Source organism: Hylobates moloch, unplaced genomic scaffold (assembly GCF_009828535.3).
Source record: "Hylobates moloch isolate HMO894 unplaced genomic scaffold, HMol_V3 SCAFFOLD_11, whole genome shotgun sequence".
In the NCBI taxonomy this organism is placed as follows: domain Eukaryota; kingdom Metazoa; phylum Chordata; class Mammalia; order Primates; family Hylobatidae; genus Hylobates; species Hylobates moloch.
The window spans coordinates 28487966-28613605 of record NW_026652286.1 but is presented as its reverse complement, the minus strand read 5'-3'; the positions used below and the strand labels follow the sequence as shown (position 1 = coordinate 28613605).

The 125640-nt window shown below is 40.5% G+C and overlaps 2 protein-coding genes across 3 annotated transcripts; one reads left to right on the top strand and one right to left on the bottom strand.

The window, feature by feature from the left end:
• The first annotated feature begins 23589 nt into the window (after positions 1 to 23589).
• On the top strand, positions 23590 to 78879 carry ZDHHC13 (zinc finger DHHC-type palmitoyltransferase 13). 2 transcript variants are annotated; one of them, XM_058446850.1, is made up of 17 exons: positions 23590 to 23697; positions 43817 to 43957; positions 47019 to 47141; positions 49802 to 49879; positions 51380 to 51524; positions 52917 to 52981; positions 54330 to 54492; positions 54731 to 54856; positions 57971 to 58104; positions 61115 to 61217; positions 65486 to 65608; positions 66481 to 66543; positions 67233 to 67326; positions 68477 to 68560; positions 72599 to 72756; positions 75211 to 75308; positions 78281 to 78879. In XM_058446850.1, exons 5-17 carry the CDS (start codon positions 51396 to 51398, stop codon positions 78417 to 78419), a joined length of 1479 nt encoding a protein of 492 aa, XP_058302833.1. In that variant the 5' UTR covers positions 23590 to 23697; positions 43817 to 43957; positions 47019 to 47141; positions 49802 to 49879; positions 51380 to 51395; the 3' UTR covers positions 78420 to 78879. The 2 variants fall into 2 exon arrangements, with proteins under 2 accessions (XP_058302833.1, XP_058302832.1); XM_058446849.1 differs by having other exon boundaries at positions 43812 to 43957.
• Positions 78880 to 84481: 5602 nt separating this feature from the next.
• On the bottom strand, positions 84482 to 104297 carry CSRP3 (cysteine and glycine rich protein 3). The gene is made up of 6 exons (XM_032166426.2): positions 104228 to 104297; positions 94732 to 94871; positions 90564 to 90732; positions 88668 to 88800; positions 87402 to 87495; positions 84482 to 85201 (listed from the first exon to the last, which is right to left on the bottom strand). Exons 2-6 carry the CDS (start codon positions 94841 to 94843, stop codon positions 85125 to 85127), a joined length of 585 nt encoding a protein of 194 aa, XP_032022317.1. The 5' UTR covers positions 94844 to 94871; positions 104228 to 104297; the 3' UTR covers positions 84482 to 85124.
• Positions 104298 to 125640: the final 21343 nt, after the last annotated feature.

The window sequence follows — 125640 nt, the reverse complement described above, 5'->3', positions numbered from 1 at the left end:
ACTGTTTTTATAATTTCTTGTGAATGTAAAATTATTTTAAAATCTTTAAAAAGTAGTCTGGGATAGAGGCAGTGAAGGAAGCTCTTATATATTTAACTTGTGCTAGGTGTCTTAAGTGTGTTCATTTATTCAGTGCATTTACTGAGTGCCTTCTGTATACAGTGCTATGCCTAGGAATACAAAAGTAAAAAAAGGTTACCACCTTTTTGATATTTACAGTCTATCTCAAAAAGGTTAAGTAGCTTGTCGAAAATCACACACTGGTAAGTGATGAAGTTGAATTCAAACCTGCACAAAGCCAATGCTACCTCTAGAATTTAAGTACCATGTGGCCCTATAGCCCTCCTCCCCCTGTTCTCTTTGAGCTCCTGTTAATTCCATGTCCCCAGAATGTCCTAGAGCAATTAGTAGTCCTTTTTCTAAGGCCAAGATTTTGACCCTGTCAGAGTTTTTGTTTCAGTTTTGTTTTTTTTCTCTCAGATTGTCCCAGCCTTTTTGTCACTGAAGCAGAAGGTATCAGGGAAAGGCATTGGAACAAGAAGTGATTTTTGGCCAGGCACCGTGACATTAGCCTGTAGCCCCAGCTACTTGGGAGGCTGAAGCAGGAAGATCTCTTTTGCCTAAGAGTTTGAGTCCAGCCTGGGCAACATGGCAAGACCCCTTCTCTAAAAAACAACAACAAAAGCCTATTTTTGTTTCCATTTGTTTCTTTACATAAGACTTTGGACAGCTTTATTAAAATTTTAAAATTACTTATTATAGTTAAAAGTTGGTTTTCAACAAATATTTCTATTGTTAAGTCAAGAATGAATACTTATTTTAAAGTTTCCATGAAAAGAAAGTTATATTTGTAAAACATAAAGACATTCTTGGCATCTCACTGCAACCTCTGTGAAATGAGAGTAATTAGAGGTACTCAGAAGTGTTCCTCTTCGTTTTGTATCCTGGTTGTGGTCTGTCTGACTCATGGTCCCTATAGATTGTGCTGTCAACTGGGAGGTATCTATCTCTCCTCCCTGGAGAGTTAACCTGCTTCAGTCCCATACCCTCTTCCCGCGGTAATTAAGTGTGTTGCAATGTCTATGTGAAGACGTCACCTGACCCTCAGGATAGGGTGGAACCAGGGAGCCAAACTCATGATCACTATTAGGATGTGTAACAAAATAATCCAAACAGTGCCAGTCATCAAGGAAAGACAGACAGGGCCTCCCCACAGCACCCTTAAAACATCAGCACACCATTCCTTTAATCCTGAAGTTTCTCTTTCTGTTTTCCCTTCCCCATATGGCAATGGCTTTGTGTTTTCTGATTATAAAAGTAATAGACACACTTATTTTCTTAAAGCATATAAAGATATAGAAAAGAGTAAAAATCAACCAGAATCTCACTATATCCTTCCAGCTATATCACTATATCTTTCACTTTTCCAGACCTATGTCATATCTCTAAGTACAGAGGCCAGTATTTAGCAGGTTAAGCAAAAAGTTAGTTTAAATAAGAAATGATGATAATAATAAAATATATGTGTACTTTAAATCTTGTATTTTAACTTAAAATATGTCAGTGGTTTAATCTACTCTTTAATATAGACTGTCAGTCTGCTGAAGGGAGTTCACCTTTGTATTTCTTATAAAGATATTATAATATTTTGTTTTCAAGTTCTTGTATTGGCTTCTTTGAATAAGAAAGAGAACTTAAAAACATTTGTGAAGCACTCTGAGAGGGGAACCTTGAATTTTTATTATCTCACCTCCATCCTTTTTAGCCACCTTACCTACTACCCATAAGACAATAGCTATTGAGTTTAGTTCTTCAAAACATTCAACTTAGATTTTTTTTTTATAGCTTTTTTGGTCTTATCTCCTTTTTCACTGTACATAATATTTAACTATGTAATTACAGTAGCAAGTAAATTGGCATGAGGAGAGCTTCATAGACAACTATACAACTGACTCCTGCTAAGCATGTGAGCTCCCTGCTGGGAGCAAAAGTGGGTAGGTGTGAAAGCTCACAGCCTTCCCTCCAGAGCCTTCCATGGGCCTAAGCGTCAGCCTTTCCAGGTGGAAGGGAGAAGGCTGATCAACTGGTGAGTCAACTAAGTGGTTGGAGGTCGATTAGGAGAGTTCACACTCTATATAAATACATATACACTCAAAATTTATTTACAAAAGATGGGATTGCATGTTACGTGTAGCCCGTTTTTGTTTATTATGTTATTGACATAACCATAACTATAACTGACATAATCACTTTAAATGATTGCATATTGTGTGAATATGGCATCTTTACCTAGTCTCCAACTAAGATCTGTTAGACTTTTTGTTTTGTTTTGTGCTTGTTTGCATTTTTATATACTTGTTGGATTATTTCCTCAGGATAAATTCCTAGTAGTGGAGTTGCTGCATTAAAATTTATTCATGTTATGGCCAGGTGCAGTGGCTCATGCCTGTAATCCCAGCACTTTGGGAGGCTGAGGCGGGTAGATCACTTGAGATCAGGAGTTCGAGACCAGCCTGGCCAACACGGTGAAATCCCATCTCTACTAAACATACAAAAATTATCCAGGCATGGTGGTGTACGCCTGTAACTCCCGCTACTCAGGAGGCTGAGGCAGGAGAATCAGTTGAACCCTGGGGGTTGGAGATAGAAGTGAGCTGAGATTGTGCCACTGCATTCCAGCCTGGGTGACAGAGCAAGACCCTGTCTCAAACAACAAAAAAGAAGTTAAATATGGTATTAAGATTATTGCACATTGCTACAAATTCCCCAAGAAAATGTGTCCCAATTTGCATACCTCTAGTAATAAAACTCCCAAATTTTCTTATTGACCTCATGGCCGTTCCCCTCCTTGCCCAGCTTCCTGGTGAGTAATAAGGACTCTCCAGTGGAAAAAGTTTGCAGGGTAAGATGAGGTCCCCCACCCCACAGAGGTGCCAAATGGGCTGAACAGTGCAACTTAAATGGTAAACCCTTTAGAGACAGAAAATACTGGGAGTGGGGTAGGAGTGGAGCGAGACCACCTCTTTCTTTCCTGGAATCTCAGTGCAGCATGGTGTGGCAGAGAGGGCCAAGGATGAGATTTAAAGAGATCTGGTTGTGATGGATGGCTCTGTCATTTATATATAAATGACCTTCAGGCAAGTCATTTAACTTCTTGGAGCCTCAGCTTCTTCATCTATAAAATAAAGTTATCCTCTCTTAGATCATTTATCCCAGTTGGCCTCACATTACAGCGATACGTGTTCTAGCCTGACCCTCAGCATGGAATTGCTGTCTTAATGTGGGGAAGAAGCTGACCTTGGACTTTGTTCTTACAACCTGGGTCTTGTCTAGTTCCTAACAACAAGTCCTTGCTTGCTATTACAGTTTGGGTTTCTGCCTTGTACTTGATAATCACATTGTCCAAATTGTCCTATCAAATGGGTCTAGGAAACACAGCTGGAGACTGGGGTAGAAGGTGAGGGAAATGGAGATAATTATGCCCTAGTATGAAGGTACTATGTTGACAAGATGGTGGTTAAAACTGTGATGGAAAAGCATTGAAGCACACTGTATGAAAGCATGACTGAGACACAGAGGCATTAATCAAAGGGTAGAGCCTCTCAAAATTGCATCTTCCTCCACACATGATAACTTCTTTGATCATGCAGTCTCAATTCACACTGCATTCTCTGAATGCCGGTTGGTTCCTTGCTGCATCAGTGATGGTCCCCAGTGAGCCCACAACTTCCAATCTTATCTATCTTCTTTGGTCCCTATCCCTTAGAAACTTGTGCATCAGTGGAAGTCATCTTCCTGATCTCTCAAAAATCTGGAATTTGAGGGAGTGTTTCCTGCACACTTTCTGCCTGGCCTTCCCCAACTCCCTTCAGTATCCTTTTTCCAAATATGATAGCACTAGAGCAGGCAAGCAAGTATGAGACCTAGTGAGTGTCCAGTCAAGGGATGGGATGTCAGTCTCCCCATTTTAGTAGTCATCAAATATTTCCATTGATTCTCTTGAGGTGAGGAGGATACTGTCCATTGCCTGCACAATATCTTTCCCATCTCCCTTTCTTTAATTTCCATAGATAGTGGCTAGAGACCCCATGTCATTCACGAAGTAGTTCCTTACCCCATCTCTAGAGGATGACTCTTGATTGATCGAAGCCAATCACAGTACCCTCATGCCCTTTGGCCATTCATTGGTCAAAGTACAGGCAAATGACCCAGTTCTGACCAACGAAGCACAAGAAGTATATATAGGGAACAGGGGAAGAAGGCCAAGTCTCCAAGACTTTCCCCCTCCCATGAAAACCAACACACATGTATGGCATAACAAAAACAAAGAACCTGCGTCCCTGATGGCATAATTGAGCATGCCCAGTGTGAGCCAACACAGCAATACCAGCTCAAAACACTTCAGGCCATACTTTTTGTAACTTGCAACCAAATGCATTCTCAACAAATACATGTGGTCTCCCTCCCTTCACTGCAGAAGGATGATCCAGTCAATAGCCTTGTTCACCTCCCCATGGGGAGATGAGCAAAGAGCCTAAACTCTCTTTTCAAACATTGCACTCTCCAAAAGCCAACCCCATCCTCGATCCCAGGCTTCCTCTTATCTTGTGTGTATTTGGGGTGGTGATGGCAGGATATGAGATGATGCTGGTTCTGCTTGCCTGGTCCCTCTCAATCACTCCTGCAGGAGTGGGGAATGGTTGGCTTCTTAGAAAATGGGACACCTGAAGGTTTTCATTCTCAACAAGGTTTTACTAGCTAATTCCAGATAAACCAGAATGGCTTCATTTTATATTTCACCTCCTACTCAAAAGGTCATACTTTTAACGTGTTCACTATCACTGGGCCTATGGAACATCCACCACTCCAGGGTTCCCCCCATGAAGTTAGAATGTGGCTTTGCCCCAGCACGGTACCAGTCATAATCTTGCTCTTCCACCAGTGGCAGGGAAAGAACAAGTGATGAACACCTGTTCTGTACCCAGCATGGTCCTAGAAACATTATACATACCATTTTTACCTTGCACTTAAGAGCAAGAGCTATGACAACAGACAGACCTGAGTTCGAAGCCCTGATCTTTTTATGTGACCTGGGGAAAGTCATGTGATCTCTCTGAGCCCCTTTTCCTCATCTGTAAAAGGAGGATAATAATACCTGACCAATAGGATTGCTGAGGGGTTAAATAAGTTGTGTGTGCCTAGGACAATTCTGTTATGTATGTTGACTGTTATCATTATGATCATTCCAACACAACCTGCCTGATCTTGAACTCTAGCCTGCAAACACTCCTTCCTTCCTAGACCAACTGCTAGACTTTCACACATGCTGCTGGGCTTCCTGCCTGGTCCCTGCCCCCTCTGTCCTGCCTAGGTGTGCCTCTGGTTTGACAATACCATCTCTTTCAACAAAAGCAATTCCTTTAAAATAACAACTCTTGTTAACTTGGGCACTTACTAGATGTGAGGTATTATGCTGAACATTATACATTTATTATCCCTACTAATCATTCTAGAAAGCAGGTATTAGCATTCTCATTTTCCAGGTTAAAAAAAAATGGCTCAGTGAGATTTAGCAGCCTCCCAAGGTCACACAGCTGGCATGTGAATGAGCTGGGATTTTAACTAGTCTGTGTGCAACAAAGCCTGTGTTTTTTAGTCATTGCCTACAACCCCGAGAGGCAGAAGGGGCAAGCGTTCTACTCCCTTCTCATTTCACAGAGAAGGAAGCTGAGTCTCAGAACATGTCAAGATCACACAGCTGGTCTGTAGGACGACCACGCCTGCAACCAGATCCCAGTAAAAGCAGCCAAGCCAGAGTCATTTCAGGTACCAAAAGGTTGAGGGAGTACTTTCTGACTTCAAAGGCAGGAAGGAAAAGAGGAGACACTTTGAAATCTGGGAGGGGAATTTATAGTATTCATTCAGAGTCTTTTTGGCAAGAGTCCATAAAATATCTGTGGAGACAGGGACGGAGTTGTCCCTGTTCCTGCACACGCATTTGAAATGCATATGTAAAGTGTACTGAGGTTTAGAGTTGGGGAAATGCACTTCCTATCAGGGAAGACTTCCTAGAGGGGTGCATTTTCAATAATCCTCAAAGGATCAATACAAAATTGGACAGACGGAGTTGAGGGTGCCTGGATACCTGGCAAGTGTATAGTCCTGACATCAGGCCGACACATACTAGATGGCTATTATGAGCAACGCAAGACAGTGGTGCACCATTTACATGCTTAGTGATGTGATTTTTAAGTTGTCCTTACTGAATGTTTAGATTGTGTTTGCTTATGTTATTTTATTGGGTGAATAAAGGGAAGAATTATCATCTAGCAGGGGTGTCCAAGGGAGAGAATACAGTCATGGGTTCTTAGTTTCTGTTTCTGGTTGAGTCAGTAAAGCCCCTCACTCAGTCCTCTTTTCTGCTTATCACTAGACACAGAAAATAAAAACTATGGCTTCAGGCTGCTAAAAGCCTAAAACAAAACAAAACAGCAACAACAACAACGACAACAACTAAATAAGAAGGGGTTGGACAAGCTTGATAGAGTTCAGACCTAGGCTCACTCACCACCCTGAACCTGACCTTCATAATCTCCTTGCAATAGAAGCCCTCTAACTTTCTAAGCACAGGTCTCCCAGACAGTCTCCCCATGAATTCCTGTTGGGAACATAACTTCTTTATGTAGTCATCTGCTTCAGGATTCATAAAGTGTTTTCCATCCATTGTGTCATTTGATCCTTACACTGTCCCTAAGAGATAGATGTGCATGGACTATTCTTATTTACAAATGAGGAGACTAAGAGTTCAAGATAGGGGTGTCAAATAGGGTTAAATTCACAATTACTTCCTGAAACACTATATTAAGGATTCTGGGGTCAAGTCCAGGGGTTTAGCAAAAGCTAGTGCTGTGGCTAATTAGCAATGTCTTCCTTGGGCACAGAAAAGGAGGATAATGGCATGCACGCTGGCAAGTTAAGGGACTCAGGTTTTCTGATTCCCTGCCCAAGGTCTTTTTCTTGCTGCATGTTCCTCACAGAAGGCTTGTGGGAGGAGGTACAGGTATGTAGATCAAGGTGAGAAAATGGCACAGAGTAAATGCTCAGTGTGGTGGAGTGAAAAATGGCCCTCCAAAATACATCCATGTTCTAATCCTAGAATCTGAGCATTGCTTTATATGGCAGAAGAAAGGAGATGAGTCTTTGCGGATGTGGTTAAATTAAGATTCTTGAGGTGGGGAGATGATTCTGAATTATCCAAGTGGGCCCTAAACAGAATCATGTGTATACATAGAAGAAGGAGGCAGAGAGGGATTTCACACACAGAGAAGCTGATTTGATTTGAAGATGGAGCAGAGAGATTTGGAGATGCATCCATAAGCTAAGGAATACTGACAGCCACTAACTAAAAGTAGGAAAAGACAAGGAACAGAGTTACCCCAGAGCTTTTGGCAGGTGCAAAACCCTGCTGACACCTTGATCTTGGCCCAGTGCCACTGATATCTGACTTCTAGGTGCCAGAACTGTGAGAGAATATATTTCTGTTGTTTTAAGTCGCCAACTTTGTGGTCATTTGTTATAGCAGCCACAAGAAACTAATACACTCAGTAAATGTTAATTTTCCCTCCTTTCACAATCTTTCTGAGTTCCATAAAACACACACTCATACACAAACATGTTGTATTAAGCCGTTCTTGTATTGCTACAAATAAATACCTAAGACTGGGTAATTTACAAAGCAAAGAGATTTAATTGGCTTATAGTTCTGCAGGCTGTACAGGAAGCTGGCATCTGCTTGGCTTCTAGTGAGACCTCAGGAAGCTTACTGTCGTGACATAGGTCTAAGGGGGAGCAGACACATTGCACAGCAAAAACAGGAGCAAGCAAGAGAGTGGGGGTGGGGTGCACACACTTACAAATAACCAGATCTTGTGAAAACTCACTCAACACCGAGAAGACAGCATCAAGCCATAAAGAATCTGCCCCCATGACCCAAACACCTTCCATCAGGCCCCATATCCAGCATTGGGGATTACAATTCAACATGAGATTTGGGTGGGGACAAATATCTAAACTATATCACGCGTTATATAACAAATAATATGTGTTTCCATATATATTCCATTAACAATAAGAAAAACCTCTATGATGAATCGAAATGTTTTAAGTAGAAACAAATGCCTACTAAGAATGTGCTTAGATGCTTGCTACATGAAGATGTTTACTCTACATGGGTACTAATTAAGAATCAATCTATCTGCTCCATTTCCTACAAGTACAATTATTTGTCTGATGCTTTGTTCAGTCCATTTTCAAGCCCACAGATAGAAGAGTAGCATCATGAACAAATGTGAGCCTTCTATTCTAAGAGAAAGGCTTTGCCTCCACATCCTGGAGGACGTTTTTTGTTTGTTCATTTGCTTGTTTTCATTTTGAAGGTGTCAGGGCTGCAGTTTTCTTCCTCTAGGAAGAAGCTGGTAAATAAGCAGAAGTTTAGTGTGCCATAAAATTAGTACACAGGCAGAACAGTCCAAGGCCAACAAACTGAAAGCAATAAATCATGTAATCTCAGCTCATTGCCTATGGAGCCTGAGTTAGAAAAGAAAATCCATTATGAAAAATGACATTCTTAATAATGAAATCTTATTCATGGATGGATGGATGTTGGGGAAGCTGTGAAATGTGGCTTCGGAGAGGTTTGGAATGATAATATCTGAGGATTCAGGAGATGGCTGTTGTAGATAATCACAATGCAAATATTAGATTGTGAGTCACCGGGCCACTTGAAAAAAAAATTCTACACATATGTTACTCAGTAGAAAACACCTGTTGCAAGAAGTCACAGAAGACATGGAGCTGTCAGAAAAAAAATCATTGTCAGAAGAGCTTCAGTGAAGATTTTTACCAGTTTAGACATGCTTGATAGCTAGTAGTTCTTGGTGCTGTATTTGAACTGAAAGAGATTTTAAAATGTATTTAACCCAACTCTTCCCCACCCCCCACCCCACTTCACAGATGAAGAGCCTGAGGCTCGGAGAACCTCAGTTCAGCGGTGTGTAATGAATTAATGTGTGGTAGAAACTTTACTCTTGGGCCCATGCCTCTTCCCATTCACCATGCTGCCTCCTAGGACACCCCTCAACACACACACACACACACACACACACACCTGCTCACCTTGTCAGAGCCAGTATGAGCCTTATCTCCAGCCTTCCTTGTGTACTTGCTGAATCAAGTTAATCTATAACAGGTGTTTATTGTGTGGAATTGAGAATCTAGCCACTTGACACTTGGTTGGAGAAGAAAAAAGTGCCATTTAGAATGTGTTTATCTGGTTTATTAGACTCTACCCATTACTCTTGGGAAACAAGGTTCAAGTTGAACTGGGGCACCAGGACATCTGGAAATGAGAGGACTTCGATAGTCCTTTGGTTGAACCAAGTCCTCTCTGGTCTAACGTAACTTCAAATCACTCTTGTCTTTATATACAGAAACCCTAAAGGAACCTCACCTGAGTTGAAGCATCACACACCTTCATTACTACCTCAACCTCAACATGATCAAACTCCTCAATCCTAAGTAAATGCAATATTATATCCAACATGTGGGTAGGTATCCTGTTTTTGAGACTGGGTGACTTATTTCAGTAGCTGCAAAGTCCTGAAAACAATGATGGCTCCTTTTTCAATGTGGTTCTGGCAAGTCTTGGGGTAAGTACAGCTGATGAAGTCCCTCAGGTGGGTACAGAGCAAGTGCTTAGCAAGGATCTCATGTAATCAAATCAACAATTGCAGGGAGGGGCATTATCTCAGTAAGTGGTCACCAGTGTCCTCCCTGCACTAGATGGTGGGTCTGGTGATGATGCTTATAGTGGAGAGCCTCTACCTTGCTGCAGCTCCAGACTCCCCAATAAATGATCAAATTGTAGAGGAAGAATGAGCAGCATTAACGAATATTTATTTGTTGATTGATTCATTCAACTGATCCTCCTGGGAATTCTCCTTTCTCCTGGTTTGTGTTTTTTTGTGGAGGGAGTTTGAAGTAACACTTCTTTCCACTCCCTACTTCCCCCTCCCTGTTTTTCTCCCTCACCCCAAAAAGAGGAGAAAAGACGTATACGACAGTTTGGAAGACAAGCTTTCATACTCAAATCAGCCTGCTGTTTTTACCTCTGAGATCTGCCTACCTTTTGCTCCATTCCACGCACTCGGACACTCAGATACTTGCAGTGGTCCAAGACCGTCGGAAATTGTGATTGGGTAAGTCTCTAATTAAGGGGTGAAGTATTAAAAGCCTATTGGCTAGAAGACCTAAGCCCCTTCCCTGATATTGGTTTTCATCACTAATGAAGCTGGTGTTTTTATCCCTTTATGTCTGACTTTTGTGTGTGTGTATCCTAATGGGTTCTGAACTTGGATGGAGAAAAGAAGGTATTATTTGTTGACCCCCACAACTCTGAAAACAATGAAGCATATGCTTCATGTAAGAACTATGCAAGAACAAACATCAGATTGAGTAGGACAGGATCCCATATTTCCATCTCTCATTGAGGGACAAAGAAAAATAGGGTGACCATCTCGCTTTGGTTTTAGCATTGAAAGTCTGGTGTCACAGCCAGGTGTAGCAGCTCACGCCTATAATCCTAGCACTTTGGGAAGTTGAGACGGGTGGATTGTCTGAGCCCAGGTATTTAAGACCAGCCTGGCCAACATGGAGAAACCCTATCTCTACTAAAAATACAAAAAATTAGCTAAGCATGGTGGCGTGTAATCCCAGCTACTTGGGAGGCTGAGGCACAAGAATTGCTTGAATCCGGGAGGTAGAGATTGCGCCACTGCACTCCAGCCTGGGTGCCAGAGTGAGACTCTGTCTTGAAAAAACAAACAAACGACAACAACAACAAAAACCCAAGAAAGTTTGGTCTCCCAGGATACCCCTCAGTTTCAGGAAAACTGCGATGGTTGGCCACGTACAAGGTAAAGAGTTCATTACAGAAAAATGCAATAATGTAATAAAGGAGCATGCAGAATCCTAAAGGGGGAACAGAGAAGGAAGTCATGGCTTCTTGGAGAGATCAGGGAAGCTTCCAGAGGAAGTACTATTTACCAGGGCAGGGATGTGAGGGCGTAAGTGGGATAACTGGATTGAGTAGAACTAGTTAGTACCCTGGCTAGCTCTTTGGTATACCCAGGAGGTAAATTTCAAAGAAGGTGGGCACTTTTTTTTTAAGGTCACATGATGAGTTAGCCAACCTGGAAACTAAATCCACACTGCTAATTCCTTAAGCCAAGCCCTATAACTCTCAAGTTTTCTAATTAAAGAAATTCCTTCTAATTTGTCAGTGGATGATGAAGAAATCATACTTTATTCCTGTTATTCCTTCCAGGAGTATCTCTGACCCCCTGGAATTAAAATACCATAGCCTTGAAAAAACAGAAAAAAGAAATTCCCGATAGTCAAAGTATGTGTATAACCTGCTCCAGGGACTGACTGGTGCAGATGTATGAAGCTCACCTCCTTTGCCTCAAGAAATGGCAAACTCTGTGGTGCAGTTTACAGTCCAGAGCTTCCAATGGCATCAGGCTGAGATGATTTGGACTGAAATCACATCCTTTTTTTTTTTGGTTGTTCCCCCTTCCCTGTATTAGTCATGATTCTACAGAGAAACAGAACCAACAGGAAAGACAACAGACGTATTTTCAGAAATTGGTTCATGCAATTGTCAGGACTGGCAAGTCTGAAAGCCATAGGGCAAGTCAGTGGGCTGGAGTCTGAATATTCAGGTAAGAGTTGATGTTGCAGTCTTGTATATGAAGGCTGGAATTTCTATGGTGCCCTCTGAAGGCAGAATTCATTTTTCTCTGGGAAACCTCAGCCTTCGCTGTTAAGGCGGTCAACTGATTGGATAAGGCCCATTCACACCGTATAAAGTAACCTGCTTCACTTTAAGTCGACTGGTTTTAAACATTGACTAAGTCTCAACTAGTGTTTGACCAAGTTGCTGGGCACTGTAATCTAGCCAAAGTGACATAAAATTAACCATCACATGCCCTCACTTCCTAGCAGGTGTTCCTGAGAGCACTTCCTTAATAAGGCGTTTGCATAATAATCCTCATCTGGTGCTCAGCTTCTAGGGAGTCCACACTGAGACAAATGGTGCTTGGTATCCTTGTTTGTACCTTGCTTGCCTATAGGCTTGCTTTTGTATTATCTCTCATTCCCTCTAGAAGCAAGTCGTTGGAGAATGGATTTTTGTCTGTCTTGCTTACTACTATTCCTCCAGTCCCTAGAATGAGATCTAGCACATTGCACATGGGTTGTCTTTTGCCTGATTGCTCTCAAATTTCATTTCCACTGCTTTGTTCTGCTATGGGTCTTAAGGAGGCTTGGACACTGGAGTTACATTCCCTGGATTCTCTTGCCAACCATCTTTCAGATAGAAAGCCAGTGAGGCCTTCTATAAGCCTAATAAGGCACCGGTGGGAAATTGGAAGACAAGAGGAAGAGGGAAGAGGCTCTTGTCCTGCTTTAGACTTCTGTTAGCAACCTTCCAACAGGCACAGAGAGCAATGGGTGTTTTGGGCACTTCTAGCATCCACCAATGGAGCTACTTCCTCAGAACCTAAGCAGCTATCCAATCAACTTGCACAGTGCCCACCATGGTCTTGGCACCAGCCACCTGTGGTCCAAACATCAGCCCAGGCCTTCCCGTCTCCTGGGTTCTAGATCTGGTAACAACACCTCTACTCTTTTGTTCCCACAACCTTAGGAATGGAAGCTTTTTTCGGCAGTTACTAAGCTCTGAGTCCATTTAAAATCGCTCTTTGCTCTCTCAACCCTTCCAACGCTGTGTAAGCACTTTCTTATGTTAAATTCCCTCTGTTTAAAATATCTAGAGAGATATGTGTTCTCATGACTGGACCCTGTGAACGCTGGCTGATATTTAGATCCTCAATAAATACTTGTTGAATAGGCAAAATTTAGCCCCAAGTTTATATTCTTAGAATTCATAGTTCAAAAGAAAGAAACTTGGCTTTTACAGCATCAATAGATCAAATTATATGAAGGTACTCTTACTGGCCCTGTTTTGGGCACATGCTCCCCCTACCTCACCCCGACAATCCCCCTGGGCAAAACGATGGTGTACCTTGACTGGTCAGGCCTGGCTCAGGGATTCAGCCCTATGGCTCATAGCAGGCAGGGTACTGCAATTGACAGCCCCACCTAAACCACTTGGGGTAAGGGAGAGGCACTTCCCCAATGGAAGATAGGCAGACAAAAAAGAAATTTTCCTACCACAATGAACTTACAGTCTTGGAGGAAATGATTTAAAAATTGTCCTAATATAATGTGGTTAAGCGCCAGGTGTTCTGGGAGCAGGGGGGAGCATTTATTCTACAAAGTCCTTTCACATACATGAAACAATTTGTTCCTCATAATGCCAACCACTATGAAGCTGGCATCCTCATCCTCACTATATAGAATCTTTGGCCTCCTATGATCTGTCTCTTCTCTTTTTGACTTCAAGTCCCTCTTTGTCAAGCTCCCTTAGCCAGGCCACCCCAGCTTCAGCTTTCTTTTCACTCCCAGATATCTCAACCTCATTCCTTTTTTTTATGTAGAATTCTTCTGAAGTGATGGCAAATAAGTTGTCCTTGGTCCCATAACAATATTGGCACCTATCACTATACAAAACACCCACCCTAAGGCAAACACCATACCATATGCTTTACACACATTCTCTCATTTAGTATTCTTAACAGCCTTACAAAATAGTAGTAGAATTGCAGAAAGATTGTGTGACTTAGCCAAGGCTACTTGGCAAGAGCCGGGATATAAAGCTAGCTCTGTCTGGCTCCCACAACAGCAGCATTTTCTCCACTTGATTTCCACTCCAATTAAGGGATGGTTGAAAGAGCTGGGGATGTTTAATCAGGGGCACAACACACTTAGAGGTACCATTATCCATTCAAGTATCTAATGGGCGGTGAATTAGAAGAGAGAATTCACTGGAATTTTTGTGGCGCCATAACCAAGAAAAAAGGACCGACTATAAACATAAAAGTGAGGGATAGTTGGCCGGGTGCGGTGGCTCACGCCTGTAATCCCAGCACTTTGGGAGGCCGAGGTGGGCAGATCACGAGATCAGGAGATCGAGACCATCCTGGCTAACACAGTGAAACTCCATCTGTACTAAAAATACAAAAAAAATTAGCCGGGCGTGGTGGCGGGCGCCTGTAGTCCCAGCTACTTGGGAGACTGAGGCAGGAGAATGGCGTGAACCCGCGAGGTGGAGCTTGCAGTGAGCCAAGGTCGCACCACTGCACTCCAGCCTGGGATACAGCGAGACTCTGTCTCAAAAAAAAAAAAAAAAAAGTGAGGGATACTTCTGTTCAATATAATCAGTATGATAGAAGGTAGTGAGTATCCCACCACTGTGGGTATTCAAGGAGATAGTGACAACAGCTTTTAACGGGTGTGGGAGAGTGAGAGAACTCTGACTCAGGGAGCATATTGGGTAGAGGATTTCTAAAGATCCTACAACTATGAAATTACTCCTTGCTTTCTGCCAACCCCATTTCCTCAAGTTAGAATCCTTGCAAGTCTGACTCAAGATTCTGGATCAATTCCAGAGGGTAAACTTACTTTTTTTAAGTTAAGCCCTGTCACCGTGGCTCACACCTGTAATCCCAGCACTTTGGGAGGCTGATGTGGGAGGATTGCTTGAGCCCAGGAGTTTGAGACCAGCCTGGGCAACATAGTGAGATCCTGTCTCTACCAAAAGTTGAAAAATTAGCCAGACATGGTGCCTGTGATCCCAGTTACTCAGGAGGCTGAGGCTGGAGGATCACTTGAGCCCAGGAGGTCAGGCTGCAGTGAGCTGAGACCACGCCACTGTACTCCAGCCTGGGCAACAGAGTGAGACCCTGTCTCAAAGAAAAAAAAAGTTAAGCCAAAAGACACGTTGGTTGGAAACAAAACAAAATATGTTGATAATATGAACATACAATAGGACATGTTGTACATTTTTATGCATCTTTAAGCATTTTAATCTGTCTCAGGCTTTTCCAGAGTTTTTAGTTTCATGTTTATCATTTTAAAAATACTCCATTTTTATCCAATTAAGATGACTCCACTTGTTTGAAAATATTTTCATTGATTTTAATATTCTGCCTCAGACTCTAAGTGAATTACAACAGGAGCCGAGCTTGCGTTTGGCACGTGGGATCAAGCCCTAACAGCACCACCTCGTTTGCCGTATGTGGCCTTGCCCTGCGGCAGCTCTGAGGCTGGGCTCTTACATGAAATGGGAGATAGAGCTCTTCCTCCTTCCTCTGAGGTTGTCCTGGGAGAGCTTGGTTGGTGGGAGTGCTGCATGAAAGAAAGGACCCGGCTGGGGCATGAGGTGAAGGGCTGACAAGAGGGCGGAGTGCCCATGCTCTGAGAGGCATCTTGGAGGCATTTCCTTCTGTCTCCCTCTACCCCGCCCATGGGTCTATCACCCCAGGCTTTGTGCTAAGGGGAAGATGTGGGACTGTTTCTCTCTTACTGAGGCAGCAGTCCAACTGTCCAATAGGACAATCTGCTATAAGTGTCCACAGATGTTTGGAATTGGGATCAAACTAACTTGGCCTTCGAGCTAAGGACTAGTTTCTTTCTCATCTGTGGCATATGAGGAGCTACTGTGTCCCAAGTTCCATTTTGCAGGTGAGGAAACAAAGACCCAGAGAGGTTCCCTGTCTTGCCGGAGGTCAGGCAGCTGGTCATGCTGTGTAAAGACTTGAAAGCTGGGCCTCCCGATGCCCAGCCCGGTGCTTCTTTCACTGTTTGCACGTTCTTTCTCCATGTGCGACTTCCCATCAGGCTGGTAGAGGACGAAGCTGAGCCAAGAAAAGGTGGGTTCTTGCCACAGGCCTTCTGTGGGTCTGTAATGTGGCCCAGCTCTGATCACAGCTGTAGGACTGGTCGCTGATGCCCTGCATCCAGGTCCCTAGTGACACTGTGTCTTGAACCTCCTTTCTAATCTGCCCCATCCTGGGGACACGCCAGCCTGAAAGCTCTTCCTGTTGGGGTCAAGTGTGGCCCCCACAGCCTCAGGACCCTTGAGTTTCTGATAGCGCCTGTGCCATGAGCACCACCCTTGCTCCCCCAGCTTCCCACAGAGAGGGTGACTGGTGGGCCACCCTGCTCCTGAACCAACTCGGAGTGGGGGCAGGATGTGTGAAATTTGAAAATGAGTCATATGACTAACTGAAATTAGGAGCCACTATGCCCCGATTAACCTCAAATTTAGTGCTTCCTTCTCCGTTCCTACCCAACTGTGTCGTAAGAATGAGTTTCCTGACAATTTTTATCCCTCACCCAACAAGTATTCGTAAAATACCTACCAGTGTATGTTCTATACTAGGCTCTGGGGATGCAGTGATGAACAGAAAGAAACCTTAATTCACAGACAAGCTGGAGGCAGAGGCAGAGGAGTAAACAGGCAGTTACAATACAGCAAGACAAGCACCATGCCAGAATGCTGTGGGGGATGTAGAGGATATCAGTCACCACAGCCCCAGGGATAACGGGACGTTTTGTACAAGGGATAACATCCGATTCTTCTCCTCCTCCTCTTCCTGCAGAATTCCAATCTATCATTTTATTCAGTGTTCTGCCTCTCCTGCCATCTTGCCTATTGCCCTTGCTTACAACAATCCACATGTCCAGAAATCAGATACATCAGCAACTCAGTAGCCTTGGGAATGATCCCAGTGCCTTCAGCTTGGGAAATCCTGATTTTGCCATGTTTCACCATCTGTGCAAAGCACAATGCAGAATTATTTTATGTAGAAACTGAGATGAAAGGTAACCATTTGGCTTCAGATGGTGCCACCTTCTGTATCTTGAACAACTTGCAACACGGCCGGCCAGCTTGGCCCATTACCAGGGATACCACTCTATCACTATAATTAGAGCAGCAGCCAACAAGAGATTAAACCAGTGCTTGTTCTCTCATGAAAGCAGAGCTGAGGGGAATGCAGCTTTTCTCATGAGCACAAATAATTTAGTGTGTAGGGCAGGCTGGGGATGGAAAGAGAACAATTACTCATTTAATGTCACCTGTTGAAACTAGAAATAAATTTTGGCGAGTGGATCGTGGGTCATTGTATTTCCTGTAAAGTCATGAATATTCCAGAGCCAGGCTCTGGATTAAATTGGTCATAAGGATTAATGTTAAGGCCAAGTCTTCCCTAAGATTTCAGTTTTTCTCAGCTGCCTTTATAACAGCCAACATTTGTAGAGCACTTACTGTACTGCACATCATATACATTTTTTTTTGTTTAACCCTTTTATTGAATCCTCTATGAAGTGGGTACTATTACTATTCCCATTTTATAGATAAGAACATGGAAGCTCAAAGTGGTACAGTCTCTTCCTGGGAAGATGCAGAAAGTGAGCCTCTAAAACCCATGACCCACCTTGATTCCCCCAAGTGGGCTTATTTGAAAATGTCTTTGAAAAAGTAGCCATATGAAGTTTTGAAATGCCCTGAACCTGTGGCTAGTTCCTGGGCTCTGAACTTAATTTTTGTCAGTGGCGATATTTACAAGGAAACATCACTGTCCTTATCATTGAATTTTTGGCCTCAGCTATTCAATATTCTCTAGCCTGATATTCTCAGCCAATTGCTTAAACTTCCTGAGCCATGTCTACAAAGTGGGATGCTAATCCCTGTTCTGACTACTTCACAAGGCTGTTACAAATCTCAATCTCAGTGGAAGCAAAAGTGTTTTGCAAACTGTATAGAGATAGAAATGAGATTCTTTAACACAAGTCAACATTTTTGAGCACTTAGCTTGTGTTAGGAACTGTGCTAGGTGCTAGAAATGCAACTAAAAATGAATGACATATGGTTCTTTACTCATTCAACAACTGAATATTGAGCAGCTCCCATGGGCCACGTACCGTGCTATGCACTGGCAATGCATCTGTGTCTGAGACATGCCCAGGTTCTGTGTTCACTGCTTATGGTATGCAGAGAAGATAAATGTTCTCAACCTGAATGCAGCAAAGTAATAATGTTCCACAGGTGCTGTGATAGCAGCATTTCAAAGCGCTATGGGGCACCTAACGGGGCATCCTAACCTGGTCTAGGAGTGCAGGAAGACCTTCCTTGGGAAGTGATACTTAAATGTCTGCTATGAGCACGGAGACTATGGGGAGATGGGCATATAAACCAATAAATACACAACTATGATAGCAGGATATAGAAGGTGGAGAAGGGAGTCTTGCCACATCTGTATCAGAGTAAAGGTAGATTTATTACCCAATTCTGAGTGTTGCTGTCACAATTTGGACATAGCCATAAAAAATTTCCATAGATATTTAAATGTATCACTGCAAGGAGATGACTAAGACTCAAAATAGTAACTACTGAAAGTAGTAGGAATACTTCCTGCTTCACCTTCTCCCTCTCTACACCTCCCTTGCATACATACACATGCACACACAGACACAGGCACACACACACAGGCACACACACACACACCACCATATAAATCTGGTTAATCTGGCAAGTAAAATATAAAATGCACACCATGGGCTCCTAACACAGATAGTAACTGTGGTTCTTAAAATATCTCATGACTAGATCTTGGTGATCTGTATATAAAATGAGTTTTTAACTTTCATTGTTGAAGCTTTTTCATGAGTAGAAGACAAGAGATTGAGCAAGACTCCTAAGTAATCCCTGTCCATCTCCCAATCCCCAGCCTGGAGCATCTGTGAATTGGGTTACAGTTAGAAAGCTGAGGCTGCCCAAGGGCTGGCGAGAGAGCCATACAGGGTCAGAAGAGTTGTCCTAGCCCTATATTCACTGCTACTTTGGAAAGTGCATTGTTCAAGTCATTTTCCCTCCCTGAGCCTCAGTTTCTCCATGGGCAAATGAAGTTGGGAAAGTCCTTTTGAGCTGGTTTTATGACTTTCTGAAGAGGACTCTCTACCCCAACTATCTCCCCAGGCTAAAGTGGGTTCCTGTATTATATTCTTGGCACTTCTGTTTAGCACTTGCCATTGTCTTTATTTCTTTTTATCTATTTATTTATCTCTATCAGTATTTGCCTCCCTCGGACTGAATTCCAGAAGAGCAGAGGCTGTGGTGTCCACCACTTTACTCATATGTTTAGCCTGGACCTGGTGTACATTCAGAGCTCAACAAACACTCACTACCTAAAAGACAGCAAGCACTCACCCCCCCAGCCCCTCTGGCTTGATACCACAGAGCATCAGGATTTCCTACCTGGTGTTTGTGAGAAGCCCTCTGCTGACAGATGTGTGGGGTTTTTGGACATTCCAAAGGGTCATTTTGTTGCCGCCATCAAAATGATTACAACCGCAAGTCCCTGGTTCAAAAACCATCCCTGTCCTTTCCACAGGTATGGAAGAAGCAAGGCCAGAATCAAAAGTTTAGTCATAACAAAGTCAGCTGATGCTCATATTGTGACAAGGAGGATTAGCAAACCTTAATATGGAATTTTTTAAATCCAATAGGTTAAACTTTGTGAAATCAGCACATCTTAGGGTGATTTATGGAGCTGAGCTGCCTTTAATGTCATCTTATAAACTATTTTTTTCAACTGGATTCATTTGTTTCTTCATTTATTTCGAAAATGCGTCTTTTTAGACTTTACCATGTGCCAGACCTTGTGCAAAACATAATGGGGACAAATGGAAGTGAACCGGCAGCCAAGTGGAGGCTGAGTGGAGGAAAGAGGTGGTCAAGTGGAGGAAGGAGGATCTACTTAAGAACTACAAGGCTGACTATAAAAAGTAAATATTTGTGACCCCATTTGATTAAAGTCTGTCTCTTACTGTTAGTAGGGTAAGCCCCAGGAAGCCACGAAACAGTTTTCTCTGTCTTGCTCAATAACGAATCCCCAATGCTGAACAGTGCCTGGTCCATAGAAGGAACTCAATATATGTTTGTAGATTGAGGGAAATAGCGTCACCTAAAAGAGACTTAAAAGTGCTGGGGGGACTGGAGAGGTAAAGCTTAGTCTCAGCTGGGAAATGACATGATCAGAGCTGAGAGGAACTGTGGAATTAGTGCTTCCAGCCTCTGTTCTCATCCCTATTTACAAACAAACTGTCATTAGAGAGGGAAAGTGATTTGTCCAGGGTCGCACAGTGTAATGAGCTGAATTTTGTCCCCCTTAAATTCATATGTTGAAGTCCTAACCCCCAGTACCTCAGAATGTAACTTTATTTGGAAATAGAGACTTTAAAGAGGTAATAGTGTTAAAATGGGTCATCAGGGTGGGCTCTTATCCAATATAACTGGTATCCTTATAAAAAGAGGAAGTTAAGATATGGCTACACACAAAGAAGGAGCCCACGTGAAGATACAAGGAGAAGATGGCCATCTACAAGCCAAGGAGAGAGGCCTCAAACAAAACCAACCTTGTCAACACCTTCATCTCAGGCTTTTAGTCTCCAGAACTGTGGAACAAATTTCTTTTGTTTAAGCCACTCAGTCTGTGGTACTTTCTTATGGCAGTGCTAGGAAACTAATACACACAGAAAGTGATGGCAAATCTTGAATTAGAAGTCAGGCCTGCTGAATCTCTATCCTTGGCCCTTGGCATGACAGCACCCATCTGGTATAGTCAGTGCCCTCCCCAACATCCACTCACAAGGATGACGATGGCAATGCTGAGAATAGCTAACATATACATCATGCCTAGTATGTACCAGACCCTCCTCTAAGTACTTTACATACATTAGCTCATTTAATTCTCTTGACAGCACCGTGAAGTAAGTACTGTACTGTTATTATCTCATTTTTACAGATGAGGAAACCGAAGCACAAGTGACTTCACAACTTGCCCAAGGGCATGCAGATACTAAGTGCTGGAGCTGGGATTCCAGCTCAGGCAGTCAGCTCCAGGAGCCTGCTTCTTCTACCATCATACTATTCTAGCAGGCTATGTCTACCAGCAAAGGTATTTTCTTCTTCTTCTTTTTTTTTTATTATACTTTAAGTTCTAGGGTACATGTGCACAATGTGCAGGTTTGTGACATATGTATACATGTGCCATGTTGGTGTGCTGCACCCATTAACTCGTCATTTACATTAGGTATATCTCCTAATGCTATCCCTCCTGCAGCCCCCCACCCCACAACAGGCCCCGGTGTATGATGTCCCCCTTCCTGTGTCCAAGTATTCTCATTGTTCAGTTCCCACCTATGAGTGAGAACATGTGATGTTTGGTTTTTTGTCCTTGTGATAGTTTGCTGAGAATGATGGTTTCCAGCTTCATCCATGTCCCTACAAAGGACATGAACTCATCATTTTTTATGGCTGCATAGTATTCCATGGTGTATATGTGCCACATTTTCTTAATTCAGTCTATCCCAGCAAAGGTATTTTCAAAGTTGAGAGGTATTGGTGGCAGGTAGAGGCTATCACTGCGTTTGGTTTCATATAGCCATTAGACATGGATATGCTTAATCTGAAATAGCTCACTGGAAGCATAGAACATGAGCAGAGGGAAACCAGGAGCCTGGCTAAGGAGTGGGGTGTTCGGATTTAGTTGCTCCAAAATCTTCCAATGTGTTAGGATATCAGTGCAGAGGCATTGAAACAGATTTTAAGCCTCCCTCAACTTCAACAACATCTTCTAAATCAGACTTTGAAAATGAAAGAAACAAACTACTTCAGCCAAAATGCTTGCAGTAAGAAACCTGGATTTGAATACTCTCTTTACTACTTACTTGCTGAGTGACTTGGGGTTTATGGAATCAGCCTGAACCTCAGTTTCTCCCTCCCAGGAGATGGGGAAAATAACATCCATCTCGTGGATGAGACATAATGTATGAAAACACGAGCACAGTGCCAACACATAGTAAGTGATGAATAAATAAAGCTTTTTTTTTTTTTTTTTTTTTTTTTGACGGAATCTCCCTCTGTCACCCAGGCTGGAGTGTAGCGGCGCGATCTCGGCTCACTGCAAGCTCTTCTCCTGCCTCAGCCTCCTAGTAGTGGGATCAGTCCACCCCAGGCCGGTTAATTTTTAGTAGAAACGGGGTTTCACCGTGTTAGCCAGGATGGTCTCGATCTCCTGACCTCGTGATCCACCCGCCTCGGCCTCCCAAAGTGCTGGGATTACAGGTGTGAGCCACCGCGCCCAGCAAGAAAGCTCTTATTAGTTAAGCAAAATGACCAACCCAAACATTCCTTCCTCTGTGAATCCTCACCCAGTGCCTCATCCTAACCTGTCGGAATTAATTGCTTTTTCCTCTGGCTTTCGGTGGAAGTTGCTTGCACTTCTACTTGTCACTCCATTTGTCCGTGTATTGATGACATGCCTGTACATCCATCTATCATTCATTAAAATTGTGCTGAGCATTTTCCATGTCCCAGTGCCGTGTTAGACACGGGAGTTCAGAGATGGATCTGACATGGGTCCTGTCCTTAAAGGGCTTGGGCTTTTGGGGGCAAGCCAGGGCTGATGTGCCCAAAGAACACAGACGCTAAAGCAATAGTAATACATCTACGATTTTATTGTATCATAGCGATATTTTTCATGGAAAACCCAGCACTTTGTTGGATTTCTAGATATTTATTTTATGATTTAGTATTATTTTTGTAAAATAAGGAAGTCATAATGTTTTCAGATCGTTTTCAAATTAGCTTCTAAAGGTCTTAATCTGGTTCCACCTGGCAACAGACACATCTAAGGAACGATTACAAAGAACTGTGTTAAGTGTTGGGCTAGAAAAACCCCAGTGTTTACTCGGGGCTGAGGTAGGAGAGCCCCACTGCCCCATTGGAATGCCCCAAGGGAAGGAGCCATCCCTAATGCTTGCTTCATAGACCTTCAAGCTGGACAGGGCTTAAATGCCAGCTCCTCCAGTGCCCTCCACAAAGGGTTGTGGAGGTCAGGGGAGAGGTGCACTTCAAGTGGGAGGCTCTCGCCCACTCCCCATCTAGCCTGCGCCGTAGAACTCATTTTTTGTTTCATTTGAGGAAACAGAACCTCAGCCGGTAGAGGTGACTTGCCCAAGATCACACAAATGAAGTGGAAAACATTTAAACAGCCAACATCTATTGATTCCTTTTTATATGTAACGCGTAACGCACTGGCTCAGGGGCTTTACATGCGTTTTCTCATTTAATCCTCCTGATAATTCCATGAAGTAGGTACCCTTATTTTCCTCATTTCACAGATGAGAAAATTGAGGTAAAATAAGAGACTTTCACAAGGTCATCTAGCAATTAAGCAGCCAAGTCCAGATTTGCTCTCAATAGATGGTGGTTGACGTTGGAATAACAGTCTGATCCTGACCCTGGACGCACATCTGGGGCCCGTGGCACCTGGGGCAGGGGCGCTCGGTCCTGGGCTGGGGCTGGGGGAGCGACCGGCACGGGCGGGCCGGGGGTGGAGCCTCTGGCGAGCTCTTCACAGTGGGCTTCCCTGGAGGCGAGAAAGTCCCGCCCCTAGCCGATGGAGGGCTGGGATTGGTTCTCCGGGACCGATTGACGGCTCAGGGCACAAGCGGGGACCGCAGCGGCGGAGGTGAGGGCGCCAGCAGGAAGTGGGAGAAGAGGCGGCCCAAGGCGGGCTGGCCGGCTGGCGGCAGTCGCTACTTGCCTAGTAGCCTCAGCCGCTGTGGGCTCCTGGGGAGATGGAGGGGCCGGGGCTGGGCTCGCAGGTGAGTGCGGCCGGGCGGTGGCTGTCCCGGGGGCCGAGAGAGCGGCTGCAGCTGTGGAGGAAAGGATGGTGTGGGTGAGAGGCAGCTCGATGAGGGGGTTTCGCGAGCGGCGGGGCCTGGTTCTGGGAAGCGGGAGCCTGGAAACACCAAGAACGATGCTGAAAATTCTCTCTGAGGTGACTGGGAAGAAAAGGCGAGGACTGACGGGTGAGGGCCCGAGCCGGCGCCTCCAGCCTCCATCCCTGGCCAGGGCGCCCCCTGGGGCCGGTACCCGGAGCCCGGCGGGGACCTCTGTGGGCCTGGGGAGGGGAGGATGGCCCTTCCCGGGAGAAGTGTCAGGTGACACACCTGATTCAGACCCGCGCGTCTTGACGTTGGCCCGGAGTCGGAGCGGTTCTGTTGATTTCTTTTTCAGCCCTGGCGCCTTGGCACCCGCCTTCACCCCACCCAGTCCAGTTTTCGCTCCTGTTTCCGCATCCTTGCTTACTCCTTGAAATAATTAAGGCTGCTTGTTTAGGATGGAGGAAAGGGGCGTGGAGAGGGCAGGTACACCATAGCCATCTGCAAAATCTCAAAGGACAATATTCCGTGGAGGAGGTGTTATATAAAAGCCAGACGGAGTTTCAAAGAAGCGAGGCGGGCCAGTCGGGGAAGTTACAGGAGGTAGATGTTGTTTCCAAGAGAACAAGATTATTGTGCTTTTTGCTTATGGCCCTTTCCTAGTGCCTAGAGTACTGACTAGTATATTGTAGACGTTCACTTAATATTTATTGAATAAATGCAGAATTTCCAGATTCAGCCAGTTTTAGCGAGTGCATAACCCATGCCAGAGGCTTTCCTCTGCATTATTTTATTCCAGAATTGAAGCATCCTTAAGAAGATATTATCCCAATATACAGATGAGAACACTAAAGCTGTCTTCAGTTGGAACGAGTTAGGCGGTAGATTCTCAGTTTGGGATGATTGGATTAGTTGATCTCTAAAAACGTTTTTCCAGTCCCGAGAGTATTCCTCATGCTCTCCCTTTCCCTTCTTTCAGCAAGGTCTTGTGTAGGTTTAAGTGAGGGACAAGATGTCTGGGGAAATGTCAAGGTGTTCTTATTGGTTATTCTTGCATTTTGACAGAAAAAAAATAGTTCTCAGGCAGACTGGATTTTACCAAAGGGTGTTGAATCTTCACATGGAAACAGCGCCTCATTCTTTTTCTCAGAGAGGCTCAAAGTTGGTAGGAGTAACTATTATGTCTTAATTACTGCCATTCATTTACAGAAGCCTTCAAGTGCTTAAAGTTCACTCTCTCATGCTGAAGGGAAGATTAGCCTTGTCCCAGTTCCATGGCCTATAGAGAGGGAGAGAATGATTTGGTGGTTCAATTTAGTAGGGAAAGGTAGAGAGATCATTGTCGTTGTTAATAATAATTGCTCTTGTTCACTTTTTCAATAATGTGAAGACCTTACCTACATATACTGCTTTGCGGTTTGCAAAATACTTCCCCATTTTTGATCCTCACTATAATCCTATGAGGTGGGGAGAAATGATTATTCTGATTTTAGATGAAATCTAATCTGATTTTAGATGAAAAGATGAGAACAGAGGCTCAGAAAACTGGAATCACTTGCTACAAGTCAAATAGCTGCTAAGTGATAGAGCCAAGACTTCAGTCGTTCATTCAGCAAATGTGTTTTGAATGTCTGCCAGGCACCGTTTTAGGTGCTGTGATAAATTAGTGAACAAAACAGAGAAAAACATTACTGCTCTCATTGAATTTGGTTCTTTTGATTCCAAGATCCGTGCTGTTGGATTTTTGCCAGGATTTGCCTATACAATCAGGTCTGCAGTTTCCTTTCTGACCTCATCTTTTTTTTCAGACGGAGTCTTGCTCTGTCGCTAGGCTGGAGTGCAGTGGCGCGATCTTGGCTCACTGCAGTCTCTGCCTCCCGGGTTCAAGCGATTCCCCTGCCTCAGCCTCCCGAGTAGCTGGGACTATAGGCGCGGACCACCACGCCCTGCTAATTTTTTGTATAGTAAGATGGGGTTTCACCATGTTGGCCAGGATGGTCTCGATCTCCTGACCTTGTGATCCACCTGCCTCGGCCTCCCAAAGTGGTGGCATTACAGGTGTGAGCCACCGCTCCCAGCCTGACCTCATCTTTTGCTGTCTTGCTTGCCCGGTCATCCCCAGCCACACCAGCCTCAGAGTCTTTCGTACTTACTCCTGGAATGCTCTTTCCTTGTGTGCCCACTTGGCTTATTCCACCACCTTTTTAAAGTCTTGACACAAATGTCACCTCTGTGTGGCATTCTGTGACCCCCGTATTTAAAATTGCAAGCCTTTTCCATCATCAGCACTACCAGCAACACTCCCTGGCCTCCTTCCTTGCTTTAGATTTCTCCTCAGCATTTAACACCATTTAACATACTTACTGGTCTCGTTTATTGTTTCTTTCTCCTCCACTGAATGTTAGTGCTCTAAGGACAGTGATTTTTGTCTGTTATGTTCACTGATGTGTGCCTGGCATCTGGAAAAATGCCTAGCACTGATGAGTACTCTGTAAATACTTGTCAATGAATGAACTTGGAAACTAAACTCTGGTACATCTGTTAATGAGAACTTTAATGACATGAGAACTTTTAATGAGTGTCACATATTTCTCTCTCACTGACTCGCTCCTTCTCTCTCACTCTCTTTTTATTCGATAATCTGGCAGGATAATGCCTGTCATTGGAGTTTGAGTGTGGTTTTCTAAATCTTGATTTTGGCCTAAATTAATGCCCACTGTAACTTTAACAATTCTTATATACAATTTGGAAAAATAATCTCATTCATGAAATCTCTGTGTGAGAAGTATTACACAATCCCTCAGAGCTTAAAGATGCCCTAGTTATTTACTGTGTAAGAAACCACCCCAAAACATAGTGGTATAAAACAGCCTTTGTCATGCTCATGGACTCTGTGTGTCAGGGACTTGGAGAGACTGCAGCAGGATTGGTTTGTTTCTGTTCCACCACGTCTAGAGCCTCAGCTGCAAAGACTCATAAGCTGGAGATGACTTGAGAGCTGGGGCCAGTATCTACAAGTGTCTTCATTTACATCTGGCAGTTAACTTTCAGTAGAGACATGTACACGTGGCCTGGGCATCTGCACAGTATAGTGGCTGAGTTCCATTAGTGACCACCTAATGAAAGAGCCAGGAAGAAGAAGCTGCCAGTTTCTAAGGCCTGAGCCTGCAAACTGGCACAGCATCACTTCTGAAATATATTGTTAATGAGGTAGTCACAAAGCTCAGAGTCAAGAGGAAGGGACATAGACCTTTACCTCTTGATGGAGAAGTAGCAAATAATTTTGAGGCTATGTTGTAAAAATTACCACACATGTATTCATATGTCTGTTAGATAATTTTCATAATATCTTGTTCTGCTTTTCACTCTTCTGTGGAGGACAGTGAGCTAGCTACATATCTCTTTCTTGGTATCCCTCTTTTTTCCCTCTTTAAATTTTTTTCCCCTGTGTATCTTAATTAAAACAAAAACAACAAAAACATTTTATTCTAGTATCTTGAGGCAATTGTAGACTGGAATCCTAGGAAGACTAGAGGAAGTCAAATGGAATGGAATCATAGAATACTTGGAGCTGGAAGGCTTTTCAGTGAATTACCTAGTTGAGAGATTCTTAAACTGGCATATAGGATAAGCTTCAGGGCGTTAGTGAACATCTTGAAATTAGTGAACATCTTGAAGTTAGTTTACATGTGCAGTTGTGCATTTCTCTTAAGTAGAGAGGCCTTAATTTTGGTAACATTTTCAAAAAGGTCCATGACATTTGGAAGGTTTGAGAACCATTTATCTAGTCTAGCCCTTTAACTTTTCCCATGAATTCAAGACTCAAAAATAATAACTTACTTTCCAAAGGTTCATAGCAAGTTAGCAGAGCCCAGGTGTCAGGGCTCCTGATGCAGTGCATTTTCATTGCTACTTAGGTGGTCCAGTCATGATATGATCTTGTTTGATTGTTTGCTGCCACTTGGAATCCACCCATTCTTTAGTTCAAGGTCTGAGGAGCAGTCTGTATTTTACTCTGCTCTGAAAATGGGGAAGGGAGTATATCCCTAACTAGAATATAAGTTCCTTGAAAACCAAGGACCTTGTCTGTTGTTCATTGCCATATTGCTGTGTCTACAATAGTGCCCAGCACATAGTAGGTATTCAGTAAATGTCTAGAATGAGTGAATTATGGAAGGAATTTTGTCTTATTCATTTTTTATCCCTGATTACCTACTTCTGTGATTTGTATAGGTGTTCTTTATATTTCCCTGAATGAATAATTAATGAAAACTCTTGGGAGTTGGCTGGCATCATGAGAATTTGCTTAGTCTGTTCTGTTACCTTAACATTGTAGGCAGCCATGTAGCAGTTAAGCTTATTTATCCATGTAGTGTGTTTGTTCATGCAGTAAAGTCTTGACCAATTCACAAGTCAACAGTGACTATTGTAACAGCTCTGCTTAGGACCATGCAACATGAGACTTAGAAGGAGCTTTATGGGTGTATTGATATATCCCTTTCATTTTACAAATGTAGAAATGAGCCAAAAATAGAGTAGATGATTCGCCACAATCATACAGCCAATGTGGCAGTACGAGGAATCTGGCTATTTGGCCCGTGTCATCAGTGCAATCAGGAGAGATTAGGCTGAGAGAATACTGTGGAAGCAGGGACTCAATGTGTCTTCTTCGCTATCTTTTGAGACTGAAGGTTACCTGTCTTCTTCTCTGTCATGTCCTTGTCCTCCTTTTCCTGACCTTGCTTCACAGAAAACTTCACAGAAAATAAAAATTTCAGCTCTCTTCTGTTTGAACATGGGGATAGGAGCTGGCGGCCAATTTCATATTGTCATGGGTCATGTTATTGTAAGATTTGACATATATTTCTAAATTATATTCATTAACTAATAGCTCAGTGTATGTTCATGGCAAGATTTGAATTAAAGATGGTGGTTATAAATCTGCCTCAATTTAGCCTCTTGAGAATTTTGAATTTTTTCCAAGGGGGTACTGACTTGTCAGATTGGATTAGATCATCTTTGTTTATACTTCATGTGTCTGATGAAGAGTTCCTGATCTGCTATTTTCTTATTTGCTTGTGCTTATTATTATTATTACCTCAATTCATGGCTTCTTTGTAGAAATCAGCTTAAGCTACTTGCTCATTCTGGGAGAGGTCATTTAGTTAAAATTTAACAATATAATTTGAAAATAATCTAATATATATTGTAAAATGCTGAAGATCCTACTGTCAACTCTCTGTTTGTGGAAGCTTTCTCTGCCCCCAGGTTACCTTGTAAACAGAGTATAAGGAGTGACCTGCTTGGCATACCAATAAATGAGACTGCCGTTGTTAAAAATTAGTAAAGCTTTCCTGCCAGCAGAGGTGTGCTAAAAAGAAAAAATAAATTTGGTAAAGCTTTAAAAACTCAAATTTGTAAATTTTATTTTTCGTTTTTAAGTAAAAAGATAAAAAGTTATTATAATAGAAGCTTTAACATTTTCTCACATCACCTAGTGGGTTACTGCATATATGGCCTTGAGTGTACTTTCCTCACTTTGTAGATGATTGACTTCAAACACAAGCTTTGAATATAGTCATTTTTAGGTTTTACTTTGATCTGGATTTGGGTAAACAATGATGACATGAACAGAAGATATCTCCTGTTTTCTACTCTGTCTCTGACATATCTCCCTTATTAGACTTAAATTCCTGGAGGATAGACACCCATGTCTTCTATGCCCTTAGCATAATTGTACATCGTAAATACACAGTAATTAATTGCCGACTAAACAAATGCTCTTAATTATGGATATTCTTCACATTAAAACAGGTAAACCTCCTCAACTTTGTACATGAAAAATAAAGCTGTTGTCCTTAATGCCTTAACATAGTATGAGAAGCAACAAATTTGTATCTAGAATGAGTCAATTTTCCATGATGAAAAATCTGTGTATAAACAAAGGGTCAGGGTCAGGTGTGGTGGCTCATACCTGTAACCCTAGTGCTTTGGGAGGCCAAGACGGAAGGATAACTTGAGGTCAGGAGTTTAAGACCAGTCTGGGCAACATAACGAGACCTGTCTACAGAAGAATAAAAAAATCAGCAAGATGTGGTAGTGCTTGCCTATAGTCCTACCTACAGGGTGGGTCAGGTGGTAGGATCACTTGAGCCCAGCAGATAGGGCTGTAGTGAGCTTTGATGGTGCCACTGCACTCCAGCCTGGGTGACAGAGTAATACCCCATCTCAAAAACAAAACAAAAAAGGATTACTCTTTCTAACCTACAAAGAGAAACAGATATGTACAATTCATTAGAAAAACAAGTAGACTATAAAAAGGCAATCGACAAAAGAGAAATATGGAGAGCCAGTATACCTGACAACAACGACAACAACAACCACAAACAAAACACTGAGACTCATTAGCAACTAGGGGAGTACAAATGAAAAATAGGATGCCATTTTTAGCCATCAAATTGTCAAGGTTGTAAAAAGATTGATAACATTCAGTTCTGGGAAGGTTTGTAGGCAGAAAGAATACGTATATACTTTGCTATTGGGACTGTGAATTGGGGAGAGTATTTGGTCAGAATCTACTTATGTTTAAAATGCACGTTTTTTGACTCAACAGTCCTATTTTGGGGAATCAATCCTATAGAATTAGAATGCCCAGGGCGTTGATTGGATTGTGTATAGATGTGAAAGGCTGAAATCAACCTGTGTCTCTAACCAAAGGGGAATGGTTGAATGAATTATGCTAGATCTATATACAATGGAACAATAGTAAAATATTACTGAACTGCAGGACTGTACATGATATATTGTTACATGAGAAAAGCAAGTTGAAGAATAATGTGTATAATGTGATCCTATTCTTTGTTCAATAAGTATAAGAAGAAAATGATTAAAAATATGTATGTATGTATGTATATAGCACAATATTATATATGTTAAAATATATATACATAATGAGGGAAGATGCACCCAGTTTTTATAGTGGTTATCTCTGGTGGTACAGTATTGAAGAAGAAAGAGTCCAGATTGTTAACCCTATATTCACTTCTGTATTGCTAGATCTTTAAAATTAACATGTATCATTCTATAGTTTTAAAATTCTAGTAAAATCTTTTTATATAAAAATACACTGATTTTTTTTGTCAATCTTAGCTGTACTTTTTGTTATACCTGTTACTTATTAAGATTCTAGAAATTTTGAGTATAGTTCTTTTCCTCAACCCTTTGCCTTCTTCCAATTGAATATAATTACTGTGATATCAGGAAAAGCATCCTAAAGTAATGTTGTTATTTACATTTTAATCTAACTACCTACATGTTTACTTTTAGCTGTGTGTGATTCTGTGTGTGTGGGAGGGTATTGGGTTATTTACCAGATAAATCAGAATTTACCTATTCAGAAAAGCAGGTGGACTGAAGTAGAAAAAGACCGGAATTCAAAAACCACCAAATCAGTAGCTGATTTACCTTTTTTCTCTCTGATTTGCCCCCAGCCTTGACTTGAGCCCTGGAAATAAGTATCAGTGCAGACAACAAGTGCTCTATGAGAAGCTATCTAGTTAAAGCTCAAGGAGCTGCAAAGGGATTTCCTGGCAGCAGAGGCACCAGAAACACTGAGAGAGAACTCTCTGAACAGAGGAATTGTGACCCCAAGATATTAGTTTTTAGACGTGACACCAAAAGTACAATCCATAAAAGAACAAATTGATAAACTGGACTTTTTTAAAATTTAAAACTTCTGCTCTATGAAACAGACTTTTAAGAGATGGGAAGGTAAGGTACAGACCAGGAGAAAATATCTGCAAATCACATATCTGACAACAGACGTGTATCTAGAATATATAATATAAAGAACTCTCAAAACAGTAAGAAAACAGCTCAATTAAAAAATGGACAAAAGACTTGAACATACACTTCACCAGAGAAGATATACAGATGGCAAATAAGCACGTGAAAAGATGCTCAACTTCATTAGCCGTTAAGGATGCAAATTAAGACCATGATGAGATGCCCCTATACATCTATTAGACTGACAATCCCAAGTGCTGGTGAGAATGCAGAACAATTGTAACTCTCATAGTTGTTAGTGGCAATGCAAGGTGATGTAGCCAGTCTGGAAAATAGTTTAGCAGTTTGTCATAAATTTAAATATACCTAACATATGGCCAAGCAGTCTTACTCTTAGAGAAATGAAAGCATGTTTACACAATAGTTTGTCCGTGAATATTTTTAGCAGCTCTATTTATAATTGCCAAAAGCTGGGAAACAACCCACGCAGATTGTTTGGATAGATTATCTGTGATGCACCCATATAGTGGGATACTACACAGCAATAAAAAAGAAGGAATTATTGATAACATACAACAACTTGGATAAATCTCAGCATCACTGTGCTGAGTGGAGGAAGCCCCTCCTAAAAGGTTGTGTACTGTATGATTCCATTATATGACATTCTGGGAAAGACAGAATTAATGACAACAGATCAGTGGTTGCCAAGAGTTGGTTGGGAGGGTATGACTACAAAGGATGATGGTGGTGGTTACATGACTCCATACATACATGGGTTAAAATTCATACAGCTCTATACCAAAGTTAATTTTACTGTAAATTAACTTTTTAAAAACAGTGCCCCTTCAAAATAACCACTTGAGGGGTTATGGACTCATTTAAGTAAAACTGAAAATTTTAAAACTTTCTTTTAAAAACTTCTATTTTAGGTTTGGGGGTACATGTGCAGGTTTGTTATATACACAAACTTATGTCATGGGGGTTTGTTGTATAGATTATTTCATTACCCCAGTATTAAGCCTAGTACCTAGTAGTTATTTTTTCTGCTCCTCTCCCTCCTCCCACCCTCCACCCTCCAGTATACCTCGGTGTCTGTTGTTCCCTTCTTCTTCTTTTTTTTTTTTTTTGCAATGGAGTCTTGCTCTGTCACCCAAGCTGGAGTGCAGTGGCGTGATCTCGGCACACTGCAACCTCTGCCTCCCAGGTTCAAGCGATTCTCCTGCCTCAGCCTCCCAAGTAACTGGAACTACAGGCACAAACCACCACCCTGGCTAATTTTTTTTTTTTTTAGTAGAGACGGAGTTTCACCATGTTGACCAGGCTGTTCTTGAACTCCTTGCCTCAAGTGATCCACCCGCCTTGGCCTCCCAAAGTGCTGAGATTACAGGCATGAGCCACCATGCCCAGCCTGCTGTTCCCTTCTTTGTGTTCATGAGTTCTCATCATTTAGCTCCCACTTATAAGTGAGAACATGCAGTATTTGGTTTTCTGTTCCTGCATAAGGATAATAGCCTCCAGCTCCATTTGTATTCCTGCAAAAGACATGATCTCATTCTTTTTTATGGCTGCATAGTATTCCATGGTTTATACGTACTACATTTTCTTTACCCAGTTTGTAATTGATGGGCATTTACGTTGATTCCATGTCTTTGCTATTGTGAATAGTGCTACAGTCAACATTCACATACCTGTGTCTTTATGGTAGAATGATTTATAGTCCTCTGGGTATATACCCAGTAATGGGATTGCTGGGTTGAATGGTAGTCCTGCTTTTAGCTCGTTGAGGAATCGCCATACTGCTTTCCACAATGGTTGAACTAATTTACACTCCCATCACCAGTGTATAAGCATTCCTTTGTCTCTGTAACCTTCCCAGCATCTCTTATTTTTTGACTTTTTAATAATAGCATTCTGACTAGTGTGAAATGGTATCTCCTTGTGGTTTTGATTAGCATTTCTCTAATGCAGTGATGTTGAGCTTTTTTTCATATGCTTATTGGCTGCATTTATGTCTTCTATTGAAAAGTGTCTGTTGATGATATTCTTTACCTACTTTTTAATGGGGTTTGGTTTTCTCTTGTAAATTTAAGTTCCTTATAGATGCTGGATATTAGACCTTTGTTGGATGCATAGTTTGCAAATATTGTCTCCCATTTTGTAGGATGTCTGTTTACTCTGTTGATAGTTTCTTTTACTGTGCAGAAGCTCTTTAGTTTAATTAGATCCCACTTATCAATTTTTGCTTTTGTTGCCATTGCTTTTGGCATCTTTGTTATGAAACCTTTGCCCATTCCTATATCCAGGATGGTATGTCCTAGGTTTTTTTCTAGGGTTTTTATAGTTTTGGATTTTACATTTAAATCTTTGATCCATCTTGAGTTGATTTTTGTATATGGTGTAAGGAAAGGGTCCAGCTTCGATTTTTTCTGCATATGGCTAGCCAGTAATCCCAGCACCATTTATTGAATAAGGAGTCTTTTCCCCATTGCTTGTTTTTATCAGCTTTGTTGAAGATCTGATGGTCATAGGTGTGCAGCCTTGTTTCTGGGCTTCCTATTCTATTCAATTCGTCTATGTGTCTGTTTTTGTACCGGTATCATGCTGTTTTGGTTACTATAGTGCTATAGTATTGTTTGAAGTCAGGTAATGTAATTCCTCCAGCTTTGTTCTTTTTGCTTAGGATTGCCTTGGCTATTCAGGCTCTCTTTTGGTTCCATATGAATTTTAAAATAGTTTTTTCCTAGTTCTTGAAGAATGTCTTTGGTAATTTGACAGGGATAACATTAAATCTGTAAATTGCTTTGGGCAGTATGGCCATTTTCATGATACTGATTCTTCCTATCCGGGAGCATGGGATGTCTTTTCATTTGTTTGTGTCTTCTCTGATTTCTTTGAGCAGTGTTTTGTAATTCTCATTGTAGAGGTCTTTCACCTCCCTGATAAGCTGTATTCCTGGGTATTTTATTCTTTTTGTGGCAGTTGTGAATGGGGTTACCTTCCTGATTTGGCTCTCTCGGCTTGATAGTTGTATAGGAATGCTAGCGATTTTTGTACGTTGATTTTGTATCCTGAAACTTTGCTGAAGTTGTTTATCTGCTGAAGGAGCTCTTGGGCCAAGACTGTAGGGTTTTCTAGTTATAGAATCATGTTATCTGCAAACAGGGATAGCTTGACTTCCTCTCTTCCTATTTGGATGCCCTTTATTTCTTTCTCTTGCCTGATTGTTCTGGACAGGACTGCCAGTACTGTGTTGAATAGAAGTGCTGAGAGCAGGCATCCTTGTCCTGTAAAAACTTTCTTTAAAATTAAAAATTTCTAAAAGAAATTTAAAAACTGTCTTTTAAAAAATGAAATTTAAAAAACTTTCATTCTTAAAACTTTTTGGAACTCTTGGAGAATTGACTTTGGCACATTATTTCAAATGTCTTCAATTTTTTATTCTCAACTGTGTGTTCATCCTTAGAGAATGATTTTCTTTTTAAACTGAAAAGTTCACAGAAATAGGTTTGGTGATAAGGTAGGTGAAAGCTAGGTAACTTTATTGATGGTAAAAAGCAAGATGAGATTATAAAATAATAAGTCAGTTTTCATTTATAGCAATTTTCTAGGTACGGTTATACATCCCATAATGTTTCAATCAATGCCAGACCACACATACAATGTTGATCAGAGCAATAGTTTATACCATCTAGCCTAAGTGTCTAATATGCTGTACTGCCTAGGTCTGCGTAAATACACATTGTGATGTTTGCACAAGAATGAAATAGCCTAATGATGTGTTTCTCAGAATATATCCTCATTGTTAATGAAGCATGGCTATATTTGATGTAACCCTCCCACTGAACACACCAAAAAATTCAGGGTATAGTATAAAAGCATTTAAAGTATTTTACCTTTTTGATGCTAGTGTAAACATTTTTTTAAAGATTCCTTAGGATTTTCTATGCATATGATCATGTTTTTGCAAGTAAAAATGGATTTACTTCTTTTCTAATCTGTATGCATTTTTAGTCTTTTCCCTTCTTTATTATGCTCTCTGGTACTTTAGTACAGTGTTAATTAGAAGTGGTGATAATGAGCATCTTTGCTTTGTTTCCAGTCTTGGAGTAAAAATGGTCTTGTACCATTCAGTGTGATGGTAGCTGTAGATTTCTTGTAAATTGTTCTTTATTAGATTGAGGAGGTTCCCTTCTTTTCCCTTGTGTTGAAAGATTTTACAAATTTTGTCATATGCTTTACAAAAAGAATTTTCATATAAAGAATTTTTTTTTTTTTTTTTTGAGACGGAGTCTTGCTCTGTCGCCCAGGCTGGAGTGCAGTGGCGCAGTCTCGGCTCACTGCAAGCTCCGCCTCCCGGGTTCACGCCATTCTCCTGCCTCAGCCTCTCCGAGTAGCTGGGACTACAGGCGCCCGCCACTACGCCCGGCTAATTTTTTTGTATTTTTAGTAGAGACGGGGTTTCACCGTGGTCTCGATCTCCTAACCTCGTGATCCGCCCGCCTCGGCCTCCCAAAGTGCTGGGATTACAAGCGTGAGCCACCGCGCCCGGCCTAAGAATTTTGTTAAATGCCTTATTCTACTATGATGAATATATATTTTTTACTGTTATATATTTGAATATATATTTTATTCTGTTAATATGAATATTCATCTTATTCATTAATATGGTGGGTTGCATTGATTTATTTTCAAATGTTTAAGCTGGGTTGTGATGTACAGTCTTTTTTATATATTATTGGATTCGCCGTAATATTTTGTTTAGGATTTTTGTGTCTGTGTTCATGAGGGATACTGGGCCTATAGTTTTCTTTACTTGTAATGTCTTTGTTGGTTTTGGTATGTAGTGATTCTGCCTCATAAAATGAGCTGGGGGCCGGGCGCAGTGGCTCACGCCTGTAATCCCAGCACTCTGGGAGGCCGAGGCGGGCGGAACACGAGGTCAGGAGATTGAGACCACCCTGACTAACACGGAGAAACCCCGTCTCTACTAAAAATACAAAAAGCCGGATGTGGTGGCACGTACCTGTAGTCCCAGCTACTCGGAAGGCTGAGGCAGGAGAATGGCGTGAACCCGGGGGGCGGAGCTTGCCTTGAGCCGAGATCGTGCCACTGTACTCTAGCCTGGGCGACAGAGCGAGACTCCGTCTTAAAAAAAAAAAAAAGAGCTGGGAAGCATTATCTCTTCTGTTTTCTGAAGGAGTTAGTATTATTTCTTCCTTAGATATTTGATAGGATTAACTAGTTAAGTTATATGGGTCTGGAGTTTTTTATGAGAAAGGTTTTCATTATGAATCAAATTTATTTAATAGATATTATGTTATTTATTACTTTTAAGATCCATTTTGATAATGTGTGTCTTTTAAGGCGTTTGTATATTTCACTTAAATTGCTAATTTATTGACATAAAGTTGTTCAAAATATTCCCTTTTTATCCTTTCAAAATTTGTAGGCTCTTGTAGTGATGTCTCTTTTTTAAACCTGATATTTGTCATTGATACTTTTTCATTTTTCTTGATCAAACTGATCGAAGGTTGATCACTTTTATTGACTCATTCTTTTTAGAAAACAGATTTTGGCTTCAATGATTTTCTGTATTGTTTCTCTGTTTTATAGTTAACGAATTCCTTCTATTTTTATATTCTTCTTCTTGTATCCACTTCGAGTTTAATTTTCTTTCTCTAGATTATTAACGTGAAAGCTTAGATAACTTACTGTAGGCCCCTTTTTTTCCCTAATAGAAGCATTTAAAGCTACAAATTCCCTCTAAACACTGCTTAGGTTGTATAGTAAGCTCTTTAAAACTGTTGTGCTGTTGTTTTCTGGCTTGCCTTATGTCTGATGAGAAGTCTGAGTGTATTCTTATCTTTGTTTCTTTGAACATATGTGTCTGATTTTTCCAGACTGTTTTTTTTTTTTTTTTTTGAAAGGGAATTTCCTTCTGTCACCCAGGCTGGAGTACAGTGGTGCGATATTGGCTCACTGCAACCTCCGCCTCCTGGGCTCAAGTGATTCTTCTGCCTCAGCCTCCCGAGTAGCTGAGACCACAGGTGCGCGCCACCATGCCCAGCTAATTTTTGTTTGTTTGTTTGTTTATATGGAGTCTCGCTTTGTCGCCCTGGCTGGAGTGCAGTGGCACCATCTCCGCCCACTGCAAGCTCCGCCTCCCTGGTTCACGCCATTCTCCTGCCTCAGCCTCCTGAGTAGCTGGGAGTACAGGCGTCCACCACCACGCCTGGCTAATTTTTTGTACTTTTAGTAGAGATGGGGGTTTCACCATATTGGCCAGGCTGGTCTTGAACTCCTGACCTCGTGAACTGCCTGCCTCGGCCTCCCAAAGCGTCCAGACTGATTTTAAGATCTCTTTATTGCTGGTTTTTAGTGATTTGATTATGATATGTCTTGGTGTAGGATTTCGGGGCTTATCCTACTTGGGATCCATTAAACTTCTAGTTACTGTGAGTTTATAATTTTCACCAAATTTGGAAGATTTTTGACTATTATTTCTTCAAATATTAAAAAAACTTCCCTCTCTTCTGGAACTCCAGTTATACATCTTCAGTCATCTTCTCTCTGTGCTGCATTTTGGATACTTTTCATTGTTGTTTCTTCAATTTAAATGGTCTTTTCTTCTATACTGTTTAATCTGCTGTTAATCTCATCTGGTGTAATTTGTATTTTAGAGATTGATTTTTTTTTTCTCTTTTGAGACAGAGTCTCACTCTGGTGCCCAGCTGGAGTGCAGTGGCGTGATCTTGGCTCACTGCAACTGCCTCCCAGGTTCAAGTGATTCTCCTGCCTCAGTCTCCCAAGTAGCTGGGATTACAGGCATGCGCCGCCATGCCCAGCTAATTTTTGTATTCTTAGTAGAGACAGGGTTTCACCATATTGGTCAGGCTGGTCTTGAACTCCTGACCTGAGGTGATCTGCCTGCCTTGGCAAAGTGCTGGGATTACAAGGAGATTGATTTTTATCCGCAGACATTCTAACCAGATCTTTTGTCATATCTTCAATTTCTTTGCTCATTTTGTTAATGTTTTCCTTTAAATACTTATACATACTTATATTAGCTGTTTTAATGTCTTTTTCAGCTAATTTTGTCATCTTTATAGTTTCAAGGTCTGGTTCTTTTCTTCTGGCTATGGATCACGTTTTTCTTGCTTCTTGACATGTTTAGTGAGTTTTGATTTGATAGTGGACTTTGTGAATGCATGTTGATGAGTATCTGGTATTTGTTGCCTCTCTTTAAAGACTATTGGATATTGTTTGGCAGGCAGTAAAGTTAATGTTGCTCAATTTGAGTCCTTTGAAGTCTGATTTTAGGCTTCTCTAGAGTGGTTCTAGGGTAGCCTTTTTCCAGATATAGTTTGGCCCTCTTTCTAAGGTGTGGCCCTCTGATATCTCCACTGAATAACCCAAGGGATCATCAAAGACTCTCCATTTTGGCTGATCAGAGTTTGAACATCTTCCTACTACGTATAAACTCCAGTAATTGTTCAGTTTACAAATCTCCAGTCATTTTTTTGCCTATCCTTGTCAAGTTTCCCTCTATACATAGCTTGTCCTAATACTCTGCAAAGACTCAATGGGCCTCCTATACAGATTTTTTGGAGCCCCCTTTTTTCTGGTTGGCTCACTTCTCTCTTAAAATGTGCCCACAACTGCCATCTATCTCAGCCTCTCTGATCTCAAATTTCTGTCTCCTCAATTTAGCAAGGCTCCTGGGCTCTAAAATGAAGAGTTTTCCTCTCAGTGCCCATGATTGCAAAATTGCTGGGATGATGGTGAGGCTCACCTTGTGTTTTTGTTTTGTTATTTTTTTCCTCATATCTTGGCAATCACAGTCTTACTGTTCTCATTGTCCGAAGTCTGAATACAGTTTACTTCATATATTTTGTTCACTTTTCTAGGTTTCTTTATTATAGCAAGAAAGCAAGAGGTTAAGTGCAATCCTAGTTATTCCATCATGCACAGAAGTAGAAGGCTCTACTTCATTTTAAACTAATATATAGCCAACAAAGAGTAACCAGAATGTATAAGGGCTACCATTCAAGAAGAAAAAGAGAGAAACCCAATAAAAACACAGAAATGGACAAATTGCTTAAATATGTACTTTATAGAAGAACTCAGAATGTCCAGTAAACATGAAGAAATATACAACTTGATAATTATAGGGAAATACAAATTATTATCACTACAGGATATGTTTACACATTCATCAGATTGGCAAAAGTTATGGAGTCTGATGATACCAAGTGTTGGTAAGGATTAGAGCAACAGAAGCACTCATACCCTGCTGGGGAAAGTTTAACTGGTACAACCATTTTGAAGATGAGTTAAGCATATCTTCAAAGCCAACAGTTCCACTTCCAGATATATGCTTTTGAGAATTGTTTACATATATATATATACACACACACACACACACACACACACATATACACACACACACATATACACACACACACACACATATATATATATCTATACCTAGAGACATGTACAAGAATACGCATAGCAATATATATTTTTTATAATAGCCCCAAACTGGGAACAATCCAAATATCCAGCCATAGTAAAATTGATAAATTAATTGTAGTATGTTACTGTATTGGAATGTTATACAGCAATGAAACTGAACCTGTTCTAGCTTTCATAACAATATGGATGAAGCTTGTAAGTCTAATGTTAAGCAAAACAGATGATAGAGAATACATATGATAGATTCCATTTGTACAAAGATTAAAAAATGTAAAGCTGGACTGTACTTTTTAGGGTTGCATACCTTAGAGATAAAACTATAAAGAAAAACAAAAAGTGATTATAACAGAGGTCAGGAAACTGTTCTTTTAGTGTGGGGATGTGGTGGAGCGTAGCGTGTATCTGGGCAGTCTTCTAAGGTGCTGGCCCAGTTCTATATCTTGACTTAGGTAGTGGTTTCATGGAGGTTCATTTTATATTTATTCTTTACTCTTTACGAAAGAAGAAGTCCATATGTATACATATATGTTTTATATACTTCACTCTGTATAATAAATCATAATATTTTCAGATATTCAGAGTTTAAAAATATGAGTCTCTTTTATATGGCTCTGAGGACAGTTTCAGAAAGGAAATTCTAAAAACATTTCAAGGCAATGCTATTGGAATAACTAATAATCTCCTGAGGAGACTATTTTGAAGATGTAATTTCTGATGCATTTATTTAAAAATCAGTTTTTTTTAAGTTGTAGATAGGTAACTAAATTTGCTTATAAGCACTAATTCAGGTCAGGTGTGGTGTCTTACACCTGTAATTCCAGCAGTTTGGGAAGCAGAGGCAAGAGGATCACTTGAGGCCAGGAGTTCAAGACCAGTCTGGGCAACATAGTAAGACTCTGTCTCTACAAAAATAAAAACTAAAAAATTAGCTGGGTATACCAAAGGATTATAAAACATTCTGCTATAAAGACACATGCACACATTATGTTTATTGCAGCACCATTCACAATAGCAAAGACTTGGAACCAACCCAAATGCCCATCAGTGATAGACTGGATAAAGAAAATGTGGCACATATTCACCATGGAATACTATGCAGCCATAAAAAAGAATGAGTTCATTTCTTTTGTAGGGACATGGATGAAGCTAGAAACCATCATTCTCAGCAAAGTAACACAGGAACAGAAAACCAAACACTGCATGTTCTCACTCATAAGTGGGAGTTGAACAGTGAGAATGTATGGACACAGGGAGGGGAACATTACACACTGGGGCCTGTCAGGGGGTGGGGGGCAAGGGGAGGGATAGCATTAGGAGGAATACGTAATGTAGATGACAGGTTGATGGGTGCAGCAAACCATCATGGCACGTGTATACCTATGTAACAAACCTGCACGTTCTTCACATATATCCCAGAACTTAAAGTATAATAAAAAAAATTAAAAAGGAAAAAAAAATTATCTGGGTATGGTGGCATGTGCCTGTAGTCTCAGCTACTTAGGAGGCTGAGGCGGGAGGATTGCTTGAGCCCTGGAATTCGAGGCTGCAGTGAGCTATGATCACACTGCTGCACTCCAGCGTGGGCAACAGAGGAAGACCCCCTCCCAATAAATAAATACATTTTTAAAAAAAGTACTAATTCAGGGAGGTTTCTCTTTAAGGTATCATTTCTTTAGAGAATGCAATATAATATGTTTTATTAAAGTTGATTACTTTAACATGAATCTATTTCTACTTGGAAATCTGAATAGCCTATGAGTTTAGAAGATTGGTTAGTATGTAAATGAGTAGTCAAAGATATCACTGTGATTAGGGTCACACTGTAGAGTCTTTTTAAAATGTATTTAGAATATATGTAAATAATATGTACATTTGGTATATTTGTGCTTTTAAGAAACAGAAACTTTGAGCATCCCACATCTTTAGCTGAAAGAGTCCTTCTCTCAAGTAAAACTAAGTCTTTGGGGATATTAAAGTGATTTAGTGAGCATCATTTGTGCTAAAGATTTTAACTCCCTCTGCCTGCCTGCTTGTCCACCAGATATTTTAGCAAAGTTGTCAACAAGTGTCAAAATTGCTCATCTTAATTGATCATCTACCCATCTGCCCTAGAGGTGATAATGAACCCAAAAGGCTGTGGTAATGGAAAGGAGAAATAAAATGCATTCATAATCCACAGAATGGATAATTGATCTTAGATTTTTGTGGGCTTTTTTTTTTTTTTAATATTAGCCAATCCTGTATTGGTTTTCTGCTAAGGTCTAAGCTCAGTGTCTGAGATTAGAAACACTCAAATTAGTTTGAATGACAAATCTGAGATAATTGTTTAAAGAAAAATTTTTTAGCTTGCCATTTGCTGCTGCTTCTAATAGGTGATCTGAATGTAACATTTGTTGATTCAGCTAGTGGGACTATCTTGGCAGTCATTCTTTTTACCCTCCCAAATTCTGCAGTCCCTTCTTTATTAGTTGCCCATTACTGCATAACAAATTACCACGCATTTAGTGGGTTAAAACAACACCTACTTATTAGTGCTATGCTTTAACCAACTGAGCTAGCAGGCCACCACGTAACACCTATTTATTATCTCATAGTTTCTGTTTGTCAGGAGTCTAGGCATGGCTTAGCTGGATCCTCTGCTGAGGGTCTCTCACAGTTGACATCAAGGCTGAGCTTGGGGTCCTCTTTCAAGTTCATTTGGTTATTAGCAGAACTCAGTTTCTTGCTGTTGTATGATCAAAGTCTCATTTTCTTACTGGTTGTCAGCAAGGACCGTTTTCACTCCTGAAGACTGCCCACAGTTCCTTGTTATGTGGCTCTCTCACAGGCCCTCGCATATCATGGCAGCTTACTTTTTCAAGGCCAGCAGAAAAATCTCTTGCTTCAGTTGGCTAAGACAGAGTCTGATATAACATGATCATGGGAGTAATTGTCTCATCACTTTTGCCATATTCCATTGCCTAGAAACAAGTCACAAGTTCTGCCTGTGCTCAAGAGGAAGGAATTATATGAGAACTTGATTAATTGGGGGGTTCGGGGATATTCTTAGGGTATGTCCACCACAACTCCAAAAAGTAGAGGCCTGGCAAACTTCTTACTAAGTCAGTAGCAATGGTCCTCTGCCCACTACAAGTAACATCTGTGCCTTTTTAGATGACCTTTGTTTTATGAACAAAATATGTAATTTGGATTTTTTGTAATAGTAAGCATCTTTTCTACTGAACAGAATTAAGATAAAGAAAATCTTCCTTAGGATACACTTTTTTTCTTTTTTTTTTTTGAGACGGAGTCTCGCTCTGTCGCCCGGGCTGGAGTGCAGTGGCGCAATCTTGGCTCACTGCAAGCTCCGCCTCCCGGGTTCACTCCATTCTCCTGCCTCAGCCTCTCCGAGTAGCTGGGACTACAGGCGCCCGCCACCACGCCTGGCTAATTTTTTGTATTTTTAGTAGAGACGGGGTTTCACTGTGGTCTCGATCTCCTGACCTCGTGATCCGCCCACCTTGGCCTCCCAAAGTGCTGGGATTACAAGCGTGAGCCACCGCGCCCAGCCTTCTTTTTTTTTTTTTTGAGACAGAGTCTCATTCTGTCACCCAGGCTGGAATGCAATGGTGTGATCTCAGCTTACTACAACCTCCGCCTCCTGGGTTCAAGTCATTCTCAGAATACACTTCTAAGAATCCAAAAATGTAATTTATTAATATAGATATTGTTGATAGTAGCAAATGCTTCATTATGTAATTGAGTGTGACATTAATTCTCTCATGCTTTGTCAAATGACTCTTACTCTTCAGTGCAGGAATCACAGCCATGGCCCCCACCCTCCAGGATTTGGTCGATACGGCATCTGTGCGCATGAAAACAAAGAACTTGCCAATACAAGAGAAGCTCCTCCTCTTATAGAGGACTCTAGTAACTGTGACATTGTCAAAGCTACTCAGTAAGTCTTCCAAATGCTTTGGTTTATCCTTACGTTCTCTAGAATTAATAGTAATGTATGTGTAGTTCATGGAGCTTCGTATGTTTACCTCTCAACTTCGTAATGGTAGTTAACACCAGCACCAAGTATATTTGTCATACCAACACCACAGTACTTAGTACAGTGTACCTGAGCTGTTTATGTACCAGGACGTCCCATTAGATTGTAGGCAGCTTCTTAGCAAAAGCGTGTCTTCATCTTTGTAGCTCCAGTGCTTTTGCACAGTTCCTTCTTGTATAAGGTACCCAATAAATGTTCCTTGAATGAATGGATGATTTTAAATGACACTAAGCCAAACTCTTTATTTGAAACACAAATCTAAGTCTTTTAAAATATACTACAACCTGAACAGGTAGACGGAATGAAAAATACCAACTTACACATTTATAGATATTTTAAAAAATCATTTATTTCTTGAGTACTTTCCATGTGCTTGTTGTGCTGGATTAACTAGAAGAAAGATGGTAAGGTAAAGTGGAAATATGTTCTCTGACCACTTGAAACACATAGTATGTTGTTTTGCTTGCACTGGACATGGAAGTACATTCTGAAAGTTTCCCCTTAAGATCTCCATATGTGGGTATTTGCATTAAGTCAATTATTTCCAACATTTTCACCTTCATGGATCTTGTTGATTATTAACAGCTATCACACCTCTTGACATTGAGCAAATTTGGAAGTATTTTGTTCATCAGACTACATCAAGTACTAATCCATTTTTGTAGTAATCAAACATAAATCTGCCCAGCAGATTGCCCACCAAATATAAATCATGCCAATCTAATCAGCCTGAGGGGAACTAATGTTACCATACTAACTTGATATAATTTCTATCAGAAGCAAAGATGTTTGGAGATTAATTAGCCTATTTGGGCTTGATATAGACTAATGTATTGTCTATGTTAATTAAAAAATATATTGACAATTATTTGAGTATTCTAATTACCAATTTATATTAACTCTAGAGGCCTTGGGAACCACTCTTTTAGGGGAATATTATTTGATATTGTTTATGTTTTATTTGTACAAAGATGAGCGTATTCTTAAGGTAAATATTTGCTTTAATTAGGATGGAAACATTAAATCTTTCCCTGTTGCCCATAAAACTCTTACGATAAATGTCAGAAATTAGGCTCTTTTTAGAGGGAATCTCAGTAAAAACTCGCATTTTATGTCTTTCCTAAAATTTTCTTCAGATCCTGGACCTTCTCAAGAGGTTGTGGGGAGACCTGTAGGTAGTATCCGGGAAGGGCATAGAGAGCTATGGAGTGTGTGTGTGTGTTTTCTAAACCAGCAAAACCTTAATGTATATTCTTATTATGTTTCTAAAATAAAGGGAGTATTTATTTTCCAGTAAAATGTTAAAGTTGACATTTAAAAGATGGAGAGTGTAAATGTATGTGTGTCATTTTCAAAAATTTACTCTTTTAAAAATGCCAAAAGGACACACACACACACATACACACACACACACACACACACACACACACGCATGTATTTTGGTAAGGCAGAAATTATTGTAATTTACAGTGTGAGAAACAGACAATTCTGCCATTTGGTTTGATTTTTGATCCTTGCGGGCTTATTGAAACTTTCAGGTACTTTTAAACAGAAATAAGTTTTAAAGAAAATGCTAAAGGGTTGGTTGGGACTTCATAGAAATATTGCTAATAGGCTGGGTGTGGTGGCTCACACCTGTAATCCCAGCACTTTGGGAGGCCGAGGTGGGCAGATTACCTGAGGTCAGGAGTTCGAGACCAGCCTGGCTAACGTGGTGAAACCTACTAAAAATACAAAAATTAGCTTGGTGTTGTGGCACATGCCTGTAATCCCAGCTACCTGTGAGGCTGAGGCAGGAGAATCGCTTCAACCCAGGAGACGGAGGTTGAAGTGAACTGAGATTGCGCCACTGCACTCCGGCCTGGGCGACAAAGCGAGACTCTATCTCAAAAAAAAGAAATATTGCTAATGAATGACTTACCTCTTTATTCTCTACGAAATACCTCTTTTTAATGCTATAATAATTTCTCTATGAAATACCTCTTTTTAATGCTATACTATTTAACTGATTAACTAACAGTTAACTCTCTCTCAAGCCCATCGTTCCTTTTCTATTCCTATTGCTTCTCTCTTACTTTAGGCTCTCATTGTCTCTCACCTGTATTTATTGCAATAATCTCTAAACTGGTATTTCACTCTCTGTCCTCACCCTGCTCTAAGCAGCTTCCATACTGCCTCCAATGCGATCTTTCTTAAAACTCAAAGTCTGAGTGCTTTCCTCTTTAAAACCCTTTATTGGTTTCCCATTGAATTGTAGAAAAGTCTAAACTTCATAGCATAGCACAGAAGGCCCATGTGATCTTTGCCTATTGCTTCTGACCTCATGTCTCACTATTCCATCTCATGCTTTATGCTTTAGCAATGTTAAATTGCTTTTATTTCTCTGAACATCCATGTAGTTTCACCTTTCTGATTTTTGTACATGCTGCTTCCTCTGCCTGAAATGCCTTTTGTCAGCCTATAAAATATAGCTTAGTTTCATCTCCTTCAGGAAGGGCTAATCATTTGTTCCTCTCCTATACCTATATTCTTTCCACATTTTGTTGTTGAATTTATCCCATTCCAAGTTGGCTTTTAGTCTTTATCCCTTATTGTGAGATTATTGCATGGGCTTGGTTTTATTCAGGGGTAAGATTATTGTCAAGAATTGGCACCAGGTGTTTCTGGCACATAGTGGAGATCAGATGAAACTTACTGAAGGAAGGCAATGTAAGTTTAAAGTTTACTTAAGAAAATTAAGTTCAACTCCAAAGAGATTAATCTGATCAGTATGTAAACCAGGTTTCCTTTTGCTGTTTGGCTTTATACTGTGTCCTCTCTGTGCATGTCTTTGTTAATTATTATATTTCTGTATTGACTGAAAGGCAGTTTGGATAGTGAAAAGATATAGTAAAATGAAGAAATTTTGATATTTGAAATGATTTCAGTTGTATCAATTATGCTTTTTTTTTTCTTATTTGAGATACGGGATTTTTGAACGATGTAAAGAGTTGGTAGAAGCAGGATATGATGTCAGGCAACCAGATAAAGAAAATGTGTCGCTTCTTCATTGGGCTGCTATTAACAACAGACTGGATCTTGTAAAGTAAGATGGGATATGTGTGTTAATTGTGTATTTATAATTTTAGACCTCTCCTTCATTTATCTTTTTCTTTGAGTATTGAACCATGTGTAATCCTCGTGTAAAAGAACACCTGAAACTTTTTCTGCCACACACGTTGGTTATTATAAAGTTGAAAAGGACCTTAGAGACCATGCCTGGTTGATCCAAAAAGGAAGATTAGAGATAAAGCCAAGGGGGCCAATCATAAAGTTTAGGAAGTAAAAGTGAACATTTTTTAAAAAAGGAAAAGTATAATAAACTTTTTCAGAATAGAATGGGAAGTCTCATCTAGTTTAGAAGAAGCATTGAAATATTTTACATTTTACAGAACAGAGCCCTCAGAAATGATGCCGCATATCTACAACTATTTGATCTTTGACAAACCTGACAAAAACAAGAAATGGGGAAAGGATTCCCTATTTAATAAATGGTGCTGGGAAAACTGGCTAGCCATATGTAGAAAGCTGCAACTGGATCCCTTCCTTACACCTTATACAAAAATTAATTCAAGATGGATTAAAGACTTAAATGTTAGACCTAAAACCATTAAAATCCTACAAGAAAACCTAGGCAATACCATTCAGGCCATAGGCGTGGGCAAGGACTTCATGTCTAAAACACCAAAAGCAATGGCAACAAAAGCCAAAATTGACAAATGGGATCTCATTAAACTAAAGAGCTTCTGCACAGCAAAAGAAACTACCATCAGAGTGAACAGGCAACCTACAGAATGGGAGAAAATTTTTGCAACCTACACATCTGACAAAGGGCTAATATCCAGAATCTACAATGAACTCAAGCAAATTTACAAGAAAAAAACAAACAACCCCATCAAAAAGTGGGCAAAGGACATGAACAGACACTTCTCAAAAGAAGACATTTATGCAGCCAGAAAACACATGAAGAAATGCTCATCATCACTGGCCATCAGAGAAATGCAAATCAAAACCACAGTGAGATACCATCTCACACCAGTTAGAATGGCCATCATTAAAAAATCAGGAAACAACAGGTGCTGGAGAGGATGTGGAGAAATAGGAACACTTTTACACTGTTGGTGGGACTGTAAACTAGTTCAACCATTGTGGAAGTCAGTGTGGCGATTCCTCAGGGATCTAGAACTAGAAATACCATTGGACCCAGCCATCCCATTACTGGGTATATACCCAAAGGAGTATAAATCATGCTGCTATAAAGACACATGCACACGTATGTTTATTGCGGCACTATTCACAATAGCAAAGACTTGGAACCAACCCAAATGTCCAACAACAATAGACTGGATTAAGAAAATGTGGCACATATACACCATGGAATACTATGCAGCCATAAAAAATGATGAGTTCGTGTCCTTTGTAGGGACATGGATGAAACTGGAAAACATCATTCTCAGTAAACTATCGCAAGGACAAAAAACCAAACACCGCATGTTCTCACTCATAGGTGGGAATTGAACAATGAGAACTCATGGACACAGGAAGGGGAACATCACATTCCGGGTACTGTTGTGGGGTGGGGGGCGGGGGGGGCGGGGACAGCATTAGGAGATATACCTAATGCTAAATGACGAGCTAATGGGTGTAGGAAATCAACATGGCACATGGATACATATGTAACAAACCTGCACATTGTGCACATGTACCCGAAAACCTAAAGTATAATTAAAAAAAAAAAAAAAAAAGAAATATTTTACATTTTAATACTGCGAAGAATAGATAGATAGGAAATTTAACCTTTTAAAAAAACCAAATATGGAATGTACTTTTAAGTGGGCATGTATTGGATTGTATAAAATATTTCCCCTTCATAAAGCACTACTGCCTACCCATTGTTTCTTTTAAACAGCTTAACATGTAAAATGTACATGTGTATGTGAATGTGTGTATATTTTGTGTTATAGGATTAGATATTTAAAATCCTCAAAGTTTAAGAAATTTATTAAGGTTTAAAATGTTCTAACACACATGAATACTCACAGGCAAACTCCTCTTCTGTGGAAATAAACTGGCACGGTATTTAGATAATATGATGTATGAAGCTCAACTTTGAAGTAATAAGACTAATTCCTATAAACCATAGAAGAAAATCAGTCTCATTACCTTATATGTCCATCTTATACAGTGCCTCTCATCTCTTTCCCCTAAATACAGGGCAAAACATTCAAAATGTCTAACTTTTCCAAAAGGATTTTAAATTAATTCTTTACTACTTACTTTTAAAATTCATTCCCACATAGTAATTCTACTTTTAAACTGTTGAAGGTGACATAATTTTACCTTTCTCCTTCCGGTCAAGTAAGAATATCTGTCTGATCCTAAACCTTTTGAATATAAACAATGTCAAGAGTGCTGCGGTAGTTAGACTATGCAGAGAGTAGTTATGATGTATTTGATATGTAAGTTATAATGGAATGCTAATTACAGCAGGACTAATTACTTACATCCTAAGAATGTTTCATCAGGGATTTGACTGATTCTGCCATGTGAACCTTTCATGTTTCTACAGATGTGGGTGTTTTAGGGAGTATTACTATCATAATTTGTTCTCCAACATATTTATTACTATGAAAAAATTAGTATTTTCTTTCTCAATATGAAGCCTAAGTTTCAAATCTTATTTTCATTTGTGTCTGCTTTTAACAGGTTTTATATTTCAAAAGGTGCTGTTGTAGATCAGTTGGGTGGAGATTTAAATTCAACTCCTCTTCACTGGGCCATCCGGTAAGGTTTCTTTGAACGCTGAAATTAAATAGCCACATGTAGCTAGTGGTCACCATATCGAAAATCAGTTATAGACGATTTGAAAGGCTGTCTTTTCTTTTTTTCCCCCCCTTTATTTAAAAATAAATTTCAGCTTTAAAGAGTTTGCAGAAAGGATGTTTTCGATATTTAATTTAGGGCTTCATTATGATTATCCAACTCAAATATGTGTTTTATAGTTTCTTTTTTGTAATTAGAATTAATAATTTTCATACTTGGTAACATAAATAAAAGTAATATTTCAGTGAACTGCAAACTCAATCAGTTCAGGCTTATGACAGATGTCTATTTAGAAATTTACGATTTTATTTCAGAGGTGAGTTTCCTCTTAAATGTAAAGTATATCTCTATATCTTAGGGCCAAATGAGTCAACTCTTTTAAAAGTTGTTGCAGGATTAACAAGAAATTTTGAGTAGGTCAACTTAGAACATTTATATTGTGTGGTCACTCTCCTCTTTTCTCTGTTGTATATTGGCCATCTGAAACTGAAGTTAATAAGTCTTGAATACTTACCAGTTTCTTTTATTAATTTAAACTCCACTCTTGGTGGTTGGTGGGGTTGACAGGAATCTGAAACTGAAGTGAATAATTGTTCGTGTAAGTCAAGGAGTTGAATCTTTTCTCCATAGCCAAGAGTTTTGAAGCTCTAGGGTTAATTCATGCCCTTTAAGCTACTGAGGTTCAGTACTTTACATGAAAAATGAACCATAGTCAAGCATAAGAAAAGCATATGAATATATAGCTCTTAATATTATCACAGTAAACCCATAGTTTATGAATATTGTATTTCCGTATATCTGGCTTACGATTTTTTGATTTTAAAATGACAGTGACGTCTAAGTGGTCTTAGAATCTTCATTGTTACCATGTCGTAAAAAATTATTATTCACATATGGTAATGTAAGGTTTAAGGTAGATTGGGAAGTTATTAAGTTTATCACTTGCACTCAAGAATGATTATCCAGGCTGAGCGTGGTGGCTCATGCCTGTAATCCCAGCACTTTGGGAGGCCGAGGCAGGTGGATCATGAGCAGGAGATCGAGACCATCCTGGCTAACACAGTGAAATCCCATCTCTACTAAAAATACAAAAAATTAGGTGGGCGTGCTGCTACACGCCTGTAGTCCCCGCTGAGGCAGGAGAACCGCTTGAACCTGGGAGGCAGATGTTGTAGTGAGCCGAGATTGCGCCACTGCACTCCAGCCTGGGTCACAGAGCGAGACTCCATCTCAAAAAAAAAAAAAAAAAAAAAAACCCAAGAATGATTATCCATGTAGTTCTAAATTTGCAGCATCTAAGTTCAAAACGTTTGGACAATCACCATTGTTTCAAAAATCTTACTGTTAGGAAATATTTTTTATATGTAACCAAAATCCCTCATGTCTTAGGAATATCAGTCTCTCCCTGACGTTTTGCTTTTTCTGCATGCTACAGAATGGCTTTTTGTCTTCTATTTGCAGACAAGGACATTTACCTATGGTCATATTATTACTCCAGCATGGTGCAGACCCCACTCTCATTGATGGAGAGGGATTCAGCAGCATCCACCTGGCAGTATTGTTTCAACACATGCCTATTATAGCATATCTCATCTCAAAGGGACAGGTATGTTCTGAAATGTGTCTTATACTCCAGCTTTTATCATCTGAAGAGGTTGGGGAAATTATTAGTAGTAGTCTCTTCTTCTTTTTAAAGTGGAGGTTAATGGATATCCAGATATTCAGATATTAGCCTCAGTACGTTTAGCTATTGAATACTGCTTTTCAGCTTCATTGGAGGGAAAAGGATAGGTCATTTAGCTCAGTAACGTATAATAGATGTTTCTGAAACTTGTAAGCTGGTAATAGTTTTTCTTATGAACCCAGTAATTTGCAGTTTCTCAAAAACATGACTTCAAAGCCTGTATTTTTCTTCTAGTTGAATACAAAAATGGTAGTCAAATCACTAAATTAACCCATCATTTGCTTTCATTATTTGAGCCCAAATGGGAGGCCAATTTGAATGTATGTTTCTTATTGTTCTCTAAAGTAATTCCATGAAAATTGACTTGCCTTGAGAGGCACATGTTAAATTATAGGTTATTGTAAGTTTCACTGTCAATTATACTTGCCTGGAATATGTTTTCTGGTAGCAAAGCAGTTTATGTATTAGCAGACTTGCCTGTAAAAGGCATGAAAACGTGTTGGCACAAATGCTGTTGGAATGATTGTCCTCCCTTTAAATAAGCACTTTCTCTCAGACTTAGCTGATTGAAGTAGAATTATAACCTCCTAGGTTTCATTGTTGGAAAAATATGAATATATGAGGAAGAGTCCTGTCTGCTTCTCTTTGGGTGCCTTTCCAAGTCCTGTTCCCCCAAGGTCCATAAGAATCTTCAGAAGCTGAAACTGTTTTTCTTTGGCTTAGCTGAAACCATTGCTGTATACCTTAAACCTAGACCTGTCTTATTAAAAGGATTATATCCTCATGGAAATATGATTTCCTTTTTTTTCTGTGTTCCAGAAAATAGAAAGGAAATTTTCATATTTTACTATTTAAAACTTAATATGATAAGTCCAGAAAGACAAGTTGCCTCAGAAGATAGGGAGTTCACTATTTACTGGAAGTGTTTGAGTAGATACTGAATGACTTTGTATAAGAAATGATAATGCGAATTAATGTGTCAACTAAGGTCTCAACTAGGTGACTTTTAAGGTCTCTACCATCTCTTGTATTTGATGGTAGCTATCAACATTTTACTCTTTCCTTTAGCTGTGTTCACATCATATAACACTTTACATTATATATTCAGATTTTCTTTTTAAAAATATTTTGTGGAAATCCATGGATTTTTACCCTATGGAAGTGAGCAGAACATTCTTTTTATCTAATGATATTTGAACCTTTTATGTAGAAATAATGGTAGTATTGAATGTATTAAAGAGATATTTCTATTAAGAGAACAAATAGACTTTTGAGTGTATTTACAGTTATGCTAATTGTCTTCTTTTTGAATAGAGTGTGAATATGACAGATGTAAATGGGCAGACACCTCTCATGTTATCAGCTCACAAAGTAATTGGGTGAGTTTAATTTAATCTCCTCAATCTGATTCTTGGTCCCAACTATTTCTTTGCTGTGTATGTAATTTTAAGTATCTCTGTCTACGTGAGATGATAGTACATTGAAGAAAATAAGATTTTCCACACTGAGACTGTGATAATCGACTTTTAAGGTAGTTATAGTTAGAAAAGCATCCTTGAAATACATTTTCTCTTTTCTGATAGCTTTGACAAAAAGTTTGAAAGCTACTAATAAGAAAAAAATTTCCTTACCTAACAAGTAGATATACCTTGAAATATACTTGTTAACATGACTTGTATTTCTTCCTTTGGCTTTAAAAAAATGGCTATAATTTTAAATGTTCTCATAATTTGAAATCTAAGTGATAAATCTGCTTTCTGGAAAATATTAAATTTTGAGATTCTCTGACATCATTCTTGACTACTTTGCAAATATCATTAACTGAAAAGAGTCTGTATGTTCAGATCAGGCACTTACATATTTTAACTTTTTCTGTGTATTTATTTCTATAAACACATGATTAATGACCACTGTATAGTTCAACTTCTGGTATTTATCTAAGCAGATACTTGCGACAGTTCTCACTTTAGCAGTTTGTTTCTATGTTGTATTGAATCTCTGATTTTGCGTGTACTTAGGACTTCTCTTCCAGGAACTGTGTTAGTTCTAATGCTATTTCCTTTTTGTTCATGGAATGGTAGGACTGGAGGTAAAATTTTATTAAAAAGCATTTTCTCTTTGCTGGTAAATCTGAAGTCAGGTATAATCTCTATAAAGATATTGATGGAATAAATAAAGTAGAATATTGTTTTATTAAAAGAATCTCTTCAGTGGTCATGAAGGAAGGAAAGGTATTGGTAAAGTAAAAATATTTTACTGAATTCTGTCTTCTAGTCCATAACTTTCTAAGATACACAACTATTTTAGGACATAATTTATACCTGCTTTATTTAACAGTTGATTTGATGGAGAGTATGAAGTTAGCTCCTCAACTAAGACATACATTTAGTCTTTAATTGAATAAATAGCATAGCATTTAATATTGGCTAAAAAATCTATATTCAAAGAAAAGTGTCAGCCAATAGAACAACAATATGAAAGGAAAAGTTTGAAAAACGAAAGCAGTTATTCCACTGCATTGTTAAAATTATATAGCAGGTCGTCATTTTTTTTTTTAATCTCCTATTAGTACCTAGAATAGAACTCAGTACAAAGAAGTTTCTCAGTTCTGAATACTTAACTGAATGGTTAATTGATGGCATTATCTTAAAAGATTCATAATTTGCATTTACTCCTTAAGTCATCATCTCTGTTAATGCCTCTTGGTATTTTATTATTTTGAGACAGGCCAGAACCAACTGGATTTCTTTTAAAGTTTAATCCTTCTCTCAATGTGGTTGATAAAATACACCAAAACACTCCACTTCACTGGGCAGTTGCAGCAGGAAATGTTAATGCAGTTGATAAGCTTTTGGAAGCTGGTTCTAGCCTGGATATCCAGAATGTTAAGGTATGGCCAGGTATTTATCTCCCTTAGTTTGTTATATCTTGAGTTAGAAGATTGATAAATTAATGTAAAGATAAGCTATATATTTGTTTTCAGTTACCCCAAGATAGATATAAATTATAATAGCTGGCTATCCTTGGAATAATGTGTTGAGTCTATGATTCTGGTGTGTTTAAAAAAAGTTTAGCACTCATAATATATTAAAAATGCTTTTAAACTTTTTACCCCACTCTTTTTTAAGGGAGAAACACCTCTTGATATGGCTCTACAAAACAAAAATCAGCTCATTATTCATATGCTAAAAACAGAAGCCAAAATGAGAGCCAACCAAAAGTTCAGACTTTGGAGGTGGCTGCAGAAATGCGAGGTATTTTCATATGGGGTCTTTTCTATGGGATAGATGACTTTTTTTGTTCATTTGGTTTTGTTTATTAAGGCATCAGAGGAAACCAGGGAGCTGGCTTTTTGCTACATTATATCTTCTGACTATATCTTTCCCCCGCATCCTATATTACCCAAAGTTGGAAATTTGGCACTTTCATTGACTATTTATTGTTGGCCCTCAACTAGATGCTCTAAAACTGCTTGTTACCTTATGAATATTATTGTGTACTTCCACATTTATTTAATGAATGTATTGAAATGCAAAAGGTTTTGATTTTTAGAGACACAATGGGAAAAACACCTTGTTGCAAGGAGTTTTATAGAAGCTTGTAGGAATAGTTTATTCCTTACTAAAATTTTATTTCTTGAAAAGAAAATAATAACATTTACAATGTTTCCTTAGAATCATGAGGACTTCAAAAATGATAGTGTTGAAAACTTTAGGCATATGATGTCACTTCATAAAAGAAAACCCTGGAATTTTGAGAGATTAAGTCCAAATTTTATTCGTTTTTTTAGCTTAGCAATTCTTGAGTGGTGTAGCTCTAAACTTTAAAATGAACTGAATAATGGAAAACGTTAGAAACTTCAGCTTATTCTCATGAATGGCTAAGAAAATCTAAGTCGTAGAAGCGAATACTATTTAAATTGTTAAAATGGAATATTGGATTGATTCCACTGTTTCTAGTGTTTTCAAATATGATACCATCATCTTATTAATAATAATTAGTAATTGTACTTTCAGAGTGATTCTAAATTAGCAGACACCATATTCTTATGTAGAGGATCATCATGAATGCTACACTGCTTTTGCATTAGGCATGTGGAGTGGGGAGAGAAAGAAATAGTGGTTACTCCTCATTCTCCTTTGCCAACTCCTCCACTTCTCCCCTATCTCTTGTTGGTAGGGTGCCCCAGGATTTTGTTACTGAACTTCTTTGCTGTCTATTCATTCCCTAAATGCCATCTATATGTTGATAACTCCCATATTTGTCTCTCTAGTCTAGACCTTTCCATACTCATATACCCAGTTACCTACTTGACTCATCCGCTTTGATGTCTAATAGGCATCTCCTGATACCCTCCCCACCCTTCGCCTGGCTAAGCCAAGCCTTCTCCATCTCAGTAGCTGGTAACTCCAGCATTCCTCTGTCTTCGCCTTTTTTTTTGTCATACCACATATGCAGTCCATTAGAAAGATGGGTTAACTAGTTCAGCCTTCAGTTTATATCCAGAATCTGACCCCTTCTTAACACTCTACCACTGCCGTGTTGGTTCAGCAGATGAATCTCCTAAAATGTAAGTCAGGTCATGTCACTTATCACCTCACATTCCTATGATGTCTCCTCATTTCTCCCAGAGTTAAAGCAAAGTCTTTATGATGGCCTATAAGGCCCTTTGTCATCCAGGTTTTTATATCTATAAAATTCACTTAGTATATTTATTTGTCTATCTTCCCCAGCTAGAATTTAAGTGAGAAAAAGATCTTAAATTCATTGATGTGTCCCAAGTGCCTAGAATAGTACCTTGCATATAATATGCCCTCAAGTATTTGTTGAATGAATAGGGCAGCTTGTCTGTAAGAGTGTTATATCTAGGATTTAGAATTTTGAGATCCATATTTAATTCTTATCTCTGTTCTGAGATTATGTTGCTAGGAGATTCTAAATTTACATTAAAAAAAATCTAAACTAGCCCATTTTGTGTCATCATGCCAATTGGAATTGGAAACATTTTAAAGATTTAATGTCATTTGAAATTATCCACTCCTAGATACGGCTTAGAGAGGTGAAAATGGAAGAAGAAAGAAGGAAGCCCTGCTTGCTTTCAAGGTTTCATATCTTGTCATTAAAGACTGCATTGCACAAACATGGGACCCAGCTTCAATTCAGTCAGACTGTTGTTTCATAGAAGTTTCATTCTTTTAACTTTGCCAAAATAAACCTGAATTAGTAGCATCATGAGGACATATTTCAATCTTTGATCTCCATGTGACATTTGACACTGAGAACATCCCCCTTCTCGAAACTCTCTTACCTGGATTCCCTGAAACCTTTCTTTCTGCCAGTTCTCATCCTGCCTTTCTGGTCAGTTGTTCTTGGTTATTTTTGGTGACTTTGCTTTTTTCCCCTCAAGTGTTTGTTTTGGCTAAGATTCTGCCCCCTTTCTACCTGCACACAGTCTTTGGGATGTTATTCACTCATGGCTTTACCACCTATGTACTGATAAATTTCAAGTCTTCCAGAATGCTAGACCTACTTTTGACTGCCTGCTGGATGTCTCCTAGATGTCCATAGGCATTTAAAATTCTACGTTCTCCAAACATAGCTCATCTTTTCTGCAGACCTATTGCATCTGACCTTCTGCATTAGGGATGGCATGGTGCAGTGCCCAGGTTGGAGCTCTTATAGTTCCCTCATTGAGTCTTTTGTATTAATTTCTACGTAGTCCCTTGAGCTTGCTTTATGCTTTCCAATACAGAATACTGTTTGCAAGAAGTTATTTTGAAAAATCTTAGCTTTCATTAACAGTTTTCTAAAAGACCACCATTTCTTGCAGAGAAGAAAAGCAAAACAAAATATGTTTAAGCAACATTTTATAAAATGTAGGGCTTTTAAAAGATTGTTTCCCACTTTGGGAGGTCGAGGCAGGTGGATCGCCTGAGGTCAGAAGTTCAAGACCAGCCTAAGCCTGGTCAACATGGTGAAACCCCGTCTCTACTGAATATACAAAAATTAGCCAGGCATGGCGGTGGGTGCCTGTAATCCCAGCTACTTGGGAGGCCGAGCCAGGATAATCACTTGAACCCGGGAGACAGAGGTTGCAGTGAGCCGAGATTGCACCATTGTGCTCCAGCCTGGGCAACAAGAATGAAACTTCATCTCAAAAAAAAAAAAAAAAAAAGATTGTTTCCAAGATGTACAATCTCTCAAACCTCAAATTTATCAATCAGCAATTTTAGAGGAAAACTTTGTGTTAGTTTTGTTGTTGTATTAATTGTTATTATACCCTTTGGAAGTAGTTCTTATATTGCACTATTATTAGATACTTAAGAGGTGAAATCCATAAAGTTCTAAAATTCTGAATCTCTTCATAGCTCTTCCTGCTGCTGATGCTTTCTGTGATTACCATGTGGGCTGTTGGATACATATTGGACTTCAATTCCGATTCTTGGCTTTTAAAAGGATGTCTTCTAGTAGCATTGTTTTTTCTGACATCTTTGTTTCCAAGGTGTGTATGTTAATTTTTGCAAGGCTGGTTATTGTGTTTCTGATTTTATTTCCTACTTCTGTTGTTGATTAGCTGGAGTCACAGATTTTTATCATGCTGTAAATATTACTTACCATATAACAGCATCCTGAGGGTGGATGGAAGGAAAGGGCTCTGGTAGCATATTATTTGGCTGAAAGCAAATTGCTCAACCCAGTAACTTGGTTGACTTGACAGTTGGTGGAAAATAAATATCCTGGGTCATGTTTTAATTGTTATTTTTGGTGAAAGATGGAGAGATTTTTGTAATCATTTCATAATTATTCAAGATTTTGTAATCATCTTGAAGCATTTTTGCTCATTTTTCAGAAATTGTTTCCTTTTTCTAAATTTATTTTAAGCTAGTTATTTTTGCTGTCAGTCATTTTTAGTTGAGTTAAATTGTGAGAGGTTATAAAATAGTAAATACGGCATGGTTTTATTTTTAGGACAATATTTATACATGATTATATATAGTTAATGGTTAAGAGTCAGACTGCTTGAATTCAAGTCAAACTTTACCACATGACAGTCTGACATTGAACAAGTTGCTATAAAATGAGGGTTAACTGTTGTGATAATGCCTGCCTCATGGTTAACACATGTAAACACATAGAACTATAGCTGACACATAGTACTCAATAATCATATCATCCCCCATCTCTTCTTCTCTCTTTCCTTTCTCAATAAAATGGCATCCACTTCCTCAAATGAATATGGGTGTCATGCTTGGATTACTGTCATCCTCTCCTCACCTCCCATGTCCAACCCATTACCAAGTGTTCCCCACCTGCCTCTCTCCATCTCCACAACTCGCATCCTAGACCAAGTCTCCTCACTGGTCTCCTGACTTCTTATCTCCCTAGAGTTTACCCCCACTTAGCAATCAAGGGAGGCTTTTAAAAAGCAGATACGTTCTTTCTTTTCTCCCTGCTTAAAGCCCTCTAGTAACTTTTTCTTGTACTCAGAACAAAATCCAGACTCCTTGCCTATGGGATATTATGTGATTCATTCCCTCCCCAGTGACTTCCTCTCTTCCCCTTCTCCTCACTGCACTGTACCTTCTTTTTCACACATCAGGCTCATTCCCACCTGGGGCCTTGGCCCCTGCTTGGGTCTCTGTCTGAAGTGTTGTGACACCTTATCTTTTCATAGTTGGATATGTCATATGGGCCTCAGTTCAGCTGTCACCTGCTTAGTGAGGCCGTCCCTGGCTGATGCTGCTTCATCCCTGTTTATTTTCTTGTAGCACTTAATCACTTTCCTGCAATGTAAAGCCCATAAAAGCAGGAAACTTGTCTCTGCTCTTAAACATTTTCATTCACTGAATGAAAGAAAAATGTAATGATGATGATCCATAGAAAAGAATCTAAAAGGAAATACAGGGTTGCTCTTTGCAGATTATGATTATGAGTATTCCTCTGTCTTTCTGTCACTTGCCAGCATTCTCTGGCATAAGCATGTCCTGCTTTTGTCATAAGAGCAAATGAAGTATTAGAGGAATCTTACTACTGTATCTCCCAAGAGCAGGACAATTGGCTGGAAATGAATTAGAATTTAAATGTAATGTGAAAACTCAAATTTCTGAAAAATAGCAAAATGCCTAAAATTGTCTGCTATTCAGACAACTTGTAACTTAGAGATATTTATTCACTTTCCACTAATTGGATTAACTTGGGCTTTAAATAAATTTTAAGCCGAATCAGTAGGGATCAGAGTCATCACTCCTTTTTCAGAGAGGAAGCAAGGGCTGGTAATATCTACTCCCCTAGGATAGGAACATTTGAGATTGTGTTTGGTTATTTGTTTATTGTAGTTGAAGCCTACATTATAAAAATGGACACAATTCAAATGTGAGTCAAATGCATATGACAACTTTATTCATACATCCTTTATTTCTCGTATTCCTCTATAGGGTCCCAATTTCATGGAGGAAAGCAACTGTAAACTATTATTATTACAGGGCAGTTGCTTATTGATCCGGGCTGTTAACCTGACACCTGTCAGGAGCAGACATGTAGTGGTAGCAGGCTCTTGTAAATTAGTAGTTCATTGCATTACCTAATTGGTCAAATGCATTTTTTGCTGCAAGATCTCCGACAGACCATACCCTGGAGGTTGCAAGGGTTTCATCTGGCCTATTTTGGCAGCATGTTGAGCATCTAAAGTTTGGACTCTTTAGTTCTTCTCAAATATGAACTTATCATTATTATGGTTATGATCCCGGTAGCTAATTTTTCTTAACCCTTCATACCTACTGTTAACCATTTTTTTTCCTGGAATAAATTTTAAAATATATTCAGGTAAACTATATTCATGCATAAGATGACTGTGGTGAGTATTTGGTGTAAAAGACATTTTCTTTTGAAACTGCAGTATCTTGGATAAATTTTATGTGAACCACAAGTTGCCGGTGACCCAAGTGAGATTGTTAGCGTTCTGAATACTGATATCATTTTTAGCCTTTGTGTGTCTTCTTATATGAAGTGTCTACTTCTCAGGCTGATTATAGGATGAATGTGCTTAAGGTCGTGTGCATCTGTATGCTTAACAAATATCATTTTAGTCTCTGGAAGAAAGCTTGCTAAATGTAAAGGTGAATCTCTAAGTATATAAATTTTTGCATTATAGTGTATTTAAAAATACATGCCAAAAAAGAAATAAAAATATATATCTCAGTAGAAATACAAGATTCATTGAAAACATATATTAAATTGTTGTGAATTAAATATTGTATGAGTTGGTTAGAAGAACTAGAACATACACTTCTTGAGAGTCGTTGTGCTTTAGTTTTCTCGTGTGTGAAATGGGGGGTATCATGTTGCATAACTCTATTACCACATGAAAAGTGACACATAGTAAGCACTCAGTATGTGAAAGCTATTACTGTTGCTGCTGGTATTATTATTACTACCATTATTATTTAGGGAAATTTAGAACTAAAATTCATACAAGTCATACTAATAACTTATATTTATCTTTTTTCTTTTAGGTTCTTGGTTGGGTATAAGAACCTTGTATACTTACCAACAGCCTTTCTGCTAAGTTCCGTTTTTTGGATATTTATGACTTGGTTCATCTTATTTTTTCCTGATATCCTTTAAGCATCAATTTTGATGCATATTTCATTTTGCCTTTAAAAAAGAGTAATGTTATTGTTAGGAATTTAGGTATTGGAAAAGGCCCAGGGAATGCAACTTATATTTACATTCATTTAATGGTTCTGGATGAAGATGTTTAATGTTGAAAATCTACTTGATTCTAAAAGTAGTCTCAGAGTACATTATGGAAACAGTAAGTATCTAGTATTTATTACTCATAGGAGGGGAACAGTAGAATGTATTATTGTTTTACTTGTACCATAATTTGTTGGATTGTCTTGAGATTCCTTCAAGCTCAGATGGGTCTCATAATTTGGTCAGCAGTTACAGTTAATTAATACATTTTCTGAGTACTAAGACGGACTGAATGAAAGGGATATTGGGGAAAATATGGCTTCCTCAGTAATGGTAAGTGTTAGTGGTATTATCTAAGGCAATGATTCTCAATCCACGGTGAAAATAAATTTACTTTGCCACTCAACATATATGTAAAACAAAGACTGTACTCCTAATGTATGCTTTACCCTATGGTGTTATTTCATCCCATTTCCTTTTTAAAAAATTTTAATCACGGCCCATTTAATTCTTTCATGACCCGCTAATGAATAGCAGCCAGAGATTAAAACAAAAACAAACAAAAAAAGTACTCATCCAAGGAATAGGTTTATTACTTAAGGATCAGGGCCCAGGACCAAGTCCAGCTTAGGGGTGTGTTGTTCTCTTAGTGTTGGCCAAGTCCTGTCACCTAGAAATGGGGAGAGGGGTTACTTGGGCTCTAACTATTTATGACTTCAGGTAGGTGGAAGGCATTTTCAATCTTCCCACCTCTTGCCGGACTCCCTTCTCCCCTTCCAAGGGCCCTGGGAAGCCCTGATGGCCTTGCTTTGCTTATGGAGTAGGAGAAGAAGGAATGTTGTAGATAGAAATATACCTTTTAGTGTATTCATTTAAACTTCCACATTACTTCTCTTTCTGGTAATAGCATTTCTGATAAGAAAGAACAGAATGTTTATGGGAGACATGCATAAACTGAATTCAAGAATATTTTTTCCATAGGAATAAATGTGAAATGAGATGGCCGTATGAGTTCTCAAAGTACATATGTCTACATCCATTATAGCATGTTTTTCCTTTATGCTGCTTTTTATTTCAGAGCATTATCTCTAATTTAATTTTTCAGATTTCTTTAAATGAATGGCACAGCATACATGGGGGCCATTTGGCTTTTTTCAGAAGATTTTATTATCTCTTCTTTGTCTCATAATTACTGATTTGGTGGCAGTTTTTCAAGCACTAGCCTTATTACCACCACTTAATGAAAGCTTGGATGATATTATTATTGTGATAGAAAAATACATGATTTTATAAGTAGTCATGAGTGCATCAAATAAGAGCACAGGATACCACAAAATCACTTGCAGAGGACCTAACGCTCATAAATTCTAGGGTAATTGACATGATACTGAGGAAGGAAAGATAGCTGATATTTTTGTTTACCAATCCATATGGCAGTGAAATAAAACAGTTTTAAAAATGTGTTTTTTTGATAAATTTTTAAAATTTGAGAAACATGCCAGATTTTGCACAAATATTGAATTATTTCAAATTTGTAGAATCAAAGTCATAAATGGTTACAGCCCAGGTAACCCCTCTCCCCATTTCTAGGTGACAGGACTTGGCCAACACTAAGAGAACAACACACCCCTAAGCTGGACTTGGTCCTGGGCCCTGATCCTTAAGTAATAATCCTATTCCTTGGATGAGTTTTTTTTGTTTGTTTTTGTTTTAATCTCAGACTGCTATTCATTAGTGGGTCGTGAAAGAATTAAATGGGCTGTGATTAAAATTAACAAAAGAGAACTGATTTCCATAGCTAGACAGAATCTTAAGATGTTGGAATCAACAAGATGGATGATTTTATTTGCTTGTACAACCTAAAGCCGTTTGTTCTAGGCAACCATATGAACCTGCTACTTGTGAGGGCATATAAATCAGTAGGTGGCATACTTCACCATCAGAACAATGTTCTTCAAACTAAATTTTAAATCTTGGAACTGCCTTGTGGATGAACTGAGATGCCGCCCTGGGTTTAGGCTAGCTTTGTCTCAGGCTGCCGTCTGGATTGAATAAGGGCATCTGCTTCCACAGATACTGGCCTATTAGGGGAAGACGTTCTGGGGCACTATGGAAGAAGACAAAACGATTTTGAGTTTTAGCTCTTTTCAGACTAGTTATGCACCATTGGGGCAAGGTACATAATTTCACCAAGCCTTAATTTTTCTGTAAATTGGAGATAACAGAAACAAGCTCATTGTGTGGCTGCAAGGATTACTATAAAGTGCTCACCACAGTCCCCATAGCAAAATTGGCATTCTATAAATATACCTAATATTTTATTATTAATTATTCTTATGAATAAAATTGATGTGGAAGGCTGCATGTTTAAACTAATTTCAAGGGCAATTCTAGATTGGCTTCTCAGATGATCAGTTTCTTTTGGTACCTTTTATAAGTTCAGCAAGTAATGTCTGTGGCTTGTACGAGGGGGGATTGAGTACAATAAAATAGAACCTTATTGATGAGTTTGAAGGTAAAATTCAAACTCAGGAGACAAATGGTGAATCACTGAATATTACAGTTGTGATATTGGCTGTAACTAACTGAGTTAAGTTTAAGAGGGATAAATGCATGTAAAGTCCCATACTGAGTTTCAGAAAATCAGCTGTACAAGTGCATGTTATGGTGAGCTATGACATAGCTTCTGGTCAAGTGCAAAGGAACAAAGAGCTTTGACTAAATGCTCAGTGTGGCTAGTGATGCAGCTGTCAAGAAAGCAAGTATATTCTCACATAGTATTACAAGGATTTGAGTGTCCAAGCAAAAGACAGCAGCAGCTTCTCTGTCCTCTACTCTGGTGTTTGCTCTGTTTTGAATTATATCCTTTTAAAAGAGAGAATGACAAATGGGAGCATGAACAGAGGAACATGACCAGGAAAATGTTATATAAGGACAGTGTTGCTATTTATCTTGGAGGTATGATCACTGTCTTCCAATTTCAAGTGTTTGGAAGTCTATCATTTGGAAGCCAATGCACTATGTAGAATGGGCACTCACTAAAAACGTATTGAACAAATGAGGGGATAAGCTTATGTAGGTTAGGTCTAAAAGACAGCTACAGTGCAGATCCAAAGGATCTAATGAATGAAAATCAGTTGGTTGAAGTTATAGAAAGGCAAATTTTAGCTCCATATTGAGAGACTTAACTGCAAAAGTGTTACCAGCTTACTGGGAAGGCTATGTGTCTATAAACTATAGTCCAAGTCTGAGTTCCATAGATAAAGCATTCTTAAATTCAGGGAAGGGAGAGAATGATTCTCTCCAGGGAATCAGAAAAGATTCCAAGGAAGGAGGGAAAATATAAGTTAGGTTTTAATCGCAGTTAGGACTTGGACACCCTAAAAGTGTGGTTTTAGAAGAAAATGAGAGCAAGTAGGGGACATTTTAGGTCAGTGAACCACACAGGCAAGAGCACCGAAGCAAGGAACATCTTCAGCTTCTATGTGAGGTGTTAGGGTGCAATTGACTTTACTTGGAGAGTGGGGATCCAATGATTCCCCTGCCATTTGTTTTGTAAATTAATCAAAATAGGAGCGGAAGATTCAGTCAGCTCAGCATGCAGGATCATTGCATTATGAAACTGAACGTATTTTTGAGAACTGAATGTATATATTTTGAGTCATGTGTCGATCAAATTTCATAAAAAAATTATGATGTGATTCTTTAACAAAGGATCTTGCCCTATGTACCTTTAATGGTGTCTTTCTGCAAACATGTATCTAATATATAGGGAAATACTTTTACTTGGAATCTCTGAATCAACAGGGTTGTTTCTTTGAATGATTTTGTTAAAATGATCAAAGAATATTTTTCTAGATGCTCACAGGAGAGCCACAATTACACCATTAGAGATAAATTTATTTGGTCTTGAGTGTTTGTCACTTTTCAGGATGTTCCTCATAAGTTGCAACTATTCCTATCAAGTATTTATTATGAGCTTCAACTAATAAGGAAACAGTATTTATTAGCCAAGTAGGAACAAATTCCAGTAGGACTAGAACGTAGGATGGGAACAGATTTAGGGGCAGGGACATGTGTGCATAAGGAAGGTGAGGTTCTTAGGCACCAATGATGAAATTTGCTTACATCATAATTACATTATTTTTAAAGGAAGTTTGGTGTATTCCTTAACTTGGCTTTAACATTTAGCAGGAGCCCCTTTCTATTTCAGTTTCATTTTCAGCATAGTAGCCTTTCTATACTTCTTCTATAAGACTTGGGCAACTGATCCAGGCTTCACTAAGGCTTCTGAAGAAGAAAAGAAAGTGGTGAGATTTCTTTGTTACTGATATTTTTAATAGGAGGGTTTGTAAACTTTCGAGAGTTTACATGCACATATGCAGATGTGTTGCTTTTTGTTACGGCTGCGTGACATGTGGGGTGATATAGCAAAAATTAGATTTCCACTCTTACAGTTTTTTCATTTATGTATATGAAAGTTTTAACACATATTTTTATTTTCTGTTGAAGTAATACCCCACCAAGACTTTTTCAGATGTGATTCCTTTTAGGAATATGATCTCCTACTTCCTTGTAATAACATTTTCATAATGGTCATTTAGCTTACATTTCCCCACTTAATAAATGGAGAGTAACTAGTCAGTGACCAGGGAGGTCCTTCTGCTTATTGGCTGAGCAGATACCCCTCCTCTTCCTCAAATGTGAAGTTGTCAGATGACATGGCGTGTTTTCCGTTGCTCATGAATGTTTAGAAGTTGGAGAATGTTGTCTTTGTTACCTAAAGCCAGTGTTCCTGAAAGACCCAGCCCTTGGTGCTTGTAACTTTCAGTTTTGATGTATACTGGTGGGTTTTTCTTTTTTAATGTGTGTGTATATGTGCATATTTATTTTTCTCTAGCAGATCATAACTGGGAGATGATTGCCATTCACAGAGATGAGGTGATAGGCAGGAATGGTGGGGTGGTATAATTTTTATGCATCCTAATTTATTAGCCGTTGGTTGAAAATGCAACCTTGAAGAGTCACGTCGTTTCAAGCACAGAATGATTTGGTGGCAAGTATTCCAAATTGCTTTTCTAACTACTTGAGTTTGGAGCGAGAACTGTGAGAATGGTGTGTAACTGTGCATAATACATTTTCCAATAAAATGTGATAATAGGTCAAACTTCATGTCTTTCAGAATATCATCACCCTTGCAGAAACTGGCTCTCTGGACTTCAGAACATTTTGTACATCATGTCTTGTGAGTTTTTTCTATATAATTTTTTTCCATAGTGAAAGCAAATTCTTGGTAACGTTGCTGTTGTAAGCATTTGTCAGATCTTCATGGTATATTTACACACCTTTGTTTTTACCCATTTCTAATTTTACATTCCTGTCTGAACAGCTTTCTGTCTTGAACATATGGCAGAATGATGTTTATAGTCTCTTGAAGTTGTCTCTGGTTACATCTCTCTGTGAATTATCCATCGTGTGTTTTATTTGCTTTTCTCTGTCATGAAGCATATATTAGAACTAATGTCAAATCAGAGGCTCATAATGACCTTAGAAACCACTTAGTGAAACCTCTCATTTTGCAATTGAGGAATCAAGGGAGGAATTAAATTCTCCCAAATTATTGGTGGTGCTAAAAATGGAACTTGGGTTTCCTTCCCTTAGTTCTGTGCTTATTTTGCTCTGTGGTACTGCCTCATTTCCACTTAGCCAGTGTGAACAGGCTCTGGAATTCAGATCCCACTTAGTGATGTCCTAATTAAAGTAGACATATGGAAGTAAATACTAATAAGGCATTCCACAGCCTCTGTGTGAATTGATGGTCTATTTAGGATTTGTGCCAATGCCTTTGTGACCTAAAGTTAAAATTTTGCTTGCGATTTGTTGCTGCTTTGAGACAATGGTTTTTGCTTAGGCCTCTCTTAATTGCCCACTTAGATAAGGAAGCCATTAAGGTCACTCCATTGCCATGTATGCAACTCCTGTGTGGCTCGATATGATCAACATTGCCTGTGGACTGGACGGTGCATAGGTGAGAGATTTAATTTTTCAATTACTACTATGAAGTTAAGCATATGTTTAGTTATGACTCACAGAAAAAGTGGAAGGGCATCCTAGGGCTCCATTTTCAGTATTCCAGTATTCCAATAGCAATGAGCCCATACATCGTTATTATGCTACAGGTAACATAATATTTGCACATGCATCATTCTGTTTGGTAGCCACAGGCCTGTGAAGTAGCCAGAAAAATTATTATCTCCATGTTACTTGTAAAAACGCTAGATCAGAGAAGTTAAAACACTTAACTTACAGTGACACAACTAGTAATACATAAACCTAGGTCTCCTGATTCCAACGGGTGTTGTTCCTTCTGCCGGGTTTTGCTGCTCCAGGAGAAGGTCGGACCATGATGTAATAGCTGAGGAGTGTTTGTGTCATTAGCATTGAAATGCTCCCATCTCCAGCACTGAGAAGGCAGCGTGTGCAAGGGAAGACTTAGTTGCCTGTCCCTTCCCGCTTTCTTCCCTTCTGTAGAAGTTTCTCAGATTGTGGGTTGCCACTCTTTGCATGTCCAGTAGCAACATGTAAATTTGTTGCTGCTCCTCAGATTCGTTTTCTGTGTTCCCCCTGATTAAGTCAATCCTTGATATTCAGAGGTGGTGCTTTTACAAACATGTTACATGGAAGGAGGAAAGATACAGGGTATGATTTGTCCAAAATCCCGCCTGGTTCCCTTCCTTCTATCACAGGATAAGACAGCCTAGAAAAGTGTTTGCTTAGTTAACTTTATTCTATTCCAGAAGTTGTACTTTTACAAACATGTTGCATGGAAGGAGGAAAGAGACGGTATGATTTGTCCAAATTCCTGCCTGCTTCTCTTCCTTGCATCACAGGATAGGCCAGCCTAGAGCAGTGTTTGCTTAGTTAACTTTATTCTAGTCCAAAAAAGTATCTTCTTTTAAGTAAGCAATGAATAAATAATTAGTTCAGTTAACGTGGACAATTGACTGTGACATATCAGAAATGTGTCGTTTGATTTAATGGTACTTAAAAGCAAAGCAACAGCTTTATTTCTGTTTTACTTTGGTGAAGACTTTTGACAGGAAAGTGGTTAAGGCGGTCTTATGTTGAAAATCAGAAGAAACGAAAATATTAAGTATGTTTTTTTCTTTTTTCTTTAGGTTTTGGCAACCATCACTATTACATATTCTTCTTGTTTTTCCTTTCCATGGTATGTGGCTGGATTATATATGGATCTTTCATCTGTAAGTGTAAATTTTTCTTACAACAAGCACATGCACCTACACCCATTTCTACTTTTCTTTGTAAACGCTTGTATATCACATTCTGGCTGGGTGACTATAAACCATACTCCTAATAAAAACAGAGCAAATGCCTCTGAGACTCCCTCAGCACTGGGAAGCTGCAAGAAATACAAGATGAGGTTAGTTCTCAGTACTTTAGGAAAAAAATGTGATAAATTTGAAAAGTGGTCAAAAATAGAAATTCATTTAAGGCAAGTGCAGATTTGCTCCCCAGTGAAGAGGGAAATTCAGCTGCTGAAGTACAAAGCTGGAGGTGATAAGTGAATAAAACAGGAAAAAAAAAAAAAAAAAGGTTGGTGGTAGAGAGATTGGGGGATAGTTGTCCAGTCATTAAGGAACAAACCTCTGAAAGCACATGCCATTTGGTAAGTATCAAGTTGAAACTGAGAACTGATGGGAATACTAACAGTTAAAAGATTGGAAATAGTAACTTGGAAGAAAACATTAGATCACTTATTCTGCAGCCCTGAGGAAGGAAAAAATCTTTCAGTAGCAGTTTAAAAGAGTATATAGGGATCTCACATAGGGAATGACAGCCAGCTGTTCTGAGGTGGTTGACTAAGAAGGACGGGTTTATACTGAAGGAAGAAAGATTTTGGCTATCTCTTAAGAATTGCGTGATTATGTTTTTCAGACCTTGGAAATAGGTTACCTAACTGGAAAAACCTATAGTGCTTGTAGTTTATTTATTTGGACTTTAACTATTTATTATTTATTTATTTTAAGGCTTTGGGAGAATTGGGCTCTAAACACAGAGGCTTCACTTCCATCCACCCTCCTGTTATGTTCTTGGTCAAATCTTAGACTTTACCAGTAGGGTACTAGTTTGTTGCTTGAGCTGAAGTCTGGAGTAATTCCAAAAAACATTAAGAACGTTATTTTCCCCTTAGCATCCTAAGCCCAATACACATACATTTTTTCCCTCTCTTTCTCTCTTCTGTGCCTCTCTGTCTCTTTAGTTTAAAATTTTTGTTAGTTTTCGAAAGGCAATTCTTTGTACACTTGCCCCCCAGGCTCCCAGTTTCCCTCCCTAGAAATATCAAGTATTACAAATTTTGTTTTGTTTGGGGTTTCATTTTTAGAGATTATTAACTAGTATCTATGTGTAATGAGTTATTTTTTGCCCTGCCATAGGCATGGAGGGCTTCAGTTACCTTGTCAGACCCTTTCCTACCTGACGCCTTGGGTGTCTTTGATCACTAGGCAATGCTTTTGTAGCTAACTGTTAACTGTCACCATTTTAAATAGGTCTAATAGTCAGAAGGTTGTAATCTCTGAGCTCAGTTCTTGTCAAAGGCCACCAGTAACCCTGAGCATTCTATTTTTATTTTAATTAATTTTAATTTTATTTGTTTGTTTTTTGCTTATTTATTAATGTATTTTTTGAGACAGGGTCTCACTCTGTCACCCAGACTGGAATGCAGCGGCACAATCATGGCTCACTGCAGCCATAACTTTTTGTGCTCAAGTGATCTTCCTGCCTTGGTCTCCCGAATAGCTGAGACTACAGGTGCCTGTCACCATGCCCAGTTAATTTTTAAATTTTTTGTAGAGATGGCATCTTCACCATGTTGCCCAGGCTGGTTTCAAGCTCCAGGCCTCAAGTGATTCTCCTGCCTCAGCTTCCCAAAGTGCTGGGATTACAAACATGAAGTACTGCACCTGGCTAGCATTCGATTTTTAAAACTTCTTAGGTTATGTCTTATGGTGTGAAAAGTAAAAGAGTTTTTGACAGCGCTTGGTTCTATTGAGAAAGCTGCCTTTCAAGGCCTGACAGTAAAGCATATTCCTGGAAAACCTTTGTAAGTTGGCACATGGACCAACTTGTCTCTTGGACTGGATCCTATGGGAGAGGAGCCAGAGTTTACACCACTCCTGCCTCTCCTCTCTTCTCTCTCCTCACTAAAAATAGTCACCTTTGTTTGGCATCTGTGACCAGCATAAGACTGTATTGATAAGGACAGAAGCGATTTTCCATCACATTCAGTCTTTCCAAGTTAGTTTTTTTTATTACACATGTTGATTCTTCCCTCCTCTTTGTCTTTTTTCTCTGGCTGTGAACCAATTTTCATATTACATTTTGTTTCATAAGAACAGTCCCACCTTATATTCGCTTACAACTGTATAAACTAGCTGAGTGTATTTTGTTACCTTTATTCCATTTATATTCCAGCAATATTTCTTTACACTGAATGAGGGCATTGTGTCATTTATTGTTATTTCACAGACAAAACATGAACTTGTGCTCCATTTCTCTAATGAGGCCTCACTGTCATCCCACCTCCCTTGTTTACCATTAATGCTGTATTACTAGAGCCCTGCTCTATACTCTCCTTCTCATGTGATCCAATAGCTGCTACTTCTGTACAGCCTCCATCCATTTCACCTTTTGTAAGGTCTGTTTACAAGGTGGACAGTAAGTGACTCCAAAAGTGTCAGCATCCTACAAGTTACAGAAAGAAAGACTGTAGATTACCATCAGGAAGAACTCTGTAACTGTCAGAGCCATCTAAAGATGAAAACAATTGACCTGGAATGATGTGAGTTCCCTACCAATAGCCACTGGCCAGCTAATAAGAATGTATTAGCACAAATTAAAGTGTTACATTGCATAAGATAATGTACGTGACAACTTGCTGTCGCATCTTTGGTATTAAATCTGAAAACCAGTATTCTGAAAACTTCAGTGTGAGATCATACTGTATTATCAAAAGAATTCCCAGAAGGGAGCAGTAGAAATCCATAAGCTGAAAGAAAATAGACATTCTTTCCCACTCAACAGCTGTTTTCTCCACCTACTGTTGGAAATTATATTCTTTTTTGTGATATCAGGTGCATGGGATGCATCTTTCTTTGCTGCCCTAATGAGACGCTCTAGAGAGAGTGTAATTTGCCTTAACTTGTACCTTGATTGCTACTCTGTGATGATTGCTCTTAGAATGCTTCTGGCATATATTCATGAAAGACGGTTGGGAATCAGAGACTTAAAGAGAAAAAAAAAGTAGATTTTTAGGATTTAAATGGACAGTTGACAGGAAAGTCATGGACTCATTTTCTTCCTGTCCCTGGAGTTCTTCAGAGCAGCATTGGGGAAATGTCCAAAACTATCAAATTGTCAGAGGCATTTATGAAACCTCAAGGTGCAAATCGACAGAATTATCTTTTAAAAATAATTCACCCTTTATGCATGGCCAGGGTGCCTGTAAAAGTCAATGGATTTACATAACCTTGAAGATCTGTTCCCTTGTTTCTCCTGCTTCCTGTGTGTATTTCTCCTTACTGCTGCTCCTAGCTACATGGATTAGGAGGTTAATATGAGAGGCCATAGTAAAGTTCTTTAATTGGCACACCTGGGGAGAAACTGAGCCGTGACCATCTGAATCTTGCTCTATATTCTTTTCCCAGGAGTATCTGTCTTGTGAGTCCCTTCATCTGGCCTTTCTTCCTCTGCAGATTTAGTTATGGTGTCAGTGCAGATGTATACCCATGCCCAGCTCCCTGCATGCTATTAGATTGTATTCTGATGACATCTAGGTGCTTATGGGATATCTTGTGCCCACAGCAATGGCCTGTTCATCTGAACCGTTAGTAAGAGTTTATATTCAGTCCTGTAATAGACCCATAGTTGCTATAAACATGAATAAGTTAGGGAATGTTCTAAACAAATAATTAACTTCAGGCTAGTATATCTTATACTGAATGCTGATTTTAGTAAAGATTTTATGGACCCTTTTTGCTTTATTCCTTCACTGTCAACTACTTATACAGTGTTATCATAGCCTCAATTAACATTGAGCCACCATTTTGTCATCTTTAGTTTTTGAGCTGTCATGTGGAAAATGAAATCCTAAAATTGAATCATGATCTGTGCCATACTTTCTCTTCTCCCTATATAGAACTGCAGTGATTTTATCTTCTTGGAGACTGATAACTAGTTTATTGCCTTTTTTTTTTTTTTTTTTTTTGGTGAATTCACAGATTGGTCCAGTCATTGTGCCACAACATTCAAGGAAGATGGATTGTGGACTTACCTCAATCAGATTGTGGCCTGTTCCCCTTGGGTTTTATATATCTTGATGCTAGCAACTTTCCATTTCTCATGGTCAACATTTTTATTATTCAATCAACTCTTTCAGGTATTTATTTCTCTTCTTATAATGGCTTTGAGTAAAATTTCTAAAACTTGTAGTGAGATAGACTTGAATTTAAAATCAGAAGATGTACATTCTGTTTTTACCTCTGTCACTGACTCTGTGGGTCTAGCGATGTCATTTAACCACACTTGAATTTCAGGCATTTTGTCTGTAAAATGAGGATAATAACACCTGTCTACTACATTAAACCACAAGATGGTTTAAAGGTTAGCATAATAAATTATTAGAGTTTGACCTAGGAGTTACCTAATCTGACCTCTTTATTTTATAGATAGAAGTACAGAAAGGTAAATTGAATTGCTCAAGGTCACCCAGTGTGTGGCAAAATCAGAACTGGAAACTTAGGTCTTCTGACAGTCCCATTCAAGGGCTTTTTCCATTGTACAGTTAAATTATATGTTGTGTGTAAGCATAGTATAAACTGTAAACCATCATGCAAACGTCAGATGATTGTTTTCCCTCAGTTTTTCCAACCCTGTTTGTTACCCTTATTACTATGCAGTGTTTAAATGGATGAGAGTGGTAAGAAATGAAAAATACATCACTAACGAATGGTCATAGTAATTACATTTTCAGAGAAGGCCATGGCCATTAGAAAGTTCAAGCTCCAGGGCAGTAGTCACCTTCAGCTTTCTCCAAAGCTTTAGTCCCTTCCCTGCTGGCTTCCATCCCCTATGAGCCTAACCTAATTCTCATTACTGCTGTGTCCTGCCCACGTGGAATGGACAGCAGGTGGTCATCAGTCTGAATCAATTACTGTAAGACCTCAGATAATTAGAGCATTACTCAACTAAAGCAAAGTATATTCCACTTTTGTGGTAATCAATCTCAAAATAATAATAATGATAATAATAACAAGAAGAGAAGGAGGAAGGGAGGGAAAAAGAAAGAAATTAAAGAGAAAAAAGAAAAAAATGTTTAGGGATGAAATCGAGTTAATAATATTGACTAAACTGAGGTTTCTGAACATTCCTCTCAATCTCCTATCACTCTGACTTCAATAGACTCCAGCAGCAAGAATAGATACTAGCATCTGTGATTATTAATATTATCATTTATAATACCTAGTATTTATAATGCTTTGAGACATCATTTCTGATTATCTTTCTTTTTTTCTGGAATCTTAGAATAAGTACAAGTATATGAGATGATAATATCCTTAATTTTTTAGAAAAAGATCAATAAGGCAAAAAATGGACTCAAAGTTTCAGATAATTTCCAAAAGGAAGAATTCAGAACAAAGCTGTTTTCTTAATGAACCAAACAATCCAGTTCTTTGCAAACGTTCATTTCCTGAGTGCTCTGGGTAGTCGTGCCTTGACTGTAGCAAGTCAAGCTGAGTGTCCAGGTGTTGGTTAGGAGCATGGGCTTTATTCTCACACTGACCAAGGAGTCAGTCCCAGCTCTCCCACTCTAAGCTGTGTGGCCTTGAATCAGTTACTTCATCTCTCTAATCCTCTGCATTAGGTATTTGATTTTATTTACTTATTTATTTATTTATTTTTTGAGCCAGAGTTTCGCTCTTTCGCCCATGCTGAAGTGCAGTGGCGGAATCTCGGCTCGCTGCAACCTCCGCCTTCCCATTTCAAGTGATTCTCTTGCCTCAGCCTCCCAAGTAGCTGGGATTACAGGTGCCCACCACTACGCCTGGCTAATTTTTGTATTTTTAGTAGAGACGGGGTTTCACCACGTTGGCCAGGCTGCTCTCGAACTCCTGACCTCGTGATCCACCCGCCTCGGCCTGCCAAAGAGCTGGGATTACAGGCGTGAGCCACCGTGCCCTGCCACGTTAGGTATTTTAAATAGATTGTCTCAAATCCTTAAAATAATATGATGAGGGTGGTATGATGAGCTGTTTTACAGATAAGGAACTTCAGGTTTAAGTGAGATAACTCTGTGAGTAGTTACGGTTTTTAATGGTTTAAGAATTTGTAAGTTACCTTAATTCTCAGTCTTCCCCATGTTTTTGGAATTAAATGTTTTTTACTTCTGATTAACTTTTTCTTTGGCCCTTTTCAAGGAGATACTAAAGAGAACACACAAATCGAGATAATTGCACTGATACTGATCTTATATTGTTTTATTTATCTAAAAGTTGCACACCGAATGTGCTGAAAATTAAACATTACCATATGCCATAGCTTGAATTAATATAGCAGTTATTTCACAACTCTAAGTTAATGTATAGTACTTTCTTGAAGGTTAATAAAAATTAGACAATTAAAAAAATACAAAATGCCCAGCTACTAGATTTATATGGGAGAGTATAGTTTAAGGCTGCTGAATCTCTGCATCACTGTGATCCTTGGTTAGAAAGCTGGGGGATATTGTCTTAAGGGGACTACTAAATGTTTGCCAGTGTCCTGTGATGTACTGCGAAGAGTGAGGGAGCTACGATGTGGTATTTTTCACGTACCTTCCACCCTTCTTTTTCAGATTGCCTTTCTGGGCCTGACCTCCCATGAGAGAATCAGCCTGCAGAAGCAGAGCAAGCATATGAAACAGACGTTGTCCCTCAGGAAGACACCATATAAGTAAGTAAGACCTGTTTGGATGCCGAGTACTGTGGAAGATCCCTAGTTACTGGTTTCCTAAGCTGGTGCCCCTACCCATGGCCGTGCTGCTGTTCTATAATTTGCCATCTAGTACAGTTGACCCCCCTTTTCTTAGAGAAGCTTTAGCAATGGGATGAGTGGTAAAGTCGTGAGCCCCAAGGTGGTAAGAATTCGAGAGTTAGTTTACTGGACACAGCACAAATAGTAAGTGACTGAAGTTTTGCCAAGGTGGGGAATCTCTCCAGTCAAGCCACATGATCACAAGGTTGTTTGTTGCTGACATGGAGTCGATGTGAGATAATTAAGTGTATGGCTGAGAGAGCCAACCACAAGGTGCTCTGTAGAGAGCGTTCACTTGTGTGCTTTGCCAGGATTTTCAGCCTGCCTTTCTATCACCAGTAATTCTTCTAGGCTTATGTTGAATGTGCCCACTTGTACCAGGGAGAAGCCAATTTTTCAGGTTTGGATTTGTTCCCCCTGGAGCATTTGGTTGTATAAAACACGTTTTCAGTTGAAAATGAGAGTATGTGTAGAAAGACCTTCGTCTTATGATATGAAAGATCGGGCTTTGAAGCTTATCTCCCTGCCACTTATGGCAGGGTCTTGGAAACTGAGAGTGCTGCAGAGGTGACCCAGAGCCCTCTGGGAATTTGAACACTCGCTGCATATCTCATGAGCAGTCTATTTTAAAGCATGCTCTTGGTACAAGATGAAACTGTTAGGCTGTTAGACAAGAGGATCAGAGACTGGGATATGACTACAATGTGTATATAGGAGAGGAGAGAAATTGACTTAATTGGGAAGAGATGGCTAAAGCAATGGGGAGTGGAGAGGAGTGTAAACCTGCGATCATTGTTTCACATTGACAATGATAATAAAGTCCCTTTCTTTGTAGCTTAACCAGAGAAATAAATATTTACTCCACTAAACTATGGCAGCCTGTAATAGAGTTGGAATTTGAAGCTGAGCCTTGAGAGATGTGAGGCAGGGCACAATGGAGTTGGGAGGGAGGAAGGGCATTCCAAGCCCTAGAGAAGAGTCTGAATAGAGGGACACATGACAGCACTAGAGCACGTTTGCTGAGTGATGGCAGCATCAACTAGAGGAACTCAAGAGAAAACTTGAGTCCCGCCCAAACCAAAGATTTTACTTGTTTTCCTCCCCTAAGTTACTTTTACTCAGTACAGTAGTCACCCTTTCTCCATGAGGGATATGTTCCAAGAACCCCAATGGATGCCTGAAACTGCAGATAGTACTGAACTCTGTATATACCATGTTATTTCAGTCCGATAACCCAACAGGCAGGTAGTGTAGACAGAGTGGAAACACCAGACAAAGGGATGATTTATGTCTCAGGCAGACAGAGCCGGATGGCATGAGATTTTATCATGCTCCTCAGAACGGCATGCAATTTAAAGTTTATTAATTGTTTATTTCTGGAATTTTTCATTTTAATATTGTTGGGCTGCTGTTGACCACGGGTGACTGAAACTGAAACCAAGGGGAAGGAGACACTACTCTAACTAGCTTTTCAGCCAGGCCCTATAAATTTCTAGCATGTGTCCCCACTGCCACCCCGTCAACTCCACATAGCCTTCTTCCCAGGAAGTTGCCCTCTGAATAGTGTTGGTCCTTTACTGGCAGCAATGCCATCATCCCCATGCAGAACACAATCTTCTAAACAGCAACGCAGTCATCCTCATGGACAGGTGTGTTTTGATGTGTGTAAGGGATTGGGTTAGGCACTTAAAAGATAGAGCATATGCGTAAAAATGAGCATTTCTCATAACTGGAATAGATAGTAGTACTTCTGAAATTTAATGGAGAAAAAATGATGCCTAAGACAGTGTAGTCAGGAAAGCTCCAGTGGAAATGTGGACGTTGGCCTGGGCCTTGAGAACTGGTAGGACTTGAAAGGATAAGGGGGTTCCTGAGCTAAGTGCAGAGCACAGTGTGCGTTCCAGGCTCACACAGCTATGATCATGGGAAAAATAGAGCCAGAGTAGCTGGAGCAGGAGATGCATAAAGATGCACAGAGGAGCTAGAACTTGAGGGATACATTGTATAGAGCCTTAAATACAAAGAGGAGGATTGTTTATTGGAGTCTGTAGGCAGAGGAGTATCTTTAAAGGGTTTTGATTGGGAGGTGAGGGGCTATGACTGTTTCAGGGTTTTTGGAGGACAACAGTCTACAATATGCAAGATGAATTAAAAGGAATTGAGACAGAGAATTCATTTAGAGAGTTACTTATAAGGTTTAGGGAGGCCGGGCACGGTGGCTCATGCCTGTAATCCCAGCACTTTGGGAGGCCGAGGTGGGCGGATCATGAGGTCAGGAGATTGAGACCATCCTGGCTAACAAGGTGAAACCCTGTCTCTACTAAAAAAATACAAAAAATTAGCCGGGCGTGGTGGTGGGTGCCTGTAGTCCCAGCTACTCAGGAGGCTGAGGCATGAGAATGCCATGAACTTGGGAGGTGGAGCTTGCAGTGAGCCGAGATGACGCCACTGCACTCCAGCCTGGGCAGCAGAGCAAGACTCCGTCTCAAAAAAAAAAGGTTTAGGGAAAATCCCATCTTGTTGATTACAGTTGTTCTGGCCTGTGTGGCCTTTGAGGTAATCAAGGTCTGAATTAGGGAAGTAGGAATAGAAAGAAAGAAACTTATTGATGTCAGTGGCTAGTCCATTAAGTGGGGAATCCAAAATGAAGTGACGACGAAAAACCCGATTAAGTGGCTGGGCGAGCAGAAGCCAGGAGATCTCAAAATACAGATTCAGGTCCAGAAATAGAGTTCAGTTTTAAGGTCCCAGAAGCCCAGGAACTATCTGATCTACCCCTGGATTTCTGCAAGATGTTCAAAGGACATTGTATATTATAGATTCTCCATAAATATTTGTCCAGCTACACAGGAAATATAGTAAGACATGTTCTCTTTTTTTTTTCTTGGCAGTCTTGGATTCATGCAGAACCTGGCAGATTTCTTTCAGTGTGGCTGCTTTGGCTTGGTGAAGCCCTGTATGGTAGATTGGACATCACAGTACACCATGGTCTTTCACCCAGCCAGGGAGAAGGTTCTTCGCTCAGTATGAAGAAAAGCAACCCAAAACTCTCAATCTGATTTGTTTTTGTTAATGTTGATGCCCTGTAGTTTGAAAGTGAAGTAAAGATTTAGAGTTCACCTAAGTCCAAAGGAAAACACGTGGCTTTTAAAGCCATTAGGTAAAAAAAGTTCTCAATAAAGGCATTACAATTTTTTAAGTTTAGAAAGATGGACTTTTCTGATAAATCTTGGCAGACATCTGGAAAAAAAACCGTATTTTTCACAAGAAAATGCAAGTTACTTTTTTTGGAAATAATACTCACTGATTATGGATAAAATGGAGTATTTTCAGATACTATATTGGCTGTTTCAAAATAGTACTATTCTTTAAACTTGTAATTTTTGCTAAGTTATTTCTCTTTGTTGTATCTATAAATATGTAAAAAATATTTAAATAGATGTACCTGTTTTGCTTTCACACTTAATAAAAAAATTTTTTTTGTAGTTGAGACTTGGTTTCTGACACTTAACACTTCTAGAGTCTTAAATTAAGATGTACATAGGACACAAATTAGTTCACAATTCCAGGAATGAGTTGAGATTATGATTAATACCAGTAAGCAAGATTTAATTTGGTTTTTCATCTTACTTAGAAAATAGAACATAGAAAGTCTTAAATATTAATTACAACTTTACTGAGTACCCTCAAAATATTAGACTGGTATGACTATAATTACTAATTTCCCTTGTTCTACAGGAAATGCTAATTCAACTTTAGTATAGTATTTATACACTCCTGGGCATGGCACCTTCCTGCCGAGCAACCTCCCTCGGGTTCCTGTTGCTCTTGGGGTAAAAGCAAAAATTCTCATTGTGACCTACAAAGCCTTGAAGCATATAATCCTGTTTTGTTTAGCAGTGTCAGTGGATCCTGTTGTACTCTAATCATGTTGGCCTTTCATTTCAAGGATCCATTCTTTCTTCTACCCGAGATAAGAGATGCAGATAAGGAAACTAAAGCCAAAGAAGTTTTTATCTTCTCCAGGGTCACAGAGATACCAAATGGGGCTGCCACTTTACAGTCACAGTCACCTAGAATATCGCGTGACACATAATATTTGTTCAAAAAATATTAGAATTTGTTGAACCAATTTCAGGGTTTTAAGCAAGAGATGATGCTATCAGAATTGTGTTTGAAGACTGTGCTTCTCAATTGGGGTACAGAAGAGCTTTTTCAAGGTATATTCTCTTTCTCTCTTCTTCTCTCACCAACTCCTACTAAGTTAGTATCGTGGCCCAAATGGTCCAGAGACATTAGATCAGAGTCACAGGGCCAGGGTGGGTGTCTAGGGCTCACAGTTTAAAATTCAGTTTCTCCATCTCAGACCTTTCAAATCAGTCTCTGGGGAGAGAGTGCTGGAATCCTAATGATTCTTACATATGCACACTACTGTTTGAGAATCATTTACTTAAGGAACCTTACCTTCTCCATTCTATACATTGTGAAAAGTTTAAGCTTGAGAATCACTGCTTTATAGGTATGCAGTTGTAGTGGTAAAGAGACCAGATTCTAGGGACCCTGGGTTTGAATCTATGACCTACTAATTACTGCATAAGTTACTTTTAATCCCTTTGGGCAAATGACATAGATCTCTAGAACCTCAGTTTCCTCATTTGGATTATGTAGATAATAATAGTAAACAATTTGAAATGTCATTATGAGAATTAAATGTGTTAATGTTTAAAAGTGCTTAGAATTGTACTTGGCATATAGTAAATGTTCAATAAATGCTGGCTATTAATTGAGAAGTCTAACAGAAAACTGATTACCAGAAAGATAAGCTAGAGGTAGAGAAATGCACCAAATCCAGCCTTCCGTGCTCTGTGTTGTATGTTCTAGGGCTAGAATTCTGCAAGCCACAGTCTCCCTGCCAGATGACTTCCTGTTAAAGTCTGCCAGTAGACTGCAAGGAGGAGCAGAAAAGGGACTTATTCCATTCTTCTTGCCAGCTCTTCCTCTCAGTGTTGCTCCAACGATGGCCCTTTGCCCTGCAATGACATTTTGGAACCAATGTCTAACTTTTCTTCTTCCCAAAACCTACTTCATTGTGCCCCATTAGAAGTACTAGCAATAACCAGGCAGGCTCTCTCCTTTGACATCTGACTTCTGCCCCGGGATACTTCTTCTCTGGGCATCTGAATTATGATAACCCATCTCTTCTCTTAGTTTCCCTATTCCCAGGAGTGATAGCTGCCTCTAGCAATTACTATCTCTGTGTTAAATCAGTGTGTTCCCTTTTTACTTTTTCAAAACTAATAGCACGTGTTTAGCTAATTCTCTCTACTATATTCTCTTTATTAAAATGACTAGTGTGGTTTCTATTTTTCTGGTGAAACTTGACAGATACAGAATATTAGAAATAAGCTGTTAATGATGGTCTAGGCAAGAAGTAATGAAGGCCTGAAGCAAGATGATGACAGTGGCACAGAGGAGACCCAGCAGGCCCAGATCACATAGTGGATGTGGGGAGAAAAAGAGGAGTCAAAGATGGCTTTGAAATGTTGAACCCAATGAATGAGAGGATGAAGATGCTACCTGAGAAATAAGGAACACAGTGTGGGGAGACTAGGTGATGAGTTTGGTGGCTGGGATCTACTGAGTTTGAGTACTTGCAGGCTATCCAGTGGGAAAGTCTAGAAGGCAACTGGAAAGAGGCCAGGACATGGATGGGAATCATCTGCATAGATGGATAAGATTGTCACAGGGGAGAGGTAGAAAATAGATGAAAATGGAGAGTCACCTTCCTCAAATAGAAAGATGAATGCTAAAAAGATACCAAAGATGACAACTAATGCGAACAGACAGACTAAAAAGTGTGAGAGGAAGGAGAAGGGCAGGAGCAAAAGCTTATGGAATATGGATTTAGGGAGCTGGAGAAGGAAGAAGTAACTAAAAGGAGATCGAGTAGGAGGACGAGAAAGTAGTGTCAGCCAGAGACGGTGCCACTCCTGTAATCCTAGCACTTTGGGAGGCCAAGGTGGGCAGATCACCTGAGGTCGGGAGTTTGAGACCAGCCTGACCAACATGGAGCAACCCCATCTCTACTAAAAATACAAAATGAGCCCGGCGTGGTGGCGCATGCCTATAATCCCAGCTACTTGGGAGGCTGAGGCAGGAGAATTGCTTGAACCCGGGAGGTGGAGGTTGCGGTGAGCCGAGATTGTGTCACTGCACTCCAGCCTGGGTAACAAGAGGGAAATGCCACCTCAAAATAATAATAATAATAATAATAATAATAATAATAATAATAGTATCATAGAATCAAGAGAGGATTCATCTCAGAGAGGAAGCAATCAATTGGCAGGAACTAAGGAGCAGCTTGAGCAGAAGTTGAGAATAGCATATGAAAGACAAAAGAGTTTGTGATTAAGAGGTTATTAGTAGGGCCGGGCATGGTGGGGATTAGTGAATCACTTTAGGCCAGGAGTTCGAGACCAGCCTGGCCAACATGGTGGAAACCCCATCTCTACTAAAAATATAAAAATTAGCCAGGCGTGGTGGTACACGCCTGTAATCCCAGCTACTTGGGAAGCTGAGGCAAGAGAATCGCTTGAACCCAGGAGGCAGAGGTTGCAGTGAGCTGAGATAGTGCCATTGCACTCTAGCCTGTGCAACAGAGCGAGACTCCATCTGAAAAAAAAAGAGGTTGTTAGTGGCCTCAGTTATTAGTGGTGATTGAGGATGGAGAGTAGAGGCAAGGAAGACTAAAGAGTCTAAAAGACTAAGGACTAAGTGGAATCTAGTCTTACAGCTTGGCTCTGAAAGGAGAGAGGAGACGGCAGTAGCTTGTGGCATAATAGCAAGGTTTAGTCTTTGTTTTATTTTAAATCCAAGACAAACCCAATCATGTTTTTCAGGGCCAGGGAAATGTGACTGTTATGCTATTTTGCCATAACTTTATTCCTTTCTTCAAACATCTATATAGCCACATTGGAGACAACAAATTTGAATCTCTTTCGCAAGTATCAAGCAAAATCTTGATCACCCTGTGACTTAGGATGGACGCTGGTGCCATGAGTGGAATCACTTGGATGTCTCACAGTGTATGTTTCAGGTGTGTAGTAGTCACGGGAGCTCATGCAATAATAAATATCCTCCCAATCTCGGTGGCTTCACACAATGTTTCTTTCTCATGTCATGGTCTGTTTAGCTGTTAGCTGGTGTTCTTCCATGCAGTGACTCAAGCTGCTTCCCATCTAGTGGCTCCACCATTCCTAGGGCCTCAGTATCCACTGGACCTCTGCATCCAGACATACAGAAAGAATGGAGACTCTCCTGAAAGGTCATGGAGGCCAGGACTTCATTGGCCAAACTCAGTCATGTGTCTCAGTGAACAGTAGGGGAGCCTGGGAAATCTAGTGGAACAGCATGCCCAAGAAGCGGAGGGGAAATACAACTATTGCTGAACCACAATAAGCTTCTTCCTTTGTTTTGTTTTTTTCTAAACTCATTCACTCCAGTATGTAATAAACTTTTAGATTCTAGCAGCATTTGCATTTAGCCTGGCCTGTACTCTCCCCTATTTCATTCACTCAACAAATGTTTATTAGGTGTCTACTATGTGTCAAGCACTGTGAATGGCTTGACATGTCACATTCTAACAAGCAGGCAAATAGCAAATCAAAATTTCAATACGATGACATAAGTGCTATGCTGATTACATACCGGCTATGGGAGTACAGAGGTAGATTAATTCTGCCCAGGTAGTTCAGAAACAATTTGCAGAGGAGATGGCATTTGACCTGTGACTTGCTTACTAGGAGTTCACCAGGCTAAGAAGTTGGATTAGTGGGTAGAGATGGGGGGAGGTTCCCATCTTCCAGGAATTCTAGGCAGAAGGAACAGTATTAGCAAAGACATGCTGGGGTGAGGGTTCTGGCATATTTGGAAAGCTCCGAGTCTTTGAGTGTAGCTGGAACTTGTCTGGAAGAGATTGTCTAAAGCTAAGTTGAAGGGGTAAGGCCGAGGCCAATTTGTGAAAGTCTTTATGTGATACACTGTTATGGGCTGAACTGTGTCTCTGCAAAATTTATTTGTTGAAGTCCTAACCCCCAGTACATCAGAATATGATGGCTGCATTTGTAGATAGGGCCTTGAAAAAGGTAATTAAGTCACAGTGAGGTCATTCAGGTGGTCCCTAATCCAATATGACTGGTGTCCTTCTAAGAAGTGGAGATTAGAACACAGACACCCACAGAGCAAAAAACGTGTGAAGACAAAGGGAGAAGACAGCCATCTCCAAGCCAATGAGAGAGGTGTCAGAAGAAACTAACACTGCTGACACCTTGATCTCAGACTTCAGCCTCCAGAAATGTGAGATGACACGTTTCTATTGTCACTCAGTCTGTGGTACTTTCTTATGGCAACCCTAACAGACTATTACACATCCTAAAAAGAGGGATGGAGGGGATGTATTCTAGAGACATTTGGAGTCGGAATCCAGGAGACTTGAGAAGTGAGGCAAGGTGGGGTGAGGAAGAGAGCAAAGCTAAGGATGGCTAAAGTTTTTAGCTTCAGATTTCCTGGGTAGATGGACGGTGGGGCGAGTCACTGTGAAACGCAGCAGAGGAAGAGGTTTCATTGTCCTGTGGTCATTTCTCAAATATGTGTTACCCCTCAGCAAACCTGGAAACCCATGCATAGTGCCAAGATTGTATACTGCTTTTAAAGCTCATGTAGGGCCTTGTCCAAGACACTACATAAACAGCACTGAATAAATGCTCATTTCAAAGAAAGCCTTTCCCAGGGGACTTGGAGCGTGCAAAAACCCATGGCTTAGCCAAGTATTTTATAGTTCTTATCACTAGATTTTCACTTGTTTCATGTATTCCAAATAATTCAGAATTGCACAGTGCTGGGGGAAGTGCTGTGGTTGTTAAAAGCAGAAGCCCAAGAAGTGCTTGAGCTGCTGAAACTTGCTGAAGAGGCAGAGAAAGACATTTCTAATTGGCTGCATTTCATTTGCAAGGCTGGCAAATTTGACGTAGAAGTCTTAAGAAAATTGCTAAACCCCAGGGAATTGTCCTAGAATAAAAGAAATCATCCTCGTGTCATTTATAATACAGAGGCAAATGCCACGCTTTGTTGTCATTTCTGAGTTTTCACGAGATGTGTAACATTACAAAGCCCCACGATAGGACAAAAGGATCAACTCTTCAGCAATTTTATTAGTTTTGATTTTCCTTTTAGATTTTGCTATCATGTTCTCTATTTTCTCCCAGACCCCCTGTTTTCTTCTCCATTAGCAGTAACTAGAAAGACACTTGGCTGACAAGATTCTGAAAGACTGCTTTCCTTTGCCCATTATTTCTTCCTTCTCGCTGCTTTCTCGGTTGACATCCAAATTTATTATATTCTCTGCAGCTCGTTTTTTGAACTAGCTTTATGTTTTTTGAAAATTTCTGTCTCAAAGAAAAGATCCAGAGCCATACAAGATAGCACTAAAACATGTATTTATTGCCTCTCCCACTCCAAGCATTATAAATAATAAAGCATTTGTTATAGATTAAACTTTACATAATTTTCTTCCAAAGGCCTCTTCTAACATTCAGTAAAGACCGTGATCACTTCTGAGGAGAAACATATAATGTACAACTACAAAGGAGAGGCTATTTGGGGAAAGGTATCCATCTGTGCAGGATTACTTGGCAAGTGTTTTAGGCTCGCAAAAATTCTGAGAAATGGCGCACCTCTTCATTCTTTCTTTTCCACTTGTTGTGTAAGGCCTCCAAACCCAATACCCGTGGGGCCAAAATTTTTGGCATAGCAAACTGTGAATGAGAAGAGGATGAAGGGAGAGACAATGCATTGGTTAGTGCCATTTTTTTCAGGGCTTTCTGTCTGGGCACAGTCCTTTTAATTATTAGAGACATCCTTTTGATAGATTTATGCATAAGTTCGCCAGGCACAGTGGCTCATGCCTGTAATCCCAGCACTTTGGGAGGCTGAGGCAGGCAGATCACCTGAGGTCAGGAATTTGAGACCAGCCTGGCCAACATAGAGAAACCCTGTCTCCACTAAAAGTACAAAAAATTAGCTGGGCATGGTGGCGTGCACTTCTGATCCTGGCTACTGGGGAGGCTGAGGCAGGAGAATTGCTTGAGCCCGGGAGGCTGAAGTTGCAGTGAGCCAAGATCACACCACTGCACTCCAGCTTGGATGACAGAGCAAGACTCTGTCTCAAGAATAAAAATAATAATAAAAAAAATTTATGCGTGAGTTAACTTTTTAAAATAAATTGAACAATACTTATCTTAGATCTGTTAATAAAAATTGTTTACAATTCTTGCCACTTTACTAAATGTGTTTGCAGATATTTTCTCATTTGAGGATTGCCTGCCCAGCCTCGTCCCCTGTTGCCTCCCGCCTCTGCCTCCCTTCCTACATTCCAGGCACACAGAACCACTTGCAGTACCTGGAATGAACCATGATGTCCCAGCTTAAGTGTCTTTGTAATCAATGATCCCTCTTCCTGGAGTGCCCCCTCCCAAACCCCATTCACCCATCAAGCCTCAGAGGAAGCAAGTCTTGTGAGCAGCTTTCCCCCTTACCCCAAGCTGGTTCCTCTCCTTTTAGGTGACTGCATTGTGAATGTTTCTCTACTATAGATTTTTTTTTTTCACTTTGAAATGCAATTATTCATTTACATGTTAATTTCCCTACTGACCTCAGCAATATTTTAGGGTATTATGAGCTATGAAGGCTGAGGACCCCGTATGTCTTCTACTGCCAGTAGATAGCAACCATCTGTTAGATAGTGGGCTAGTTCCCATCCTGTATCATCACAGGAAAAGCTTTGGCAGCTGATATGGTTTGGCTGTATCCCCACCCAAATCTCATCTTGATCAGCTTCCATAATCCCCACATGTTGTGGGACAGACCCAGTGGGAGATAATTGAATCATTGGGGCGTGCTGTTTTCGAGACAGTAAGCCTCACGAGGTCTGACGGTTTTATAAAGGGCAGTTCTCCTGCACTTGCTCTCTTGCTTGCTGCTATGTAAGGTGTGTCTTTGCTCCTCCTTTGACTTCTGCCATGATTGTGAGGCCTCCCCAGCCATGTGGAACTGTGAGTCCATTAAACCTCTTTTTCTTTATAAATTACCCAGTCTTGAGTATGTCTTTATTAGCAGCATGAGAACAGACTAATACAGCAACCTACAGTTATGACTTATAAAGTCTTCCCTCTTAACTCCCTTTCCATTGCTCCTCTCACTTCATTCCAACATACTCCTTTGGAGATTCTTGAGACACCATCATTAAGTGATGAAACTCCACTGAGCAACAGAATAGGCCTAGGCTCAGGGGTGGAGGACACATTGCCTTGGCCCTAGGGCCTCCCTTCCTTTGATAGTGTCAAGAAGGAGCTAAGCCTCTACTATTTCTCCACAAGACCAAGGGATTATGGACGCAGCGAGGGGCAGAGCCGCAAGGACCGGGAGGAAAACCAGATCTGTCCCTATGATCACTAAGTAATGTGCAACATCAACAACAGAACTGTTAGTGGGGGGTAGGCAGGAGGGAGATAGATATGTCGTGATAAACTCCAGTGAGGCCAGTGAGTTCACCCTCCTTCAGTCACCCCCTCTGCCACTCAGGTGAACAAATGGCATTTCGATTTTTGGAAGGGGGTGTGGTGTTAGTTGTCCTGGCCTGAGGCCTCTTCCAAGACCAGAGGCAGGGCACTGTTTCCTCCTCTTCCTCTCTCCCCCAGCTGCCTAACTTCCCGAACCACTGAGCGTCTGAAAGCATCTGGTCTCTGCCAGATGCTCCAATGCAGAGGACCAGAGCTGGGTCAGGTGGGAGATTCCCTCCCCTTAGGTAGTTTTGCTCCTGAGAATCCAACGCTGCCCAGGCTGAGCAGCCATACCTCCTGGAAGACACGGGAAGACCTCCAGGTGTGAACATAATTTCCTCTCCCAAGGGCCCTTTTAGGGAAAACACATTTCAAGAAAGTCTCCAGAATCACTCACCTTTGCAATAAAGTTCCCCATCTTTGTCAGTGACATTTGTGGACTCCAGACTCTTCCCACAGATGGCACAGCGGAAACAGGTCTTGTGCCAAGGCTGAGGGGCACAGAAAAGTTGCATATTTAGTGAGGTAGGCAACACATTCTGTTTCCATTTCAAGTCCCTGACCAGCAGCATCCAGAGGAGTGACACGTCTTAACCATTTGCTTACCTAATGGGCCCCTATAATTTCTCCAGGGATTTGGAGAAAATGAGATGCTATGGCCTTAGCCAGCACTTCTCAGAAGCCTGAAAATGGATTTGTCATGGTGATTTGCATATGTTTTCCTTCAGAATAGACTAAACGGGAAAGGGCTTCCCCGGGCCAAAAAGATCCAAGGAACGAACTGGTCAGAGAAAGACTTGGGCTGGGGGCACTGGGTGATGTTTATGTTGAATATAAAGTTAGAGAAGGAAAAAAAATAAAGAAATCAGGCAATTGTTCAGGGAATTCAACCTTGTTTTAACTCTCTGGTTTAATTCCTCTGTGTAATTCTGATGGCAGAGTTGCATAATTTAGATGTTCTAGATCTCCATCCTCCTGCACATCTGCGTGTCTACCAGGTACAGCCCAGGGCTTCTCCTATGTCTTCAAATGGCCAGTTTTAGGGTGGAGCCTGCCCTTGTGTTTGAAGTTAGATGCGCTTCACGGCCCTTCCTCCCACCATGTGGTATAAGCATAATTTTTCTCTTTCCTCAGGTCTGACTGCTTTGGTGAGTACCCAGGCTTTGGGCCTGAAACTGGAACTTGCAGAGCACATATGTATGAGTGTCTCGGACATCTGATGACTTTCCTGAGAGCCAGGAAGTTCGTAAGTGAGGATGCTTCTCACTACTGTGAGGCGTCTGCTATATCCATTGGTCATGGTGGCAGCAACAGGTTGAGTTAGGCAGTGGTGGGTCTGGGGCTGACATCTTTTGGGGGGATTGTTGACACTGGAGGGTAGAGGGGCTTTTGCCTTGTATCCCAGAACTTTCAGCTGGGTGCCTTCCATCTAGTAGAATAATGCTTGCTGCATCAAACTGCACCAGTTCCAGCTTTCAAAGGGCAATGCTAGATGACAGACAGCTCCAGCCTGGGAAAGTGGCTGAGGATGTGTGGTTTCTAAAGTGGTTCTGCGAGCTAGAGAGAATGACAGCTGCTTGCAGCTCCCAATTTTTCTCTCATTCCTCCCAAATGGCCTGGTGGAGATGAGCAAATTCTGTCTGGCTCATACAGAAGGTCTTACCTTGCCACCTCCCATCACCTTCTCAGCAGCATAGACTGACTTGCCACATCGAGGGCACTTCTCGGACTCTCCAAACTTCGCAGTGAACTTGGAAGGGTTGCTGGTGGTAGCTGAGCGTGCCGGCTTTGGGGACCTGTTGGAAATAGACGAATGAAACGTAGATTTCCCCTTGGCAAACAGTAGAAGAGCTGTGTGGCCTTGAGAAAGCGACCTCACTTCTGTGTGCCTCAGACTCCTCATCTGGAAAATGGGGATAATTATGGTGTCTTTCTCATGGTGTTGTTGAGAGGGTTAAATGAAGTGACATTTGTAAAGCACTTAGAACAGTTCCCGCCTGGCATGTAGTAAGGGCTAATAAATGTTAGCTAAAATGGGTTTAGAGCTTTCCTTTTTGTTGTAAAGCACTTAGCAAATGTTCTAGTTATGTTAGCTTGTGTTATTGTTGTTGTTGTGTTGTTATTACTACTGTGCTTATTTATGTTATTCTGGACCATTTGCAAGGCCACTTGTTTCCTTTGTAAAAAGAGCTATGAAAATTACAGAGCAAGGTGGGATTTTGACAGTGGGTGCTAATCAGTTCCTGATGAACCACAGTCCATGAGCCGATGCATTCCTTATCACAAGCCAGGCTGTCGTCCTGCCTCCAAGGATCACCTGTCCCAGGAGAACAATGTCCAAAATAGAGACATAATAACAGCCTCTCATGTGTTTGTATCTTTTGGTGTTTGCTTGTATATTATATCACTTGAGCTCTACCACAACCCTATAAAGGAGGCAGGGCTGCTTGGAGGAGAGTGAGGATCAGAGGGTGACTGCTCAAGGCCAGGCAGCTCATGACTGATGGAACTAGGAGGAAATCCTAGGTCTTCAGACCTTGTTACTCTTTGTGCAGCATCACTAGGAAGCCCTAGTGTTGAAAAGGGAGCTTCAGTCAATGCGAGGCAGAGAACGCAGTGGTATATTTTCTTCCTTAACAAGAGTCTCCATTTGAGATTGAGTAATAAGAAAAACTAACAAAAAGAAGTCTTCTCTCTAAGACGACTAATCACACATCTCTGCACTTTTCCAGGCTCTCCTGTGGCTTACTCTCTTTTGAAGGGATCAGCTGATTCCTCAGATGGCCTAAGTGCTCTCTGGGGGAGGCCTTCCATGGGACACTTCCTTGGTTGGGCTGGGCCTTTCTGGCCAGTCCCAGTGCAGAGCTGAGCCTGGAGGCCAGCTGGCCAGACAGTAGTGTCAGGCCAGTGGCCATCAGACTTTCCTCAATTCTGGGCTGGAGGTCAGTGTGGTTATCAAGAAAGTGGACCCAGGGGACCAGACTGGTGGATGGAGGTGGCCAGAGTGATGTCCCAGCTTCCCTAGGATAATGTGGCGGGAACTCTAGCACTGTATTGGCAACAGGCAGTCAGGGAACCCCCAGAACAATCATGTCTGCCCATCCTTGCAGACATACTCCCCCTGCCATGTGGACATTTGTCATCTTACAATCCAAGGGAAGAAATCTTTTCATGACAGGCACACAAAGAATGGCCATTGCTGCCCTGCCATATTTATGTGATTTACACAGAAACTCTCAAAGGGGAAGAAAGGAGACTCCATGCAGTTTTGCAAAGGTCAAACAATGAAACATCTGTACATCCTGGGTTTTCTCTTGACATGCAAACCAAGAGCCATGGTGTAAAAGTAATTGCCCTTTAGAACGGCAGATAATTTAAAGAGAGTCTTTGGAGAGATGACACATTGTTCGAACTTGGTCAGACTGAGTATTCCTATTGTTGGCAAGTCAACAATACAGTCCATTCTCCCACTTCCAGAAAACGTTGCTATGGGAACGAAATGAACTGTCCTGATAATTGGAGACATTAACAGGCAAGAGGGAGCAGGGCAGTAACTCACTGTTGGAACTGCAGGCCGAGATGCTCGCCCGTGTCCGTGCTGAGACAGCCAGCGCCTTGTCCATACCCGATCCCTTTGGGGCCATATCTGCGCCCATAGCACACCTTACAGTAGATCTCCGACTCATGCGCCGCGACTGTCGTGCTGTCAAGAGCCTTCCTGCAGGCCACTGCCAGGAAAAGGAAGGGTCATGGGATTGGAGTTGAAATCCTTCTCCCCTTCCTTGCACCCCCAGTGCCATGCTCGGGGCCAGAGACCCAGCACGAGGGGCCCCTGAGCCAAGAATACAATGTTGATTCCTGACCGGAGCATCTGTCCTGAGTTGTGCACTCCAAGACAGTCCCGATCTCACAGATGACAAAATTGGTTCAATGGTTCCCAGCTGGAAAAGGGTGGAAGCTAGCATTAGAACGGGATATATAGTCTCAGACCTGCTAAGGACTGCATCCCTGAGTCTTCCCAAATGACATCAGGGAAGTGTGTGTGTGTGTGTGTGTGTGTGTGTGTGTGTGTGTGTGCGCGCGCGCGCGCATTGGTGGGGGCGGGTTAGGGCAGGAGAGAAACTTATTTTTTTCTTAATCATAAAAGAATCAGGTTTGAGCACTTTCTGTACTTACTATAGCCTTTGAAGGACACTGATATTCAAGCAGACAATTGCCATTAAGGCTAATTTTGGTCAAATTCTGGAAGCAGAGGAGGTGGGGAAGGGGGTAGACCTGCCTTATTAACTCCTTAGGCTTCTATTGGCTCAAGCCCCCGGTTACTGTATGTTACCTAATGTAAAGTATCCTCAAATATAAGGCAATCAAGCGCTTATTTTTCCAAAGAGAGGATTTATAGAAAGATTTATTTTGCAAATTTAAAAAGAACCTTCTAAAGATATAAATAAAAATGTCAAATAGCTACTTACAATTTTAATTTAGTAATATAAATCAACAATATATTGATTTGGAAAGGTTACTTTTTTCTAATCTCACATAAATTCAGGGAATAATTGTCTCCAATTCCGTCTTTGCATCTTCAACATCGGCATCTCCCTCACCACCAGAATCATTTCTGGGGGCAGCTGGCCCAGCTTTTCTGAGCAGCTCACCTTCACTTCTATCTGTACATTTTAAGAGGCAGCCTTGTTTTATACACGAGTAGGAGGTTGTCACCTAGAAATTGCATCTCAACAAGAAGGACATTTTAGCATAGCATTAGGGCAGATCTTTAAAAAGATATAGAATTTCCACCATGTAATGACTTACTACATTGCTTTGCAACAATGATTCTTAAAGGTTGTTTATAGTGATGCTCAGTGCTTATAATAGGGAGATAATATCCCCAGGAATAATAATAATATGTGTGCATTAAATGTATTTACCTTTAAAAAAAAAAAACCATTTCTATCAAATGATCCCTATAAGCAATCCAGCATTCAATGAGGTTATTTCAGGCTAATATGCCTTCTTCAAATGATATTTTCTTTTTTAAAAAATAAAGTAATTGAATATGGGAGTGGAGGAAGAAGATAAGGTTGTAGATGAGGTAGGATTAGCCAGGGGCTGATGAGTGTGGGGCAAGGGAGTTTATTCAGGGACTTTATTCGACAATTCTGTCAACATTGTATGTGTTAAAAAATATCTGTACCAAAAAAAAGTTTAAATCAGTAAATAAAATAATTGGAAGAATGTCTTATAGCAGGAGAGACTTTATAAGGCTTTAAACACAAGGCATATCTTTTTTATGAAGATTAATTTGGGGCGAGAATGCCTTATATTGAGACATAGAAGGTATATACTTGTCTCTACCCTTCTTGTTACTGTCAGTTACCAGCCTCCACAACAACTGCTTGCATATTTGCTGATGGTCTAGACTCTGAGTTCCTTGAGGGCAAGCCTGTTTTGTCTTAATATTCCCAGAATTTAGCACAAGGCCTGGGCCAGAATTAGTCCTCTGTAAACATTTATTGAGTACATGAATGAATGAATGAATGAATGTGTCAATGTAAATCAGTGAGTTGTTCACAATTATACAATAGTAAGTTGCAGAGCCACGGCTTACCTCAGCTCTTTTGGCTCCTAGTCCAGTGCTCATTCCCATCACTCCAAGACTGCCTATACCCTATCGTGCCCTGGCCAATTCTGTAGCCACTCCCTGGCTTCTGATGAGCTTTTGTGAACAGACAAAGGAGAACTGTGCTGTCCAATGCTGTGGCCACAGCCACATGCTGTGCTGTAAGCACAAAATGCACATCTGGTTTCAAACACTTAGTACAAATGCAAAAATCATGTAAAATATCCCACTGATCATTTGTGTATTGAAGTATACATTGAAATCACAATGTTTTGGATATATTGAGTTAAATAAAATGTTTTAAGATTAATTTCATCTGTTTATTTGTACCATTTTTAAACTATGGTTACTAGAACATTTAAATTTACATATGTTGCTTGCATTATATTTATTTTTTTGGACAGCAAATTTACTTTCTAGATTTCATGATTAGTTTAGAGATTTAATTGTGAAGATTTATCTAGAAGTCAGGGGAACACTGGCCTGGGCACAATGTAAGGTAGACCCTGCGTCTCTGAACGCCATTTCCAGCAGCTACAGAGTTGCCTGCGGACAGGTGATTATCTTGTGGTAATAATATAGAAAAGCGTGCTCCTCTCTGGGGCTCTTCTATGCATCATTCCTGAAATGTATGCTGCTCAAATCCTCATCCCATCAATGAGTTCTCAGGAACTATCAAAGGGTTAAAAGGGATGTACCAAAAAATGCTCAAATCTTTTCTTCTATGACTCCTTTGAACAGGGCATCTTCCTGCTACCTGGGAAAGACAAGACACCCCCTACTACGGAAAGCTTCCCTACAATTTCCTGTTCCCACTCAGTTACCAAAGTTGATCAAAGGAGAATACAGGCCTAGAAGGCTGGATTTCCAGATCAAGACCCCCCAGTTTTCTCCTTGTAACAACCTGTGCAGTAGGTATAATCATTTTTGTTTTATAAATGGAGAAACTGAGGCTCACCATGGTGAAATGACCTGCCCATAATCTCAGTGAGTACATGGCAGAGCCCAGACTCAAACCCGAGTCCCTTTTACTCTAATTCTAGTATTCTTTCTAATATTCCTAATCCTGTTTTTCAAAGAATGCTAGCTCTCTTTGGACAAAAGCCCCAACAGATGGAGTTCAGCCCTTGGAGTTCTTTTCAATTGCATGGCTGCCTTGCAGCTACCGGGCTGAAGCATGGGGGTGCTGGCGTGGCTGTCGGGACTAGTCGGGGCGGGGGCTCACCAAATATCCAGCAGAGCTAGCCCTTAAGCCAGACCTCCTGGAAGGAAGCAGAGAAGGTAAGTGGCCATTTCAAAACCAAGGCCAATTTTCTCCCAATAGGACTAGCTGCCAGGAAACAGTGTAGAATGCAGTCATGTCAAAGAGCACTGGACGTGGAGTCTAAAGGTAGAGGTGCATGTATAAGACTCTACTGCAGAGGCACATGACCTGGGCTTAGATGTGAGAAATGACTTGTCCAAAGTCACATGAGTCAGGCAGGGCCAGACTCACAGAGGACCACAAGGTCTCAAGGTTCTCCCTGTTTTTGACATTTGTGAGTCAGTGTCTGGCGGGTAATGGTCAGGATTTCTTTCATGTAGTTACTGGTGCCCAGGCCCTGAAATGCTTCCCTCTCTGACTCTTACGTACAGAGTTGGCATGTGTTGCCCCCCTGCCTGAGATAGGTTCTCTCTCAGGCAAGACCAGTCACAGCTGGCTTCAGTCACAGCTGACCAGAAGGGGCAACATAGACAGCCAAATCCATCCTGGCTCCAGATGAGTGCTGGCTTCCTTTCTCTGCCAAGTCACATGTTGTCAATGTCGCCATGGGGTCAAAGTTTTCCCTACAGAGAGCAGTGACAGGCTAGTTTGTTCTGACTTTGAGCTACAGGAAAATGAATGGCCCCTGAGCTGGGCAAGTAGTTGAAGCAAGGGTATTCAGGAGAGCACCATCTTTTCTTGGTGGAGCCCAAGAGTTAAATCTCTACCAGTTCCCACGTAATGCTGATGCTGCTGGTCCCAGGACCACACTATGAGAACCACTGGCATGCAGTGTTTGCGATTAAATGTGAATTTTGTGATGCTGTCCGGATGCTGAGGGGCCCCCAGGGTGTCCACCCAACTCACTGCAGTGGAAACACGTCTTGTGGAAACTCCTCCCATTGCACTGGATTTCTTCTGCGTGGTAGACGGTCTTTTCACAGGCTCCACATTTTGCGCCTCCACCCCAGTTTGGCATCTTGAAGACTATCTGGTCAAGGTCAAGTCTAAGGGGACAAAAGCAAATACCCTACATTGAAGTGGCCCCAGGAGTGAACCAATCTCTAATAGTGCAGTGGTCTGAAGACCAGGATCCAATCCAATTTTTTTTTTAGTGTTTCATTTATTCATTCATTTAGCAAACAGCTACTGTGTGCTAGTCATTAAATAAGTTCAGACACTTAGATGGCTTTGGGTAATCACTTTACCACTTGGGAACTCAGTTTCTTCTCCTGTTAAATTTCAATAACATCTATTCCTATGTATTTCAGAGGGCTTTTGGAAGGAATGAATAGGCCAATTTCATGTCCATAAAAGTATATACAAATATCGTTTTTTTTCATCTCAAGTTTAAAAAATTATCCCATCAGAAGTGGGAATCATCTACGAAGATGGCATTTTCTTCTTGTCTAGCTAAGAGCTTCTCAAATCACCTTAGACCTTGCTAAATGCAGATTCTGGTTTGGTAGATCTGGGGAGAGGCAGGAAATTCTGCATTTCTAACAGACTCCAGGCAATATTGATGCTGCTGGCAGTGGACTACATTTTGGGTAGCAAATTCTTAGCTTATCTTGCTGATAGAAAAGTATATTAATAATATATAAAATCTCCTATTCAGAGTTATTCCTCATATCCATACATTCCTTTTTAAGAATATAGTCACCCAGGCTATAAGATATATTGGCAGTACGCTAGGTCAGTAGTTGGAAACTTGCTTTCTGCTTTCAGGGCTACCCTCTACCTGCTGTGCATATCAGGCTGAACTACATAGCTTAACTTTATCCCTGTTTCCCCACCTATACAGTCATTCTTTTCCCTGCTGCTTCAGTGTCCTTTAGAAAATCAAATGACATGATGTGCAGGAAGGTCCCACAGAGTTCACAGTGCTCAGTGGGAGCCAGACCATGGTGCCGACGTGTCCTCCTGCACCCTTGGAGACATTCAGCTACAAGGAGCTGCTAATGGCCACAGCCCCAGGACTGTCATTGTCTCCTCACCACAGAATTACATTTAAGAGATATTAACCAAAGAAAATTATTTAAAAAAGTAATTGTCCTCTGTATTTTTAGTAGAGACGGGGTTTCACCATGTTGTCCAGGCTGGTCTCAAACTCCTGACCTCAAGTGATCTGCCTGCCTCGGCCTTCCAAAGTGCTGGAATTACAGACATGAGCCACCGTGCCCGGCCTAAACAAAAATTAGCCAGGTATGGTGGTGTGCACCTGTAATCCCAGCTGCTCAAGAGGCTGAGGCAAGAGAATCACTTGAACCAAGGAGGCGGAGGTTGCAGGGAGCTGAGATTGTACCACTGCACTCCAGCCTGGGCAACAGAGCGAGACTCCATCTCAAAAAATAAATAAATAAAATAATAATAATAATTGTCCTCATCTGCATATGTTTTTAGTATGAATCCAAGTTTTCAGTTTCCTCAAAGCGGAACTAAAATAAGCCATTGATGTTAAATGAAATTTCTGAAATTCAGCTGCCCAGGGGAACTGAATTTTTACTGGGATCCTCTGGTTTCTAAGAAGCCTAGTGTGTCATGACACGGAGCACTATCCAGCCATTCTGAGTGACTGCTTCTGACCTTCACTTTCCCTTCTGGGAAGCCAGTCACCTTCTTATAATAGTTGGCGATTAACACTAAGCCTTCCTGGGTCAACTGGTCCGGATTGTATCTCACAGTCTCATAACAAAGGCAGTTTTTTGCTAAGAAACAGAAAGTAAATAGCAAACAGACCACTGAACCTGATACTAGGTCTAGAAGGAATGTTTCTGTCTAAGTATTCCCCTAAATAGCTTTTCCTGCTTAGAAAAACTGTGAGGTTAGCCAGGAACATCCTATCCTTCCTCTCACAGAAGTAGGATCTTCTGCTAATTCAGTAAAATTTTAGAAAAGAACTTTAAAAAAGGAAACACTGGGCTGGGCATGGTAGCTCACACTTATAATCCCAGGACTTTCGGAGGCCAAGGCAGGAGGATCACTAGCCCAGGAGTTTGAGACCAGCCTGGGCAACATAGTGAGGCCCCTATCTCTACCCCCCACCAAAAAAAAAAAATTACCCTGGTGTGGTGGTGTGCTCCTGTAGTCAGTCCTAGCTACTCAGGAGGTTGAGGCAGGAGAATCGCTTGAGCTCAGAAGTTCCAGGCTTCAGTGAGCTATGATCACACCACTCCACTTCAGCCTAAATGACAGAGTGAGGCCCTGCCTCTAAAATAAATAAATAAGAATTTCTTAAAAAATAGAAGCATGTGGTTTTTCTATTTCTATAGTTCAGGTTGTTTAGGAAACTAGAAAGAGTAATGGATTTTGAGTTGAAAGGCTTAGAATTAAAACTCACATTCATTAGTTCATTCATTCATTCTCCCTGCATTTACTACCTGCCTATCATGTGTCAAGTACTGCACTAGGTACTCAGTGACAAAAGGGGGAAAACTTATAAAAATGAGTACTTTGTGACCCCTGGCGTTGAGAAGCCCATGTTGTAGTGAGAAAAATAGACAAGACTCAGAATGCTCTGTACCAGAGAAGAGTCTTGTGAAACATGCTACGGAAACTCAAATGACGGAGTGGCTCCCCACATTTAGACTGGGGATGAAGGCAGTGAACTGTTGCAGGGTCACAGAAGAGATCACATTCAAATGGGGTTTTGAAGGGTGAATAGGAGTTCACCAGATACATAAAAGAGGGAAGGAATAATGCTAATGAAATCATGCAGAGAAAAGAGTAAGCAGAAAGGCATAGAGGCCTAAATAGCCTCTAAGATAGCCCAAATTTGCTTATTTTGGACTCCATTTAAACCATAGACGTTTGGGGCTGGAATAGATTTTTAAGATTGCTGGACCCTCTCATTTATAACCAAGGTATATTTTAAAAGTAAGCATTTAGGGATATTTTTCTTAGCCAACTTCTTTTTATACAATCCATTCTTCTCTCATTAAAGATGATACGTTTTCTAGAAAGGAATAGACTCACATAATTTTGCTCATGTTCATTTTGATCCTGAGTTTCAGCATGGTATAAAATAGAGGAGAAATATAATAAATTTCCTCCAGGAACATGGTAGTGACACTTGTAAAATTAATGATATAGAAATTTTCAATGAAAACAACCTTAGGTCAAATTTCTCATTTCAGATTTGCAGTGGAGATTTCATTGGCATGTCTTGCAAGTTAATAGGAGACAGAGATACCTCTTGGGAGATAAAAATACATATATATCTCTGTGTGTGTGTGTGTGTATTCATTGCCTAGGCATACTTTTCAAAATGAGAATAAGATTACAGATAATACCTCCTTCACAAACTATGTATCCCAGCACTGGTTGTTTTTAAGTGATCATAAATATTTGACATACATATATCATCAGGACTTGAAATTTAAAATAGAAATCTGTAAGTATTATATTAATGATGCTCAGTTCCATTTCTGAAGATGGGAATGTAACCATGGAGGCTAAACAGAAGATGTCTCACAGGCCAAAAGGTAGAGGATATTTTAAAGCATCCTGAATCCAGGCCAGGCATGGTGGCTCACGCCTGTAATCCCAGGACTTTGGGAGGCTGAAGCGAGTGGATTACAAGGTCAAGAGATCGAGAACATCCTGGCCAGCATGGTGAAACCCCATCTCTACTAAAAATCCAAAAATCAGCTGAGCGTGGTGGCATGCACCTGTAGTCCCAGCTACTCAGGAGACTGAGGCAGGAGAATCACTTGAACCCAGGAGGTGGAAGTTGCAGTGAGCTGAGATCGCGCCACTGCACTCCAGCCTGGTGACAGAGTGAGACTCCATCTAAAAAAAAAAAAAAAAGACATTCGGAATCCAGAGACATGGATTCTAATCTCGACCTTGAACTCAGGTAAAAAATGTTGATAATAGTATCTCCTGGACAGGACCATTGTGAAGGTCATGGAAATATGATGGAATTTAAAGCAGTATTGAGAAGTTATTTTTTCCCACTTTAGGTTACTCAAATGGCATCAATGTGCTAATTAAGGAGCTATGATTTGAAATCCCAGTTAAGTCCTGGCTTATGAACATAACCTTTTCAGCTTCCCACATTGCTCTGGAATTCTTGTGTCCCAACACTCCCCTAGACAGTCCCAGAATGTGAGTTTACCCTGGCAAGGTACCAAGGATGGGCCATTTGTTTATCAGCGTTGCCTGGTACCGGCAAGGGTCATTGAAGGTGGGATACCAATTATAGGCTTGCCCGTCACTCAGCCCTGTTTGCCACCTGGGTCACAATCTCCATCATACCACCTGGCACAACTCTCTGGGCCAGTCCCTGAGATGACTATGTTGTCACAGACAAATCGTGGGTCAAGATTGAAATGGGGGATTGTCTGGAATTTACAAGGATGAGATAGAATGGACAGCCCTGTGACATCAACTTGGAAGAGGTTGGACTCCAGATTTGGATACTCAGATCCCAGTGAGAGACTACCTTGTGCCCACTTTTAAACTAAGATTTAACTAATACCGTAGAAGAGATTATACTAGGAATGTGCTTCAGTGGGGCAGTGGGAAGAGCACTGGATCAGGTGCCAGAGGCTGGAGTTCTAGTTCCATTTCGCCTCTTCGAAGCTGTGTGATCTGGGAAAACCATTCAATCTCTCTGAACTTCAGTGTCTTCACTAGAATGAGGGCAATAATCGTTTTTATTTCACTATTGCTGAGAGGACCCTGTTAGCTCAAGTACTGTCAAATCATTCTGTAAATTGTAGAGTAATGTAAAATGTAAGAACCAATTAGATTCTGCCACAATTTTAAGTTGTCATTCATCAATCTGAATTTTAAAAAGAATAACTGAACTGTGTATCTTGGGCACATTCTTCCTAATCCAACTATTTCTCCCTTCCTCCCTCCCTCCCTCCCTCCCTCCCTCCTTCCTTCCTTCCTTCCTTCCTTCCTTCCTTCCTTCCTTCTTTCCATCCTTTTTCCTTTCCTTCCTCCCTTCCTGTCTCCCTCTCTTTCTCTCCCTCTTTTCCTCTTTCTTTCTTTCTTTTCACTACCAACTATAAAGCTGAACAATGATGAGTTAGGGCAAAAGTGGTGGGTACATAAAATGAGCACCCAGGAGGGAACTTTAGGCCATGACTTTGGGCAGAGACCTCAAGCCACAGTGCCACAATGCCACCGTTTTCAGGTCAGTGCTAGCTCAGTTGGTCATCCTACTAGATGCCTGATTTCCTGCAGTGAGTTAAATTTTCTACGCTGGCTGAAGCAAAGATTTTGGATCATAGGAACACATATATATGGAATCTAAGCGATAGTAATAGTTATTTCTAACTTTATTATTGAGGTTAACATGCCTGGAGCACTGCCCTTAGGTATCGTTTAATCTTCACAACAACCCTTCAAGGTAGGTACTATTATAACATTTACTTTACAGATGAGGAAATGGAGGCTTTGGGAAATTACATTAGTCCAAGTTCATGGGACTGATATGTGTCACATGAATAGATTGGAACTTATGTTTCTCTGACTCCAAAGCTTTACATATATTATTTTATGTCAGTTGCTTTACATATATTATTTTTTAATACTTACAACAGCTGCCCAGAGCAAATTTTATTTCCATTTTTGTGGATAAGAGAACTGAAGAGAGAGCTTAAGTAGCTTTTCCAAGGTCACACAGCTAGTAATTGGAAGAGCTGCCATTCAACCCCCAGTTAAGCTGGTTCTGTATCTTATGCTCCTGTTTATAACACTGGAGAGGACAAGGGTCAGCACCTCCACCACCCAGATTTCCCAGTTGATGGGAATTGAGATGTGACCAATCCATTGTCTCTCCATGGGCACAGAGGGTACTCAAGGGTGGGACTAACAGGGAAACTGGATTCATTCACTGAAATCGATGACTTTCTGTGTTATGGCTGTTCAACATGGAAAGGGCTTCCTTGGAACTGGAGAGTTCTTCCGCACTATTGATTTTCAGCTGAGGTGGGGACAGACATCCGAGTAGCTGCTATACAGTGAAGTCCCTTCAAGGGTCCTTCAAGCCCTGAGACAGATTTAAGGATCTGAAAAGTGATTGAAACCTCACTTTGCAGAAAAGCTGCCCAATGGGGTGCCCTCTCAAACCCTCTCCTTTATTCGCTCTTAATTTGGGTAAGAAAGATAACATAGCCATAGTGAAAACCATGGGCTTTGGAAGAACCAAGCTTAAGTTCAGAAACACTAACGGTTGAACGTTGGGCAAGTTACTCAAATTCTCCGACCCAGTGTCCTCAATGCATGTCCTCATGTAAAGACAATATGAGAAGGCTTGTCTGTGAAGGTTGTTTTCAGGTTAAAGAAGATAGTGATAGCTAAGACACCATAAAGAATTACTTAATACATAGCAGGAATTGAATAATTGTAGTTACTTGCATCATGGCTATTATTGTTATTACATTATCTCCAGTTTTCAAGTCTGTTCTTTTAGAACAAACAACTCACTCCCTGCTTGTTCTCCATGGCCCGTCTGGTTCAGACTGTGAATCAGCTTTGTTTTTCAGCCTTCAGAGTGTGCCATGCCCCAGGACAGGTGTGCCCAGGTCAGGGTGAGAGTCGGCCCCCTTGGGTTGTTGGATTGGGTTGGAGGCAGCATGCCCAGCCAGGGGCCCTGTAGCCTGGGGGAGCTCATGCCCTTCAGTTCTCAGTGTAGGACATTCAAGGTCAGTGGCTGCTTCCTCCTGAGCTTCTGAACCCAGATATATGACGTCCTCCAGCCAGAGGCCCTTTCACAAAGCCCAGGAAGAACAGGTTGCTCATTGCCAGCATGGAAATAAACCCGAGTGTTGGCTCTAACCCCCTTTTAAACTCAGACATGGTAGACATACATTAAATGAAAGCTGTAGAACATGGGCATCTTACACCTTTTCTGAAATTATATCTGAAGCGTGGCCAACTTTTACTCCCCAAAACTCACTCTTTGTTCTATTTTGACCTCCACAATTTATTTTTAAAGATCACATCATATCCCAGTTTACCTCCTGGCTCTGCCGCTTTCTCAGCCATGGGATGCTGGGCAATTCCTAAGCTTTCTTGAACTTTAGTTTCTTCCTCTGAAAAATGAGTTTTGCAGAACTTCTTGTGACCTTTAAATAAGCTAGTACTTGTTCCACGCCTGCCTAGGGCCATAAACAACCATCAAATCATAATCAACCCTTTCCCACAGTAAAGCTCAGAAAAGGCTCCATCCTCCATGCCCTTTAAGACCATTACTGTCTCCCTTCCTGCCATTCTTCACTGGGATGAATAACTGCAGTTTTTCACATTTGCAGGCATCACATTTCTCTTTGTGCATGAAGCCCAACCCTCTATACAGTATTTATTCACAGATATCTGAACAGCACACTTGTAAGTGGAAATCTGCCTGCCTCAGGACTTGTATTTCCTGTGTATTATATTCCTAGCCCTGGGTCTTTCCTCATGTAAAACAAATTAATTATCTTCTAACTCCTGGTCAGCTTCTTACCCACTCTGACCTCTGGACTTTTATCAGCACGCTTGTACTTAGCAGGAAACCCTCCCAAAACCCACTGGGTTTGGCTGTATGCCTTTTCCCAACGGCCTCACATATTTGTACGGTTATATTAAACTTTAAAAAAGTACTTTCCTATACTTTATCTCATTCAATTCTCACAAGTCCCTTTGATAGAGGTAGCCTACCCTTAATTTTATTGTTCAGAAAATGGAAACTCAGAGAAGTTAAGTGATATTCAGAGCTATAATTTGAACTGGCTCTATAACCGATTATCTTTATTTTCTTCTTGAATATCCCAGGATTTCTGAATTTCTATTCTATCAAGATTCTGTCTCCACTTCCTCCAAGGGAATTTTGGCTATTTGCCGGCTGAATGCTGCTGCGGCTCCCTCTCCCTTCACTCCTCTCTTCCTCCCTTCCTCTCTCCCTCCTTCTCTCTTTCCTTCCCTCCTTCTCTCCTTCGAAGGAGGAGGCCCCTTGCCCTGTGTCTCCTGTCTCTGATGGATGACACGTGTATCTAGGCTGCAGAGCACCTGTCTGCCTGAACCCCAGGGAGGACACCAAGCCCTGGGGCTCAGCTACACCTCCTGCCCAATAGCCTGGGCTCATTGCCACTGACCACAAACGACCGAGTTGTTCAGAAAGGGACCAAAGCCAAGTCATAAGACTCCCTCACATTTTCTGGGTCATAAAGCAGTTCTACATGCATTGCGATGAATTGTATGTACCCAGCATTGAGATTCAATCCCAGATGTAAACTGAGGACACAGGCCATCCCCAATTTCCCACTCTTCGTGCTGTTCACTTACACCCTTCCCTGCATAGAGCTGCCTCTACCTCCCTCCAGCCCTGACATAGGAGATGGTCCATACATGCTCATTAAATTACATTGAATTGTATTGCAGAGACAAGGTTCCTCAGACCAGTAACTCAACTCCTCCTTCTTGGAGGAGTCACCACCTTGGCTCAGGAATGGGGCAGAAATTAGAGGCAGCAGCTTGGATCTTTCAGCAGCGTTTCCACTCAGACCATTGCTTAAAACCACTTCTTATTCTCAATCACACCTATGTCTGTCATTCACTGGCATATTTTAAAAAGTCCTTGACTAAAACCTAGAGGAAACAGTGGGAATCCTGACCACTGGATGAATTATCCTCCCATTTAATAGAGCTTTTACTATATTTCAACATAGCAATGTCTTTTTGGGGTCCAGTTTTGATTAATTTCAAATGATTAAAAGCAAACTTGTTGCTGAATATCTTTGGGATACAAAAGTCTATTTAAAATCAACAAGCCCAAAATCTCAGTCATTCACCACAACCTTCTGAATAACACAATTCCAGGTAAATTGAGCATGGGAAAGCTGTCATACATTGCTTCTAGTACAATCGCTTATCGCTTTGTATCTGTGCAGTACTTTACACTTTGGAAAAAATGTCGCCAATTTATATTGATCCTTGCAGAACAGGAGACCAAGCCCCTGAGGGCAGGAATCTTCTCAAAGTCTGTCATCTATGAATTATGTGGTGGTTGTAGGACTAGAAGGTTAGCAGACTTTCCATTATTTCCTCCCGCTTTCTAGTTGTTCCAACTAAGACGACAGGAAATGTAATTCCACTACGTAAGTAGTTTTATAATGAGAATAATGCCTTACTCATTTATCTGCCTATGAGGTCCCTTAAGCCCCCCAAATATTAACCATCCTTGCAGGAATTTTTTAATACCTGCTAGATCCACACCAGAGTCAAGTACAACTTGAGCCTCCTTGCACAGAACCAGAGAGGGTGCTGGCGCTTGAGACGTAAAATGCGCCCTTACTCTATGGGATAGTCCAGACCAGCCACAGAACCAACCCACCTCCGGCTCAAATGTCTGCCTCGCTTCACTCACCTGCCTGTGTGGTCTCCGTTTAGCTCAACTGAGTCTGAGAGGCTCTTGTCCTCTTTAAATATATGAAGGCTGTCACCAGCCTTGGCCTGCTGGGGGAAGGGCAGGAGGGAGGCCGAGGGAGAGGGTGAATGAGACGTGAGTAACACAACTGCTATCAGAGGCTGAAAATAGCCTGTGACCAAAGCCCTGAGTTTTGTCTCCCCCAACCCCCCAGCCAGCTGTGAGCCTCTTGGAGAACCGTATCACTTGGGTTCTATTTTCACTGCCAATTGCTTATGGCACCAAGGGATCAATTTATGAAGTGTGTCATTTCTGGTCAAGTGGTTGGAACAAGAACAAGAGCTAAGGGTTTAACATCGAAAATCATTTCTCCAGGCCCCCACCCCACTGACCTTCCTGGAAATCAATGCAGGGTACCTGCAAATGAGTCATGTGCCATATCTGGGAGCCTCTGGAACTTAGAGCCACAGGTCACCACACTCGTGAAGAGAACTCAGAGCTAAAAATAAGGGTGATGGGTGTCTGAAACGATACTTAGATAATCTCTTCAAAGAAGCTTGGGGGAAAAAAGGTTGGCACATCACTTGGGACCTGTCACTCCATCTATCCTAGGAAACAAAGTTTTCTCTAAAAAGTTTTGAGTTACTTTGTTATTATCCTTTTCTATTTAAGAATTCGATACAGCAGTGTATATTTATCATCATCACATTATATTTATAACATCTTGATATGTCTCTGTAGACCCATATTTTCTTTGGAGGTCTAATTTCTCTGTCTGGAATTCACACAGTTTAAATTTGATCAAGCACCAGGGACTGATATAAATTATAGCACTGAAAAGCTGACAAGAGGTTCAGAGATGTGAAGACCAATTCTTCATGTTATAGATGAGAAACTGAGGCACCAAGCACCTTCCACTCATATTGACTTGGATGTTGAGGTAAGGTCCATGTAGAACCCAACCGGGAGGTTTATGATCCAGCCTTCACATCAGATATTAGCCCTTTGGTTACCTGCCCACAAAGCAATTGTTGAATGATAGAATATTTCACTGTCAAGAAGGTTGTGGCAATTTCACAAAGATGGCAGTAGCATAGCCTCCTGTGAGATAGCCTTGGTCTGTGTTTTCACTGAGTGGCATCTTCATCATAGAGACGAGGCAATCATGAGGATTTTAGAAAGTTAAAGTTAGAAAGGACTTTGGAAATCGTCTAGGATGGTGGCTTTTATTTGTTTGTTTGTTTGTTTAGAGAAAGGGTCCTGCTCTGCCACGTAAGCTGGAGTGCAGTGGCATGATCACAGCTCACTGCAGCCTCGATCTCTTGGGCTCAAGCAATCCTCCCGTCTCAGCCTCCTGAGTAGCTGGGACTATAGGCACACACCAGCACGCCTGGCTAATTTTTTTGTAGGGATGTGGTTTCACCATTTTGCCCAGGCTGGTCTCGAACTTTGGGCTCAAGTGATCTGCCCACCTCGGCCTCTCAATGTGCTGAGATTACAGGCTTGAACCACTGTATCTAGCCAACCAACAGTAGCTTAAAATTTTGTGTGTGTGTGTGTTTGCATCAGAATACTTTTTTCTGTAGATAATCTTAAGAGGAGCATCAGTATTTAAGGCAGATAAAAGAGGAGCTTCCAGTGATGATGAGCATTTTTTCATGTGTTTTTTGGCTGCATAAATGTCTTCTTTTGAGAAGTGTCTGTTCATATCCTTCGCCCACTTATTGATGGGGTTGTTTGTTTTTTTTCTTGTAAATTTGTTTGAGTTCTTTTTAGATTCTGGATATTAGCCCTTTGTCAGATGAGTAGATTGCAAAAATTTTCTCCCATTCTGTAGGTTGCCTGTTCACTCTGATGGTAGTTTCTTTTGCTGTGCAGAAGCTCTTTAGTTTAATTAGATCTTATTTGTCAATTTTGGCTTTTGTTGCCATTGCTTTTGGTGTTTTAGACATGAAGTCCTTGCCCATGCCTATGTCCTGAATGGTACTGCCTAGGTTTTCTTTTAGGGTTTTTATGGTTTTAGGTCTGAGAAATGCAAATCAAAAGCACAATGAGATACCATCTCACACCAGTTAGAATGGCGATCATTAAAAAGGCAGGAAAAAACAGGTGCTGGAGAGGATGTGGAGAAATAGGAACACTTTTACACTGTTGGTGGGACTGTAAACTAGTTCAACCATTGTGGAAGTCAGTGTGGTGATTCCTCAGGGATCTAGAACTAGAAATACCATTTGACCCAGCCATCGCAATACTGGGTATATACCCAAAGGATTATAAATCATGCTGCTATACAGACACATGCACACGTATGTTTATTGAGGCACTATTCACCATAGCAAAGACTTGGAACCAACCCAAATGTCCAACAATGACAGACTGGATTAAGAAAATGTGGTACATATATACCATGGAATACTATGCAGCCATAAAAAATGATGAGTTCATGTCCTTTTTAGGGATATGGATGAAGCTGGAAACCATCATTCTCAGCAAACTATCACAATGACAAAAAACCAAACACCGTATGTTCTCAGTCATAGGTGGGAATTGAACAATGAGAACACATGGACACAGGAAGGGGAAGATCACATACTGGGGCCTGTTGTGGGGTGGGGGGAGGGGGGAAGGATAGCATTAGGAGATATACCTAATGTTAAATGACGAGTTAATGGGTGCAGCACACCAACATGGCACATGTATACATATGTAGCTAACCTGCACGTTGTGCACATGTGCCCTAAAACTTAAAACATAATTAAAAAAAAATAAATAAATGAAAAAAGGGGAGCTTCCACGCATAAGTTGGAGTTGAACAATGAGAACACATGGACACAGAGGGGAACAACACACCCCAGGGCCTGCTGTGGGGTGGGGGATGGGTGAAGGGAGGGAACTTAGAGGATGGATCAATAGGTGCAGAAACCACCATGGCACACGTATGCCTATGTAACAAACCTGCACACTCTGCACATATATCCTGTTTTTTTTTTTTAGAAGAACAAAGGAAAAAATAAAGTTATAATTAAGCATTAAAAAATAAAAGGAGCTTCCTTGCTTGAAGTGAATGCTGCACTTTGACCATCACGTCTTGCCCTCTTTGCACATTCTGAACTTGCCTTTACACACCTCCCCACAACATGATGTGTAGTTTCAGTTTTGGATTGTAATTAGTTTTGTTCATTATGGGTTAGTACTTACTTAAACCTAATGATAAATTTTAGTGCTTTCTTCACTCAATTACTGTTTTTTGTTGTTGTTGTTGTTTGTTTTTTGAGATGGAGTTTTGCTCTTGTCACCCAGGCTGGAGTGCAGTGGCACGGTCTCAGCTCACTGCAACCTCTGCCTCCTGGGTTCAAGTGATTCTCCTGCCTCAGCCTCCCAAGTAGCTGGAGTTACAGGCGCCCAACACCATGCCTGGCTAATTTTTGTATTTTTAGTAGAAACGGGGTTTCACCATGTTGGCCAGGCTGATGTCAAACTCCTGACCTCAGGTGATCCAACCACCTCAGCCTCCCAATTACTGTTCTTTATTTACTTTTTGTATCTTACATTTTTAATTCTGTGTGTGTGCATGTGTGTGTGTGGTAAATCATTCTCGATGAATTCATTGAGACAGTCTGCTATAAACTTACTTATCACATAATGTAACAAACGCCATAGACAGGCTGGTTTAAACAACGGAAACTTATTTTTGCACAATTCCAGCATCTGGAAGTTCAAGACCAACGTGCTGGCAGGGTTGATTTCTTCTGAATGTAGATGGCTGTTTTCTCTCTGTATCTGCACACCGTTTTCCTTGTGTATCTGTGTCCTAATTTCCTCTTCTTATAAGAACACCAGTCATATCGGATTAGGACCCACCCATATGATTTCATTTTAACTTAATTACCTCTTTAAGAACCCTATCTCTAAATACAGTCCCGTTCTGAGCTACTGGGAGTTAAGACTTCAACATAACGAATTTTGGAGGGACACTATTCTGCCCCTCATAGTCTTCATTTTGCTTTCACTTGAATGCTAGTTTGGTTAAATTTAGGAATCTCTATCCAAAATAATTTTCAGTCAGACCTTTGAAAAATTTCTTCAATTGTTTTTAGTAACATACCTGACAGTTCTGGTGCCAGTCATATTCATGTCCTTTTATTGACTTGTCTTGTTTCCTCTAGAAACTTTCAGGATCTTCTCTTGAATTTTATGACAATTTCCTGTGTTAGGGCCTTTTAAATTTTATTTTGCTTGAAATTTAGTGGATGAGTTCAACTTGAAAACTCACTTTTTTTGCTTTAGGAAATTTCCTTTTATTATTTCTCTCATTAATCCCTCCCTCTATTTAATCTGTTTCCTCTTGCTGAAACTCTCATTAGAAGTGAGAATTTCTTTGTCATTTTATGTTTATTAAAGGAGAATTCCTTAGCTCAATCTTACATGGAACTAATTTGCATTTCCTCCACGTACATTCTGCTCAGCTCATCTACTGATTTTAAAATAATTACATTTATAATTTTTAAGATACCAGATTTTTTCATATAGCCCATCCTTGCTTTATAAATGACATATCATCTTGCATCTCTCTGAGGATATTCATTATACTAACTTGGGGGAAGTCTTCTTTATTTGCTCTATCAATTCTGTTTTCTTGGATATTTGTTCTTTTGTGTGTTGAGTTTGGTGTTTCACCTTCATAGTGCTGGTTTTTCAACTATATTTGGGATTTTTGGTTATATGTTTACCATGTCATTTGAGAATTTCTGTTTTCATTTTGGTGGATACCACCTCTGATTAAAGGAGCTTTCTGGCAGGGACTGTGGGACAGGGATGGAGCCTGCTACCAGGTGTGTGCAGTGGTGGTGTGTGTCCTCTCCCACTCCCTCTGGAGGTCACTGGTTCTATGGGGAGTTCCCTGGGATTTCTGGCCCCTTAGTCTGGAGCCACACTGGAAAGTGAGGGAAGCTCCTAGCTCTGGACCCATCTTCTTATCCATCACCCTTGTGATAGCCCAGGGTGCCTCCCACTCTGCACGTCCTCTGATTCCAAGTTTCGGATGTCCCAGGACAGCTCGTGCCTCGCCACACACTGCTACACTGCCTGTGGCCAGGCCTTCTTGCTCTGTTAATCCACAGCTTTCTGCTTTCTCTCTGGAATTCTTCAAAGTTTCTCACTTGTTAATGGACACTTCTTTTTATGGTGTTGTTTTCAGTGTTCTCTCTAATTTATTTTCTTTTAAATCACTTTCTGGAGTTCTAGGGTCTGTCGGCATTCTCCAGGACTGTGCTGTCCAACACAGTAGCCATAACCGCATGTGGTTATATAAGTTGAAATTACTTAAGATACGTAGAATGTAAAAGTCAGTTTCTCAGTCACAGAAGCCACATTCCAAGTGCTTAACAGCCACATGTGACTAGTGCTTCCACAGTGAACAGCATAGCTATAGAATGCTTCCATCACTGCAGAAAGGTCTCTTGCACAGCACTGCTCTAGGTCTTCTGCATCTGAAAAGTGAAGAAATTCCTAAATCCGTTTTGAGATGCTATGAGGAATAGACGACAGTAAGCCCGTGTTGTGCACGTGCTGTTTCTGCCTCATTGTTCCCAGAATTACCATAAATGAGTGAACCATTGAGAAACAGAGGGCATGAAGGAGACCAGGCAGAAGCGTGAACCAGGACAGTGAGGGCGACCTGAAAACACATGCCTTAAAACACTACCTTTATACTCCAAATCAGAAAAAGAGAGCTCCATTAGAAACAGTGATTTATTTAATCCTCACAAGAACTTTGTCAAGAAGGCGTTATTATTCTTCCCATGGTATGAATGAGGAATGAAATAAATGCAGTCCGTGAAAATGAACTAAATCTCTTACACCACATAGTTAAGTCAATGGGAAGTTCACGGCGATGTTAGGACTAGAATCCACTGCTTCCTCATTCGTATTCCCTAGGATAACTAAAAATTAGTAAGTCACGGGAACACACACATCACAAAGGTGATGAGGAAATTCAAATCCAGATCTAACCCAAAACTCTTCCACAACATGGTTCTAAAATGTGTTTGCTCATGGTCCCCTCATAAAACATTTTTGAGCAATACACACATGCACAAACACACACACAGGTTTATGAATGTATAAAACATTCATAATGATGCACTAAAAAGATAATAAATAGAATACAAGTCTCAATCTTTTGTCTCATACTCTAGCATTATTTCACATGTTTCCTAGGGGGCTCCCTACCTCTTACTTTGAGAACCACTGATGTAAACCATGCCACATAAAAGAGGGAACATTTTGTAAGAGGGACTTGCAGGCTTGGGAATCTCAGCTTCCATCTGCTCATCTAAACCACTCTGAAAAGAAACATAATTGGACCATAATGTATTCAATGTCAGCCACATTCTTTGAGTAACTAGGGCTTTTCACTATTTCTATGCACCAGTGGTCTGATATTTGTCACTGGCTCTTATTTCAAAAAGAGAATTAACTCTAACCTACCATTCAGAGGTTCCTCCTGACCACGCATTCCATCTGTGAAAGGCATGGAAATGGGCAAAGCAACACATAAGTGCATCAAGATGGTTCTTTTTTTCCAAGAAATAATAACAAATGTCATCTTTACTGAAATGAAGTGAGACTTGATGAAACAAATGGCTCATTTATTTATATCATCCAGATTTTTAAAAACTGCCCTCCTTGTTTTCATGGCCATTCACTGCTTGCTGTGATAACAGTGTTTTCAGCTTAAAAGCACTATGATGTGTTTGATTCTCTCTTGGGTGCAATTTGTCTCCTCTCTGTCCCTTTATCTCTGTTTCTGCCTCTCTCCCAATCAAAGGGAAGATATAGGTGTTATTATCCCCTCTTTATAGATGAAGAACTTTGTTTGAGAAGTTAGGTTACACAGCTAGTATATGGTAAACTCAAACCTTGAACCCAGATTCTCTGTTCCAGAGCCAATGCTCTGATGGGAATTTTAACTAGTAGAATTGCTTTAGTCAGAATTTGATCTAGTTGGCATTATGTAGTTGGGAGAGAGGACACGGTGGGGCTGAGCACCTGCACAGCCGAAGTACCAACTTAACTTTATCTTGCACTGAGAGATTAGCAGGGTTTTACAAAAACAGTCTGACAGATTCAGAAGAGGCTGTGCCTACATTTGCTATTCAGCTGGTACAAAGCCTTTAGGAGAAGCCTGGAGCAGCACGAGTCCCCGAAGTGGGTATCACAGGGCCAGCAAATCCACAGATGTAAATCAAATTGCACAGGTTTGGAGTGGATCAGTGGGATTGTCTTAGGAGGTGTTTCCATGGGCTGTGTAGTCTTTATGACTCTTCACCTGTGTCAACAACAGGCACTTCACTGTCTTTTGAATTTAGTCCTTCCTTTGTTCCTCCTCTTCTTATTGCCCCAGTTCAGATGTATTGCCTAGACTTTTTCAGAAGCCCCCCACCCAGTTTTCCCACTTCCCTTCCATCTGTTACACCACCACCAGAGTCATCTTTCAAAACCTGATCTGATGATGGCACCCTTCAGCTCGCAGACCTCTGTTAGTGCCCCGTTACGATAAGATCATGTTAAAAATTTTGACATCGTTTTCAAATTTCTTCATCTTGCTCCAAATTAACTTTCCCACTTCTTCTCCCACCATCCCACTTTCCTTTATCCTATCTACCAACCTCTTCCGTCTAATCACTGTTCTCCAAAAATAGCCAGTACTTTCATGCCTCTATGCTTTGCTCACGCTCCCTCCTCTGCCTGGAATGTCCTCCACCTCCTTCACCTCCTCCCTCTGGTGGAATCTTCCTCATCCTTCAGTGAACAGACTAGATGTCCTCTTCAGGGGAAGCCCCCATCCCTAACCTTTCCAGGTAGGATGTGATACTCTGCACTGGGACCTTAAAACACTCTCTCATTACGGGGAACTTTGGTTGTACGCGTGTCTTTTTGGATCATTAGATGGCGAACTCCTCTGTGAAAAAGAGAGCATCTTATTTGTCTTTGGGTCCTCAATGTTAGCACCTAGTAGGCATTTGGAAGTTGAAGTTGAATTTATTCATGTAGCTGAATAATTTTGAGAGGTCTTGAAAGGGCTAAATTCCTACCGTACCTGAGATAAGCTGCAAGAGATAAAGCACAAATTCAGCAAAAAACATTTACTTACTTAAGTCTATAGCCACTCCATCTAAATATAAAGATTGGATGCATTTTTATAATAGCTGGGAGCCTTTTTTTTTGGCTTTCCCAATAAGTTTGTGCTGTGTCTATAGTGTAATAACACTGGATTAGAATGAATAGTTATGGGTTTCTAGTCTTAACTTTTCTGTTAATTAGCTGTGTGCCCTCTGACAAGTCAGTTCTCCTTTCTAGTTCCTTACTTATAGAATATTCGTGTGAGGCAAATGATTCCTAAGGTGCTCTCTTTTTTTTCTTGAGATGGAGTCTCGCTCTGTCACCCAGGCTGTAGTGCAATGGTGTGATCTCGGCTCACTGCAAGCTCCGCCTCCCGGGTTCATGCCATTCTCCTGCCTCAGCCTCCCGAGTAGCTGGGACCACAGGCACACTCTGCCATGTCCGGCTAATTTTTAGTACAGACGGGGTTTTACCGTGTTAGCCAGGATGTTCTCGATCTCCTGACCTCGTGATCCGCCCGCCTCGGCCTCCCAAAGTGCTGGGATTACAGGTGTGAGCCACCACGCCCGGCCGGTGCTTTCTAATTCTATAATTTGATAATTCTTGTATTCCAGTTAGGAAAACTGAGTCTTTACTTCCCTTTGAGCTTGGTGGACCTTAACCAACAAAGAGTAAACTTTCTACATTGTCATAAAAACATCTTTGTCCTACTATGACCCTATTACCAAAAAAATGTGGGTATTAGAAATGGTACAAGGTATTTTATGAAGTGAGAACTCCTGATATGGGGAAAAACAAAAACAGAAAAAGGCAGACACAGCTAACAAACAAAAAAACTCCTTATTGCTAAAACATCAGAGTTCTGCTCCTTTAAAGTTAGAAGGCCTCACATCAGGAGAAAAAGACCTCAGAAAGATTAGTTGATCTTTTGTATTCACAAAGATGAAGGAGAGAATAAAGTGGTCAAGCCCCCCCGAAAGATGGTTTGGAGTAAAAGGAGAAGATGCTTGCATGTCGAGTTTAAAACTCGGGTCCTCAGGGAATGCATTCTACAAAGTGACACAGGTCCAAAGAGAATCAGAATCTTCAAGGTGGTGTGTGCGGCAGTGTCACTGCCCCTTAATGGATGCTGTGACAATTACCCTTTATATAAGCAGAAATCTGAGAGCCCCCCAATATTCTGAAGTGCTGTATTCCAATTTCTTAAAGATAGTCTTGGTCAGGCATGATGTCTCACACCTGTAATCTCAGCACTTTGGGAGGCCGAGGCGGGTGGATCACCTGAGGTGGGGAGTTTGAGACCAGCCCGACCAACATGGAGAAACCCGGTCTCTACTAAAAATACAGAATTAGCCGGGTATGGTGGCACATGCATGTAATCCCAGCTACTCAGGAGGCTGACGCAGGAGAATCGCTTGAACCCAGGAGGCGGAGGCTGCAGTGAGCAGAGATCATGCCATTGCACTCCAGCCTGGGTGACGAGAGTGAAAGTCCATCTCAAAAAAACAAAACAAAACAAAAACAAAAAGATAGTCTTTATATTTTAGAGCAATTTTAGGTTCACAGCAAAATTGAGTGGACGATACAGAGTTTCCATATATCCCCTGCCCCCACACAAGCATTGCCCCGCCCACCATCCACACCCTGCGCCGGAGTGGTACATTTGTTGCAATCAATGAGCCTGCAATGTTACATCATTATCTCCCAAAGTCTGTAGTTGACATTAGAGTTCACTCCTATGGCTGTTCATTCTGTGGGCTTGGACAAATGTATAATGACACGTATCCACCATTATATCATCATACAGAATAATTTCACTGCCTTAAAAATCCTTTATGCTCCATCTATTCATCTCTTCTCCACTAGCCTCTGTCAGCTACTGATCTTTTTACAGTCTCCATAGTTTTGCCTTTTCCAAGTAGCATATAGTTGAAACCGCACAGGATTGTAGCATTTTCAGATTGGCTTCTTTCACTTACCAATGTGCACTTAAGGTTCTTCCATGTCTTTGCATGGCTTGAGAGTGCATTTCTTTTTAGCATTGAATAATATTCCCCTGCCTGGATGTGCCACAGTTTATCTGTCTATTCAACTACTGATGACCATCTTGGTTGCTTCTAAGTTTTGACAATTATGAATAAAGCTGCCATAAACATTTGTGTGCAGATTTTCATGAGGACATAGTTCTTGTGCAGACATTACTCATTTGGATAAATACCAAATAGTTTGATTGCTGGATTATAAGATAAAAGTACATTTAGTTTTGTAAGAAACTGCCAAACTGTCTTCCAACGTGCCTGTACCATTTTGCATTTCCATCAGCAATAAATGAAAGCCCTTGTTGCTCCGCATCCTCACCAGCGTTTGGTGCTGTCAGTGTTTTGAATTTTGGCCATTCTAATACATGTGCAGTGGTATCTCATTGTTGTTCTAATTTGCAATTTCCTAATCACATATGATATTGAGCATCTTTTCATTTACTTATTTGCTCCCTGTATGTGTTTGGTGAGGTGTCTGTTCAGGTCTTTTGACCATTTTTTTTTTTTTTTTGTGAGACGGAGTCTCGCTCTGTCGCCCAGGCTGGAGTGCAGTAGTGCAATCTCGGCTCACTGCAAGCTCCGCCTCCTGGGTTCACGCCATTCTCCTGCCTCAGCCTCTCCGAGTAGCTGGGACTACAGGCGCCCGCCACTACGCCCCGCTAATTTTTTGTATTTTTAGTAGAGACAGGGTTTCACCGTGGTCTCGATCTCCTGACCTCGTGATCTGCCCGCCTCGGCCTCCCAAAGTGCTGGGATTACAAGCCTGAGCCACCGCACCCGGCCGGTCTTTTGACCATTTTTTAAAGTGGGTTGTTCATTTTCTTATTCTTCAGTTTTAAGAGTACTTTTTATATTTTGGATAACAGTCCTTTATCAGATGTGCCTTTTGCATATTTTCATATTTTCTCCAGTCTGTATCTTGTCTTCCCATTCTCTTGACAGCATCTCTTACAGGTTTTTTTGCATAATACTGCAAAAATGTTCTTCCTTTTTAAAATATACCTTTTCAAGCTAAATTCCACTTTTAAATTGCTTTAGCAGAAATATTAACTATCCAGAAATATCTTCCCAGTCCACAGAAATAGGATTTGTTTTATTTGTATTTCCTGAACTTATGAATTAGTAGAAATAGAAGTTAGAAAAATCAGCTGTGTTCAAATTTGAGTTATAACTTTGAATGTGCATTTCAAATATTCATTGAGGGAATGTCTTGGGGTGGCAGACTTCAACCCTGTTTCCTAAATTTTGCTATATCTGATGCCACAGGTTAAGGGACTTCAACTAATATCCCATAAATGCATAGGATATGGCATTTATTTCTCACCGAGTATACCTACTGTTACGGCAACGTTTGCCAGCTGGAATGTAGACTAAGTAGATGGTGAGGTCCTTAGTCGGAGGAACTAAGTGTGTGTATGTGAGTGAGGAACACTTTCCTGAGAAGATTAGCTGGAACCTAAGAAAGGTTTCCTGTCTCCTAGAAGATGGGAGGATTTTGCCTCATGAGTATTTGTGAGAAAGTGGTTAAGGCAATAAGGAGCTCTGGTCACAGGATGAGATGGTGCTGGGAAGGGGCCAAGTATAGAGTATGACAACTGTGGATCTTTTTATGTATGTGGTCCCTTTTATAGAGGCTGAGATATGGTGCTGGAGGCTGTGTTATAGTTATTGTTGACTTGTTTGGTGATGTTTCTCTATGAGTTTCTTCTAGTGAGTTGTCTCCAAATGCTAGAATTTGAAAGCACAATAAGAAGTTCCAGAAGCTATAGGGCCAGTACAGGTAGACCACAAAACTTGATAACCATCAGACCCTATAATATTTTCGGTCTGTAAAGAAAGATTGTATTATGCATACTCTCCTAGACCTGTGAAAGCAGAAATCATGAAATAACCTTCATTAAAAAATTTTCCTAGCATAGGCTAGGAAAATTGAGTATCATGTTCTATTATGGCAATTGGCAGAAATATTGAAAACGAAGATCATGTTCCAGGGATTGATAATCTTAAAACACGCCACGTGAGAAATAGTCCAAAGGACAAGGCACATTTATTCAAAGATGAATTGGTGATGGTAGGAATATGAAAACTTATAGAAAACTTTGAAATATCTAATGAACTGTCATATATATTAGGAGGGAAGAAATTTGTTCCAAGAAAGGGAAAAACTAGGACCAATAGACATTGCAGATAGATAGACTGATATTGTTTCAATATAAAGGAAAATTAGTGTCTGAGAAGGTAGTGCATCCTTTTTCAATTTACAGCAATTGGAAAATGAAATAATGTTTACAGCCCATGGTGAAAAGGAGTAGCACAATGGTTCCCACCTGCCTAAGGGCTGAGATGATTAATATCTTGCCAACCTGTAGCCGATTCCCAGCACAGTGATTGGGAAGCTCTGCATTGATGGGATTGCTCGTCTCTGAAAATAGTAAATTCCCCACCTTAGGAATCCTTCAAGTAGAGCCTGGAAACAACCTGGATGGGGGTGTTGTAATGGCAATTTTAAAATGCTTTTAAATGTATGTACTTTTTATTACAGTTTTGTAAGTTCTGACAAATGCACAGATTCACATAATCACCACTGTGATCAACACACAGAACAGTTCTACCATCACCCCAAAATTATTTTGAGCTACTCTTTTGTAGTCACACCTATTCCCATTCCTAAGCTCTTGCAACCACTGATCTGCCCTCTATCCCTATAGTTTTGCCTTTTCCAGAAGGCCATATAAGTGAAATCACACAGTATCTAGCCTTTTGAATAAGGTTCCTTTCACTTAGCTTAGTGTATTTGAGATTCATCCACACTGTTGACTCATCCGTGATTTGTTCCTTTTTATTGCTGAGTAGTAGTGGATTGTATGGTTGTGCCATCACGCCCATTCATTCACCAGCTGAAGAATACTCGGGGGACTTCTGGCTTCTAGCCCAACATTTTAGGAGATTAGAAGTCATCACTTTAGGCCAGGTGTGGTGGCTCATGCCTGCAATCCCAGCACTTTGGGAGGCCAAGGTGGGCAGATCACGAGGTCAGGAGATCAAGACCATCCTGGCTAACACCGTGAAACCCCGTCTGTACTAAAAAAAATAAATAAAATAAAAAAATAAATAAATGAAAAAAGCTGGGCGTGGTGGCAAGCACCTGTAGTCCCAGCTACTTGGGAGGCTGAGGCAGGAGAATGGTGTGAACCCAGGAGGTGGAGCTTGCAGTGAGCTGAGCTCCTGCCACTGCACTGCAGCCAAGGCCACAGAGCGAAACTCTGTCAAAAAAAAAAAAAAAAAAAAAAGAAGTCATCACTTTATCCTAACAAGTAAAAAGCTGAACTGAAAACTAACAGCTCTTCTTAGCTCCATGAAACAATTGAAATCACAGGACAAACCGCTCTCCGCAATTTGGGCAGACAGTGGATCAAAGAACCCACAATTTACTGGAGCAGAAATCTCAGTGGGAACTAGTGTTGAGTTAATTTAACCATTACATTATAGCTGGCTTTAAACAAAAAATTACAAGAACATGCTAATAAGCAAAAAGCAGAGTGTGAAGAGACAGAGCAAGCATCAGTAGCAGACTCAGAAATGACAGGGATGTTTGAATTATTAGAACAGGAATTTTAAACAATTATGATTAATATATTAAGGAGTCTAGTGGAAAAAGTACACACTATGCAAGAACAGATAGGTCCTGTAAGCAGAGAGATGAAAATACTAAGAAAGGATATAAAATAAATGTTAGAAATCAACTCTGTAATCAAAATGAAGGACTTTGATGGGCTTATTAGCCAACTGGACGCAGCTGATGAAAGGCTAAGTGCGCTTGAGTCTATGTCAATATGAAACTTCCCAAACTGAAAAGCAAAGGAAAAAAAGACTCACGATAAGTGGAACATAATATCCAAGAACTATAGGACAATTATAGAAGATTTAAAAAACATACAACGAGAATACCAGATGAAGAGAGAGAAAGAAACAGAAGAAATACTTGAAGCAATCAAGACTGAAAAGTTCCCAAAATTAATGTCAGACACCAAACTGCAAATACAGGAAGCTCAGAGAACACCACGCAGGATAAAGGGCTGTTATTTGGTTTGTTTCCAGTTTGGGGGCAATTATGAATAAATATGCTCCAAATATTAATACACAGCATTGTTTTTTGTAAACATAACTCTTCATTTTTGAAGGTAAATATCTGAGTGGAATTTCTGGGTCATGTGGTAAGTCTGTGTGCAAGTTCATAAGAAACTCCCAAATCATGTTTCAAAGTGCCTGTGGCTTCCCACCAACCATGTCCAGTTGCTCTGCATCTTCACCAGCATTTGCTGTGATCAATCTCATTTTGCTGTTTCTTAAGTTTTAGCCATTTTAACAGATGTGTAGTGGTATTTCAGTGTGATGTTAATTTGCATTTCTCTAATAAATAATGATGTTGAGCTTTTTTTTTTTTAGACAGGGTCTCTCTCTCTCTCTGTCGCCAGGCTGGAGTGCAGTGGCACTATCCCAGCTCACTGCAACCTCTGACTCCCTGGTTCAAGCGATTCTCCTGCCTCAGCCTCCCAGGTAGCTGGGATTACAGGCATACGCCACCACGTCCAGCTAATTTTTGTATTTTTAGTAGAGACGGGGTTTCACTGTGTTAGCCAGGACGGTCTCGATCTCCTGACATTGTGATCAGCCCGCTTCAGCCTCCCAGAGTGCTGGGATTACAGGCGTGAGCCACAGCGCCCGGCTGATGTTGAGCATTTTTTAATGTGCTTTTTTGCTAACGATACATCCTCTTCAGTGAAGTGACTGTTCAAATCTTTTATCCAGCTAAAAAATTGGATTGTTTTCTTATTGTAGAGTTCTGAGAGTTTGTTGTATGTTCTGGAAACAAGTCAAAGGTGCTGTTAAAATCATCTGGAGAATGTTGACTTTTGTTTATTTTGGTAGGCAACCAGGCTGGTTAAGTTCATACCACAAGTTGTGTCTTGCCTTCTGAGGGTGGTAGTTCCAATGTCAAAGCCAAGAGGTAAAGAAGGAAAGAAAAACCCAGTAAACTCCCTGGCATACAAGCTATTCTTCTCTCAGGTAATAGTGTTTGTATTCTGCCCAGAAATTTTAGTTCTAATCAGTGGAGGAGATAGGCTGTAATGGGCTTACTTTGTCTTGTTTAGCACTAGTTCTGTAATGGCAATTTAAACACTGGATAGTGATTTTCCCAGATCATTAGTCGTCAAACCTAGCAACAAGTCAGAATTACCAGAGACACTTTGTTTGTTTATTTACATATTTATTTTTGAGACAGGATCTTACTCTATCACCCAGGCTGGAGTGCCGTGGTATAATCATGGTTTGCTGTATCCTCTACCTTCTAGGTTTAAGTGATCCTCCCACCTCAGCCTTCTGAGTAGTTGGGATTACAGGCATGCACCACCATGACCAGGTAATTTTTAAAATATTTTTTGTAGAAACGGGGTCTCACTATGTTGCTCAGGCTGGTCTCAAATTCCTGGGCTCAAGTGATCTTCCTGCCTCGGACACACAAAATGCTGGTATTACAGGTGTAAGCTACCATGACTGGCTTCCTGGGAAGCTTGAAATAATATAGATTTAAGGGTTCTACCCTAGACCCATCTCCATTAGAAGCCCAAGAATCTGTCAAAGATGCTTTCTGGTGTTTCTAATACAGCCAACCTGGGACTGATTTGGGGGCCCAAAGTTAGGGTTAAGCTTGGAAGTTCATGAACCCCTGGATAAGACGATCTCCAGGGTCCTTTCCAGCCCTGAGATCCTTAGGCTGTATGTTATTCAGAATATCCCATTCACAAAGATGCTTGTTAATGAGGTGCCATTCTATTCATTTCTCTCAAAATTTCAGCTGAAGCTATAGATCACATAGGTCATCTTGACAAAGGTCCCGGAGAAGATTAAAAATATGTAACTGATAGCAAGGTCAAGATATTAAAACCGACAGGAGAACGGATGGACTCCCAATCTGTGTAAGATTAGTTTCATGGAAATAACAACTTCTTGCAATAATAGCAGCAATAAAATTTAAATCTGCCTTATATAGTGTTTGCCAAAAGGAATATCATGTGTGCTCAAGTCTGAAGATTAGTGGTTTCATTAAGAGCCTCCTTTCCTCCCTAGGATCAGCTCTTTCCCGCACATTTGACAAAATTCTTTTGGTTGAGCACAGGTTCTGCTTATGTGCTAGGAATCGCCGGAGAGTTTGAATTTGCTTTTCATAAAAATTTATGTCTAAGGTCCTCAGAAATCATCTCCTTGGGATCACTTCTATAAGGATGGAAGAGGAAACCAGCCCTGACAGGTTAAGTGCCTTATTAGGAGTGCCTTATTAGGTTAAGTGCCTTATTAGTGAGTCTGAACTGGGGCTTGAAGCCAGATTTTGGCTCCTAGGATGTGCATGTCTTACTTCTCTGAGTTGAGTCAAGTGAGATGTTGGATGCAGAGCCTCTTAGCATGTTAACAATAACAGGTCAGATAGCTGCAGTTGGCAGTGGCTGAGCTCCATGCAAGGCATTTGTAAAGGGTGCTTTGACCTAAAATGCTTCAGCTCCTGAATTTGCAGCTATGAAAATACTGGCAACTAAAATGGCTCAGAACTTGCAAAGTGCCAACTTGCTGGCACATCCTATTCTCTGGGCACTGGGAAGTGGATGGCCCTTGGCTCTCTCTGGAAATTTTTTCGCCCCATTTCCTCTCAAAAGTGCCACATGGTATTGTATAGCCAGGGTTTAATCAGGTGAAGCAGAATCTCTATGAGTTATGAAGTACATGATTTCTTATAGAAATCAGATCTTACACAATTGTGAGAGAAACTGGGGGAGTAAAGGTTGGAAAGGGCTCGTTGGAAGATCGGAGTCACAAACCGGACAATCTGAGAAGCCGAGCAGGTCCAGCCACCACAGAGGGACTGTGTGGGAGGAGCTTGTGGTAGATGAATGTATGGGGTTTGGTGCCTCTGTGGGTCTGCATTGAAGCTTCTGGTGACAGCGCTGGAGCCGCTGCTCATCAGCAGGACCCGCCCTCAGGAGGAGGCGGTGGACAAAACCTGGAGGACAGCCAGGCAGCTGGAGTCAGGGGCACTTTTGTGTCGTCACTGCATCACATTGCCCTGGCCTTCTGAGAGGAATGGTGGTTGTTTCCTTTCTCCCTCCAACATGGTGTGCAAACTCCTCTTTGGTGCTCAAAATCACAACCGTAACATGAAGGGGTTTTTGTGAAATGTTCTGGCTTAAGCAACTTGATACGGAATAAATCACCTCAAGTATGGAGCCTGAAATAGCAACAGCGGTCACGCCTTGGGACTAATGCCATGGAAGCACTGTTCTCATTTGCCATGAACAATCTGGAATCAGCCTGCCTCACCACAGTCTGAACACGCAGGACGGTGCCAGGCGGCCCGAGCTCTGGAGTGTGGGCCTCAGCTCCAGGCACAGCTGCACGCACACGCTGGCGCTGCACAGGGTCTGTCCCTCAAGCTTTCTGAAATTAACTTCCTCAAAATGGGGCCAGTAATAACTACCTCGCAATATTCTTTGGAAGTAGATATAATAGTAGATGCTCAATAAAAATTATTCCTTTTCTCTTCCAAGTGCCACTTGTTCCCCTGGGTCATATAGGACCTGTCCTGTTTCTCAGAATGTCTCCAGGCAGAAATGACTTTATCAAACTCCAACTTGTTCAACCCGCCTTATTTTGCTGTTGTTCTGTTTTGTTTACTTTTAGGCTTTTAGCAGCCTGAAGCTATGGTTTTTAGTTTCTGTCTCTAGTGATAAGCAGAAAAGAGGGGTGAGAAAGGGGCTTTACTGGTTCAACTAGAAATAGAAACTAAGGGCCCATGAGTGTGTTCTGTCCCTTGGACACCGCTGGAAGTGTTGAATTTTGATAATGAATATAGGTATGTAATTTATATTTAGCATTCCTGGCATTTCATCGTGGTCCTAGATTGCAAGTATCAACAAGTTCCAGTTTGTTGGATAGTGATAAAAAACACTGATTGGCAAGGGAAACATCTGCCATCAATTTATAGCCTTTTCCCGCAGGAGAGGTATGGAGCACTTCTTAGGCAGTTAGACCAAAGTCTATTGACTTGGACATGCAAGATCTATTGGTTTAGAAAAGTGAGTTTGGTGACATGAGTTCCCTGGGGATCCTTCAATTTTCCTGGGTCAGAAGAGATAAATTACCATTCCATGAAGGTATTTTGCCATATAGGAGGGAAGCAAACATATATATATGTATTCATGAATTTTTACATATAAATACATATCTGTATATATTCATATAAAGCAAAAGAGATATTATGTATAATATTTTTAGATATATGTACTTAAAGTCATATAAAAACATATATACATATACATATCTGAAAAAAAAAAAAAAAAAAGAACTTGGAAAGGAAAATATTCTGGAGCCATTAATTTGAAAAAAATGTGGACCTATACATTTATTAGCCCCTGAAGGCAATACGGTATCATAGGTGGCTTAAACTGTGTTTGTTGAATTTGAATTTAACAAAGCAACAGTGCTCATGAATTTCTGAAATGTGAAGAAAAGTTTAAATTATAGTCAAAGTACAGTGCTCTATTTAGGAAATGGGGAGCTATATTATCATTTTAGAAAGATTTTAATTCATAGTAACAAAATTGTTCTTATTCAGGATGAACTTCTAGAAGATTCACACATAGAGGATGTTTTTATTAAACAAAGTAAGATAACATAGGCATTGTTTTGCACAACACAGTGCTGAGCATATGGTAAAAACTGGTAAAACTTGAAAAAGAATTCAGTATATACAGGGCCTTTTAAAAATGCACTTGATTACTTGACTGTGGAGGACACGATAGTATATTCCTTACCTATATTTTTCTACAAAATGTTGACAATCATAACAAGTTCTCATTTAGCCGCTGATTTGATTGAGCAAGTCACTGGCCTGTGTTCACTCAAATGGGATACTAAAATGTAAAACTACTTTTTAAAAAGTTGACTAAGAGATTGATACCTTTTGTCAACCTAAAATAATAATACATTTCCTTTGAGCTTATCTCTTATTTTAAGCCCTCAAGATATGAAAACTACTACTGATAAGTACTGTAAAGAATCTGCAGTCAACTCACATTCTTTTGTATAATTAGTAGGATTGCTCAGGCAGCTTATCTGTTTTAAGTTCTGAAAATCTCTTTATCCTTTATCTGCAGAAACACTAATCACTTGGGAAGGACAAGACTGAGAGAACTTGTTTTAAAGTCGATTAAAAAAATTTTTTTTCATCAAATTCTACTGCTTGAGTTTCCTGGGTTTCTTGAATCTATTAGTTCAACTACTTCCCTTTCTGGTATCTGAAATCGTACTTCACATCCACTTGAGCATAGGTGAGTTGCTTGCATTTTCTGGTGAGATAAGCATTTCTGAAGGCCTTTTCTATTCATTCTTTGGCTGAATTTTGCCAGGCCCAGGGAACAGGGAACATCTAGTCTGAGAACTAGGAAGCCTTTGCTCTGGGTTTCCTTCTGTGATCTGGTAAGAGCCCTTTGGCTACCAGCCACAGAAATGACTGGCAACATTAAGCAAAAGAAACTTTTGGAAGGATAGCAAAGGCCCACAGACTCAGCGGATGGCTGAAAATCTGGTTTGAAGACGGGCTGGTGCCATGGCCACTTCAGAGGCTGGGAAGCAGGAGCCTCAGCAACAGTTGCAGCAGGGACAGACAGCAAGAACAACACTGCTAGGATGAGATGGAACATCCAATCCCGGGGGGCTGGCCCAGGCTGGATGACAAGTCCACTCTTGCTAGACGTGTGTGGGGTTCCCAATTACAGTCCACTGGGCTCCATCCAACATGGAAAATGTCATTCCTTGGAGGAAATAAGGAGGCAGTTTGGGAAAAGAAACTTTTCCCATTGCATGCTGGCCAGATAACTTTGTCCACTACTGTGCTACTACCTAGTATCTTTAAAGTTGCTTCCAGCTTTGAAAACAAATGGAGAGTGCTTCTCCCATTAAAGCCGTTGGAATCACCACGTCTTAGGGATGTTTCCTTCTATGAATGCCTATGAAACCAATGAACAATAATAGGACAAACTGGAAGACTTTTGTGAACAGTGGGGGTTTATGTGGCTATAATAGTTACCTATTGTTGTATAACAGTATTACCACAAACTTATATCTTAAAATACGTGTTTATTGTCTCATAGTTTCTGTGTGTTGAGAAACCATACATGGCTTAGTTTGGGTCCTCTGTAGGGTCTTATGCTGCAGCCTTATGCTGCAGTCAAAGTGGAACTGGGAGCTGTGGTCTCATCTGAGGCTTGACTAGGGAAAGAACCACTCTGAGCTCACTCAGGTTGTTTGCGGAATTTGTGGCCATATGCAGGACTGATTTGTTTTTTGCTGGTTGTTGGCTACAGCCTGCCTTTTGCTCAAAGGCTGCCCACAGGTCCTTGCCACTTTGGGCCCACTGACATGGCTGCTTTGATTCCTCAAAGCCAGCAAGGGAGAGAGAGACTACAGCAAGATGAGCACCACAGTCTTATGACATGTGACCACATAACCACACACACAATCACACACCCCATCACCTTTACGGTATCCTATTGGTTAGAAGCAAGTTACAGGTCCCAACCATACTCAAGGGGAGGGGAGAACACAAGGGTGTGAACACCAGGAGGTGGGGATCAAGGGGCAACCTCACAAACCTGTCAGAGAAGCAGTACTGGGTGGGACAGTGTCCAGAGCTGCCTGGAAATCCAACACCTCCCTTCTTCCTATGCATCTAATTTCCCCAGGAAGATAATTCTTTATGTTGGAGAATTGATGAGGGGAACAAAACAAAACCTTGGCTTCCAATCTCTAGCTCAGCCACAGAGAAGTGGGAGGGAGATGTAAGAACCTCCTCAGAGACACAGCAGCTGTCTGTCTTGGTGTTTCTCTCATAGTTCTGTGTGAGCAATTAAATCTCATAGCCTCTACAGAACTATATATTTTGTCTATATCTACCACTTGGCAACTTATCTTTTCTCTTTATTGCATGGAAATGCTTTATTTATTCATGTGTACATACTATCTTTCTCAGCTATAAGCACCTTGAAGGCAGGGGCCATTTCTTAAATCAGAGACCATTCACCTGTTCTCTAAGAAGGATAAAAACAAAGGCAAAGATACTTTGGAGGCAACAGTTCATACTGGTTCTCTAGTGGTGAAGAGGGGTTTCTAGGTCAAGGTGAAAATCTGCCCTCTCCTAGC

Coding starts and splice junctions, on each gene's coding strand:
- ZDHHC13 (XM_058446849.1), top strand. CDS start 23,671: ATGGAGGGGCCGGGGCTGGGCTCGCAG. Junction 52,982..54,329: donor TCAGCTCACAAAGTAATTGG/GTGAGTTTAATT, acceptor ATTTTGAGACAG/GCCAGAACCAACTGGATTTC. Junction 68,561..72,598: donor TATATATGGATCTTTCATCT/GTAAGTGTAAAT, acceptor GTGAATTCACAG/ATTGGTCCAGTCATTGTGCC.
- CSRP3 (XM_032166426.2), bottom strand. CDS start 94,843: ATGCCAAACTGGGGTGGAGGCGCAAAATGTGGAGCCTGTGAAAAGACC. Junction 90,733..94,731: donor CAAGACGTGTTTCCACTGCA/GTGAGTTGGGTG, acceptor TTTTCCTGGCAG/TGGCCTGCAGGAAGGCTCTT. Junction 87,496..88,667: donor AGGTGATGGGAGGTGGCAAG/GTAAGACCTTCT, acceptor TGTGCCCCTCAG/CCTTGGCACAAGACCTGTTT.